The 144179-nt window shown below is 41.7% G+C and overlaps 5 protein-coding genes across 14 annotated transcripts; 4 read left to right on the top strand and 1 right to left on the bottom strand.

The window, feature by feature from the left end:
• The first annotated feature begins 52943 nt into the window (after positions 1 to 52943).
• LOC310812954 (guanylate-binding protein 1-like) lies at positions 52944 to 66801 on the top strand. Of its 6 annotated transcripts, none has more exons than XM_083681726.1 (16): positions 52944 to 53031; positions 55700 to 55899; positions 56021 to 56148; positions 58156 to 58265; positions 58576 to 58769; positions 59072 to 59332; positions 60084 to 60364; positions 60490 to 60702; positions 61773 to 61875; positions 62393 to 62459; positions 62557 to 62696; positions 64439 to 64541; positions 64639 to 64778; positions 65295 to 65394; positions 65492 to 65631; positions 66447 to 66801. In XM_083681726.1, exons 2-16 carry the CDS (start codon positions 55704 to 55706, stop codon positions 66521 to 66523), a joined length of 2253 nt encoding a protein of 750 aa, XP_083537852.1. In that variant the 5' UTR covers positions 52944 to 53031; positions 55700 to 55703; the 3' UTR covers positions 66524 to 66801. The 6 variants fall into 6 exon arrangements, with proteins under 6 accessions (XP_083537852.1, XP_083537853.1, XP_083537854.1 ...); XM_083681727.1 differs by lacking the exon at positions 52944 to 53031 and adding an exon at positions 53046 to 55218; XM_083681728.1 differs by lacking the exon at positions 52944 to 53031 and having other exon boundaries at positions 53046 to 55899; positions 66268 to 66801.
• Positions 66802 to 68349: 1548 nt separating this feature from the next.
• LOC310812957 (guanylate-binding protein 1-like) lies at positions 68350 to 76925 on the top strand. Its single transcript, XM_083681736.1, has 11 exons — positions 68350 to 68429; positions 70750 to 70949; positions 71041 to 71168; positions 72126 to 72235; positions 72362 to 72555; positions 73476 to 73718; positions 74213 to 74493; positions 74654 to 74866; positions 75111 to 75213; positions 75371 to 75564; positions 76267 to 76925. Exons 2-11 carry the CDS (start codon positions 70754 to 70756, stop codon positions 76396 to 76398), a joined length of 1794 nt encoding a protein of 597 aa, XP_083537862.1. The 5' UTR covers positions 68350 to 68429; positions 70750 to 70753; the 3' UTR covers positions 76399 to 76925.
• Positions 76926 to 89314: 12389 nt separating this feature from the next.
• Positions 89315 to 97641, top strand: LOC310812755 (guanylate-binding protein 1-like). 2 transcript variants are annotated; one of them, XM_083681451.1, is made up of 11 exons: positions 89315 to 89380; positions 90554 to 90753; positions 90868 to 90995; positions 91827 to 91936; positions 92107 to 92300; positions 92562 to 92822; positions 94634 to 94914; positions 95041 to 95253; positions 95498 to 95600; positions 96000 to 96193; positions 96342 to 97641. In XM_083681451.1, the coding sequence occupies exons 2-11, from the start codon at positions 90558 to 90560 to the stop codon at positions 96591 to 96593; spliced, it is 1932 nt and encodes a 643-aa protein (XP_083537577.1). In that variant the 5' UTR covers positions 89315 to 89380; positions 90554 to 90557; the 3' UTR covers positions 96594 to 97641. The 2 variants fall into 2 exon arrangements, with proteins under 2 accessions (XP_083537577.1, XP_083537578.1); XM_083681452.1 differs by having other exon boundaries at positions 89352 to 89380; positions 90565 to 90753.
• A 20-nt stretch (positions 97642 to 97661) lies between these two features.
• LOC310812757 (guanylate-binding protein 6-like) lies at positions 97662 to 105961 on the bottom strand. The gene is made up of 11 exons (XM_083681454.1): positions 105831 to 105961; positions 104668 to 104867; positions 104434 to 104561; positions 103379 to 103488; positions 102304 to 102497; positions 101147 to 101389; positions 100390 to 100670; positions 100017 to 100229; positions 99594 to 99696; positions 99042 to 99235; positions 97662 to 98363 (listed from the first exon to the last, which is right to left on the bottom strand). Exons 2-11 carry the CDS (start codon positions 104840 to 104842, stop codon positions 98238 to 98240), a joined length of 1767 nt encoding a protein of 588 aa, XP_083537580.1. The 5' UTR covers positions 104843 to 104867; positions 105831 to 105961; the 3' UTR covers positions 97662 to 98237.
• A 5498-nt stretch (positions 105962 to 111459) lies between these two features.
• Positions 111460 to 122019, top strand: LOC310812956 (guanylate-binding protein 1-like). Of its 4 annotated transcripts, XR_014554533.1 has the most exons (13): positions 111460 to 111544; positions 111796 to 111837; positions 112066 to 112265; positions 112364 to 112491; positions 112968 to 113077; positions 116689 to 116882; positions 117096 to 117356; positions 118482 to 118762; positions 118924 to 119136; positions 119369 to 119471; positions 119920 to 120113; positions 120235 to 120296; positions 120459 to 120599. XR_014554533.1 is itself a non-coding variant. In XM_083681733.1 (12 exons), the coding sequence occupies exons 3-12, from the start codon at positions 112070 to 112072 to the stop codon at positions 120708 to 120710; spliced, it is 1932 nt and encodes a 643-aa protein (XP_083537859.1). In that variant the 5' UTR covers positions 111460 to 111544; positions 111796 to 111837; positions 112066 to 112069; the 3' UTR covers positions 120711 to 122019. The 4 variants fall into 4 exon arrangements, 3 of the variants coding, with proteins under 3 accessions (XP_083537859.1, XP_083537860.1, XP_083537861.1); XM_083681733.1 differs by lacking the exon at positions 120235 to 120296 and having other exon boundaries at positions 120459 to 122019; XM_083681734.1 differs by lacking the exon at positions 120235 to 120296 and having other exon boundaries at positions 111461 to 111544; positions 111793 to 111837; positions 120459 to 122019.
• The last annotated feature ends 22160 nt before the right edge of the window (positions 122020 to 144179 follow it).

The following is a 144179-nucleotide window of genomic DNA, read 5'->3' as shown; positions in this document are numbered from 1 at the left end:
GATGGGACAATGGGGAGCCTATTTCGCCAGAATAGGAGCCATCATGCTAGGCTGTGTGATTGTCTTAGCCCTCATAATCTGCTGTTGCATTCCAATCATAAGAGGACTAATAACACGAGGAATTGACAAGGCAATGAATACTCAGGCACTTCAAATGGCAGTTATGAAGGGAAGAAGAGAAGACCGTAAAGATTCAGGAATGCCTGATGACTATTATAGTCCTGAATTATATCCAAAACCTGGGTATCTGGATGACGATGACAGCGATGAGGAAGATGGAAGGGATTCTGAAGATTAAGTTGAACGATCCGAAGGCAAATCCTCATTTTGGATGAGGTGAAGTTCGAAGTTAGAGGCTTCGTGTTCAGCAAATCTCTGTCTTTCTCTATCTTTCTATTCTCTGTCTGTTACACAAACGAGGCAGTGGTAAAGACTGTCCTCATATGGGGGGTTATGTGCTAGTAACCTCTGACCCCCAGGTAAAGGTAAATCAAGCAACGAAGACCTGAAGAGAAGTATTTTCGTCATTCATTTATTACTCTGAAGTATTTTTATCATTCTTTGTTATTCTTTGAAGTATTGTTATTACTCTTTATTATTCTTTGTTGAACGTATATGGGACCATGTATGTATCATAGAATAGTCTATACTTATGCATGTTTATGTCCGTAGCAATTTATTTTAATCGTATAAGCAAGGCTTGACTTAATGTACGTGTAGGCTTTTAGTAGGACATTGAATAGACTGTCTATTGTTTAGAAACTGTTAGTTGATAATTTCCACGGCTTAAGTTCACAATAATTTTTGTGGTTTACTTGTTATTTTTATATCCCTTTGAACCATGTTACACACAACTGCATGCAATATGGTTAGAGTACGTGTTGTACAATTTCTCTGTGTTGGGACTTTAATAAGTCCCAAAGGGGGGAATATGTAGTATATTTTGCTCTGACCAGAAGAAGGGCCTAGTGGGTTAGGCCCTTGGAATGTTGCAGCATGCAGTTGACCTCTGTAGGTTGGGGGGATGGCAAAGAAGAGATAGTGGTGGGGGTAGCCTTAATTAGTTAAAGCTGTGAACCACACCAAAAGGCACACCCTTATTTGGTGAAAACCGTAAACATCACCATCGTATAGGTTGAAAATGTTTAGGGTAACATGGACCTGGGAATTCCATGCCCAAATCTGGAAGACAAAGCAGGCTGTTTTGTATAAAAGACTGAACGGCTGGACCAGATGAGGGGGGGCATTATTGACTGGACAGGAGCCCCCACATCTGGCCGTGGTATGTAATGATGAAGTTACGATTAATTAAAGACGATTAAACTGACTCATCCGGACCTCTGCAGCTTCCTTTCTTCATCTAAGTTTATTTACTACACACACGTTGGGACTCATTTTATTTTTCTACAAAAATCATTTGCCATGACGGGAATCGAACCCGGGCCGCCCTGCGTTACAAGGCAGATGCCTATCCGCTAGACCATTTGGGAAGACTTGATATGTACACCCTAAGATATCTAAGTGTCATTTCGATGAGGTCTGTAGCAGAGGCCATAGAGCACAGCAAACAAATAATCATGTGTTTAAATATCCTTGTCGTTTTGAAAAATTACCATTGTCACCTGCACAGGAATGCCATGCGGCCAACATTGAAGAAATGTGCTTCTCAAATCTGTCATTAACACTGTTTTCCACACGCTTTTTTCACTGCATTGCCATATAATCAATTGGTCATTGATGCGTCACGAATAACGACAATGCGTCGAAAGTTAAAGAAATGTAAACATGAATTATGTTATTACTGTCTAAGCATCGCAAAGCTGTTTGCGTAAAGGCGTCTGACGTCACAGTGGCTTGCCTGAAACAAAGGAATTAGAGAAACATGTGCTTACAGGGGCGTCGAAGCGGCTTCTCCCGCTGATGGAGCAAAGTTGCGACAGTGACAAAGACAAGCTCCGCGCTCATGGGCAATTTATATGGGGCAACTGTGCTGCGAGTATCTATGCAGTCGTCGTGCATGGATAAAATGCACTGTTTCAAACAGATCTGATGAATTCACCTACTTTGAAAAAGTGTGCGTTAGGGAGTTCTTTTGACACAAAGCGAAAATCTACAGTCAAGCGTCAATCAGCAGACAGCCGTGTGTTCTTTAGTCATGAGCCTGTTGTCAAAACGGCAGAAAAAAATGGTCACAAACGAAATATTGTTTCTACACTTAAAATGAACAAAGAAAAAATGAGCTAGCCTGATATAAGTCATGTTCATTACGATGCAAATGTAACGAAATTACGAACTGTTCTGTTGCACACGTTGGGACTCATTTTATTTTTCTACAAAAATCATTTGCCATGACGGGAATCGAACCCGGGCCGCCCTGCGTTACAAGGCAGATTCCTATCCGCTAGACCATTTGGGAAGACTTGATATGTACACCCTAAGATATCTAAGTGTCATTTCGATGAGGTCTGTAGCAGAGGCCATAGAGCACAGCAAACAAATAATCATGTGTTTAAATATCCTTGTCGTTTTGAAAAATTACCATTGTCACCTGCACAGGAATGCCATGCGGCCAACATTGAAGAAATGTGCTTCTCAAATCTGTCATTAACACTGTTTTCCACACGCTTTTTTCATTGCATTGCCATATAATCAATTGGTCATTGATGCGTCACGAATAACGACAATGCGTCGAAAATTAAAGAAATGTAAACATGAATTATGTTATTACTGTCTAAGCATCGCAAAGCTGTATGCGTAAAGGCGTCTGACGTCACAGTGGCTTGCCTGAAACAAAGGAATTAGAGAAACATGTGCTTACAGGGGCGTCGAAGCGGCTTCTCCCGCTGATGGAGCAAAGTTGCGACAGTGACAAAGACAAGCTCCGCGCTCATGGGCAATTTATATGGGGCAACTGTGCTGCGAGTATCTATGCAGTCGTCGTGCATGGATAAAATGCACTGTTTCAAACAGATCTGATGAATTCACCTACTTTGAAAAAGTGTGCGTTAGGGAGTTCTTTTGACACAAAGCGAAAATCTACAGTCAAGCGTCAATCAGCAGACAGCGGTGTGTTCTTTAGTCATGAGCCTGTTGTCAAAACGGCAGAAAAAAATGGTCACAAACGAAATATTGTTTCTACACTTAAAATGAACAAAGAAAAAATGAGCTAGCCTGATATAAGTCATGTTCATGACGATGCAAATGTAACAAGATTTCGAACTGTTCTGTTGCACACGTTGGGACTCATTTTATTTTTCTACAAAAATCACTTGCCATGACGGGAATCGAACCCGGGCCGCCCTGCGTTACAAGGCAGATGCCTATCCGCTAGACCATTTGGGAAGACTTGATATGTACACCCTAAGATATCTAAGTGTCATTTCGATGAGGTCTGTAGCAGACGCCAGAGAGCACAGCAAACAAATCATCATGTGTTTAAATATCCTTGTCGTTTTGAAAAATTACCATTGTCACCTGCACAGGAATGCCATGCGGCCAACATTGAAGAAATGTGCTTCTCAAATCTGTCATTAACACTGTTTTCCACACGCTTTTTTCATTGCATTGCCATATAATCAATTGGTCATTGATGCGTCACGAATAACGACAATGCGTCGAAAATTAAAGAAATGTAAACATGAATTATGTTATTACTGTCTAAGCATCGCAAAGCTGTATGCGTAAAGGCGTCTGACGTCACAGTGGCTTGCCTGAAACAAAGGAATTAGAGAAACATGTGCTTACAGGGGCGTCGAAGCGGCTTCTCCCGCTGATGGAGCAAAGTTGCTACAGTGACAAAGATAAGCTCCGCGCTCATGGGCAATTTATATGGGGCAACTGTGCTGCGAGTATCTAAGCAGTCGTCGTGCATGGATAAAATGCACTGTTTCAAACAGATCTGATGAATTCACCTACTTTGAAAAAGTGTGCGTTAGGGAGTTCTTTTGACACAAAGCGAAAATCTACAGTCAAGCGTCAATCAGCAGACAGCCGTGAGTTCTTTAGTCATGAGCCTGTTGTCAAAACGGCAGAAAAAAATGGTCACAAACGAAATATTGTTTCTACACTTAAAATGAACAAAGAAAAAATGAGCTAGCCTGATATAAGTCATGTTCATGACGATGCAAATGTAACGAGATTTCGAACTGTTCTGTTGCACACGTTGGGACTCATTTTATTTTTCTACAAAAATCATTTGCCATGACGGGAATCGAACCCGGGCCGCCCTGCGTTACAAGGCAGATGCCTATCCGCTAGACCATTTGGGAAGACTTGATATGTACACCCTAAGATATCTAAGTGTCATTTCGATGAGGTCTGTAGCAGAGGCCATAGAGCACAGCAAACAAATAATCATGTGTTTAAATATCCTTGTCGTTTTGAAAAATTACCATTGTCACCTGCACAGGAATGCCATGCGGCCAACATTGAAGAAATGTGCTTCTCAAATCTGTCATTAACACTGTTTTCCACACGCTTTTTTCATTGCATTGCCATATAATCAATTGGTCATTGATGCGTCACGAATAACGACAATGCGTCGAAAATTAAAGAAATGTAAACATGAATTATGTTATTACTGTCTAAGCATCGCAAAGCTGTATGCGTAAAGGCGTCTGACGTCACAGTGGCTTGCCTGAAACAAAGGAATTAGAGAAACATGTGCTTACAGGGGCGTCGAAGCGGCTTCTCCCGCTGATGGAGCAAAGTTGCTACAGTGACAAAGACAAGCTCCGCGCTCATGGGCAATTTATATGGGGCAACTGTGCTGCGAGTATCGAAGCAGTCGTCGTGCATGGATAAAATGCACTGTTTCAAACAGATCTGATGAATTCACCTACTTTGAAAAAGTGTGCGTTAGGGAGTTCTTTTGACACAAAGCGAAAATCTACAGTCAAGCGTCAATCAGCAGACAGCGGTGTGTTCTTTAGTCATGAGCCTGTTGTCAAAACGGCAGAAAAAAATGGTCACAAACGAAATATTGTTTCTACACTTAAAATGAACAAAGAAAAAATGAGCTAGCCTGATATAAGTCATGTTCATGACGATGCAAATGTAACAAGATTTCGAACTGTTCTGTTGCACACGTTGGGACTCATTTTATTTTTCTACAAAAATCATTTGCCATGACGGGAATCGAACCCGGGCCGGCCTGCGTTACAAGGCAGATGCCTATCCGCTAGACCATTTGGGAAGACTTGATATGTACACCCTAAGATATCTAAGTGTCATTTCGATGAGGTCTGTAGCAGACGCCAGAGAGCACAGCAAACAAATCATCATGTGTTTAAATATCCTTGTCGTTTTGAAAAATTACCATTGTCACCTGCACAGGAATGCCATGCGGCCAACATTGAAGAAATGTGCTTCTCAAATCTGTCATTAACACTGTTTTCCACACGCTTTTTTCATTGCATTGCCATATAATCAATTGGTCATTGATGCGTCACGAATAACGACAATGCGTCGAAAATTAAAGAAATGTAAACATGAATTATGTTATTACTGTCTAAGCATCGCAAAGCTGTATGCGTAAAGGCGTCTGACGTCACAGTGGCTTGCCTGAAACAAAGGAATTAGAGAAACATGTGCTTACAGGGGCGTCGAAGCGGCTTCTCCCGCTGATGGAGCAAAGTTGCTACAGTGACAAAGATAAGCTCCGCGCTCATGGGCAATTTATATGGGGCAACTGTGCTGCGAGTATCTAAGCAGTCGTCGTGCATGGATAAAATGCACTGTTTCAAACAGATCTGATGAATTCACCTACTTTGAAAAAGTGTGCGTTAGGGAGTTCTTTTGACACAAAGCGAAAATCTACAGTCAAGCGTCAATCAGCAGACAGCCGTGAGTTCTTTAGTCATGAGCCTGTTGTCAAAACGGCAGAAAAAAATGGTCACAAACGAAATATTGTTTCTACACTTAAAATGAACAAAGAAAAAATGAGCTAGCCTGATATAAGTCATGTTCATGACGATGCAAATGTAACGAGATTTCGAACTGTTCTGTTGCACACGTTGGGACTCATTTTATTTTTCTACAAAAATCATTTGCCATGACGGGAATCGAACCCGGGCCGCCCTGCGTTACAAGGCAGATGCCTATCCGCTAGACCATTTGGGAAGACTTGATATGTACACCCTAAGATATCTAAGTGTCATTTCGATGAGGTCTGTAGCAGAGGCCATAGAGCACAGCAAACAAATAATCATGTGTTTAAATATCCTTGTCGTTTTGAAAAATTACCATTGTCACCTGCACAGGAATGCCATGCGGCCAACATTGAAGAAATGTGCTTCTCAAATCTGTCATTAACACTGTTTTCCACACGCTTTTTTCATTGCATTGCCATATAATCAATTGGTCATTGATGCGTCACGAATAACGACAATGCGTCGAAAGTTAAAGAAATGTAAACATGAATTATGTTATTACTGTCTAAGCATCGCAAAGCTGTATGCGTAAAGGCGTCTGACGTCACGTGGCTTGCCTGAAACAAAGGAATTAGAGAAACATGTGCTTACAGGGGCATCGAAGCGGCTTCTCCCGCTGATGGAGCAAAGTTGCGACAGTGACAAAGACAAGCTCCGCGCTCATGGGCAATTTATATGGGGCAACTGTGCTGCGAGTATCTATGCAGTCGTCGTGCATGGATAAAATGCACTGTTTCAAACAGATCTGATGAATTCACCTACTTTGAAAAAGTGTGCGTTAGGGAGTTCTTTTGACACAAAGCGAAAATCTACAGTCAAGCGTCAATCAGCAGACAGCCGTGTGTTCTTTAGTCATGAGCCTGTTGTCAAAACGGCAGAAAAAAATGGTCACAAACGAAATATTGTTTCTACACTTAAAATGAACAAAGAAAAAATGAGCTAGCCTGATATAAGTCATGTTCATGACGATGCAAATGTAACGAGATTTCGAACTGTTCTGTTGCACACGTTGGGACTCATTTTATTTTTCTACAAAAATCATTTGCCATGACGGGAATCGAACCCGGGCCGCCCTGCGTTACAAGGCAGATGCCTATCCGCTAGACCATTTGGGAAGACTTGATATGTACACCCTAAGATATCTAAGTGTCATTTCGATGAGGTCTGTAGCAGAGGCCATAGAGCACAGCAAACAAATAATCATGTGTTTAAATATCCTTGTCGTTTTGAAAAATTACCATTGTCACCTGCACAGGAATGCCATGCGGCCAACATTGAAGAAATGTGCTTCTCAAATCTGTCATTAACACTGTTTTCCACACGCTTTTTTCATTGCATTGCCATATAATCAATTGGTCATTGATGCGTCACGAATAACGACAATGCGTCGAAAGTTAAAGAAATGTAAACATGAATTATGTTATTACTGTCTAAGCATCGCAAAGCTGTATGCGTAAAGGCGTCTGACGTCACGTGGCTTGCCTGAAACAAAGGAATTAGAGAAACATGTGCTTACAGGGGCATCGAAGCGGCTTCTCCCGCTGATGGAGCAAAGTTGCGACAGTGACAAAGACAAGCTCCGCGCTCATGGGCAATTTATATGGGGCAACTGTGCTGCGAGTATCTATGCAGTCGTCGTGCATGGATAAAATGCACTGTTTCAAACAGATCTGATGAATTCACCTACTTTGAAAAAGTGTGCGTTAGGGAGTTCTTTTGACACAAAGCGAAAATCTACAGTCAAGCGTCAATCAGCAGACAGCCGTGTGTTCTTTAGTCATGAGCCTGTTGTCAAAACGGCAGAAAAAAATGGTCACAAACGAAATATTGTTTCTACACTTAAAATGAACAAAGAAAAAATGAGCTAGCCTGATATAAGTCATGTTCATGACGATGCAAATGTAACGAGATTTCGAACTGTTCTGTTGCACACGTTGGGACTCATTTTATTTTTCTACAAAAATCATTTGCCATGACGGGAATCGAACCCGGGCCGCCCTGCGTTACAAGGCAGATGCCTATCCGCTAGACCATTTGGGAAGACTTGATATGTACACCCTAAGATATCTAAGTGTCATTTCGATGAGGTCTGTAGCAGAGGCCATAGAGCACAGCAAACAAATAATCATGTGTTTAAATATCCTTGTCGTTTTGAAAAATTACCATTGTCACCTGCACAGGAATGCCATGCGGCCAACATTGAAGAAATGTGCTTCTCAAATCTGTCATTAACACTGTTTTCCACACGCTTTTTTCATTGCATTGCCATATAATCAATTGGTCATTGATGCGTCACGAATAACGACAATGCGTCGAAAGTTAAAGAAATGTAAACATGAATTATGTTATTACTGTCTAAGCATCGCAAAGCTGTATGCGTAAAGGCGTCTGACGTCACGTGGCTTGCCTGAAACAAAGGAATTAGAGAAACATGTGCTTACAGGGGCATCGAAGCGGCTTCTCCCGCTGATGGAGCAAAGTTGCGACAGTGACAAAGATAAGCTCCGCGCTCATGGGCAATTTATATGGGGCAACTGTGCTGCGAGTATCTAAGCAGTCGTCGTGCATGGATAAAATGCACTGTTTCAAACAGATCTGATGAATTCACCTACTTTGAAAAAGTGTGCGTTAGGGAGTTCTTTTGACACAAAGCGAAAATCTACAGTCAAGCGTCAATCAGCAGACAGCCGTGTGTTCTTTAGTCATGAGCCTGTTGTCAAAACGGCAGAAAAAAATGGTCACAAACGAAATATTGTTTCTACACTTAAAATGAACAAAGAAAAAATGAGCTAGCCTGATATAAGTCATGTTCATGACGATGCAAATGTAACGAGATTTCGAACTGTTCTGTTGCACACGTTGGGACTCATTTTATTTTTCTACAAAAATCATTTGCCATGACGGGAATCGAACCCGGGCCGCCCTGCGTTACAAGGCAGATGCCTATCCGCTAGACCATTTGGGAAGACTTGATATGTACACCCTAGGTTAAACATTAAAAACAACAGGGTAGAACATTAAAATACTTAAAAGCTACACATTACAATTCTTGTGATATCGGCTCTTCCTTCACTGCACTGGGCAGTGAAGGGTTTGGAGCCATATCTTTCCTAGGAGCTTTCTCTCTAGGAGTTGATGTTAGCCTTAAGTTTAAAAAGGAAGTCTGATTTGGTGAACCCGAGGGGAAGACTCTGTCCGGCTCATCTAAGGATGTCTCAAATGGCCGGTCAGCTCTTCCCCTTTTCTCCAGGGGACATCAAGAGAACATCAACCTCCGGAGAGAATTTTGCAATTCTCTTTCTTTGTGGCTGGGCGCAAGGGAGGGAGGGGCTCTCGGAGCTACTCTCGCTTACAGACCCTAAAATATCACTAACTTTTCTTTCTCAAAGTCAAAGTCAAAGTCAAAGTGGCTTTATTGTCAATTCTTCACATGTCAAGACATACAAAGGAATCGAGAGGACGTTTCTCACTCTCCCACGGTGAGACAGATAAAGTGCCCAGGCACAACAGATAACACATACTAAAAGTAAAACATTCAATAAAAATAATTTAAACAGTGCAAAAAGAGCAGTCAGTAAAGACAGTAAGTAGCAGCCAAATACTGTGTATTCTGTATAAAAAAATAAATAATGCAATAGTGCATTGTAGCAATAGAATAGTGGATTGTCCAGAGTCCGTAGTGTTTTTTTTTGGGGGGGGGGGGGGGGGGGGGCTGGAGGGTTGGGAGGGGGGGGGTGGTTGGGAGGGGGGGTGGTGGTTTCAGCTTCTTGACAGCTTGGAGGATGTGGCTGGGGGAAGTGAGGGGAGAGAATTTAGCTTCCTGACAGCTTGGGGTATGAAGCTTCTGCCTTCTCACTTACCTCCTCACTCTCTATTTCCTTTTCACTTTCTTCCTTTTCCTCTTCCTTTTCATTTTCTCCCTCGACTCCACCCTCTAAAACATTAAAATACTTAAAAGCTACACATTACAATTCTTGTGATATCGGCTCTTCCTTCACTGCACTGGGCAGTGAAGGGTTTGGAGCCATATCTTTCCTAGGAGCTTTCTCTCTAGGAGTTGATGTTAGCCTTAAGTTTAAAAAGGAAGTCTGATTTGGTGAACCCGAGGGGAAGACTCTGTCCAGCTCATCTAAGGATGTCTCAAATGGCCGGTCAGCTCTTCCCCTTTTCTCCAAGTTCTCATCAACCTCCGGAGAGAATTTTGCAATTCTCTTTCTTTGTGGCTGGGCGCAAGGGAGGGAGGGGCTCTCGGAGCTACTCTCGCTTACAGACCCTAAAATATCACTAACTTTTCTTTCTGCCTTCTCACTTACCTCCTCACTCTCTATTTCCTTTTCACTTTCTTCCTTTTCCTCTTCCTTTTCCTTCTCTCCCTCGACTCCACCCTCTACCTGATCTGGCCCCTCCCCTCCCGTCACGCCTCCCGCCTCTCCCCCAATGGCCTCTTTTGGCGGGAGATTCAAATTTTTCGGCTCCGCCTCCTCAATTAACTCTCCAACTGCCGCCTCCTGTGCCTTCTTTTGTTTTTCGGCCATTTTGTTGTTTTTCAGTTTGTTGGCAAATGATTGCGGGCAATCTCTGAAGAGGTGGTCTGAGCCTCCACAGAGATTGCACTTTCTGCCATTGGTGCACTCGGCAAAAGCATGCCCAATTTCTCTACACTTCCCACAAACAATTTCTTGGCAGGCCTCTGCCAGGTGCCCATGCTTACCACACTTGCGGCATAGCTTGGGCTGACCCTGGTAGTGGATGTAGCCCCTGTTTTCACCAAGAACTATCATGGATGGCAGTTGTCTCAGGCCCTGGAAGCCCTGGGGATCCTCCACTTGCTGGATGGGGACCCGCCAGGAGCAATTCCAGATACCGTCCTCGTCTGTCACCTTCATAGCCTGGCCTTTCACAGTGCAATATCTTCCCAGCCAGACATAAATGTCACCTACATTCACCATTTCATTGAACATTCTGACAATTACCATTTTTGTGGCATTGTCAGTCAGTTTCTCAACAGTGAACATAGAGAACTGGGTTCTATACAGGTCGAATGTCTGCCAAAACTTTCTCAGTAGGGAAGCATTTCCAAAACTTACATCGAAACCTTTGTTGAAAGGGAGAGCCAAAATGCAATTCAATTCTGTTGGTGTAAACCCAAGGGTTTTCTGAATTAATTTTCTGGAGAAATCCAATCTTGAAATCTCCAGGGTTTTCCCTGCATTTTCTTTGAGGAGGAAGCGTACGCTGTGGTGCCTCCTAGTGCCGGCACGAGCAGCCGACATTTTGGAGGCACCACAGATAAAAACAGTAAAAAGCTAAAAAATAACTAAAAACAAGAGCTAAAATAAATAAAGACAGATAAAACAGCACAATGAGTAAAAACAAAAGGAATTACTTACTTGCAGAAGCCGCCCGCTGGCCAATGGATTCCTTTTGTTTAGGATTCAGCAACTATGGAAAAAGCTGTAAATTCCAAAAGCTGGGGAAATAAAGAAATATGCTCCAAACAGCAGGGGAAAAAACGAAAAGTACTGGTTTTAGCACATGAGGTAGGAGTGCACCGTTCCCCGGATGTACTGCAATACCAGGCCGATGCGTGGAGTGGATGGAGCAAGCCCCTATTCCATCTCCCTGTTGCAAAAATCAATTTAATATATAGCCCCCGGGTAGGGGACATATCAGATATTAAACTGATAAGAACAGATTTTTTGTTTTGTTTTGTAAAAGTTTTATTGATACAAATACACAAGCCATCATTCATATAAAAACACACAGTTATACTTTTTTACACATTTTCCATCATAAAACCATAAAACCACAAAAACCCAGTATATGTGTATTAAAACATAAAGTTTTAAAAGGGTACAGATAAAATGGTTACAGAGTTAAAATAGATGGGTTCAGTAAAAGGGTGTAAAAAATATTTTTTGGGTATTAAAAGTGCATTGTGTGGCTTGTAAAATGAGAGTCTTTAGTAGGTGTCATAAAAAACGTGGCTGTTGTACAGGAACGGGGTGAGTCCTTATCAAGGTTGCCTCTCCCGGTCTCCTGAACAGCTCATCGAGCCTGCCGTGTCAGGCTCCCAGAGGAGAACCTCGACCTTGGCAGCAGTGGCACTTGCGCAGTCAGGGCCAGACCTCTAGCGTGGGCCGCCGCCCCCTCCTCCGAATGAGCGACGTGTGACGTAATCCCCCAGGGACTCGACGGCCGCAGCTACCACAGCCTGGGGGTTGGTCTCCACGCGCTTCCCTACCAGCAGGCTGCGGGAGGTCCATAGTGCTTCCTTTAAGCATGTGAGGGTGAGCCAGAGTCTGGCAAAGTCGGCCGGTGGGATGCTCCTCCGGCTCACCCCGTAGAGCACCAGTTGGGCGTTCAGGACCTCTCCTGCTGGCAGGCACGGGCATAGTAGGGGGCCGGCAAGTGCCCACAGGTCTTCAGCGGCTCTGCACTCCCAGAGCAGGTGCCGCACCGACTCAGGGGCGCCACACCCCGGTCGGGGGCAGGTGGAGGATGCCACCATGCCCCGGGAGTGCATCACGGCCCTGACCGGGAGGATCTCGTGGGCTACCATCCACGACAAGTCCCGATGTCTGTTCAGCAGAGCAGGGTGGGCCACATTGCGCCAAACAGTAGAGGGCTCGCCGAATGCCAGCCCGCGCACTGGGCTCACTGATTCCCGTTCCTGCACAAGAGAGAGGAGAGAGCGGTGGTTAGTTAAAATCTCAGCTTCCTCTTTCTCCACGTTATGTTTTTTTAAAAATTCTTTGATAAAATTATACGTCGTGGGAAGATTAAAAGACACAGGTGCTCTCAAGTCGGTGGGTAAAATCTGCAGCCGTCTCAGGTAGGACCCCATCCAGAAGCGTGCCATCGCTGTTGTTTTATGTTCTCTGGATGGGGCCAAGGCGTATTTTATATGGAGTGCTGAGTAACGGCTGCCTAAAAACAGGTGGAGGTCCGGGAGTCCTTTCCCTCCATTCTCTGGGGCTCTTTTCACAATTTCTCTCCTTAGTCTCTCCCATTTGGACCCCCACAGGAAATAAAAGATGGCTCGATCAAGGGCTAAAAGAGTGGATCGTGGTGGGATAAAAACAGAACAGATTAATAAAAGCAGAGGTAAAATCACAGATTTAATGATTAAAACCTTGCCTTCAAGGGTCAGTCGTCTCAGTCCCCAGTAACCCAGTCGCTGTCTAACTTTCCCTAAAACGTCCTGCCAGTTCCCTTTCCCTCCCCCCTCCCTGTCAAACTTAACCCCGAGTATTTTGATGTCAGTCTGCGTCACTGTCAGGGGGAGTCCGGTCGTGTCAGTCACTGTCCACGGTCCATAAAATTGGGCTTGGGTCTTGTCTCTGTTCAGTCTTGCTCCAGAGGCCCGTCCGTACCAGTCAGTCTTGTCCAGTGCTTTGGTCACGGATAAAATGTCAGTGGATAAAAGGTTGATATCGTCCATATATAAAACGCACTTGGCGGTCAGTCCCCCACTCCCCGGAATGTCCACCCCACAGATTCGTTGGTCCTTTCTCAAGATCTGCGCCAATGGCTCGATGCAGGCTGCGTAAAGGAGAGGGGATAACGGACACCCCTGACGGACACCGCAGTGTATTGCCACCGCTTTTGTTAGTTGCCCGTTAACAAGGATTCTGCTGTTAATGTCTGTGTACAGCAGTCCCACCCAGGCTAGAAACCTCCCTGGAAATCCCATTTTTTTCAATACATGGAAGAGGTACTGGTGCGAGACTCGATCGAAAGCTTTTTCAAAGTCTAAATTTAGGACTACCAGCCGAAGGTTTCTGTCTCTCGCATAACAGATGGTGTCTCGGATCAGTACGAGGCTGTCCGTGATCTTCCTCCCCGGAATGGCGCAGGCTTGATCCGGGTGAATCACCTCCCCTAAAACCAAAGACATGCGATTTGTTAAAAGTTTGCTAAAAAGTTTACAATCAAAATTTAAAAGGGTAATCGGTCTGTAGTTTTTCAAGTCAGTCTTGTCATTTTTTTTATGCAAAAGTGAAACTATCCCTATTCTAAAACTGTCCGGTAGTCTGTCGAGTCGTTCAAAGTCCGTAAAAACAGTCAGTAGGTCGTGTGCTAAAATGTCCCAGAAAGTCAGATAAAACTCCAGGGGAAGTCCGTCTTGGCCGGGGGACTTCCCCTTCTTAAAATTCTTAACACATTTATCTAACTCTAAAAGGGTAAAATCCTGGGCTAAAAACACACTGTCCTCTACTGTCCTATCTATGTACTCTAAAACTTCTCTTAAGGTGTCATTGCATATGTTCTTTTCTGCATATAAATCCCCATAAAAACCCTCCACTACTTCCTTCATTCCCTCTGTTTCTCCAACCATATTACCATCTACCTTCTTCAAACCCCCTATCGCCCCCCCCTTACTAACTATTTTCTTAAAAAAGTACCTAGTACATTTCTCCCCTTCTTCTTAAAATGACACCTTTGCTCTTTATTTCCGCTAAAACTGACATATCTTTCTTTACTCCCTTTATTTCATCGTTAAAATCAAGACCCTGTTGAGTTAAATTAAAATACCTTTGAAGTCTTTTTTGCAGTCCCAACATGCGTCTGTTCTCCCTATCTTTCCTATGCTTACCTATCTTCCTAAAAAAGTTCCTAGTCCGGTCCTTCACCATCTCCCACCAGTGTGCTCGTGTCTCAAAACAGTCTTGAAGGGTCTGCCATTCGCTGAACTGCTCCCTGTACTCCCTCACAACCTCTTTGTCTTCAAGGAGGGAGCAGTTCAGTTTCCACAGACCTCTTCCTACAGTCACACCCGAAGATAGTGGCAGGGTGCATGTAAGCATAGCGTGGTCGGAAAAGAAAACAGGGGCTAATGTGGCATCGGTTGGCGGGCAGTCCCGGGTAAAAACGTAGTCGATGCGAGAGGCTTTGGTGCCGTCACCACTGAACCAGGTGAAGCCCTCCTCTCTTGGATGCACGTTTTTGAAACAGTCGGTTAGCTTAAAATCCCTACATAAACTCTGCAATAAAACCGACGTCTTGTCTACCTTAAAACCTTCGCCTGCCCCTTTCCTGTCTTTCCTAGATAAAACACAGTTAAAATCTCCTCCTACTACTAGGGGAGCCCTACCTAGCATGTGGGACTGCAAGTCCTGTAAAAGGTCAAACCTGTCGTTTTTGTCATTAAAACCATACACGTTAAGTACATTAAAATCTTTTCCTAAAAATGTCAAATGTGCTAAAAGTGCCCGACCGTCAGTCACCACCGTGCTGCCCTTCACCAGCACCTGAGGGTTTTTGATAAGAATGGCCACTCCATCGGAGCGGTTGTTGTTGGAACCGCTCCAGATGGAGGGTCCGTGGGTCCACTTCCTCTCCCAGTCCTGGTATGACTTTAAAAACGGTAAGGCGCATTCCTGCAATAAAAACACATCTGACGTGCATGTACTTAAAAATGTTAAAACGGTTTGGGCCCTCACAGCCGTCCTTACACTTCGAACATTTAGGGTGGAGACTGTGAAGGCCATTAAAAGAATGATAAAAACAACAGGTTAAACATTAAAAACAACAGGGTAAAACATTAAAATACTTAAAAGCTACACATTACAATTCTTGTGATATCGGCTCTTCCTTCACTGCACTGGGCAGTGAAGGGTTTGGAGCCATATCTTTCCTAGGAGCTTTCTCTCTAGGAGTTGATGTTAGCCTTAAGTTTAAAAAGGAAGTCTGATTTGGTGAACCCGAGGGGAAGACTCTGTCCGGCTCATCTAAGGATGTCTCAAATGGCCGGTCAGCTCTTCCCCTTTTCTCCAAGTTCTCATCAACCTCCGGAGAGAATTTTGCAATTCTCTTTCTTTGTGGCTGGGCGCAAGGGAGGGAGGGGCTCTCGGAGCTACTCTCGCTTACAGACCCTAAAATATCACTAACTTTTCTTTCTGCCTTCTCACTTACCTCCTCACTCTCTATTTCCTTTTCACTTTCTTCCTTTTCCTCTTCCTTTTCCTTCTCTCCCTCGACTCCACCCTCTACCTGATCTGGCCCCTCCCCTCCCGTCACGCCTCCCGCCTCTCCCCCAATGGCCTCTTTTGGCGGGAGATTCAAATTTTTCGGCTCCGCCTCCTCAATTAACTCTCCAACTGCCGCCTCCTGTGCCTTCTTTTGTTTTTCGGCCATTTTGTTGTTTTTCAGTTTGTTGGCAAATGATTGCGGGCAATCTCTGAAGAGGTGGTCTGAGCCTCCACAGAGATTGCACTTTCTGCCATTGGTGCACTCGGCAAAAGCATGCCCAATTTCTCTACACTTCCCACAAACAATTTCTTGGCAGGCCTCTGCCAGGTGCCCATGCTTACCACACTTGCGGCATAGCTTGGGCTGACCCTGGTAGTGGATGTAGCCCCTGTTTTCACCAAGAACTATCATGGATGGCAGTTGTCTCAGGCCCTGGAAGCCCTGGGGATCCTCCACTTGCTGGATGGGGACCCGCCAGGAGCAATTCCAGATACCGTCCTCGTCTGTCACCTTCATAGCCTGGCCTTTCACAGTGCAATATCTTCCCAGCCAGACATAAATGTCACCTACATTCACCATTTCATTGAACATTCTGACAATTACCATTTTTGTGGCATTGTCAGTCAGTTTCTCAACAGTGAACATAGAGAACTGGGTTCTATACAGGTCGAATGTCTGCCAAAACTTTCTCAGTAGGGAAGCATTTCCAAAACTTACATCGAAACCTTTGTTGAAAGGGAGAGCCAAAATGCAATTCAATTCTGTTGGTGTAAACCCAAGGGTTTTCTGAATTAATTTTCTGGAGAAATCCAATCTTGAAATCTCCAGGGTTTTCCCTGCATTTTCTTTGAGGAGGAAGCGTACGCTGTGGTGCCTCCTAGTGCCGGCACGAGCAGCCGACATTTTGGAGGCACCACAGATAAAAACAGTAAAAAGCTAAAAAATAACTAAAAACAAGAGCTAAAATAAATAAAGACAGATAAAACAGCACAATGAGTAAAAACAAAAGGAATTACTTACTTGCAGAAGCCGCCCGCTGGCCAATGGATTCCTTTTGTTTAGGATTCAGCAACTATGGAAAAAGCTGTAAATTCCAAAAGCTGGGGAAATAAAGAAATATGCTCCAAACAGCAGGGGAAAAAACGAAAAGTACTGGTTTTAGCACATGAGGTAGGAGTGCACCGTTCCCCGGATGTACTGCAATACCAGGCCGATGCGTGGAGTGGATGGAGCAAGCCCCTATTCCATCTCCCTGTTGCAAAAATCAATTTAATATATAGCCCCCGGGTAGGGGACATATCAGATATTAAACTGATAAGAACAGATTTTTTGTTTTGTTTTGTAAAAGTTTTATTGATACAAATACACAAGCCATCATTCATATAAAAACACACAGTTATACTTTTTTACACATTTTCCATCATAAAACCATAAAACCACAAAAACCCAGTATATGTGTATTAAAACATAAAGTTTTAAAAGGGTACAGATAAAATGGTTACAGAGTTAAAATAGATGGGTTCAGTAAAAGGGTGTAAAAAATATTTTTTGGGTATTAAAAGTGCATTGTGTGGCTTGTAAAATGAGAGTCTTTAGTAGGTGTCATAAAAAACGTGGCTGTTGTACAGGAACGGGGTGAGTCCTTATCAAGGTTGCCTCTCCCGGTCTCCTGAACAGCTCATCGAGCCTGCCGTGTCAGGCTCCCAGAGGAGAACCTCGACCTTGGCAGCAGTGGCACTTGCGCAGTCAGGGCCAGACCTCTAGCGTGGGCCGCCGCCCCCTCCTCCGAATGAGCGACGTGTGACGTAATCCCCCAGGGACTCGACGGCCGCAGCTACCACAGCCTGGGGGTTGGTCTCCACGCGCTTCCCTACCAGCAGGCTGCGGGAGGTCCATAGTGCTTCCTTTAAGCATGTGAGGGTGAGCCAGAGTCTGGCAAAGTCGGCCGGTGGGATGCTCCTCCGGCTCACCCCGTAGAGCACCAGTTGGGCGTTCAGGACCTCTCCTGCTGGCAGGCACGGGCATAGTAGGGGGCCGGCAAGTGCCCACAGGTCTTCAGCGGCTCTGCACTCCCAGAGCAGGTGCCGCACCGACTCAGGGGCGCCACACCCCGGTCGGGGGCAGGTGGAGGATGCCACCATGCCCCGGGAGTGCATCACGGCCCTGACCGGGAGGATCTCGTGGGCTACCATCCACGACAAGTCCCGATGTCTGTTCAGCAGAGCAGGGTGGGCCACATTGCGCCAAACAGTAGAGGGCTCGCCGAATGCCAGCCCGCGCACTGGGCTCACTGATTCCCGTTCCTGCACAAGAGAGAGGAGAGAGCGGTGGTTAGTTAAAATCTCAGCTTCCTCTTTCTCCACGTTATGTTTTTTTAAAAATTCTTTGATAAAATTATACGTCGTGGGAAGATTAAAAGACACAGGTGCTCTCAAGTCGGTGGGTAAAATCTGCAGCCGTCTCAGGTAGGACCCCATCCAGAAGCGTGCCATCGCTGTTGTTTTATGTTCTCTGGATGGGGCCAAGGCGTATTTTATATGGAGTGCTGAGTAACGGCTGCCTAAAAACAGGTGGAGGTCCGGGAGTCCTTTCCCTCCATTCTCTGGGGCTCTTTTCACAATTTCTCTCCTTAGTCTCTCCCATTTGGACCCCCACAGGAAATAAAAGATGGCTCGATCAAGGGCTAAAAGAGTGGATCGTGGTGGGATAAAAACAGAACAGATTAATAAAAGCAGAGGTAAAATCACAGATTTAATGATTAAAACCTTGCCTTCAAGGGTCAGTCGTCTCAGTCCCCAGTAACCCAGTCGCTGTCTAACTTTCCCTAAAACGTCCTGCCAGTTCCCTTTCCCTCCCCCCTCCCTGTCAAACTTAACCCCGAGTATTTTGATGTCAGTCTGCGTCACTGTCAGGGGGAGTCCGGTCGTGTCAGTCACTGTCCACGGTCCATAAAATTGGGCTTGGGTCTTGTCTCTGTTCAGTCTTGCTCCAGAGGCCCGTCCGTACCAGTCAGTCTTGTCCAGTGCTTTGGTCACGGATAAAATGTCAGTGGATAAAAGGTTGATATCGTCCATATATAAAACGCACTTGGCGGTCAGTCCCCCACTCCCCGGAATGTCCACCCCACAGATTCGTTGGTCCTTTCTCAAGATCTGCGCCAATGGCTCGATGCAGGCTGCGTAAAGGAGAGGGGATAACGGACACCCCTGACGGACACCGCAGTGTATTGCCACCGCTTTTGTTAGTTGCCCGTTAACAAGGATTCTGCTGTTAATGTCTGTGTACAGCAGTCCCACCCAGGCTAGAAACCTCCCTGGAAATCCCATTTTTTTCAATACATGGAAGAGGTACTGGTGCGAGACTCGATCGAAAGCTTTTTCAAAGTCTAAATTTAGGACTACCAGCCGAAGGTTTCTGTCTCTCGCATAACAGATGGTGTCTCGGATCAGTACGAGGCTGTCCGTGATCTTCCTCCCCGGAATGGCGCAGGCTTGATCCGGGTGAATCACCTCCCCTAAAACCAAAGACATGCGATTTGTTAAAAGTTTGCTAAAAAGTTTACAATCAAAATTTAAAAGGGTAATCGGTCTGTAGTTTTTCAAGTCAGTCTTGTCATTTTTTTTATGCAAAAGTGAAACTATCCCTATTCTAAAACTGTCCGGTAGTCTGTCGAGTCGTTCAAAGTCCGTAAAAACAGTCAGTAGGTCGTGTGCTAAAATGTCCCAGAAAGTCAGATAAAACTCCAGGGGAAGTCCGTCTTGGCCGGGGGACTTCCCCTTCTTAAAATTCTTAACACATTTATCTAACTCTAAAAGGGTAAAATCCTGGGCTAAAAACACACTGTCCTCTACTGTCCTATCTATGTACTCTAAAACTTCTCTTAAGGTGTCATTGCATATGTTCTTTTCTGCATATAAATCCCCATAAAAACCCTCCACTACTTCCTTCATTCCCTCTGTTTCTCCAACCATATTACCATCTACCTTCTTCAAACCCCCTATCGCCCCCCCCTTACTAACTATTTTCTTAAAAAAGTACCTAGTACATTTCTCCCCTTCTTCTTAAAATGACACCTTTGCTCTTTATTTCCGCTAAAACTGACATATCTTTCTTTACTCCCTTTAATTTCATCGTTAAAATCAAGACCCTGTTGAGTTAAATTAAAATACCTTTGAAGTCTTTTTTGCAGTCCCAACATGCGTCTGTTCTCCCTATCTTTCCTATGCTTACCTATCTTCCTAAAAAAGTTCCTAGTCCGGTCCTTCACCATCTCCCACCAGTGTGCTCGTGTCTCAAAACAGTCTTGAAGGGTCTGCCATTCGCTGAACTGCTCCCTGTACTCCCTCACAACCTCTTTGTCTTCAAGGAGGGAGCAGTTCAGTTTCCACAGACCTCTTCCTACAGTCACACCCGAAGATAGTGGCAGGGTGCATGTAAGCATAGCGTGGTCGGAAAAGAAAACAGGGGCTAATGTGGCATCGGTTGGCGGGCAGTCCCGGGTAAAAACGTAGTCGATGCGAGAGGCTTTGGTGCCGTCACCACTGAACCAGGTGAAGCCCTCCTCTCTTGGATGCACGTTTTTGAAACAGTCGGTTAGCTTAAAATCCCTACATAAACTCTGCAATAAAACCGACGTCTTGTCTACCTTAAAACCTTCGCCTGCCCCTTTCCTGTCTTTCCTAGATAAAACACAGTTAAAATCTCCTCCTACTACTAGGGGAGCCCTACCTAGCATGTGGGACTGCAAGTCCTGTAAAAGGTCAAACCTGTCGTTTTTGTCATTAAAACCATACACGTTAAGTACATTAAAATCTTTTCCTAAAAATGTCAAATGTGCTAAAAGTGCCCGACCGTCAGTCACCACCGTGCTGCCCTTCACCAGCACCTGAGGGTTTTTGATAAGAATGGCCACTCCATCGGAGCGGTTGTTGTTGGAACCGCTCCAGATGGAGGGTCCGTGGGTCCACTTCCTCTCCCAGTCCTGGTATGACTTTAAAAACGGTAAGGCGCATTCCTGCAATAAAAACACATCTGACGTGCATGTACTTAAAAATGTTAAAACGGTTTGGGCCCTCACAGCCGTCCTTACACTTCGAACATTTAGGGTGGAGACTGTGAAGGCCATTAAAAGAATGATAAAAACAACAGGTTAAACATTAAAAACAACAGGGTAAAACATTAAAATACTTAAAAGCTACACATTACAATTCTTGTGATATCGGCTCTTCCTTCACTGCACTGGGCAGTGAAGGGTTTGGAGCCATATCTTTCCTAGGAGCTTTCTCTCTAGGAGTTGATGTTAGCCTTAAGTTTAAAAAGGAAGTCTGATTTGGTGAACCCGAGGGGAAGACTCTGTCCGGCTCATCTAAGGATGTCTCAAATGGCCGGTCAGCTCTTCCCCTTTTCTCCAAGTTCTCATCAACCTCCGGAGAGAATTTTGCAATTCTCTTTCTTTGTGGCTGGGCGCAAGGGAGGGAGGGGCTCTCGGAGCTACTCTCGCTTACAGACCCTAAAATATCACTAACTTTTCTTTCTGCCTTCTCACTTACCTCCTCACTCTCTATTTCCTTTTCACTTTCTTCCTTTTCCTCTTCCTTTTCCTTCTCTCCCTCGACTCCACCCTCTACCTGATCTGGCCCCTCCCCTCCCGTCACGCCTCCCGCCTCTCCCCCAATGGCCTCTTTTGGCGGGAGATTCAAATTTTTCGGCTCCGCCTCCTCAATTAACTCTCCAACTGCCGCCTCCTGTGCCTTCTTTTGTTTTTCGGCCATTTTGTTGTTTTTCAGTTTGTTGGCAAATGATTGCGGGCAATCTCTGAAGAGGTGGTCTGAGCCTCCACAGAGATTGCACTTTCTGCCATTGGTGCACTCGGCAAAAGCATGCCCAATTTCTCTACACTTCCCACAAACAATTTCTTGGCAGGCCTCTGCCAGGTGCCCATGCTTACCACACTTGCGGCATAGCTTGGGCTGACCCTGGTAGTGGATGTAGCCCCTGTTTTCACCAAGAACTATCATGGATGGCAGTTGTCTCAGGCCCTGGAAGCCCTGGGGATCCTCCACTTGCTGGATGGGGACCCGCCAGGAGCAATTCCAGATACCGTCCTCGTCTGTCACCTTCATAGCCTGGCCTTTCACAGTGCAATATCTTCCCAGCCAGACATAAATGTCACCTACATTCACCATTTCATTGAACATTCTGACAATTACCATTTTTGTGGCATTGTCAGTCAGTTTCTCAACAGTGAACATAGAGAACTGGGTTCTATACAGGTCGAATGTCTGCCAAAACTTTCTCAGTAGGGAAGCATTTCCAAAACTTACATCGAAACCTTTGTTGAAAGGGAGAGCCAAAATGCAATTCAATTCTGTTGGTGTAAACCCAAGGGTTTTCTGAATTAATTTTCTGGAGAAATCCAATCTTGAAATCTCCAGGGTTTTCCCTGCATTTTCTTTGAGGAGGAAGCGTACGCTGTGGTGCCTCCTAGTGCCGGCACGAGCAGCCGACATTTTGGAGGCACTACAGATAAAAACAGTAAAAAGCTAAAAAATAACTAAAAACAAGAGCTAAAATAAATAAAGACAGATAAAACAGCACAATGAGTAAAAACAAAAGGAATTACTTACTTGCAGAAGCCGCCCGCTGGCCAATGGATTCCTTTTGTTTAGGATTCAGCAACTATGGAAAAAGCTGTAAATTCCAAAAGCTGGGGAAATAAAGAAATATGCTCCAAACAGCAGGGGAAAAAACGCCACGGAAAGGCAGAATTTCTCCTACAAACGGAGTCGATCACTGTCTTAGCCAAAAGGCCGAGAAGCGATAAGGCATGAATTGAACCCTGACGACCTCCGCTCCCAGCCAGGTAAATGTCTGAGCCCTGGGTTAACCTGTGACCACGTCCCCGCGAATCCCTTCTCTCCCCATCGCCTTCTCTTACTTTGAAACACAGATATGGGCTCAGCTGGACGCAGAGCCCCCCAAAAATAGCTTCAACTCGTAGGTGTTCCTCTCCACGGAAGTCTTTAGTAAAAGGCGAAAGGCTTTTGCGTGATGAAGAGAAACCAGAGTATATTGACTCCTCAGCCGCCGGCGTGGCACGGCACCGTCTGCCACGCCAGGCCGGAGGCCCGCGGGTTGCCAGGAACCAGAACAGGCGTATCCCACCATAAGACAGGCTGACACGCACGCACGCGAAACATGCCATAGGTCTGTCTGTCTGTCTGTCTGTCTTTTTTTTTTTTTTACGAAAACGGAGGGAAAATTTAAACTGGCCTTAAAAAGGGCCTCGTGCCTCGCTCTCTTTTTTGGTCCGAAATGTGGTGGAATTTCCTCAAGAGACAGGACGCAGCGGCAGGAAAAGTACTGGTTTTAGCACATGAGGTAGGAGTGCACCGTTCCCCGGATGTACTGCAATACCAGGCCGATGCGTGGAGTGGATGGAGCAAGCCCCTATTCCATCTCCCTGTTGCAAAAATCAATTTAATATATAGCCCCCGGGTAGGGGACATATCAGATATTAAACTGATAAGAACAGATTTTTTTTTGTTTTGTAAAAGTTTTATTGATACAAATACACAAGCCATCATTCATATAAAAACACAGTTATACTTTTCTACACATTTTCCATCATAAAACCATAAAACCACAAAAACCCAGTATATGTGTATTAAAACATAAAGTTTTAAAAGGGTACAGAGTTAAAATAGATGGGTTCAGTAAAAGGGTGTAAAAAATAGTTTTTGGACGACAAGACATAGTAGTGGGCGGACAGAGAGTCGAAATCCACATCAACCTGCTCAGACAATAAAACTATAGGACACTGGTTAGAAGACCCTAGCCTACCTAACTTGCGGTTACTTTCCTGATTCAACTTTGTGTCTACCTTCTTGATTCAACTTACTTTACCTTCCCTGGCTCCCCCTTCCCCCTTCCTCTTTCATCGTTAGCTGCTCCGCCTTTTTCTTGTTGTGACCGTCTAATTGTCACCTCCAATTTCAATCCCCAAACCTTCCTATCTACCTTCCGCGACCCGTTCCGTAACTTCTTTATCTTACCAGCAGCATGGTACAAACAGTCGACCTTTTAAAACATTTTCGAAAACATTTTATTGTATTAGTATATGCTGAGTAAAAGTGATTCTTAATTGAAGAGTTTCATGTTTAGGCTCAGACTGATTCATTTCACATTCTAGGGTTCCATATACACATCACACACTCACACAGACACATACACACACATCTTATACACTCATATAACACAGCACACACTCACACATATACATCTTACACACTCACACATAATCATACAAATATAGACACCCACTCATTCTTACATTCTCACACATACAAATACACTCTCAAGCACACATACATACATGCAAATACACACAGTTGTTGGTTATACCTACGTTTGATTCCCAGGGTATAAGACACCAATTGTGATTAGGATATCTCAAGCTGATTCCAAAGCTGCTTCCTAACATATTTCTTTAATCTCACAGTGATATCCTAGATAACTAATAATACAATATTGTTCTCTTTTGACAAATTGCAGAAAAGAGTGAAAATGAAGACATTTTACAATAACCCTAAAAACAATTACTGCAAAAGGAAAGACAAAAGGGAAAATGGAGAAAGGGATTACCATAGTAACTCCAGTAGAAATATTAGAGAATAAAAACCCTCTTTTGAATAACCAAATAAAAGAGATGTCAGAAAAATGGGAAAAACGAACCAGTAAGAATTATACTAAGTGGCCTAAGGAAGGGACATTTGATGTTGCAGTGTGTAAGGAAATGGGAACACTGGTAAAAAAAACCCACAAACCTTGAGTTAATTAAAAAAAGAGACAGGAGAAAAGAAAGAGAGAAATAGACTTTTAGATTTTAAAATTGTTAAAACAGTAGGATTCTCGGGACAAGCGCAGTTAATTCCAGTTAAGTCCAATGGCAACTCCAGTAAGTCTGAAGATAGGAGACAGAGCCCACAACCCTGCCCATACTGATCTCTGACCAGACACCGGTGAATCTCTTGGGGAGGGATGCATTATGCATGCTGGGGATGAAAATATGGTGTTCCCCAGAAGGTGTATATGTAGATAATACGGCAATAAAGACACAAGAAATACCAATAAATGCAAGCGCAAATGTTTACTGGTTAGGGGAAATAAACCATGAAATAGAGCAAACTTGGTTCAAATGGAGAAAATTTATTGAAGCCCAATTGCCAGATGCACGAAAACCACGATTTGACTACCACTGCACTATGCAGTTTGACTCAAATTGCGACTCCTACCAAGAACAAACTAAAAATGTGGTTGTCCCATTAATGTCACAATACATCATAGTGGGAAAACAGGGAGCAGCTATGCAAATAGATGAATCAGAATTTGTACAAAAATGGTATAATATACCTAATGCTGCTCCTCATGTGTCATTAATGGTAAATAAAGGGTATAGAGCAAGAGACTTGGGACCAATGATGAGAACCGCATTAAAAAGTGATTGGAAAAAAACAAGTAACCCACTGGTAAAACATTCTGCAGACAAGGAATTCATAAAAATAATATGTGCCACGCCTATGAATGGTATACCACAGGAAGTAGCCATATTGGTTAAACAAACAACAAGTTCAGATGAAAGAAAAATCAGATAATCAATTGAGAGATGACATGGAAAAACAGATTCCAGAAAGTCTCTGGTCAAAACATGACACTGACGTGGGCTTAGTAAAATCAGCAAGCCCTATAATTATAAGAACAAAAATTCTAAAAGCAGATAAGTCAAAATGGAGATTGGTTCATGACTTAAGAGCAGTAAATGAGGTGGTACGGGATTGGCCAGCAGAAGTACCAAATCCTCATACACTGTTAACAAATGTTCCTCCGACAGCCAAATACAATACAGTGATAGATTTATGCTCAGCTTTTTTCAGTGTACCGTTAGCAGAAGAAAGTTGGTACTTGTTTGCATTTACCTACAGAGGACAACAATAGACATACACTAGAATACCTCAAGGGTTCAAACATTCGCCTCATGTGTTCAACCAGGTGCTAAAAGCAGATCTAGAAGACCTGGAGATAAACAGCACAGATGATTTGCTCATTTGTTCAACCACATTGGAACAATGTCATGAGGACTCCATAAGAGTTCTCCAAAAATTGGCAAAGGGGGGACACAAAGTGTCAAAAACTAAATTGCAGTATTGCTTACCTCAGGTTGACTATCTGGGAAGAACTATAGCGCATGGGTCAAAAGCAATATCACCAGGACAATTAGAAGGCATAAGTAAAACACCAAAACCAGTAAATGTGGGCCAAATGATGACATTCTTGGGAATGACAGGATTCAGCGGAGATTGGATAGAGGACTATGCGATAAAAACAGCAGCTCTGAGGGTGCTGATGAAAACAGCGGGTCAGCAGAACTTAAGAGCCCCTTTAATATGGACAACAGAAGCTACAATGGCATTTGAAATGTTGAAAAAAGAAATGCAACGGGCACCAGCATTGGCTGTGCCCGATTATAACAAACCATTCCTATTGTATGTGGCAAACAGAAGGAGTGGGTATGCTTCAGCAGTGTTAGTACAGGAAACGTGTAGTGGTAGGAAAAAGCAAGCGTTAGCCTACTATAGCACCAAACTAGACAGTGTTGCCCAGGGGTACCTGCCCTGTTTTCAGCAGCTATGCACTATGCCTATGAGAAGGCCTCGTCAATCACAATGGGCTACCCAATAACAATATACACACACATCACAAGACAGTGGAACTGTTAGAACAGGGAAGGTTTGTTCTAACACAAGCTAGGAACCTGTCATATTTGTCGTTATTAACATACCCAGACATCACTATCAAGAGATGTAGCACAGTAAATCCAGCTGAGTTAATACCACTGGCAGATGAAGGGGAAGAACATGATTGTATAGCACACTCGCTAACATTCACCAGGTTAAGACCAGATTTAGAATCAACACCCTTACTATATGCAGAAGAGACATATTTTGTAGATGGTTCATGTTATAGAGATCATTTAGGAAATCATGCAGGGTACGGCATAGTCAAACAATAGGGCAGACATTCAGCTGTCCACAACCGTGTTCTGCCCAGTTGGCAGAACTAAGGGCACTGACAGAAGCCTGTAAAATGGGGGAAGGCAAATCAGTGAACATTTTTAATGACTCAGCGTATGCGCATGGAGTCTGTCATCTGTTTGGGGCAGTATGGAAACAGAGAGGCTTTTTGAAAAGTGATGGGTCACCCATACAGCATTGTGAGCAAATTAAGGAATTGATGTCGACTATGATGAAACCAAAACGGTTAGCGATCATCAAATGTCAGGCGCACCAGAAAGGCAATGATTACATTATTCAGGGCAATAATGCTGCTGATGAAGCGGCAAAGCGAGCCTCGAAGTGTGAGGTGGCCGTGTTGGCCCCAATGGTATTAATAGAACCAATAACGCAGCTAGCGGATATAATACGCATGCAACAGATTGCAGGGCCGTATGAGCAATCCATGTGGCTCCAAAGGGGGGCAAAAGGAGACTCTACAGGATTGTGGAGATCGCATGAGGGTACTATAGTGGCACCTACGGTGCTACTGGGGATTTTGATCGCTGATGCGTATGGTTTTGACCATTGCGCAAGGGGGGAAGTTGTGAGAAAGATAAAACTCCAAGGGTATTGGTCACCCTATTTACAGGCAATGGTAGAAAATGCATTGGCAGAATGCACAGTATGCGCACAAAACAATGTGAGAAAGGAATCAAAACACCCTTAGGACACATACCGGTTCCAGACGGACCATTTAAACATTTGGTAATGGACTATGTAGACAGGATAAAAAAGGTCAATGGAAAAGATACATGCTTGTTGTCATAGATAGATTTAGCAGATGGGTAGAAGCAACACCATCGGCAGAATTAGGGGCAGGAACAGTGGTTAAATGTCTAACAAGAGAAGTAATACCCAGATTTGGAATACCTAATGAGATTAGCTCAGATAATGGTGCAGCATTTATTCAGAAAACTGTGAAACAAGTCATACAGCAGTTAAGGATAAAGCAAAGATTGAGTTGTGTCTACCATCCACAATCACAAGGAATGGTAGAAAGAATAAATGGTACCCTCAAAACAAAGCTGAATAAGATATGTGCCTTATAATATATACCTTATAAAGGACCACCACTGGAACAACTCCAGATGGAACTAAAGCAGTACATGAAACAACTAACTGAGATACATAAAGTTATATATTCACAGGAAAAAGACTAGCAGCCGGAGCCGGAGCCACCCCTGCCCAATCCGATAACTCCAGGAGACCAGGTGTACATCAAAGTCTTCCGGAGGAAGTGGAACGAGCCAAGGAGAGAGGGACCGTACGAGGTAGTGCGAGCCACCCCCACTGCAATACAAGTCCGAGGGAGTCTAACCTGGTACCACTTGAACCACTGCACCAGGGTCCCGAGGCAAGAAGAAAAAGCAAACCAAAGAAGAAGACGAAGGAACGGGTAAGATCGTACAGGAGCACAGAGGAAATGAAGGAACAGATACAGAGGCTGAACAGGGGCCGGAAATCCAGCTCCCAGCCGAACGGGAAGGACAGTAGAGCCTGGGGGATCCTAGGGAAGTGACTAGTGATATATAAAGTAATAATACTAATCTATATGCTGTCCCAAATAGAACAGGCCCTGCCTAGAGAATTGAGTCAGGAAGTGAAGCAAACACAGGTTGAAACCAAAAGAGATAGGGACAGAGAATATAAGGTAAATACATTATGGGAACAGGCAAAGCAAAATTATTGGTATAAATGGGGAGAGTTTACAGCCCAGTCAGTAACAGAAGGAGATTGCCTCATGTGTAGTCCATCACCACTTAAAAAACTACGAGTTGTACCTAACCCACACACATACCAGGCATGTGCACAGTTATATAAAAAGTCCTGTCCCATAGAAGAATCAAAACGACCATATTGTCCAGCCGAATGTTTGGGTATCTTAAGCAACACCAGATACCATCCGTTTTATGATCAAACTTTTAGAGACCAATGCAGAAAAATAGATGTGAGAATAGATGAGAAAAAGAGGGAGATCCCCGCATTCAATTGATTGGAAGCAAAAGTTTGAATGCTTCGACAAACCACTTAACATAACATATGGCACCGCAAACCTGGGGAAATTTAAAGGGGACTGTCACGTCACGTGGCGTATTGTACCTTGGAATATGGAACAACCTAGGCCAAAAGTAGCTTATAACCAAGCAATATACGAATGCGACCCGTAAGGTAGTACTAAAGTAGCCCTAACATGTTTGAGACAGAAGAAGAAGTATCCAATGAGAGGCGCAGGATAAAACAAGATAGGCAAAGAAACTGTTCTGGACCACTGGTACTGAGATTAGGGGCTCCTGGGGCACCAGGAGGCATACCTCTAATCGATATATATCTTAGCCAGAATGAGCCAGTGGCAGATTACTATTGGGTATGTGGAGAAGGAAGGCTAATGGCGGCATTGCCCGCTGATTGGTCAGGAATATGTGCTAGGGTTCGGAATCGGAATAAATATCATGACTTTAAAACGTGCGGAGAGGTATTTTAAAGTTTGATTAGTCTAAATAGCTTGAACGCTGTAGGAGGAGTAGCATACCAAAACATCGGAAGAATTGGAATAATAATGATAAGAAAAAGAAGAATAAGTATGAGCAATAACAATAGTTAGACTCTCTCTGAACTAGTGATGGCAGTTTGACACTGAAGCTTCGATACGTGCTTCAAACACTGAACAACAATTCCATCGAAGCACTGCTTCAAAGCTTGCTTTGGTGCGAAAAAAATCACGTGACATATGACGTCGAAGCAGCAACTGCTTCTTTGCCTGAATGAATCACCTGACTGGTTCGCGGTCCAATCAGGTGATTCACTGGCACTGCCTCGTCTCGATTCTGACAGGTGATAGGTTGCGACAGTTTTGAATTTGAGTGCCTCAACACTTTATAACCGCTCTAAACAATGCACAATTTGTGGATTGTCGTAGTAGGTGCGTTGTTGCTGTTGAGTTGTTGGTATTGCGTTTGTATTCTCTGAGTGTTCTTCTTGTAATCTTTGAGTGTTCCCCATCTCACATAATCACCCCCTGCCATAGTTACACAAACACACCCAACCTATGCCATATTTTCCCCAGCACTCTCTCCTCAATAACACAATACACACATTCATCAATCTTTATTTGTAAATAGAACATGATATTCAGTCTTAGTGTGTGTGTGCATCAAAGAATTTCATCAAAGCAAAGATACTGTAGCGAACGGCGGGGTAGAGCAGCTTGTCTTAAGCGGGTATCGAACTCGCAATCTTTCGCTTACAAACCGGCCGCGCTAGCCACAACACCAAGAGCGGTAACTCCCTTGGCGGAATTGCTAACGGGCCTTTCACAGGGTCGTTACAATACTTTAAATCCAAGGGTGATCAAAGCAAAGATGCTTCAGAACAAAAGATCTTTTCTACAAAAGTAAAGTAGTTTCTCCAACACTGCTCATTGAGGTGTGTGTGTGTGTGTGTGTGTGTGTGTGTGTGTGTGTGCGTGCAATTAAAAGCCTCCTGTCCACCAACTAGCCTGCCTAATTTGACTGCAGCCTTGCACTTTGCCAGGAGAGGTCGCTGTAACTGAAGCTTCGAGTAATGAACCCATTTCCGAAACAATTGGCTCAAGTGGTTCAGTGCTTCACAAAAGCTTCATTTGCCCATCACTACTCTGAACCACTCAATATTTGTTGTGAAACAACACAGCACAAGTCCAAAATGCATGTAGGTGACTAGCAAGCTAGCTAGTTCAAGCTAAAGCTAACAATGCTTCCATTGCTACTAACTGACAAATAGTCATGCCATTACCCAGATACATTTGTTGACTGTGTCTACTACTGTAAAATGTAATTAAACGTCACATACCCGCTTCGAAGTCGCTCTCGCTGTCCTCCCAACGGGAGCCCTGCAAAAAAGAAAACAACAACAACCTGTCGTAGAAACGGCTGCCCCAGTCCACGCACAGCCAATCCTGAAAAACACGAAGGCATTTTTCAGGCCTTCCTTGCTAATGCTAGTGTCGTAGAATTTAAGTTATAATACTTAAAAATAAAATACCGTTAACCAGAGCTGTTGATTCATTCAAAGACTTTATTCCCGCAGAACATGAGAGCCGACCCCGTTATCTCCTCAGTCACCTGTCTTTATAGATTTCACACAGGTTAATTCCTGTCTGCATACACCAATAACATTCAAGAACTACATTTCGTCATCAAGTTTTGTCTAATCAGGCCTTTTGTTCTGACTGTTTGACTTTGTTTATTACTTAATAGTCTTAGTCTTGAATGTTAGTCTTGGTTGCGATAAAAGTTTCCTCTGCACAGCCTCAGCTTTTAACCCACTAACAAAACGGTCACGGAGTGCATCATTAAGATGTGCACCAAACTCACAATGAGTTGAAAGTTGCTTCAAAGCTACTATGTAATCAGACATAGACTCACCGTCTTGTTGATTTTTTTTTTTGAAAACGGAAACGTTCCGCGATGACAAGCGGTTTCGACTTGTAATTCTCACTGAGCGCCTCGCTTAGCTCCTCGTAGGTTTGTGTGCTAGGTTTTTCAGGACTGACTAAATTCTTTAAAAGTCTGTAGGCATCCGCTCCGATTACCGACAGAAACACGCTGACCTTTTTGTCAGTGTCCACCTCGTTTGCGATCATCCACTGTTCCAGTCTTTCCAAGTAAGATTCGAAATCTTCCTGTCCTTCTTTGTATTCAGCTAACGCACCGATTTGGAAACTAGCTATCTTGCTAGCTTGTAGTCGCCTTAGCTTCCGTTTGCTAGCCTCTTTCTTTCGAGCTACAAAGTTCGTTTATTGCGTTCTACTTGCTGCAAAGTTGTCTCTCGTCACTGGGATCATCTTTCATTAGATATCCAATCCTCGTCGCCAAATTGTAATATATTTAGAGTTATATATATTCACGGAGACAGAACATTACGTGGATGCTCGTTTACTGATCAATTTTAAGACAGAGTACAGCGCATGTGCACAACAGCTAAGGACTCTTACACAGCCAATAGGGAAAGCCCTTATTAATACATTGGAAACACAAAGTTGTAATAATGCCAATACATTACAGTGACGTATTTTTGTGTACATTACAGTGACGTATTTTTGAAAAGTGTTGAAAATACATGTCATGCATCATTATTACAGAATAATTAGTGCTACTGACAATTGTCGTTGCTAGGATTGCGTCTTTCTTGTGCCATTTCCCCAGCAACATGTGTGTAAGAGTAGAGTGGTAGGTTAGAACAGAGCCAAATAAGGTGTAATTAAGCCATTACAACAATAACAATCAAATGACCACACAAACCTGACATCACTGTCCTGCCCTCCCATCAGGCAGAATATCTAGCATGTGTGTGTGAGTGTTGTACATAGTCAGAAGGTAGTCCTAGATGATGTACCAGGAAGAACGAAACCCAGATAACAATTCCCAAACCTAACACTAGGTAACATAGAGTAGGCCATTAGAACACAAATCCAATAAGTGTTGTTCAATATGCTTAAGCTGGGTAGTTGAGACCTAGTGACTTTGGAGTCTGCTATTGATGTCTGTCAACGTGAAATCTGTCAAGAAATCTGCCTTATTTCACTCTATGGGAAATCCCATAGGAATGATTTTCACCCAGTGGAGAGATAGAAATAGAAATGTAGTAAAGTGTCTTATTGGTCAATAATGGTCTGTAATGAGAGTTGGTGTCATTACAGGTTCACACAAAACAAACTCAAGTAGTAGTCACCATTTCAAGTTATATTTAATAGTCTAGGACAGTTCAGATTAAAATACATGTTCATCTGGGTTTAAAGGTGAGAGCATAAAACCTCTTCTGATAGAGAGGGACTTCAGAAATGTAATTGGATATAGGGCCATCGCAGATTTTGTCCACAGCCACTCCCATGGCAGTCGTAAAAAACAATTCAAAAAAACATTGCTAATGCTTATATGTGAAACATCAAATTTCCTGATTCATGGCTCATTCTGAGAATTGGAATCATATACTAACTATGTATAACTTTGGTTTGTGGTCTCACTGAGGTCCAGCTCTCCACCCAGGGCACTGCAGAGGGAGACAGCACGCCTCACCGCCCACCTCTCACAGGGACCAGGTACAGGAGCTGCAGGAGGAGGGCTTTGCTGGAGCTGAGGGGAGACAGAGGAGGGAGCGTACAATGAGAAATCCTCCTCATCAGAGATCAGTGTGTCTGTCCTTACGCCAGACAGACTGTGTCTAAGTGGAATAGCTGGTCTAGTCTGGCCTCCTCCACCTCACAGTCTTAGTTAAAGCTAAAGCTAACAATGCTACCACCGTTGCTACTGATGGACTAACAGTCATGCCATTACACAGATGCATTTGTTTACTATGTGTCTACTGTAAAATGTAATTAAACGTGACATACCTACTACCGAGGCTTTTATCAGTACCTTTCGTTGCTAATGCAAATGGCGTAGTAATGCTAGCGCTCAGAAGACCATATCTGAACGATAGTTAGACAACCACTCGATACGTGTTGCTAAAACAACACAGCACAAGTCGAACATGCATGTTGGTGACGAGCAAGCGAGCTAGTTCAAGCTAAAGCTAACAATGCTACCACCGTGACAATTAAACGTGACATACCTGCTTCGAAGTCGCTGTACTCTCAAAAAGAAAACAGGAACAACAACCTGTCGTAGAAATGGCAGTCCGCTATCCATGCACTCCCGCAGCCAAACCTGAAAAACACCGAGGCATTTCTCAGTACCTTTCGTTGCTAATGCTAATGGCGTAGTAATGCTAGCGCTCAGAAGACCAGCTGGGCCTAGTCAATGTCAACATCGCAGTCGCTGCCGCATGCACTCCCGCAGCCAATCGTGAAAAACACCGAGGCATTTTTCAGTACCTTTCGTTGCTAATGCTCATGGCTTAGTTATGCTAGCTCTCAGAAAACCAGCGGGTTCTCCTCAATGTAAACATCAACAGAAGTGTGTTCCTGCGTAGCGCTGGATCAACCATTCCATAGAATGCTGCTCATGTTCTATTTCGAGAGGTCACATGGTAACGCATTTTTGAAAAGTCTTTATGATGCATGTCATCTATGATTATTATGAATTATTTTCAAAATGGTATGTTGCTATGCAACCTTTCAATATAGAACATTAGCAACATTCTATGGAATGTTCAATCCACTCCAGATAACAACAAAGTTGAGTTGATGTTTACATCGACACAAACCAGCTGATTTTCGGAGCAAAACGGGCCGAAAAATGCCTCAGTGTTTTTCAGGTTTTGACTGCGGCCTGCCGTTTTTACTTCCGTGTTTTCTTTTTTTGCTGGGTCCGCGATCGTGAAGAGGGAAGCGACGGCAGCGACTTCGGAGAGGGTATGTGACGATAGTTGGACCATATCTGAACGATAGTTAGACAACCACTCGATGCGTCTTGCTAAAACAACACGGCACAAGTCGAACATGCATGTTGGTGACGAGCAAGCGAGCTAGTTCAAGCTAAAGCTAACAATGCTACCACCGTTGCTACTGACGGACTAACAGTCATGCCATTACACAGATGCAATTGTTTACCACGTGTCTACTGTAAAATGTAATTAAACGTGACATACCTGCTTCGAAGTCGCTGTACTCTCAAAAAGAAAACAGGAACAACAACCTGTTGTAGAAATGGCAGTCCGCTATCCATGCACTCCCGCAGCCAAACCTGCGTTTCTCAGTACCGTTCGTTGCTAATGCTAGTGGCGTAGTAATGCTAGCGCTCAGAAGACTAGCTGGGTCTCGTGAATGTCAACATCATCAGAGGTGTGTTGCTGCGTAGCGCTGGATCAAACCTAGAAGGCTGCTCATGTTCTATTTCTTGAGGTCACATGGTAACGCATTTTGAAATTCAGAAAAGTGTTCATGATACATGTCATGCATCATTATTACTCATTATTTTCAAAACGGTGTGTTGCTATGCAACCTTTCAATATAGAACATTAGCAACATTCTATGGAATGTTCAGTCCGCTCCAGATAACAACAGACTTCAGTTGATGTTTACATCGACACAAACCTGCTGATTTTCTGAGCAAAACGGACTGAAAAATGCCTCGGTGTTTTTCAGGATTGGCTGCGCGAGTGCGTGGACTGCGGTCTGCAGTCTCTACGACGGGTTGTTCGTGTTTTCTTTTTTGCAAGATTCGCGATCGTGAAGAGGAAAGCGACAGCGACTTTGCAGAGGGTATGTGACATTTAATTACATTTTACACTAGACACATATCTCACAAATTGTGTGTGCAATGATTATTTTGCCAGTTAGAAGCAATGATAGCATTGTTAGCTACTAGGTGGCTAAGTAACCCGTTGACAGTGTCTAAGGGCGTTGCTAAGAGTTACCTTTAGCTTGAACTAGCTAGCTTGCTAGCCACCTCCATGCATTTTAGCTAAAGAGATGTGTGTATGTGTGTATGTGTGTGTGTGGTGAATACCGTCCTGCGTATGGGACCGGATGGGCAGCTGTCCTCCACTGCGTGGTCGGGGGCTGCCTCTTTCTCCACACCCGCTCAGCAGCAGTACACTGAGCCTGAGCCACAGGGCCAGAACTGCTATGAGGTCAAACTTAACACTTAAGCCTTTACCATATTATCAAGCCTTTACCATATTATCACTTAGTAACTCCACCGGTTTACATACGCCATTCTCTCCCACAGCCTCTACCTGACCACCAAGAGGACTGAGGACATTTCCCTGAGGGTCACCACCCTACGCCAGGCCTTCACAGTGAGTCAACCACCCTTTCTCTGTGCTTTCTCTCTTCTGTCTTCTGTCAGATGGTGTCTCACTATTTTTTCCCCCTTTACCAGACCCTGCTCAATTCCACCCAGAGCAAGAACCAGCTGTACGTGGCTGGGAAGGTCCTGCTGGGAGCACTGGTTCAGGCCAATCACAAGGTAAGACATTGGCTTCCTCCAACAGAGTGAATTATCAAGAGAAAATGTAACAACCGTTTACTGACATTGTCTCTCTTGTTCTGTATAGGACGAGGCACAGTTCATCCGTGCCTATGATGACCTTGTTGGGTACCTGAGTGATCCCTCCAAACAGGGTGACATTGAGATGGAGCTGGCAGAACATCAGGTTAGTTCATTCACTTCAATAGTCTCACATTGATTACCTGTGCCTGTATTGGGTCCTTCTTTTTAACATCATTGCTATTTTGTTGTAAATGTTTTTGTCTTTTGATAGATTAGCCATGTCAACCTCATAGACATCCTCTATGAGCTGGTTCTGTTTGGGGTGATGGTGGGGAGGCCCCTGGTGGTGGTGAATACTGTTCTTATACTGAAGACTGTTACAGGGTGACTTTGTTGACAAGTTCATATGACTCTCTGCTCTCTCCTCCTATGTTTGCTGGGCCAGAGCAACAACCTGGTGGTTTTGTGGAGCGTCTGTACTCTCTCCTACACTCCTGCCTGCCTGCCAGCAACATGAAACCAGAGGCTGAGAGATGCCTGCTGCACCTGAAGGTACAGACAAGTTCTGATGTTGTTACTGTTCCTTCTCTCTAGTATTTAGCATCCAATCTATTGTTCAGTTTAAATGAGTACTGTGAACTAGCAGTAACTCAGAGCCTTACCTCAGGGCGGGCTGATGATGCTTCTGGACGACATGTTTGGTCAGGAGGTTCCCTGGTACTTCAACACGGAGTCTCTGGTCGTTGGAGTCTCGAGCCTCCTGGAGCACCACCTTCAGCTTCTCATGGCGTCCTTCTGAGGGGGCACACACACACACTTGCTATTAAGTAATCGGAATAAGTCATTTTAAATGATTGGAAGTAATTTTATTCTTACCACTAATGTTGCACTCCCCCTCCCCCTCTCTTTCTCTTTTTTTCTCTCTCTTTTTTAGGAATTCCACAGGGTCAGACTCCATCGGTAACCGCAAAGGATACTTCAGTGAAATCCAATAAGTATTCTAGTTAAAGTTTAAATAATAACCTCACATGCCTTCTTGTTATGTCCCCCCCTCTCTCCCTTTCCCCTCTCTCTCTCTGATATGCAGGGCCACCGGAGTCTCATTATCTTTACTTACAGACACTTATTACATATATTTGCAAATAAATGAGTGATAGAGTATCTCAAATTGATTTAATGTCTCTGTGTTTTCTTTTCTTTTGGTGACACTTAACACTAAGGTTTCCTTTTATAATGGGTTTATAATTCAGTTTGCACATTATAAGCATGTGTTGCATTTATAGCATTAGTAACAGTGCAGCCACATATTTTCAAATTATTTGAATTGTCACTATCTATGAATGAATCATTAAAGAGAAGCTACGGGATATGGCAATAACTATTTCTGTATTATTTAACCTCTTATTTTGTGTCTAAATTATCAATGCATAGTTTGTACAAATATAATCAATTGAATCACTGTTTTATCTCATTCAGCCACAGACTCCCTAGTTTATCATCGCCAACTTTAGAAGCAGCATTACTGTTAAGTGTGTCGATGTCATTGGTCTACGTGGAATCCACACACATACGCACCACACTGAGGGCATGTAACAGGGACCCGTTTCCAACTCATTAGCGCTACGTTGAGAACTGTAGGCTGAGATTATAGAAATTATCTCGTAGAATCACTTCAATAGTCAAGAAACTACTCAGAAATCATACCACAATTAAACTTGAAAAAGTTCCAGAAGAAACATTGTTTCTCTTTAACAGAGCAATATCCAAGACTGCGTAAAGAGGGAGAAAAATATCTTTCTTAAAGATCAGATTTTAGTAAATAGATATTATTGCACAAAATTGGGCTATAAGAATCTCAAAGACAGAATCAAACATTTCACTCTCTATAGTAGTGATTTTGGTGTCTAGTGTCAGAGGAACATATTTCATCCCCACATTAAGTAAACACAACTAAACTAATTCATATGTAATGTCCTCCAACTTTACATCAAGAATAAAGACACACTGTGTACTGTGTACCAGTATAGTAACACTACTACTAGAATATATAGACTTGCAATGGAATTTGGCCTTGGAGGGCTACAGGTCCTAGGCCCCCCATTCCCTAGCATCTGATTTCATGTCTCTGCATTGTGTACTGGTTATGGCATGGTACCACTAGGTGAAAGGTCGAGAGGCACATAGAATATTGCACAATTCCAACAGTCCCCTCTTTGATTATTTTAAACAAAGTATAATAATCAAGAATTACCTAAATGAATAATAAAAACATGAAAAAATATAAAAGTAACAACAGGAAATATAAAAGAACCACTTTCCTCATCTTACTAGTGAGTGAGATCTGCTTGTCCTATTTCACACATACAATACGTTGAGTTGACACCATGAGCATGCATGATGTACAGGACTGAGTGAGCGCTGCAAAACATGTTTGTCTACTGATGCTGTATCTTGAACCGTCATCTGCGTTTAACTCACTCACTGCCAAAGAATTCCGGTACACTCACCACCTGGAGTGCCAAGTGTTTTATGTGGTATTCACCTAGCAATAATACTTGGATTGGCTACAAAATGAAGTCGCCCTTGGTGCTCTAGAATGTTGACAATTTGGGTCTCTGGGACTTTATTCCTGGTCCTCTGTGGCTCAGTTGGTAGAGCATGGCGCAAACAACGCTTAGGTTGTGGGTTAGATTTCTGCTGGGACCATACATACTGAAAAAAGTATGCACTCACTGCAATGTAAGTCGCTTTGGATAAAAGCGGTAGCTAAATTGCATATATTGTTATATATTAGTCTCATTTCCCAACATTTCTCGTGATTACGTGGTACCATTAGCCAATTTATCCATCTCCTCTGCCAAAGTCCTGATATCAGTCAGGGCATAGTAAACACCTCCTGTAGTGTGAGACGGTTTGAATATTACATCAGTCTTAAGTAAACGTCTAGTGTACTGTCCTCCTTCAAGTGTATCTAACCAAAATTAGATAGCCACAAACAGAAAATAAATTAGACAGCCAAAAAATTAGACAGACACGCAAACACAAAATAAATAAAACATTGAGTGCTAAAAACAACGCATTAAATGCAGAGCAGAATAATTAGTGCTCCTGACAATTGTCATTGCTAGGATTGCGTTTTTCTTGTGCCATTTCCCTAGCAACGTGTGTGTAAGACTAGAGTGGTAGGTTAGAACAGAGCCAAATAAGTATGGTAAATTTAAAGACAATATAAGGGTTGTAATCCCAAACCTAGGGGAAAAGGTCACAAGGACACCAGATGGTCCTGGAACATCTCAGAAGGGGTGAGATCAGATAAGTGGGGGTTGACTAGAGGGTATGAACACAATGGAGTACAATAGATCAAACCTGCAAAAACAGGATAGATGAGTAATGAACACAGTTGTAAACAGCCAGGACAGATGGCTTTTGTAAACAGCCTAGGTCAATTGATCTCCCCCGTCAGGTGGAGACGATGACGAAATGTAGTTCTTAAATATCATTGGTGTAAGTAGACAGGAATTTGAATGAACGGCGTTAACCTGTGTGATGTTTATAAAAGGACAGGTAACGGAAGTGAAAGGGGTTCAACTTTGCAAACCTGACCCGGCTTCGTTCTCTGTGAATAAAGTCTCTGAATGAATCAACAGCTCTGGTTAACGGTATGTTATTTCAAAATACCATGATTTAAATTCTACTACATAAGGTGTAATTAAGGCATTACAACAACAACAATCAAATGTCCACACAAACCTGACATCACTGTCCTGCCCTCCCATCGGGCAGAATATCTAGCATGTGTGTGTGAGTGTTGCACATAGTCAGAAGGTACTCCTAGATGATGTACCAGGAAGAACGAAACCCAGATAACAATTCCTAAACCTATTGTTACATCTGGCACTGCTGCGTCAGTGCAATGTGTTTTACGGCAGCGTGTGATTCACGTGACCGTACCTGTTTTTTAATTAGTGGCATTTTGGTTAATAAAATGGAGAGCACGCTCCGAAGTTAGCTCTGGCTTCAGTCTCCGTTATTAAAACCCAACACCTATCACATAGAGTTAGAGTAGTAACATAGAGTAGGCCATTAGAACACAAATCCAATAAGTGTTGTTCAATATGCTTAAGCTGGGTAGTTGAGACTTTGGAGTCTGCTATTCTGTCAACATGAAATCTGTCAAGAAATCTGCCCTATTTCACTCTATGGGAAATCCCATAGGAATGATTTTCGTCCAGTGGAGAGATAGAAATAGAAATTTAGCAAAGTGTCTTATTGGTCAATAATGGTCTGTAATGAGAGTTGGTGTCATTACAGATTCACACAAAACAAACTCAAGCAGTATTCAGTCACCATTTCAAGTTATATTTAAGATATAACATATAATATATTATAATATAATATATTTTAGACTAAGACAGTTCAGATTAAAATACATGTTCATCTGGGTTTAAAGATGAGAGCATAAGACCTCTTCTGATAGAGAGGGACTTCAAAAATGTAATTGGATATAGGGCCATCGCAGATTTTGTCCACAGCCACTCCCATGGCAGTCATAAAAAACAATTTAAAAAAACATTGCTATTTATGTGAAACACCAAATTTCCTGATTCATGGCTCATTCTGAGAATTGGAATCATATACCAGCTATATACTACCTATGTATAACTTTGGTTTGTGGTCTCACTGAGGTCCAGCTCTCCACCCAGGGCACTGCAGAGGAACACAGCACGCCTCACCACCCCCCTCTCACCTCCCACAGGGACCAGGTACAGGAGCTGCAAGAGGAGGGCTTTGCTGGAGCTGAGGGGAGACAGAGGAGGGAGCGTACATTGTACAATGAGAAATCTTCCTCCCTCCTCCTCATCAGAGATCAGTGTGTCTGTCCTTACCCCAGACGGACTGTGTCTAAGTGGAATAGCTGGTCTAGTTTGGCCTCCTCCACCTCACAGTCTTGTAGGATGAGCTCTGTGCTGTGTCCCTCTGCTCCTATGCTTACAGGTCCAAAAAGGAGGAGCAGGAGAAATCCTGCCTGTGCTGCAGAGCCCTGAGCTGCTCTGCTGCTGCCCCCTGCTGGATGTGTGAGGCAGTGCAGCAGTGGAGGAACCTCAGCAGCAGCCTCCTGTCAACACTGCAGCAAAGGATACAGGGTCAGCTGTACCTGGTGGAAGACCTCGTTGACGAAGATGATGTTGTCCCGCCAGCCGGACAGCGTGCTGCTGTTGGAGTGGCTCTTTTCTGGCTCGGCAGGCCCGTTGGGCTCCCCCTCCTCTCCAGTCCTTCTCCTTCCCCTGGAGAATTGCACAACTTTTTTTTATAGATTGGAGTGTTACAAATTCTTTAGCTGAGTAGTTTTACTGAGTTAATACCTATGTCTGATCTAAATTTCATGTAAATGGCTGCAATGGAAATATGTTGAATTAAACATTTGTTGATGTGTTGAATACTTATTTCCCCCACTGTATATACACACTCACTGAGCATGTTATGAGGAACACTATACTATACTGGGTAGGGCCTCCCTTTGCTCTGAAAACAGCCTCAATTTATTGTGGCATTGATTCCACAAGATGTTTATAACATTTCTTTGACATTCTGGTCCATGATGACATGATTGCATCACGCGATTGCTGTAGATTTTTCAGGTGCACTTCCAAGCTGTGAATGTCCCGTTCTACCACATCCCAAAGGTGTTCTATTTGATTCAGATCTGGTGGCTGGGAAGGCCACTGAAGAACACAGAACTCATTGTTATGTTTCTGAAACCAGTTTGAGACGACTTTTGCTTTGCGACATGGTGCATTATCATGCTGTAAGTAGCCATTAGAAGATGGGTAAATTGTGGCCATGAAGGCATGCACATGGTCAGCAACAATACTCAAATAGGCTGTGGCATTCAAGCAATATGATTGATTAGTATTAACAGGCCCAAAGTGTGCCAAAAAAACATTCTCCACACCATTACACCACCTCCACCATGAGAATGTGTACAGGTGTTCCTAATAAAGTGTTTGTTGAGTGTATATATAATATATATATATATATATATATATATATATATATTTGTATTTATTATACTAAAGCATGTATTATACTTTATCACTTTCATGTACATGTATTTGTGTCTCTGTGTGTGGTTTACATATGTATGTATATATAGTGTGTGATTTTCTCGAATTGTAGGACATCAGCACTTATTACCGTCTACCATTTTTCGAAAATGTTTGTTAATATATCACGACACTTACGCATGGCCACTTTATTATGGGGTTTTACGTCCTGTTATCTCTAATTGTCTTATCACTATGCTTATTACTAATTTATTACATGTCCCCAGTATTTTCTTTTTATCTTATAATTGTTATTATCTATTTATATAGGCAGGCCTATATTTGCACTTTCGCCCACGTAGCACTTCTTCTCCTAAAGACCATTTGGGAAGACGTGATATCTGCACCCTAAGATCTAAGTGTCATTTCGATGAGGTCTGTAGCCGAGGCCATAGAGCACACCAAACAAATAATCAGGTGTTTAAATATCTTTGTCGTTTTGAAAAATGACCATTGTCACCTGCACAGGAATGCCATGCGGCCACCATTGAAGAAATGTGCTTCTCGAATCTATCATTAACGACTGTTTCCACACGCTTTTTTCATTGCACTGCCATATAATCAATTGGTCATTGATGCGTCACGAATAACGACAATGCGTCGAAAATTAAAGAAATGTAAACATGAATTATGTCATTACTGTCTAAGCATCGCAAAGCTGTATGCGGAAAGGCGGCTGACGTCACAGTGGCTTGCCTGAAACAAAGGAATTAGAGAAACATGTGCTTACAGGGGCGTCGAACCGGCATCTCCCCCTGATGGAGCAAAGTTGTTACATTGACAAAGACAAGCTCCGCGCTCATGGGCAATTTATATGGGGCAACTGTGCTGCGAGTATCTAAGCAGTCGTCGTGCATGGATAAAATGCAATGTTTCAAACAGATCTGATGAATTCACCTATTTAAAAAAGTGTGTTAGGGAGTCCTTACGCACATTTAACAGCCAATCAGAGGGCTGTATTTAACAGCCAATCAGAAGGCTCGATATTAACAGCCAATCAGATGGCTCTAATTAACAGCCAATCAGAGGGCTGTATTTAACAGCCAATCAGAAAGCTCGATATTGGGGCGCTTAGTGGCGTAGCACACTAATGCGCTTACCATGTAATCGCAAGGTTCCTGGTTCGATTCCGACCCTCGACCTATCTTGCATGTCATCCCTCCTCTCTCTCTCCCATCCTTCCTGTCAATCTCTACTGTCTCTATCCCAATAAAGCAGAAATGCCGTAAAAACATATATAAAAAATAAAAAAAAGAAAGCTCGATATTAACAGCCAATCAAAAGGCTCTATTTAACAGCCAATCAGAGGGCTGTATTTAACAGCCAATCAGAAGGCTCGATATTACAGCCAATCAGAGTGCTGTATTTAACAGCCAATCAGAGGGCTGTATTTAACAGCCAATCAGAAGGCTCGATATTAACAGCCAATCAGAGGGCTGTATTTAACAGCCAATCAGAGGGCTGTATTTAACAGCCAATCAGAAGGTTCGATATTAACAGCCAATCAGATGGCTCTATTTAACAGCCAATCAGAGGGCTATATTTAACAGCCAATCAGAAAGCTCGATATTAACAGCCAATCAGGGGGCTCTATTTAACAGCCAATCAGAAGGCTCGATATTACAGCCAATCAGAGGGCTCGATATTACAGCCAATCAGAGGGCTGTATTTAACAGCCAATCAGAGTGCTCGATGCAGGACTGGAGTCTGGACCCCAGACATCAAGGGGGAAGTCATACAACCAACAGATATAACAGATATACCATCTATTCATATGCTCCATGTCCCACTAAGTGGTACTATCTTCACATATATTTGGTCTTATGAGCTAAGGCTTCTGTGATTTTTGTACATAACACATTCTTTAGAAGGGTTAGGATTGTATTGTGATCTTATATTCTCCTTAAAAAGGACTTCCAAGAGATCCTTTGATCTGTATTCTGAACACTGGCTTTTAGGTGATCATGACTGTAGTCAGTCATGTGACTCTCATACCTGTCTCTATCCAGGAAAACAGCAGCTACCCAGAAGAAGAGCCCTACAAGGAGGGATGGAGATGGTGATGGAGGACAATTTTAGGTTCTGTCTCTGACCTCTGTCTCCTGAACATTGTATTACAAAGCTATTATACTGTGGGCCAGGGAACTGAAGTTCCTCCCAATGACAAACTATCATGAATAACACTTTCTAATTTGACCAATGAGACACATTGCCTGAACTGAGCACTAGACAGTAACTTTTTCATTGTCTTATGTATAACTGGCAATAAATGATTCCTCTACAACATCAGAAAGACACGTCCATTCCTCACAAGAGAAGCAGCACAACTTTTGGTCCAAACATGTGTGATCTCTCGCCTTGACTACTGCAACGCACTCTTGGCCGGACTCCCCACCTCCACCATCAGGCCTCTGCAGCTCATCCAGAACGCTGCCACCCGTCTGGTGTTCAATCTCCCTAAATTCTCCCATGTCACTCCCCTCCTCCGCACCCTCCACTGGCTCCCGGTAGCAGCTCGCATCAGATTCAAGAGCCTGGTGCTTGCCAACGGGGCTGCAAAGGGAACAGCCCCTCCCTACTTGCAAGCAATGGTTAGCCCCCAAACCCCTGCACAATCACTCCACTCTTCCACCTCGGCTGGATGCAGCAGCCGCACTACTCGGTCACAGCTTTTCACTGTCCTGACGCCCCGCTGGTGGAATGAGCTTCCCGCTGCTGTCAGGACTGCAGAGTCACTACCAATCTTCAGCCGTAGATTGAAACCATCTCTTCAGGATACATCTTAACCTTCTAAAGACCTCTTCACCCCGACTACCCCCCTGTACTAACCATAACCCCAACCCTAGAGATCTCTTCACCCCCACCATCCCCCTGTTTTTCTCTTGTTAAAAAAAAAAAAATCTTCTTCTAGCATTGTGACTGCCAATGGCCTGCAGTCTGAGCATTGATTACTTTATCTTATGAAGACTGACAGATAGATGATTCACTTACTTAAACAAATGTATGTGTTGTAAATCACTTTGGATAAAGGCGTCTGCTAAATGCCATGAATGTAAATGTAATGTAATATTATAAAAAGATCTGACGAATACTATTAATTTGAAAAAGTGTGCGTCAGGGAGTCCTATTGACACAAAGCGAAAATCTACAGTAAAGCGTCTTTCAGCAGACAGCCTTGTGTTCTTCATCGTCATGAGAATGAAAAATGACCATTGCGACCTGCACAGAAATGCCATGCGTCTGCTATTGAAGAAATGTGTTTCTGAAATCTTTCATCAACGGCTATTTGGAAACGCTTTGTTCATTGCATTGCCATGTAATCATGCGTCAAAATGTAAAATGCGTAAAAATGCGTCACGAATAACGATAATGCATCAAAAATGAAAGAAATGTCAACATGAATCATGTCATTACTGTCTAAGCTTTGAAAAGCTGTATGCGTAAAGGCATCATACGTCAATGTTCATGGCGATGCAAATCTAAAGAGATTTCGAACTGTTCTGTTGCACGCGTTGGGACTCATTTTATTTTTCTACAAGAATCATTTGCCATGACGGGATTCGAACCGTGGTAGCCGGGGTAAAAAAAAAGCAGATTCCTATCCGCTACACCATTTGGGAAGACGTGATATCTGCACCCTAAGATCTTAGTGTCATTTCGATGAGGTCTGTAGCCGAGGCCATAGAGCACACCAAACAAATAATCAGGTGTTTAAATATCTTTGTCGTTTTGAAAAATGACCATTGTAACCTGCACAGGAATGCCATGCGGCCACCATTGAAAAAATGTGTTTCTCAAATCTATTATTAACGGCTGTTTCCACACGCTTTTTTCATTGCATTGCCATATAATCAATTGGTCATTGATGCGTCACGAATAACGACAATGCATAGAAAATTAAAGAAATGTAAACATGAATTATGTCATTACTGTCTAAGCATCGAAAAGATGTATGCGTAAAGGCGTCTTACATCACAGTGGCTTGTGTGAGAAAACGTGTTCTTTATTTGAAGGAGAAGACAAACTACTTCTTACTTTTAGCTATTTATTTATATGTCAAAATTCTAGGCTTGTACAAGGACCACTTTTGGCGAAGAAAATCACAGTCAGCAAGCTGTTAATCTGTAACCAACCTTCCAAAAATGGATGCATTCAAACAGTCAAACAAAGTATTTACAGAATACAAAATGATTATGATTGGCTATTTGGTTGGGGAGGAACCATGGTTTAGACTTGGCATCCCTTGTTGTTCACGGGCTGGTCACACCATTCATCCCAGCTGCGGAGTCAGCACCCTGTAAGAGATAAGATACCTACTCTGGTATGTCCTCCCTAGCCTGGTACTTTCCACTATAGCTCTTTGTGTAAGCGTGTGTTGCAACATCTTTCCTGATGACCTGGCTTAACCTCTCCATGTATTAATCCAATGTACCATGGGACTAATGCTTGATTCATCTCTCATTTATCAACAGGCCATCACATTAGTAAATTTAGCACACTGCAGTAATGTATTTTTATTATAGCAATAATAAACAGTTTTTATAAAAATAATTTCTAACACTTGCCTGAAACACAAAGGAATTGGAGAAACATGTGCCTACAGGGGCGTCGAACCGGCGTGATGGAGCAAAGTTGTTACATTGACAAATACAAGCTCTGCGCTCATGGGCAATGTATATGGAGCAAGTGTGCTGCAGTATCTAAGCAGTCGTCGTGAATGGATAAAATGCAATGTTTCAAACAGATCTGATGAATTCACCTACTTTGAAAAAGTGTGCGTCAGGGAGTCCTTTTGACACGAAGCGAAAATCTACAGTCAAGCGTCCTTCAGCAGACAGCCTTGTGTTCTTTCTAGTCATGAGAATGTTGTCAAAACGGCAGAAAAAAATGGTCACAAACGAAATATTTTTTCTACACTTAAAATGAACAAAGAAAATGTAAAGAGATTTCAAACTGTTCTGTTGCACACGTTGGGACTCATTTTATTTTTCTACAAGAATCATTTGCCATGACGGGAATCGAACCTGCCCCCCTGCTTAAGAAGCGGCAGATTCCTATCCGCTAGACCATTTGGGAAGACGTGATATCTGCACCCTAAGATCGAAGTGTCATTTCGATGAGGTCTGTAGCCAAGGCTACAGTGTCCTATCTTCCTGGATGAATTCTCTGAATTGTTGTCCATTGTCAGTACAAATTATGACAACATTATGCTTTTGGGTGATTTTAATCTACATGTAGATAACGTGGCCGACTCTAGAGCTGCTGGGTTCCTGAAAATGTTGAGTTCCATGGACTTCATTTAACATGTTAATGAGCCGACACACAACCAAGGTCACATGCTAGATCTAATTATTACTCATGGCCTAAGGGTTGATGTGTACCCCCTAATCCTTATTGACTTGGCACTCTCAGACCATTACTGTATCTTTTTCACTGCATTATTATTATCTTCTAGCTTTACTACTGAGTAGGTTGTTACAAAACGCTATCTTACCCCGGAAGTTGCTGAAACTTTTGTTAATCATTTTAATAACATACCCACACAGATCCTTCCGTCCTCTTGTGATGACCTAGTCAACAATTTTAATAATAAGTTAAAGACTACCATTGACACTGTAGCACCAACCAAATTTAAGAAGACTAAATCTAAACAGAAACCACCATGGAGAACAGGGGATATAATTAACTTAAAGAAAAACTGAGCTGAACGTCAATGGGGAAAAACTAAGCTGCAAGTCCATTTTGACATTTTTTTTTTTGACAACTTCAACAGAGCAATTAGAAATGCAAGCAAGCTAATTTCTCAAAGCTGATTTCTAATAATCTTAATAATCCTAGAATACTTTTCTCAATTATTGACAGCCTCATAGATCCAGCCCCAAAAAAACATGCTTTATTCTCCTCAGTATCAACAAGCGAAGAATTTGCACATTTTTCAGGGACAAGATATCAAAAATCAGGCTGGACCTCAAACATGTTTTTCAGAATGTGCGTGAGCCCCTGTCTTCGAACACTACTAAGTGGCTAACATCACTATGAATGGTTTTGCTGCTATTGATAAAGAAATGCTGAGGAAAGAAGTTATGGAACTAAAACCCTCTACCTGCTCACTTGACCCCATCCCCACCACCTTTTTTAAGACTGTGTTTAATTGCCTGGAGGATGAAGTTCTTTCAAACCTTTCCTTTTTAAATAAAATTCTTGAGAAACTAGTATTCAGACAGCTAAATGATTACCTTCATGAGTACACTTGAGAAATTTCAATCTGGTTTTCGTCCCCACCAGAGTACGGAGACAGCACTAGTTAAGGTCGTAAATGACTTAAGAATGAATATGGATGACAATAAACTCACAATATTAGTACTCTTAGATTTAAGCGCTGCATTTGATACAGTTGATCATGACATCCTTACTAACAGATTACAAAATTGTGTTGGAATAATTGGAAATAGCACTGTTCTACCTGTAGCACTACCTGTTTTAAAAATACAACTAGTCTATATTTTACAAAATTATTCAAAATATACAGCACATTTTTATTTATAGGAAATATTTGTCATTGAGCGCCAAAAAGGGAAAATTAAATGAGATCAAAGCTTTGTCAGTCTGAGTAGAGAGGTACGAGTATTGATGTGAGTAAACCTAAGATGATCTGAAGGTTAGAAGCACTCGTGGTTTGTCTTCTTGTCTCATTCAATATCTTGGAATTATTATTTGTCACAAAGACTAAACCAGTACCTCAGACATGTTTAAAACTACTCATTATATAATTATATAAGTTTAACATGAGTTAATGAGTTACACGTAGCTACCTAACCAACATTACTCTGGTTTATGATGGCTGGATGATCTAGCCAACTAACAAGTTAAGTTAACTTACAGCGCAGTGTCAGTGTCATTTCACTTAAATATTTGGTAGGTTACCTTTATCGCCACCGAAAATGAGATGAGTGCAATTTTGGTCCTAATAATTAATAGAGCTCAGTGAATCTGTAGCCAGCTAGTGCACACTCTTGCTATAGCTAGCTAACTAGCATACATGCTAACTAGCTTGTTCACTAATCAGATCTCCCCTCATCGTGCACAGATGCAGCTTCAGGGTTAGAAACCCTTCCTTCAACACACCTCCCAGTTGTAGTAGAAGGAGGTGAGTAGTATTTTGTTGATAATATGTTTACAGCAGTGCAATCCATGAAGCTGAAGTTTTTTGGGGTTAAGGCTCATACCGACAGATTTTGAATATTTTAATGTATGCCCTATTACCATGTGAGCAGCTAGCTGGCTAGCAAGCATGGAATATAACTTTAGCTAATAGTAACATTTAGCTTATTAAATTCTTCCAGTAATGTACATTGACAACTGGCCCATTAAAATAACATTGTTAGCTTTCTGGACAACATTTAAGCTAGCTCATGTGGTGTAAAGGGGGTATTGCCACTTTTGTTACCATTTTAATGATTTATAATTTTTTTCAATCAACCACTGCTACTAATCAAGTATGCAGCCCAGCTCATTCCAGATCAATCGGCAGAATGTTAATGTATTATGATAACTCTATTTCCATGTATTATTACTATGTTAATACTGTTATAGGACAGATTGTGAATTATGTACCTTATGGTTACTACAGAGCCAGGGCCCTCTTCAAGCCATGCAGCCAGAGAGGAGACAAGCAGAACCACCGGGTTTGAAACAGAAGAGGCAATGGAGAGTGCCAACAGTTACAGCAGCACAGATGAGGAGGAGGAAGCAGCAGAGAAGAACATCCAGTGCAAGGGACAAAGTGAGGCTCAGATAATAAGGATGCATTAGATACTGAGCCACATGTACTGGTGTCAGAAGAAGATGATCTGCAGTGTTCTGTTATGGCTGCAACTGGCATCGACCATCAGTTGCAAAGAGAACTACAATCTGAAATGGAGAGAAATAAGGCTCTCTTGAAGAGACTCCTTCATGTCACTCTGCACTTGGCATCAAGGAATTTACCTTTTATAGGTAAAACTAAAGATTTAGGCGATGTCCACAATGGAAATTTCCTAGGCACGCTAGATCTTTTGGCACATTATGATCCTCTGCTGAAAGACCACTTACAGAAAATCAGGACATAAAAAAAAAGAAACCCGGCTAACTCATTATTTGATCTCAGACATACAGAATGAGTTTATTGAATTGTGTGGCAATGGTTTTTGAAAACCATTCTGAAGGAAAGGGAGGATGCAATCTACTATGGAATTATCTGTGACGCTACGCCAGACATTTCCCACACTGAGCAAAATGTTGTGCTCATACGATATGTTCATTATAATAACGACACAGAGGAATGGGAGATTACTGAAAGGTTCGTTGAATTCAAAAATGTCAACAGAAAAACTGGAAGCGAAATAACAGGGATAATAGAGGGTGTGCTTTCAGATCTAGGAATAGACATAGGTGATTGCAGGCTCTGAGAAATGGATGGGATGCTCTCTTCTCTGAGGCATCATTGATTGCTAATCAAATGGGGGTTCCACTTCAATTTAAAAAAGAACTTAGCCGCGAGAGGAGGAGGAAGAGGTTCCATGACGAGACACCTGAATAAACAGGTCAGGAGGACAGGACAGAAACAACATTTCGTAACACTGTTTTTCAATGCCATGGACCAGATAATAAGTGACTTGGACACTCGGTTCCAAACCACAGCAAATATTGTCGAGGAATTTGCGGCCATACTTAAAGTTGGGCAGTTGAGTGACAGTACTATTGCTTCTGTGTGTCAGCCATTGATAACACCTCAGTTTGAGAGTGAAGTCAGGCATCTCAATTTGATATTTTCTGCCACTTTCCCCTCTGACTGTACCTCTCTTGCTCTCCTAAATGCAATTTATAAAATGCAACTCCAGAGCATTTTTGGAGAGGTTTGCATTGCCCTTGCATTGCCCTGATTTTGGCATTTAAGTCATTGAAACTGTATATTTATATCTACCTCATTTGGGGCTGTTGAACAGTGTTTATGTAGCTCATTTAGAGCTGTTCGAGTGCACTTTTTTGAGGTTAAGGGGTTGTGTTCTCTCCCATTTGACATTTTTGTGTTGTTTGTGTTGCATTGTTGTTGCTTGTGTTGTTCAAATCTTCATTCTACTACTTTGAAGAATCTAAAATATAAAACATATTCTGGTTTGTTTGTTATAACACTTTTTTGTTTACTACATAATTCCATGTGTTCCTTCATAGTTTTGATGTCTTCAATATTAATCTACAATGTAGAAAATAATGAAAATAATGAAAAATCATTGAATGAGAAGGTGTGTCCAAACGTTTGACTGGTACTGTATATGAATCAATAAATGAAGGAGACAAGTGGATGAACTGGGAAGTTTGTTTACTGAGGAAGTTTGCAGTAGCAAGGCCTACACTCAATTTCTTATAGTTATCTACTAGCTATAGGGTAGGTCTCTAACTAAATACTGACACCTAGTGGTGAAAAGTAATAGCAGGGTATGAAGTACATCTGTGTCTGTTCTGTGACATTTTACAGAGGTGTTTAGAGCCAGTGGGGCATTACTGGCGTTTGGAAACATATTGGAAACACAAAATGTCAAATACCATTGAATTTCAATGAACTCCTCAAAACTGATTTTGAATTCACATGTCTTTTTGCCAGAAAACAACAGTAATGAGAGATGCCACTCATGTACCTCTGACATTCATACATGACAGGAGGCTAAGTATTGGGTAATTAACACTAGACTACACTAGAGCTACCAGTCTATTAAACTACGGGTCGTCAAATGGGTGGTGGTGGTGGTGGTGGTGGGGGGGGGGGGGGGGGGGGGGGGCAAAATAGGGCCCAAAATCTCTAGCGCCGCCCCTACTTCTAGGAGTCTTAGTTTTATCAAATTAAATCTGAGAATCTCTACTGTAACCTCATAGTAATTGTTTGATTTCAAATCTAAACTATAGAGCTAAAAGAAGACAAAATGCTTCCTCTTTCCAATGTGTATGGAGGGCACTGTAGTACCAGGGGCAAGCCACCGAGTGCATGCTTATGTGCATGTACGAAGTTGGAATGTACAGTATTTACAACCCGCCCAACAACCGGAATGATTTGAGTTTTTAAGATACCTGTGTAGTGATGACATGGCACCATGTCAGAGGAATTCTTGCTTTGGCGTAGTTGCTTCAGCGAATACTAGAAGTGTTAGTAAAATCATGTTTAGCCTTGGAAAATATTTAGTGTACAGTCCATTATGTGTGTCTTACGCAGTGCAGATAGGACACTTTGAAGTGTATATAACTCATCTGATCTATAGTTTTTGGAGTTAAAGTCACAGGTCCTGAAAACTAGATCTACCGGTCCACGGGGAATTCTCCCTTTATTTATTTATTTTGGTCTCTATAAAAGTTGTGCGGCTCAATCTATTATTCACTGTGCCAGAAGCAGAACCTGAAACGACTTGCATCATGCATCTCTCCAGTGGAGGCTACGGATAGCCATGAGGGGTGTCATACAAACAATTATTAGCACATAATTGTTCGTATGACATATAATAGTTCGTGTACAGTCCATTATGTGTTCCCTATGCAATGTAGAGGTAGCACCTTTAACTGTTGGGACACAGTGTCAATAATTGTTCGTACAACACCCCTCATGGTTGAAACTTGATATCTATACAAGAAGTGTTGTCGAGTAGTAGTAAAAATCATGTTTAGCCTTGGAAAATATTTCGTGTACAGTCCATTATGTGTGTCCTACGCAGTGCAGATAGGGCACTTTGAAGTGTATGGCCGGAGTAAATAGCCAACAACATTTGTTAAGACATCGCTTTAGACTCAAACTCATCTGATCCATAGTTTTTTGAGTAAGTCACAGGTTCTGAATTCCCCCTTTTTTGTTTCCTTCACTTTCGTTTTGCTCTCTATAAAAGTTGTGCGGCTCAATCTGTTCTTCACTGTGCCAATAGCAGATCCTGAAACGGCTCCAACAATTCAACCTGCTCGACTGACAGTCTGCGATTTCAAGGTAGGTCTCTGCATGTGTACTAGGGTACATCAGTAGGGTACGAAGTGTTAGCGTTTTTTATTTACTGTGGCCCAACAGTTCAAAGTGCCCCATCTGGACTGCATAGGGCACACATAATGGATTTGATAAAACTTAGATTCTTAGAAGATAAAATGTGCCTTTTACCAAATAAAGAGTCCAAAACCCTGAGTGAAGTTCCAATTGTTTAATCCCAAGATGCATCAGCTGTATACATAAAGAATGAGAGTCGCAGGATCTGCTGGCCAAATAGTAGCATGCAGTGGCAACACAGATGGGGCTGAGATACATTGCTGAAATTGCAAAAATGTATTTGTTTACAGTCCATTATGTGTCTTCTATGCAGTCTAGATGGGGCACTTTGAACTGGTGGGGCACAGTAAAAAGCTGTCAACACTTTGTATGACACCGCTCAAGATTCAAGATTCTTTATTTGTCACGTGCATACAAGTATACAGTGAAATGCAAAAGTGACAGTGCCACAGAGTAGTGCAGCAATACATTTTCAAATAGAACAAAATAAAATAAAATAGAAATAATAAAAAAAGATAAACAGTATAAGCAGTATAAACAGCGGTGAAGCAATGTACACAATGGCACAATGGATATATACAATGGCAATGACAGGTTGACAGGAAAGATAATTACAGTGGAAGATGAGTGCAATGGATAATTATGTGAGTGAATATGTGTTATGGTGTCAGTGAGTGTGTGAGTGACTTGAGGGGGGCACTGTTGGGGTCATCGTTGATGATCCTGATGGCATGGTTGAAACTCACTTGATTCATATTCAAGAAGTGTTGCTGTGTAGAGTGGTAGTAAAAATCAAATTTAGCCTTCAACGTTTTTTTTGTATATTCCATTACATGTGTCCTATGCAGTCCAGCGGTTTTTTAGATTAGATTAGATTAGATTAGATTCAATTTTATTGTCATTGTGCAAAGTACAAGTACAGAGACAACGAAATACAGTTAGCGTCTAACCAGAAGTGCAAAAAAAGCAGAAAAGTGCAATGTGAACAATATATACAGGTAGTGCAGTATATGAGCAGTATAAGTAGTGCAGTATAAGCAGTATATGTATTAACAGTAACATTATAAGTAGAGTAAATAAGCAGAATAAATATGGAATGCAGTACGAACAGTATAAACAGATATGTACAGTATATACAGATATGTGCAGTGTATTAACAGTAGCATTATAAGATTAGTAAAAAAATAAGGGTATGTGCATTATGAATTGGGGTGAGAACTGTCCTTGACGATGCTGCATGCCTTTATTTATTTATTTTTATTAGCAGGAGAGAACTTGTACAGGGGGGATGGCGGGGATGAAGAGGTCTCTAGGGTTGGGGTTAGGGTTAGTATAGGGGGGGTAGTGAGGGTGAAGCGGTCTTTAGGAGGGACTGTTAAGATGTAGCCTGAAGAGATTTCAATCTACGGCAAAAGATCGGAAGTGACTCTGCAGTCCTGACAGTAGTGGGAAGCTCATTCCACCAGCGGGGCGCCAGGACAGTGAAAAGCTGTGACCGAGTAGCGCGGCCACTGCATCCACGTAGAGGCGGCGGTGCCAGGCGGGCAGCCGAGGTGGACGAGCGGAGTGATCTTGCAGGGGTTTGGGGGCTAACCATTGCTTGCAAGTAGGGAGGGGCTGTTCCCTTTGCTGCCCAGTAGGCAAGCACCAGGGTCTTGAATTTGATGCGAGCTGCTACCGGGAGCCAGTGGAGGGTGCGGAGGAGGGGCGTGACATGGAAGAATTTGGGGAGATTGAACACCAGACGAGCGGCAGCGTTCTGGATGAGCTGCAGAGGCCTGATGGAGGAGGCGGCGAGTCCGGCCAAGAGTGCATTGCAGTAGTCAAGGCGGGAGATCACAAGTGTTTGGACCAAAAGTTGTGCTGCTTCTCTGGTGATGAATGGACTTATCCAGATGTTGTAGAGGAAGAATCTACAGGAGCGTGCTGTCGCTGTGCTGTTCGCCACACAGGATAAGTAGTTGTCAAGGATTACCCCAAGGTTCTTGGCTGTATGGGAGGAGGTCACAGTAGAAACCATGTGAAGAAATTATAGAGCCGAGAGATTTGGTATAGAGAGAGAACAGTAAAGGCCCAAGGACAGAGCCCTGGGGGACACCAGTGGTGAGGGGTCACCTGGTAGGAGCGACCGGCCAGGTAGGCTGCAAACCAAGAGAGTGCAGAGCCAGAGATGCCCAATTCTGAGAGGGTGGAGAGAAGGATTGGGTGGTTTACTGTGTCATCTGTATTGTGTGACTATTTCAGATAACTGAAGACCACCAACTATTGGGACACACATCCTACTTGGGTGTAGCAGTCCTTTCCCTTTTTTGTAAAGTCAAATTACATGCAATGCACATTTATAACACATGCTATGTTACTCAAAGGACATGGTTACTGTAAATGAAAATGAAAGAGTTTGATAGTCAGTTCTGGGAAAGACTCCAAAATAGATTTCCTAGAATAGACAGTTAAACTCTTTCACTTTCATTAAAGTGATAAACTCACTAAAGTGAGCCACTGAGGTCCTCCTCCTTGTAGGGGATAGCTCATCCACAGATCACGTTGCTCACCGGCCCGCAGTCCACAGATCAGATCTGTCCTGTAGTCATGTGTTTGTGGTGATTTTGCTGGCCAGGGTAATGGCAGGTTCTACAGTGAGGATGGAGGAACCAGTGTGTCTGATTGAGAACGACCCAGAGGGAAACCTCCGAGTCGTGTCTGACTCTGTGACGATTCTGAAGCGGATCCAGCAGCCTGTTGTGGTTGTGGCAGTGGTCGGGTTGTATCGCACCGGCAAATCCTACCTCATGAACAAACTCGCTTTAAAGCAAAAAGGTGAGATTGTTCAACTTGACATAGCCTGTTTTGGATTGGACTAGTTTTACACAGTTCGTTATACTTTATTTACTTGGATTCATTTATGAATTGTTTTCCCTAATATTTAAATTGTGTTTAGGTTTTGCCCTGGGAGCCACTATTGAGTCAGAGACTAAAGGTATCTGGATGTGGTGTGTGCCTCACCCCTCTAAACCTGGACACACTCTGGTGCTGCTGGACACTGAGGGACTGGGGGATGTTATGAAGGTAGGGACACTGGCATTAGGGATGAGAAGTATTTGTATTGCTTTACTTACTAGTACTGTTCTGTTAATGTATTTAGATTAGATTAGATTAGATTCAACTTTATTGTCATTGTGCAGAGTACAAGTACAGAGACAACGAAATGCACTAACCAGAAGTGCAAAATAGCAGAAAGTGCAATGAACAGTATTTACAGGTAGTGCAATATATGAGCAGTAAGTAGTGCAGTATAATATTAGCAGTGCAGTATAAGCAGTATATGAGTAGCAGTAGCATTATAGCAGAATAAATAAGTTACAGTATGAACAGTGTAGCAGCATATGAGCTGTATAGGTAATGCAGTCTAGCAGTATATATGTATTAACAGTAACATGAGGTAGATAGCAGAATAAATATAAATATGGAATGCCGTATAAACAGGTATGTACAGTATGTGCAGTAGTATTAAAGAAAATATAAGGATATGTGCATTATGTGCATTATGAACAGTATGAACAGTATGGACAGGTATGTACAGAAGAGCAGTGGTATTGAGTAAGAGCAGGGGAGGGGAGTAATAGTGCAATTGTCCGGGTGGGGGGGGGGGGGTTGCAGGGGTTGCAGGGGTTGGTAGGTTGTCAGGTAGGTGCAGTGTTCAAGTTCAGTAGGGTGACAGCCGCAGGGAAGAAGCTGCCTCTGAACCTGCTGGTTCGGGTGCGGAGAGACCTGTAGCGCCTCCCGGAGGGGAGTGGGGTGAAAAGTCTATGGTTGGGGTGAGAAATGTCCTTGACGATGCTGCGTGCCTTACGCAAGCATCGTTTGCCCTGGACAGCCTCGATGGAGGGGAGTGAGGAACCGGTGATGCGTTGGGCAGTTTTCACCACCCTCTGCAGTGCTTTCCGGTCCGATGCCGAGCAGTTGCCATACCATACTGTGACACAGTTGGTAAGGATACTCTCGATGGTGCAGCGGTAGAAGTTCACCAGGATCTGAGGAGACAGATGGACCTTCTTTAGTCTCCTCAGGAAGAAGAGACGCTGGTGAGCCTTCTTTATCAGGGTGGAGGTGTTGAGGGTCCAGGAGAGGTCCTCAGAGATGTGGACACCCAGAAACTTGAAGCTGGTGACTCGCTCCACCTCAGTCCCGTTGTTTTACCAGTTGTTTATTTCAGAAGAGATAGATACAATTACAACATTGACACATTAAAAAATCAAGAGCAGAGCAATGCTTTAGCTTGTGCTAATTTTCAGCATCAGTCCCAAGTTGTACATTCACATAAGAAATTAACATATTAATAATGAACACATTCATAATATTTGAAATACATATTTTATTTGCTTCAGTATTTTTTATTTGTGTTGGACAAGCCTGATACAATGGGGCAACACAATGTTTTGATGACATGTGTCCCCTTTACACCACAACACCGCCCATAGCTCTTTAAGCTAAAGCCTGCTTTTAGCTCATGGAGCTACTGTACGGTAAGTGTCCAGGACTGCAGGCAAGGTTACTCATCATGTGATTGCAGTCTCCAAACCACCTCTATTACACATCCTTCTTAGTACCTCATAGAACACATTGGTATGAGCCAGTTGTTCCAGTTGTTGTTTTGCCCTCTGAGCTAATGCCTAGGCTTTAGCTTAGTGGGCTATGACTGTGATATGGCTTGCAGGAGACCTGGATTCAACCCCCCTCTGTCACATTGGTGCCCTGACCTGGATGGGTCTCTGTATGGAGGAGGTTAAAGGGGCTTGAAATGTTACAGAGGTGGTTCAAATGCTCAGCAGGCTAACACAGTTGTGACTACATGATTAGGCTATTATGACTTGTCTCAGTGATGTTCACCCTCCAAAATCTAATCACTCCTGTTGAATTTGTTGCACTCACTCAATTGGTGTAAATGGGACACGCTCAGAAAAGCAATGGCATTACTTATTATGGCTGCTGATATCATACTACAGCCTAGGCCTAGTGGCCCACTTGTTAAATGGGATCTCCAGTGATACAGTTTATTGTTTTTGTGTGTTTCAGGGAGATGAAAAGAACGACACATGGATCTTCTGCCTGGCTGTGTTACTGAGTAGCGTCCTGGTGTACAACAGTATGGGGACTATTGATAACAAGGCCTTAGAAAACATAAAGTATCCTTTGGTGTGTGTGTGTGTGTGTGTGTGTGTGTCTAGTTGTGTGTGTGTTTGTGTGTGTGTTAAGGCAAACATGATTAAGCAATTTTATTAGTCAACCATCATTACTTTTCAGAAAATCTATGGATCTAACTGATGGATTAAATAATGTGTCTAACAAAATATATAGATGCTACATACAGCCCAAGGCGGTATTTGTTGTATCAACTGATCGATTAACATTTGATATGCCAAGTGTTTGCGTATGTGTACGAGGGTATGTTATTCATCTGGAAATAGTTTTCCTCCTGAACAGCGCCCCCTGCAGCTACATGACAGAACTGACAGAGCACATCAAGGTGAAGACAAAAGCAAAGGGAGAGGAGGCCAAGTCCAATGAGTTCATGAAGGTCTTCCCTTCCTTCATCTGGACCATCAGAGATTTCTACCTGGATCTAGAGATTGACGGACAGCCCATCACCGCAGATGAGTACCTGGAGAATTCGCTCCTACTGGTGAAAGGTGAGGTGTGATCATGACTTGCAGATGATGATAAATATCTTACATATTGTCCGAAAGAATAAACTTCAGGATTGTGGGACACAGCAACTAGATATCAGTCACATCAGTCTCCAACATAGTTTATTAATGAAATAGCACTTAGCTTAGCTTAGCTTAACCTTCTTGTGAACATTTCACATCTACTATAGCTGGTTAGTACATTAGGTACATTAAGTGCAAACATCAAGCTTCAGATGTACGTTCACATGCTTCATTTACGTTCATATGCTTCATTTACTTCATTTCATTTACTGATTAAAAAGGAGACCCCCAGAAGATTAAGCAATACAAGAAGATTGAGGAATACAACCGCCCTCGGCTATGTCTGAGGACATTCTTCCCGAGACGAAAGTGCTTTGTGTTCGAGCGTCCAGCCAACACAAAGGACCTGAGAAGGATGGAGGAGCTGACGGATGCAGACCTGGATCCCAGTTTTGTCAAGCAGGCCACGGAGTTCTGTGATTACATCTACACCAGCACTGAGACCAAGACTATGATAGGAGGCCTGAAGGTCACTGGCATCAGTGAGTAACCTGCATCTACAGCCTTTTTTTTACTTTTAAATGATTGATATATATATATCAATTGATTCTTAAAAAATAACACGTTTATTTTTGCCTCAGTTTGGTTCAATTTAGGGTTAGGGTTAGGGTTAGGGTCTTACCCCATCAGAACCCAAAATATAAGCTTGTTGTACTCCATTGTTTGTAAACAATGTAACTGTAAACAAACCCTGTATAGCTTCAAAACATGGTTAAAAGGTATCATTTTGACCTCATGGGTGGTCCATAGCTCTGTCTCTGAATTTGAGAGAGGTTATATTTCTCTAGGCCCAGTGTGGCGGGGTGACTGAAGTGGCGGGGTGACTGATTTGTTGTTGTTTGAATCCCAGATTACCCCTTTAACTAAATCACTACACCACTGTAGTCTATTACAACTCCCTACTGCTTTAACAAAGCACTCCCACTGCTACTTGCAGCCTTTTTAAATAATGTGGTGACCGGATCAAACCATTGTATAATGTTACAACTACCAACTTCTGTACTATGAATACCAATATGATAAAGATAATACCATCTTTAGTGCATTTATTATGCAGGTAATTTTTAGGATCAATAGTATGTTGTCCTATCACTTATTATACAGTTTACACTGCACCCATATCCATTCCTCTCTTCTGTTGTTGGCATTGGAGCATATGTACGTCTAGACTAGAGATGTTGGTGTATGTACAAGCTGCTCTGTAAGATCCACCATGTCTTCTGTCTCTGTCAGTGTTGGCGAATCTGGCTGTCATGTACACCGAGGCGATCAGCAGTGGTCAGATTCCCTGTCTGGACAGTGCAGTGGAGGCTCTAGCCAAGACCCAGAATTGTACTGCTGTAACCAAAGCAGTGGAGCACTACCAGACAGAGATGGCCAGACAAGTTACCTTCCCTACACAGAACCAGAAGGTGCTTTCTGGTATTCATGCAGCCGTGAATAAAGAAGCTCTCAACATCTTCATGAGTCTCAGCTTCAAAGACGAGAATCAGAGTCACCATAAACAGCTCATGGTATTGTTTTTTCTTATTTAGCTTATGTTTTAAGGTGACAGGTAAATGCTGTCTGTAGCTACCTCTCATTTCTTCTGTATTCATATATATCCTTCTCTCTTTCTACCCATCTTTATCATCTACAGAGGCAGCTCCAGTCTGACTATGACCAGATATGTAAGAAGAACATTGAGGAGTCTCGGAGGGTGTGCAGAGCTGTCATCACACGTGTGTTTCGACCCCTGGAGAGGGCTTTGAGACGTGGCTCCTACAGACCACCAGGGGGCTACACAGACTACTGTGAAAACATCATGGAGCTGATCCAACAATACAAATCTGAGAGGGGCAAAGGATTTATGGTATGCATGAGGAGACATTCAAGTCTTTCATTCAGTATTGAATTTGTTTCTGGTGAAAGTACCCACCCTAATTTTGGTTGCCTCACATTTTGATACACTTTCTTTCAGTGATTAACCTAGTCTAACAATTTTGGCAATGATGAAGAAATCAGCTATTTTCTTGAAACGAAATAAAGAATGATAACTAAAATTAGGTAGGTTAGGACTGCATTAACAATGGTTGGTTAAGGTATACAAGCTGCCACTATGGGGTATTAATCAGGAGGAGAAAATCCATGAAGTAAGTCATAATTGGTGGTAATTAGTTGTAAGGTTGTGTTTGTCTGGTGAGACACAGGGAAGAAACAGTGAAGGGTAACAAAACAGGCATGACCCACACTGCTGACTACAAACTAAACTAAAGAGAATCATTTTACACACAAGCAACAAAGGGTAATTGCACGGGGTAATTAGGTTTAAAGAGAAACAAGGAAACAGTTTAGTGCAAACTAAAAAGGCCTTGGATGTAACACAATTGCTGATAAGCAATATCATTATACAATACAAAGCACTTATTTGTTGGTCACACACAACAAGGTTTAGGTCAGTAGGTTGCATTAGCTGGATGCCCATAATCAGCACCAAAGACTATTTAGGGAGAGTCAGGCTAATACATCGTGTGGTGAGCAGAAGAATGTCAGTCAGTGAAAGTGGGATCAGGTGTGGCTAGTTACAGGGAAGGAGGGGAGTGGCCAGGTCATTGGGGAATGTGAGTGAGAGCCATGACCCTTCACAACAGTGACATTAGGCTAATAACATGTTTTTCATGATTATAATTTTCAATCTGTAGATGAGAACCTTCTGGTGACAATTACCTTTTGTGAACGTACATCTGAAGCTTGATGTTTGCATTTAATGTACTTAATGTACTATCCTCCGGGGGAACTGCAAGCGACTTGCTATCATGCAACTGTGAAATGGGTCAAAATGATCATAACTACAATACCGCATACACTGACATACTATAACTATTTTGAAGGTATACAGGTATGAGGAAACAGAAGTGTATGTGTGTGTGTGTGTGTTTTCAGAGTGAGGAGGTATTGAATGAGTATCTGGAAGGGAAGGCTAATGAAGGAGGTGCTATCCTGGCAGCAGATCAGTATCTCAGCAAAGAACAACATAAGATGGAAGGTAAGGCCCCCTCTGTCATTACTGTAAGCATTTTAGAGTGTGTGTGTGTGTGTGTGTGTGTGCGTGTGCGCGTGCCTGTGTGTGTGATGAGGGAGCCCTACCTTTGCTATACAGAGCAGAGCCATCCAATTACGTCAAACTTAATGTATTACCATTTTCGTTAAACAATGTTAAAACAACGTAAGTGTCCTGACTGAACTTGTTTCCATTGCTGGTCCTCTCCCACATGAGTTAGTTTTCTGTGAGATAGTAGGATGGACAGATGGTCAGAGGGTAAGATAGATAGGGACCAGATAGATGAGAAAAGGTTGATATATCTATAGATAGATAGATAGACACATTGCAACATTTTCTGTGGCTTCCATTATACTATACATTAAACTATAGTTTGAAACAATGCAGGCCATGGAGTTTAGGCTTAAGTTTGCAGCTATAAGTCCAAATACATATATATCTAAATAAATAATATGAATGAATGACCTTGTATTTGTTTTGTCTCTATCTGTGTTTTGTTCAGCCTTGAGTACCAGGGCTGGACTGCTGACTGAGATGGACCTGGTGCCCAGTGTTCACAAAACAGTTCGGTATGACCGCATGAATGACATCACGTTCACCATGTTAATCACGGTACCCAGTGACACTGGTCATCAACTATGAACACTGTGTTGTTGTTGCCCTAAGGTGTGATGGCTGCCAGATGTTCCCCATCCAAGGCCCCAGATTCAAATGCAGAAACTGTGATAACTTTGACTTCTGTGAGAAGTGCTTCAAAACCTGCAAACACAATACCAGGCACTCCTTTGGCATGATCAATGAACCAGGTCAGTCACAGACTATTCTCAGACTAAGTACTTATGTGTGTGTGTGCGTGTGTGTGTGTGTGTATTCATTTTCACCGTGTTTATTCAATATCCTATAGTGTACATACCATACAAAAGACAGGAAAAGTAGCATTTACACTGTAGTTTTTTTTTTTATATGAAATTGGAATGTTTGAGTAGCGTGCCATTCTGTAATTTTTGACTCATCACTGAGCCATGAGCATGTGTACCCATTAAACCAGTATCGGTATTACGGTTAATTAAAATACGTATTTTTAAGGTTTTTCACAAAATCAAAGAATCTTGAAAATCTTGAGGCAAATATGTTCCTTGTGAGGAGAGGGACCAGGATACCACCTTTCATAACTAACTCAAATGTGACAGTGGGGCTGAGCCTTAGAATTAAGGTGCTTATTACATCACCACCTATAGGCCAATGGGTGACATCCAATTGTTCGTCATTTGACATGTACTTTCATATTGCCAAAATGTAAAATTTGGTTCTTCAAATCAAATCAGAGAGAACAGGGCATGGCTGGGATCCCTGATCTTCCTGGCTTTTCTCTTGCACCTCTTTGAGTAAATGTCCTGAATGGTAAGTAGCTTGTGGCCCGTGATGAACTGGGCCGTTTTCACCACCCTCTGTAGAGCCTTATGGTCTAGGGCGGTGATCTGGGGGTCCATACCAAATTTCCTCAGCCGCCTTAGGAAAAACAGGCGCTGACGCGCTCTCTTGATCACAGAGTGGGTGTGGTTAAGTCCTCTGTGATGTGGACACCAAGGAAGTTGAAGCTGTCAATTCTGTCCACTTCAGCCCCTCCGATGCAGATAATAATCTAATAATTACGACCTATTTTACCTCCTGTCTTTTGGCCTGTAAAAATAACCTCAGGTAAAATGAATCCAATGCGAATAGACATCTCTGTGTTTTGTGGGAAATACTGTAACTGAGTTTACCAAGTGATGAGCAGGATGTGAGCAAAGAAAAAGTGAACAGATCTTCACAATTGACACTGAAAACAAAGCCCTGCACATATGTCATGTTGTGTCTGACATGATTTTATAGAGTGTCCATGAAGATATTATTTCTTCTAAATAATGTCCAAGGACATTGAATGTTAAATATGGGAGCACACCGGCATATACCTAAGTTAGTTGTTGATTCAATTCAATTGCTTTGAGCTAGCTAGCAACCTAGCTAGCTACCTGTTTTGTCGTGTTGAGCTAGCAGTTACTAAGTTATACTCATCTTATGTTAGCTGGCTTGTACACTTTTCGTAAATAGCCTGTACCTAACTGTTACTAATATTCATCGATTTCTTTGGAAGGAATGAGATCCTCTTGGGATTGTGAAGAATTTCTATCCTTGATTATTTGATGAGCATAATTTATTGCACAGCATCTACTGGTGATATTGGTAGAACAAAAGCCCATTGGCAACCGCAATTATATATGCCATTTAGCTAACGCTTTTATCCAAAGCGACTTACATTGCAGTGAGTGCATACATTTTACAGTATATATGGTCCCAGCGTGAATCGAACCCACAACCGACAGGTCACAGAGGACCCCTTCCGTACCCCAGTAGAGGGGTGTGGCCACTGTGGAATGTCACTCCGTGAGGGACTATGCAGGCAATGGAAAGTTTTCAGATGTAAATCCAAATTAGTGTATGTCCAAATAAATAATCTAACTAAATTATCTTGTATTTGTTTTGACTAATGGGCCTGTGTTTTCTTCAGCCTTCAGTGCTGCTTGGAAGGATGTGATCATGGATCCTAACCCTCAGCTGCATCATTCAACTGGCTTGCTGTCTAAGATGGAGCTGGTGCACAAAGGAGTTTGGTATGACCACATGAATGACATCACGTTCACCCTATTAATCACGGTACCAAGTGATGCTGGTTATCAACTCTGAACACTCTGTTGTTGTTGCCCTAAGGTGTAATGGCTGCTGGACGGTCCCCATCCAAGGCCACAGATTCAAATGTAGAAACTGTGATAACTTTGACTTCTGTGAGAAGTGCTTCAAAACCTGCAAACACATTACCAGGCACTCCTTTGGCATGATCAATGAACCAGGTCAGTCACAGACTATTCCCAGACAAGTATTGAAGAGTGGTGAATAATGACTTTTACCCAAGGATGTGCGCTGTCACAGTTCAAAAGGCTGATATCCCCCCCCCCCCCCCGCCAATGTAATGTAATGGCTATGTATGTTTAGCTACTGTATAACGTGTATATCAAAGATGTTGAAACTACTTCAAGGTGCAATATGTAATATTCAAGCTTTCTAAAAGCTTCCTAATGGCTGTAATGACTGTTTAATCAGTAGCGATCCGGGAATGAGATCCCTTGAAAGAAGGTGGCAGATTTACAACAGACTTACACCCTGCTCTTTTAACCTCTTTGAGTATCTAAATAGAGTCTTTGGTTTCGCAGTGCAAGCTAATAATTGAAAAGTACATTGCTACATTGGACACAGGCTTCACTTTGAAGCAATTTCAGCTGTAAGTCCAAATAAGAGTATGTCTAAATAAATAATATGAATAAATTACAATGTATTTGTTTTGACTAATGAACCTGTGATTTGTTCAGCCCTTAATGGGAAGATGATCGTGGACTTCTCTCCACTGTATCACTGGACTGGACTGCTGTCTGAGATGGACCTGGTGCCCAGTGTTCACAAAACAGTTCGGTATGACCGCATGAATGACATCACGTTCACCATGTTAATCACGGTACCCAGTGACACTGGTCATCAACTATGAACACTGTGTTGTTGTTGCCCTAAGGTGTGATGGCTGCCAGATGTTCCCCATCCAAGGCCCCAGATTCAAATGCAGAAACTGTGATGACTTTGACTTCTGTGAGAAGTGCTTCAAAACCCGCAAACACAATACCAGGCACTCCTTTGGCATGATCAATGTACCAGGTCAGTCACAGACTATTCTCAGACTAAGTACTCTTGTATTTGTGTGTGTGTGTGTGTGTGTGTGTGTGTGTGTGTGTGTGTGTGTGTAGTATAACCTTTGGAGTATAGAGTCAAAAGAAGAAAAAATGCTTCACATTGACTGGTATTTCCATCGATTTATCAAAGGCATGATTTTGCAATAGGATTTTTCTTCTCCTGGACAATATGACCAGCAACAATTGAATTTACCAGCTTTTCATTATTATTTTTGGGCCAAAAGCCAGCAATTGCAGAAACCCTGCTGTCAAGATCTGTTGTATCAGTTATAGCTGAACAGCTTATTTTCATTTACAGTTCCTGGGCAGGTAAACAGTTACAATAAAAACGTACATTACATAAGCATCAAACACCAAACATTTCCAAGGCATAGGACAGGACACAACAGATACATTTCTCAGAGTATAAAAGTGATTCAAATTTGCACGTTAGTTATTGCACATATTGTTAATTGCACATGTTAGTTATTGCGAGTAATGTAGTAGTTATTGCATGTAGTATTGGATGGTGTGTGAATGCATAAAACATTTTTTTATGTTTGCATTGTTTTGTAGTTCAATAAAAATTGCATGAGTTGTAAATAGTCTTTTTTCAGCATAGCCTCTTACAGTATCACTACAAGCCATGAGTCATCTGCCACTCAGACCAACGGCTGAGAAAGGAGCCCATATCTCCTGTTTCCCCAAACTACCTGTTAACAACAGACCTACCAACTACCTGTTAACAACAGACCTGCCAACTACCTGTTAACAACAGACCTGCCAACTACCTGTTAACAGACCTACCAACTACCTGTGAACAACAGACCTACCAACTACCTGTGAACAACAGACCTGCCATGCCAACTACCTGTTAACAACAGACCTGCCAACTACCTGTGAACAACAGACCTACCTGTGAACAACAGACCTACCTGTGTCATTGTGTCCACACAAGTGTAGTTGTTGCGGTTGTTGTTCACGCGTACATTTCATTGTTATTCATGTATCTAACTATTGTCATCTGCTATCCATTTTTAGTGCTCATTGTAAAAGGACCTGATTGTTGTTCCTTTGTTGCAACTTGTATTAAATAATAAATACTGTTGATTGATTATACCTGTAGTATCTTGGGTATTAAATGGACTGCCACAGACTTTACTTATACGACTTCTTTATTGAGAACCCAAAACGTGGCTTTCTGGCATAGCGACCAAACTTCAACTGCCTACGCTCAGGATGGAGAGTGTAGGTTAATGTACACAGCAACAGCACTACTGCCCCTAGTGGTAAGATGTAAGTATCCCACTCTACAATACCTGTTGCTTTTTCTTCGTAACTTCGAGTCTTTCTTGTAATAAGGGGGAGAGTATGGACAGAGTTCATATCACTGTTTACAAGATGTGATATTCCCAGAACACTTCTGCTCTCAGTATGAATCATCTGAGACCAGATATTAGGTAATGGCATCAACATAGCGCAACCAATTTCCTTTGTTTATAAAGGAGACATAAGTACAAAAACATACTTGACTTGGGTCTCTGGTGGTATCTTTTCTATGACCTAAGGCCCCAATTCCATCAATTTCAGATAGGGGGGGGGGTCAGGTTAACCGGAATCGAGAGAGACATTTTGAGTCTTGGTTGAAATGGTGTAAGACTTATCTCTGCAGTCTACATGAACCACCTTTGGCACGACAACCCCTCATGATTTCCTGTGTGGCGGGTGGGAGGTAGAAAAGGTGACACAGAGCCCAAGAACCAGCAGTCTCTTTCAGCACGTCCAAGTGAAACCATCATGTACCTGTATGTCATCTTCCTCTGCCAGCTCCTCTCCCTCACCGGTAAGATTTTGACTTTACGGCATTGACATACCTGGGAATAAGAGCATCAAGCTGCTTTAGCATTAATCATTCTGCTCACAACACATCTATCAACAGTTCTATAGCAATACATCTTTGCACTTTTAGTTGTGTGAATGGGCTGGTAATGGCATGTTCTTTTCCAATGCAAGGGGCATCTGAGAGTGGCATTATAGGAGGTGAGAAAGCAAAGCCACACTCCAGACCTTACACTGGAATGATTTCTTGAGTTAGCAATTGATTCAGGGATTACGGAGCTGTTACGTGAGAAAGTAATGTGTCCCACGGCCAAGGGAGATGAAAGGGAGGCCTAGGACAAGATTATTATGCTAACGTGAAACTAAAACTAAAACTGGCCATGAAAACACATTCATAAAGGAGCAGGGCATAAGTTTGTCGGATATCTGCCAACTCTGGCCACCGCAGTGAAATTCAGTTCCAAGTTCCCTATGCAATGTAGAGGTAGCACCTTTAACTGTTGGGACACAGTGTCAATATTGTTCGTATGACACCCCTCATGGTTGAAACTTAGTTAATATGTATACAAGAAGTGTTGTCAAGTACAGTGGTAGTAAAAATCATGTTTAGCCTTGGAAAATATTTCGTGTACAGTCCATTATGTGTGTCCTACGCAGTGCACATTGGGCACTTTGAAGTATATGGCCGGAGTAAATAGGCAACAACATTTGTTAAGACATCGCTTTAGACTCAAACTCATCTGATCCTTAGTTTTTTGTGTTAGTCACAGGTTCTGAAAACGGCATCTACCAGTCCACCGGGAATTCCCCCTTTCTATTTCTTTCACTTTCGTTTTGCTCTCTATAAAAGTTGTGCGGCTCAATCTGTTCTTCACTGTGCCAGTAGCAGATCCTGAAACGGCTCCAACAATTCAACCTGCTCGACTGACAGTCTGCGATTTCAAGGTAGGTCTCTGCATGTGTACGAAAGAACATCAGCACCTCTGTATTGGAACAGCTCTGTAAAGTCGCATTGTAAAACTATCCAACTTTCCGCTTCATTCATTCTCGGTTTTATGTGTTTATTTTATCAAAGCACAAAGGGAATCAGATTTTATAATAAACAACTCATCGTGTTTTGATATTGATGAATATCAAATCAGGACTGCAGAGTCACTACCTATCTTCCGCCGTAGACTGAAGATCTCTTCAGGCTCCATCTTGACTGTCCCTCCTAAAGACCAGTGTTGCCAACATGGCGACTTTCTCGCAAAATCTGGCGACTTTCCAAATCCTCTTAGCGACTTCTTTTTGTCAAAAGCGACTAGCGACAAATCTAGCGATTTTCTCTGGTGTTATTCGAGACTTTTCTGGTGTTTTGGAGACTCTGACGTGAAAGCACGTATCGCTCTGCAGTTACTGTCCTCAACGAGCAGCGGGTGTTGCCGTGAGCCCCTCCCCCGTCCCAAAGCACTCACAGGCGGTCAGTCTCACAGTAGCCTCGCGCAGCAGTCCCAGCTGCAGTCAGAGCAGAGAGGAGACCCACACCACTCCGCGTCCACACTGCAAATGAATCGCGCGTGCGCAAAGCCGCCGCTGATGTAAATGTAAATGTTTCTTCACTGTCACACTAAAATAAATTACTGCATTTGACTCACACAGCCTCAGTCACTTACTCACCTCGTCCACTGCGTGTGTGCCTCTCTGTGACATTAGCTTAAACATCTAGCTAGCTAGCTAGCTCATCATCTCTAAACTGTACGCTCAAAAATACAGAAATGAGTAGGGATCAAAACCCTGAATTCAAAGGCTGGTTGAAGCCGTTTATTGGAGATGATACACGGGCATACTGCATGTATTGTAAGGCTGATTTCTACGCCAAACTTTGTGATATAAAAAAACACATGACAACTCAAAAACATATTCAAAAGGCAAAGCCTTATAACAGTTCCACCCAAAGCAAGCTGCCATTAATGAGTAAAAAAAATTGACTCTGCAAAAAAGGCTGAAGCCACCATGGCATTAGCTATTGCTGAACACTGTTCCATGCTAGCATGTGATCACATTGGGGAAGCATGTAACGCTGCTTTCTCAGACTCCACTGCTGCTACTCACTTCAAAATGCACATGACAAAGTGCACGGAAATGATTAATGGTGTTCTAGCACCATACTTTCTAAAAAAGTTGGTCGCAGATGTGGGTGACCAGAGTTTCAGCCTCCTCCTCGATGAGTCCACAGATATAAGTGTTTCTAAGTACCTGGGGGTTGTGATAAGGTACTTTAGTGACACCAAACACACAATTGTCTCAACATTTCTGGGGCTTGTTGCGTTGGAGGGAGGAGATGCCAGATCTATAGCCCGAGCTGTTGTGGCTTTCCTGGAGAAGTGTTGTCTTAAAAAAGAGAAACTCCTGGGGATAGGGACTGACAATGCCTCCGTTATGACGGGGATTAACAATGGGGTCCATAAAGTGCTGAAGGAGGAGTATAGCCTCAAAGATCTGGTTCATATTCGCTGTGTGTGTCACTCTCTGCAGCTTTGTGTCTCTTTTGGGTCACTTTGCCGGTCCCAAGCCCGGATAAAGGAGGAGGGTTGGACGTAGAGCTAGCAATTCCACCCCACATAACAGTATTTTGATTAAATTTGATATTCTAACATTTAACAATGCAGGACAAAATTGTTTTATGTAATATGGGTCTAGACAAAGCATTAAAGTCATGAAGTTATTTTGAGAAGTGATTTCAATGGCAAAATTAAAACCAAGAATCAACAGAAGAAAGTTCATTTGTAGTTCTAAACATATTTAGGGTGTGTTTTACTCACTTTTTGTCTCTCCCACGACGTTATTCCTCTCTCCTACAGCGTCCATTACAATTACATGCAAATGAGATATTATGCAAATTAGGCGATGACGTCATTTAGCGACTTTTAGGACAGCCAATAGCTACTTTCCTTACTGAGGAGTTGGCAACACTGCTAAAGACCTCTTCATCCCCAGTACCACCCTGTACAGTTTCTGTACTGTAAGAAAAAAAATAATAGAAGTAATTTTCCTTCTTCATGCACTGTGACTGCCAATGGCCCCTGGTCCAAGCATAGATTTGTTTTCCTTATGATGACTGATGTATAGATAATTCACTTGCTTAGACGAATGCACTTGTTGTAAGTCGCTTTGGATAAAGGCGTCTGCTAAATGTCTGAAATGTAATGAAAATGATTGTAGTTATCAAGCAGTAATCCGATCTGTCCTGTAGTCATGTGTTAGTGGTGATTTTTCTGGACAGGGTAATGGCATATTCTACAGTGAGGATGGAGGAACCAGTGTGTCTGATTGAGAACGATAAAGATGGAAACCTCCGAGTCGTGTCTGACTCTTTGACGATTCTGAAGCGGATCCAGCAGCCTGTTGTGGTTGTGGTGGTGGTCGGGATGTATCGCACTGGAAAATCCTACCTCATGAACAAACTTGCTTTGAAGCAAAAATGTGAGATTGTCAAACTAGACATTATCGGTCAAATGTTTTTCCAAAAAAAAAAAATCTAGATTTTCTTTAAGACTTATTTGTCTCTGTTTAGGTTTTGCCCTGGGAAGCACCATACAGTCTAAAACTAAAGGTATCTGGATGTGGTGTGTGCCTCACCCCTCTAAACCTGGACACACTCTGGTGCTGCTGGACACTGAAGGACTGGGGGATGTTATGAAGGTAGTAGGGTCAGCACACTGCAATATACACCATATAAATCCTCCAGAAACACAACCAAGGCAATCTCAAAACCACCCAATAGCAACATGTGTGTTCACACAATAGGTTTATGTATCTACACTGAACAACTCAAGCAATGCAACCTACACAACTGCTGAACAGTGCAAATACACAACACACCATTACAGAAGTTGCAACAACACAGTGCCTACCCAATATACGGTAACACTTAACATTAGTGCCCTTTATTAAGGGTTGATAGATCATATATAATATTGTAGTATAGTATTTGTTCTTATATCATTTTAAACCGTTAACAAGCAGTTAAAAAACGTTCAAGCGATGCTCCACTATAAGTAGGCTACATGTTATGCTGTTAGTTGTCTACCATTTGCATTCAATGTGGTACACCACCCAAGACAGTTTTTATGTGAATTGATCGTATATTAGATTCTCAATACGATTTTCTCAATTAGTATATTTTATTATTACAATTACTATTCAGAATCGCCATAATCCGAAATCAACTCAGAAATACTTTTCCAACCTTAATGTAAAATGTGTCAGTTTTTGTTTCCAGATAAAATGCCACGTTCTGTTTTAACCGTAGTAAATACATTGGGCATCTAAATAACGGCAGAAGGCGAGACATGCACCTAAAAACTACCTGAGGTGATCACATCATATCTTAACGCAAAACAACTATAAGATGTAAATATAGAGGAACATGATTTGAATAAATATGTAAGATACAGGATTTGGCAAACACCAAGGTACTATTGAGCACATGCGTTATAACTGCTATGTTAATGTTGATGGATTACTAAGGCTTTATAAACAAATAATTAATAGTTTATAAAGTAGTTATAAACCATTTGATACATTTCATAAATTAGTTACCAGAAATACAGTACAGTATATATACTTACTTCCAAAACACATTGGTGTGTGTTTCAGGGAGATGAAAAGAACGACACCTGGATCTTCTGCCTGTCTGTGTTATTGAGTAGCGTCCTGGTGTACAACAGTATGGGGACTATTGATAACAAGGCCTTGGAAAACATAAAGTATCCTTTGGTGTGTGTGTAAAAATAATGTGTCTAACAAAATATATAGAGGCTACATCCAGCCCAAGGCGGTATTTGTTGTATCAACTGATTAACAGTTTTCCTCCTGAACAGCGCCCTCTACAGCTATGTGACTGAATTGACAGAGCACATCAAAGTGAAGACTAAGGAAAAGGGAGAGGATGCCAAGTCCAATGAGTTCATAAAGGTCTTCCCTTCCTTCATCTGGACCGTCAGAGATTTCTGCCTGGATCTAGAGATTGACGGAAAATCCATCACGGCAGATGAGTACCTGGAGAATTCCCTCAAACTGGTGAAAGGTGAGAGGTGTGAGAGGTTTGATCATGACTTGCAGACAGGGGTGAAAGTAGTTCTATATCTAATTTGACAACCCAGCCCACTCCTCTTCTAGATCAGCAAAGTTCTTAATTTAACAAATTTCATTTGCACAGAAGATTGACCTGCATTGATTTTACAATTGTAATTCTCTCAGCTTTGCGGCTAGGGGCCATACTTTAGGGAGACTGACCCCTGTTCAAAACTCCAAAGCTTCCTGTTAGTGTCTCAGCACTCTAATTTGTTCATGATCAGCAGCTAAAACACGATACACCAAAGAGGGTGCATAGTAATATGAAGTAAACCTGAAGTAATCATTAAACTGTGTTATTCTATCAATCTCAAACATCTTACATGAATAAAATAGCAGTTATTTCATTGTCAGCTTAACTTTCTTGTAGGACATTTTACATCTACTAAAAATCACTCTTTTCTCTATTGTTGAAAGGGAATTACAAAATCAAATATTTGGTTATTTACCCTAGAAGGAGTCTATGGACAGGGACAGATTTCAATCCGCACTTTGGTCTTGTTCATTTCGGGCGCTGTCTCTGACCACTTACAGTTTGCAAGTTTTTACCAAAAAACAATGGTACCTAAATGAGCATGTTTGAAGTTTCATGCCCGAATCATCTCAAATCATTTAAATCAAATCATTCAGTCTATTCATAGAATTTGGGATGATTGAGGTATGGAATTTTAAACATGCTAACATACCATTGACTTCCACTATTGTTTTGGTAAAAAAATATGCTCACTGTTAGCGGTTAGTGACAGTGATAAACAGAACCAAACATGTGGATTGAAGTCTGTCCTTGTCCATAGACTTCTTTCAGGGTAAGGAACAAAATATGTGATTTTGTAACTTGGGTGAACTATTTCTTTAATCTGCTGATTTCAAAAGGAACATCACCAAAGATTGAGCAACACAACCACCCTCGGCTGTGTCTGAAGACATTCTTCCCGGTAAGGAAGTGCTTTGTGTTCGAGCGTCCAGCCAACACAAAGAAGATGAAAAGGATGGAGGAGCTGACGGATGCAGACCTGGATCCCAGTTTTGTCGAGCAGGCCAAGGAGTTCTGTGATTACATCTTCACCAGTGCTCAGACCAAGACTATGATAGGAGGTCTGAAGGTCACTGGCAGCAGTGAGTAACCTGCATCTACAGCCTTTACCAAAGTACTGGTTTACTATTCAACTGTTGCTGTATAAAAAGCTCTGCTATAATACTTATGTCAGTTTTCATGATAGCCTACTTCTTGTTCGAGTTAGTGCCAAATAAAGTGTTTTTGGGTTCCATGTTAAACCCTTTTAGGTTGCCCCATCAACCTAAAACCACTTTTTTGTATGCCATGTTCAAGGTACAAGGTAATTTCTAAAGTATGTTTATAAAAATGAATCAACATTTTCATGCATTCAAAAACCAGGTTGCATGATTAGGGACATAAACTGCACCCATAGTAATTTTCATTTTATGGTGACCGTAGGATTGTATTGTGGTATTTTGCATGAAGTTGTTTAAATTGGATCACCTGTAGATCTAGACTAGAGATTTTGTTGGTATCTAGACCCTTGGATGGATGATGTTGGTGTATGTACAAGTTGCTCTGTAAGATCTACCATGTCTTCTGTCTCTGTCAGTGTTGGCGAACCTGGCTGCCATGTACACTGAGGCGATCAGCAGTGGTCAGATTCCCTGTCTGGACAGTGCGGTGGAGGCTCTAGCCAAGACCCAGAATCGTACTGCTGTAACCAAAGCAGTGGAGTACTACCAGACAGAGATGGCCAGACAAGTTACCTACCCTACGGCGACGCAGAATGTGCTGTCTGATATCCATGGAGCCATGGAGAAAGAAGCTATCAAGACCTTCATGAGTCTCACTTTCAAAGATGAGAATCAGAATCATCAGAAGGAGCTCAATGTATTGTACTATTTTATTTGTCAATTAACAAATTGCAGGAAAACCATTTTCTCTTGCTACCGCTCTCTATACATGTATAGCTGCCCATCTCTCTTTCTTGCACTCTTTCTCCCTGTCTCCCTATCTTTATCGCTCTCTCCACCCCCTCTTTCTTCTACAGAGTCAGCTGCAGACGATGTATGACCAGATACGTAAGAAGAACATTGAGGAGTCTCGGAGGGTGTGCAGAGCTGTCATCACACGTGTGTTTGGGCCCCTGGAGAAGGCTGTGGGTCAGGGCTCCTACATGCGTTCAGGAGGCCACACAGACTACTGTAAAAACCTCAAGACGCTGACCCAGCAGTACAAATCTGAGAAAGGCAAAGGATTTATGGTATGCATCAGAAGATGGGGAGAAACTTGTACATATTTTGGTGCCTTACATTTAAAGAAAACACACTGTTGTATTAACGGTTGAGAAGGAAATATTGGCTGTGGTTCTGTTTATTTGCACAGGATACAGCTATAGCTGTAGTGCTCACTATGATCACTAGTTCATTCGCGGCCTCAAATGCAATGTTTGGGTGTATTACGGTGTGCGTGTGTGTATTCCCAAATACATCCTTGTGTGTTTTCAGAGTGAGGAGGTATTGAGGGAGTATCTGGATGGGAAGGCTGACGTAGGAGATTCTATCCTGGCAGCAGACCAGTCTCTCAGCAAAGAAGAACAGAAGAGGGAAGGTAATGTCCCCTGTATCATTCCACTACTTCTAGGCAATGTCCTATTTCGTCAAAATAGAAGACGTATTTGTATAATTATATTTATTTTCCAAAATTGAATTTTTATCTCATCACCGAGATCACCTGAGTGCCCTTTTTTGACTCTCTCTCTCTCCAGTGGAGAGGGTGAAGAGGGAGGCAGCAGAACAGGCTCAGAGAGTGGCAGAAGAGCAGTATGCGAGGCAGCAACAGCAGAATGAGGACCTGAAGAAATCCTACGACGAGCATGTGAAACAGCTGGAGAAGAAGACGATAGAAGAACGACACATCGCCAAACAAGAGAATGAACGAGTGCTGGAAGCCATGACGAAGGTAAGGGGATAGAGAGTGAAAGAGAGTGAAAGCAACTTAAAGCTGTGTTCAAATTGGCTTTTCTACCACCTCTCTGTAAACACTGTGCTCTTTAGCTGTAGAAACCAAGACAGTTACGAAAGATGCAGACAGCATAGCTAACCTTCAGCTTTCTCCTCATAATTTCACATTTGAGGGCTGTTGTGTAGATACACTTTCTTACTTTTTCAAAGAGTAATGCAATGCTTTCTGCGTTGTTTACCCTGAATGATGGGCCAGTCAATTCGCCCTGCGGATCGCTGCCTTAAAGGGGATCACTGCTGCTTTATAGAGTGAGGTGCTTCCATCCAGACGAGATTTTCTCGTTCATTTGAGCATTGGCATTTTACAGTGCCAATTAATTCAATTTGAGAGCCGAAGCCAAACTAGGGTCTTCCTTGCCCCAAACCCAAGAGTCCACCATTCCACCAAGACGACATCCTCTCTGGTTGATGGTGAAGGTTGATTTTACAAGTCTCCAGGGAGTGACATCACATAATGATAGTATCAGCAACACTGCCTCACTGATGAAACGGTGTAAGAGAAAATCACTTTATTCACCCAAGTCCACACAGCCTCAAAATAATGATCCAAAAACATCAAAACAAATGTTACATTTGAACTTTCCTGAAAAAAAGCTTTAATAATAAACTCTAATGAACTATTTTTTTTCTTCTGTTTCAGAACCAGAAGGATTTAATGGAGTCCAATGAGAATAGAGCATCTAAAATGCAGGAAAACATAAACAATCTCCAAAAACAGATTTTGGAGCTGTCAAAGCCCCCACCCAAAAGAAAAAGGTGCACCATATCATAAATAAAGTCTACGAAAGTCCAGGCGGACACTTTAAGGAGAGTTTGCAGGGGATGGACAGCTGTTCCCATGTTATGTAAATCATATCACATGTTCTGAGGCTTTAAAAGACAAGTTTTGGAGCCTCTTTTATGGCTAAGCAGTTCTCGCCACTGGCTATGAGAGGTGTATTCTTTGGTCTGTGTGTGTGTTACTGTATGTCAGTGTTGTATATGGCACTGATGGCTCATTATAACATGAACCTGGCATTCCATTGAGGATTTTGTTGTCTGTCATGAATAATTGATTTATGTACTGTAACACAGTAGGTTCCAGTACAGGGGTCCTGAAAACAAATTGTAGTGCAACATGGAGTACTTCTACTGGAGGAGTCTGTCCTAGACAAGTGATACTCTTAAGTGTTACTCTGAAAAATTTAGATAATTCATGGTGTTTTGATGGAGTTATTTAGTTTATTAATACTCAATTAATACTCATTTTGTGAAATGTAATCATAGAAAGTAGCTAAATGACATTTTAATAAACACATTTTATTCTAAAGAAAAAAAGCCTTCTCTCTGTCAAGAGCTTGATGAAAACAAAGATCATTTTGAAACAAACAAGAAAGTGTAAGCATGGGCTCATCAATATTATGCCTTTAAATATGTGTAAGGGAGTGGACAAATGTACATTTCAGGGATGGAGAATTTGGGCACAGGGTTCAATAGTTTTAACAAATGCTTCAGTATAAGGAGTGCATACAGATTATGTGGTTTACATAGCCATGAGATTCCAAGACACACAAACAATGTCATGTATCCTGACACTACCAGCATTGCAATACATCTGCAAAAAAATCTTGCTCCATTGATTACTTTAAATGTTGAATGATGTATAGAAAGTGTGACTTTAAGGTAGTCATACTATTCAGAATCAGGGCGTATATTTCATTAGTTAGTGTAACTGAAAATGTCTTTACAAGCTGTAGTAATAAAGCTGCACAGTCTAGAAAAACAAACACTTCAACAAAGCCTTCATCTTTGTCTTTTCAAACAATGTCAACATACATGAAAGACACATTTTACCCAAACATCCAATTCCAAACCTTGGGTCCATACTCTATAACTTTGGACGTGGCTAATAGACCGCCCCCAACCATTGTGCCATAAACAGGGACAGCCAATGCCCCTGTGCCTGCGACATCCATCCATTTGCAGATGGTGGGCTGTTGGGACTCCTGTTGTTCCTTAATCTCATCTTTGAGGTTCTTTATGTTACCCTCCATACATTTTGCCTTCTTGCCAAAGCCCTGGTCAAAGAGGGCCTTCTGTTCCTGAAATCGATAAACATTTTTTAAAAAAAAGTATTAAAATGTAGATTAATTTCTCCTGAAACTGGCCAAAAGTCCTATCTCTCTTCCTCTCACCCCCTGTCTCTCTATCCTTATCTCTCCCCCCCCCCCCCCCCCTTTCTCTCCAGTACATACCTTAAGTCTGGCATCCATTCTCCTGTCTGCCGATCTCTCGTTCTTCCTGAATCTTCTCTGCCAGTTGTTTCAAATGCTCCTTATTTGATTTCTTTTGGTCCTTAATCAGCTGTTTCTGGATCAACATATTTTCCTCTGCCACCCTCTGAGAGCCTGTTCTGCTGCCTTCCTCTTCACCCTCTCCACTGCAGAGAGAGAGAGAGAGAGAGGACTGTTGACAGTTTCAAGAGAGATTAATCTACATTTAAGAGAGCATAACAGGCAGTTGGTCAATTAAGGGCTTTTGGATGATTTTAAATTCTAATACAATAATTGACTGACTAATATGACTCCAAAATACCTTTATGAGTAGAACAAGTGTTGTATCTCTTCATAACCAAGTAAATAATGACTTATTACTGAATGTATTGTATGAATGCTGCTCTCAGGGAATGTAATTCCTTGAGCACTACAGATAGTTATCTAGTGCTATTCGAAATCTAGTGCTATTTGCATGTTAAAATACACTTTCTCCATTATTTATATTGAGTGCTTTACTCAAAAAACATTTTCAGATGTATTTCCCATCAGTCCACCATAAGTATGGTCCCAATTATTTGTATTACAGCCTCATAGATATCTTAATGACAAAGTTATATTTACGTCCTGGAATAGTATTTGTATCATCAAATCATTATTTCAGGAAGTAAATATACGTTTGTCATTAGGATATCTATGAGGCACACAAAATCATGATATATACACATACTTATATATACAAGTACTTGTGTTTTATCAAGGTAGACTTATGAGAAATATATTTTTAAATGATTGTTGAGTGAAGTACTCCTTTAATGCTGCCTTAATTATGGTCAAGGGGCACTTTTTGAGGACGCTTGTTCAAAACTATTCCTATTCAGAAAGAGAAGTGGATATGGGAGGAGGGATCTTCCCTCTTCTGTTCTTCTTTGCTGAGAGACTCGTCTGCTGCCTGGATAGTTTCTCCTACGTTAGCCTTCCTATCCAGATACTCGCTCAATACCTCCTCACTCTGAAAACACACATTAAAGTGAATGAGCAAACATGAAACTTCAGATAGACGTTCACAAAAGTTTGTCTCTACTAAAATAAGTAATTCTAAAGATCATATTAGCCCAATTGTGGCTTAAAGGTTCTTTTTGGAATTTAAGGAAGAGATAATTTGCCTCTCTCAGATTTGAATTGTTGGATCAGCTTCTTGAGGTTTTCACGGTAGTATTGTAGCCTCCTGAGCACATGTAGGAGCCCTGACCCACAGCCTTCTCCAGGGGCCCAAACACACGTGTGATGACAGCTCTGCACACCCTCCGAGACTCCTCAATGTTCTTCTTACATATCTCATTATACTCAGTCCGCAGCTGACACTGTAGAAAAGAGAGGGATTGGAGAGAGAGAAAGACAGAGGGATCAACAGAATAAGAGAAAGGGATAGATTTAAATGGAGGATTTTTTTTCTGTCATCTGATAAAGGACGCCACATAAAGAATACAATACCATGAGCTTCTTCTTAAACTCATGAAGGTCTTGAGAGCTACTTTATTCACGGCCCTGTGAATACCAGACAGCACCTTCTAGGTCTTTGTCGGGAAGGTAACTTGTCTGGCCATCTCTGTCTGATAGTGCTCCAGTGCTTTGGTTACAGCAGTACGATTATAGTATAAGTATAACTATAAGTATTATAGCAGAGCTTTTTATACAGCAACAGTTGAATAGTAAACCAGTACTTTGGTAAAGGCTGTAGATGCAGGTTACTGTTATCTCTGTCTGATAGTGCTCCAGTGCTTTGGTTACAGCAGTACGATTCTGGATCTTGGCTAGAGCCTCCACCGCACTGTCCAGACAGGGAATCTGATTACACCTGATCGCCTTTGTGTACATGACAGCCAGGTTCGCCAACACTGACAGAGACAGAAGACATGATAGACCTTTCACAGCAGCTTGTACATACACCAACATCATCCATCTACTGAATTGTGTTATTACCAGTCTTGCAACAATGCTTCAAATTGCAATCACTTATGATTTGATATCATTCTCTCCTAAAATACAAAGGTGGTCACACCTTCCCCTTTGTTCCTGTCGTAAACCATACACACACATTCTGGCTCCATTGGGGCCAGACAGACTAAACGGCAGACTCCTCAACAGACCCTAAACCATGGAGCACTGGCTTTGCATCAGAAAAAATGGCCAACCCCGCCCCCACACCCTCAGGAAGGTGTCAGGGAAGGCACTCATACACATAAACAAAACAGACAAAAGGGTCTGTGCACATGACTGACTCTGATCATTTCATTACACCACACAGAAATGCCAATGTATTACCTGTGAATGTATTTCAATAGTAGTCCTTGCCATTTACTGATATTCATCCTGAATTGTGTTATTACCAGTCTTGCAACAATGCTTCAGGTTTATGGTTTGATATCATTCTCTCCGAAAATATTAAACAAAGACTTTGACAATAATTGCAGACGTGCATTTGCCCATGAGAACATTTTAGGAACAATATCTTTATTTCTGGACTATCTGCATTTGCAGGACTGCACCAGTTCTGAAGAAGAGGTGAGATTTCCCCTCATAAAGAGCTTTGGCTCAACTAACACAGTGTTTTTTGTGGTCTTTGTTTTTCTTGAAGAGGCTCTGTCTATACTCTGTTCGAATTGTCCCCTCAAAGAGGGTCCTGAGATTTCCCCTTCCAGGATGAGTGATCAGCTCAACTGGAGACGAACGCAGCTTGCTCTCTACCTAGGAGAGACCCGACCATGGTACCGTCAGCACAACGAGCTCTATGACTGAAAACATCCAACAGGGTGTGTTGGAATCAAGCCTTGGAATCTGATCAATTCCGTAAATATTGACAACAATCGCTTTCTTCTTCCTTGAACTATTATGGCATTGCAATGTTTCTCCAAACCATAACAATTAGGATTGTCATCTTTATTAATCTTTCTAAATTCACTGTGTGTTTCTTAGTGTAGTAATACAATTCCATTTTTATAAATAATTGTTGTTTCTCTTGCTTTGACAAATGCTGGCTCTATGAACAATTAAAGAACTTACTAAGATTGTTGATAGACATCAAATACCCTTCAGATTATTGATATGAGACTGACTGTTGAAGTAGTTATTCTGTAAAAGAACAAATCCAGTTTAAATTAAGAATGCTCAAAATTGTTAGTGGTGCCCTCAGGTAATTACAGTATTGATTTTAAATAGTAGCCAAATTAATAATTCCAAGTAATTAATTATCAACAATATTTAGAGCCCTATACCCGCTACAGGTCTAGAGACCGACACAATCCCTAGTTTAGATCTACAACAACGACTTCAACAACTTCATGCACAATACCACAACACAATTCTGTGCTCTACACACAAGGTGAATTGCTATGGGTGAAGTGTATGACCCTAATCATGCAAACTAATTTGTGAACACATAGGAAATTAGATGTGTCAGGAAAACATATCCTTGCACTGCATTAATCATGCATAAGAGGAATGACAAGAAGTAGGCTATCACTTATAGTATTTATACGAATACTGACATCAGTAGTAGAGCAGTGCTTTTGTAAAGACTGCAGCAACAGTTGAATAGTAAACCAGTGCTTAAGTAAAGGCTGTAGATGCAGGTTACTCACTGCTGCCAGTGACCTCCAGGCCTCCTATCATGGTCTTGGTCTCAGCGCTGGTGTAGATGTAATCACAGAATTCCTTGGCCTGCTGGACAAACTTGGGTTCTAGGTCTGCATCTGTCAGCTCCTCCATCCTTTGCAAGTCCTCAGTAGTGGCTCAAACACAAAGCACTTCCTTAGCTGAAAGAATTCCCGTAGGCACTCCCGAGGGCGGTTGTATTCCTCAATCTTCTTGTACTGCTTAATCTTCTTGGGGTCTCCTTTTTAATCAGTAAATGAATATAGACATTCGTTCAACTACAGTAGATGTGAAATGTTCACAAGAGGGTTAAGCTAAGTGAAATCACTGCTATTTCATTAATAAACTATGTTGGAGACTGATGTGACTGATATCGAGATGTTGTGTTCCACAATCCTGAAGTTTATTCTTTTGGACAATATGTTTCCATACTGAGAGAGAGTTGTGCTCTATAAACAGATGAGCTGCTCCCATTGAATTTATTCATCATTTATCATCAGCAAGTCATGATCACACCTCTCACCTTTCACCAGTTTGAGGGAATTCTCCAGGTACTCATCTGCAGTGATTGGCTGTCCGTCAACCTCTAGAAGTAGAGTGAAATCTCTGACGGTCCAGACGAAGGAAGGGAAGACCTTCATGAACTCATTGGACTTGGCCTGCTTTACCTTTGCCTTTGTCTTCACCTTGATGTCCTCTGTCAGTTCAGTCACATAGCTGCAGGGGGTGCTGCTCAGGAGGAAAACTATTTCCAAACACGCACGCACGCACGCACGCACACACAGACAGACAGACAGACACACACCAAAGGATTCTTTATGTTTTCTAAGGCCTTGTTATCAATAGTCCCCATACTGTTGTACACCAGGACGCTACTCAGTAACACAGCCAGGCAGAAGATCCAGGTGTCGTTCTTCTCATCTCCCTGAATAATACAAAAACAATAAACAGTCATTGAGATACTGTAGAGGCTGCTGTTATAGCCCACTAAGCTAAAGCCTCGGCATTACCTCAGGGAGAAAAAAAGTGCTCAAGGTAAATGTTTACTCATCAGACAAATGTGGTTTCCTCTTTTTCTGTAAAGACACTTACTGGGTAGGCCTGGGAATTGCCTGGGATCTCTCTGTACGATATTATCTTATATTACTTAGGCTGCGATTCAATATATATTGCGATTACCATTATCTTAAGTATTGCGATTCGATATTGCCAAAATAAAAGTTGTTTTCATCTGATGATGGGAAACAATTGAATCATAGGCCTACCTCTAAGAACAAAATTCTGTCCATTTTTTTACTTTTTGTAAGTTGTCCTTCAAAAGGGTGTGGAGGTGGGCTAAAAAAACTATATAATAAAAAATATATATTTTGCGACACTCAACTATATTTATATTTCCCCCTACTATTACAACTGTGTCATGGCACCAACGTGGTTCAAGGAATGTGTAACAGAGGTGGTTTGGAGACGATGCTCACATGATGAGAAGCCTTGCCTGAGACCTGGACACTTGCATGTGCTCCATGAGCTTATAGTAGGGTTTAGCTTTTGTGGTGTAAAGGGGACACAGATTCAACACCTGTCAGTCACATGTGCATCAGAAGATTGTGTTTGCCCCCTGTGTCATGCTTGTCAAATACAAATGCCTAAATCCTCAAAAGTAATTAAATATGTATTTAAAATACATGTACAGTAACAGAAATACTGTACTGCCCATCCCTAATGCCATTTTCCTACCTTCATAACATCCCCCAGTCCTTCAGTGTCCAGCAGCACCAGAGTGTGTCCAGGTTTAGAGGGGTGAGGCACACACCACAGCCAGATACCTTTAGTCTCCGACTCTATAGTGGCTCCCAGGGCAAAACCTAAACACAATGGAACATGAGAGAAAATGTGTCTAAAAGTAACATTTATTCAATGAAAACTATAGAAAAAAAACCAATAACAGTTGGCAAGACAATGTCTAGTTAGACAATCTCACCTTTTTGCTTTAAAGCGAGTTTGTTCATGAGGTAGGATTTGTTGGTGCAATACAGCCCGACCACCGCCACAACCACAACAGGCTGCTGGATCCGCTTCAGAATCGTCACAGTGTCAGACACGACTCTGAGGTTTCCGTCTGGGTCGTTCTCAATCAGACACACTGGTTCCTCCATCCTCACTGTTGAACCTGCCATTACCCTGGCCAGCAAAATCACCACAAACACATGACTACAGGACAGATCTGATTACTGCATGATAACTACAATCAAGTTATTTGGTTAGTTAGTATAATAACTTAATCTGTATCAAAACATTGATCAACGTTGTTCATTATTCAATCTGATTCCCTTTGTGTTTTGATAAAATAAACAGTGTTGGGGAAGCTACTCAGAAAATGTAGTTAACCAAATTACCAATTACTTTACAATTGAAGAAGTTAAACTACACCAAAGGTACCCTTGAGAGAAATATAGTTTGAAAAAGTAGTTCAATACATCAAAACTACTGGAAATGAATGAAATAATACAAAATTAACAAACAAGAACAGATCACTCTGGAGTCAAAGGTTAACAGGATGTGTAATTTATTACACAGAGGCAAATTGTTGAAACACTTTGAAGAACATGTTTCTAGGCCAATAACAAATGTTGTTAACAAATAGCTATGCTATCGAAAAGCTAGGAATTCGACAGCGCGGGTGGGGATATTTGAACTTGAGGAGTGCGTTTATCATCTCAACTCGGTTCCATTTGGATAATTATTTTATTACTGTTCTGACTGATCCTTCCCAATATTGAAGTGTTGCTCACATTAAGCAAGCAGGGACACTGTAAACAAGTTGGTATGTGTTAATAAGTTTGTGTTTTCACAGCTCACATGTAAACACATAAATATTTTCGGTGAAATTGGTTAGATTAGAAAATGTGCTGAAGTATTGCAAAGGTGTTTCTGTGTAGTTTTGGTCCTGGTCCATACTGTACCGCGACTCGTACAAAACCTTTGAAGTCCAAGGGCTGGAATATCTATTCATGTTATATTTCCTATTTATTTTCTGTGTTAATTTACTTTTTTTTTTAAATTCACACAGAAAATAAATAGGAAATTCACACAGAAAATATGTTATATATTTCCTATTTATTCCTATTTTCCTATTTATTTTCGGTGTGAATTTCTTTTTTCGGTGCGTAGTGACAGTAGTTTGCTACACCGCTACATGACAAAAAGAAGTTGAAAATAAACATATATTAGCGATAATTAATGCAGCAGAAAGTTAGATGGTTTTCAATACCTTAAATTCTATAATTTGAATTGTTTCAGGTTCTGCTTCTGAGATAGCAAAGACCTCTGAACGACAATAAGACTTTCGGTTTCGCAACAGGAAGTATGTGCAACTTAAAAAAAGTAATTTGGATCATAATAATGTCGGTTACGTAACAGGAAGTATGTACAATTTCAAAAAAGTTATTTTGATCATAATAATGTACATATTTTGGCATATATGGATAGGGCAAGAGATAAGACCCTTGAAGGAAAGGTACAATATAGTGAACAGAACACAGTCTCTTTGTCTGAGAGTGTAAGGTTATATGCCAGTCTAAACTAGTGACATTGAATGATATTCTGTTTGTATTCCATGGTTCAGGCTTATAGGCCTATACTAACTTGCCACTTTAGGGAATTTATAACAAATCATGTCACATATTATTATATATACTATTATACTTGATCATTGAGTACTTGTGTGGTCCTTCTTGAAAGGTGGAAACTATTCATGCATTCACCTTTGTATTGAAATACATTGCAGAAACATTCAAACTCAGGGTGTGGGACAAGGGGAAAAAAGAGTGAATTCAGACATAAAGCTTGTTTGAAAATATGCGTGTGAAACACAGCTGGTTACACCCTCACATAAACTGTTTATTCTTTCACTTTCACGCCCACCTACCTTGGGTGTATGTGAATACGGATTTCTTCAAAAGAAAAGACCCCACATTAAACTTGTTTAACCCTCCCGTTAGGGTAGGTATTCTGTAGACTTCCAGGTCGAAAGGTTGCGCACTCACCGACCCCATTGCCCTCACATTCTGTACACTTCCGGGTTGAAAGGTCGCGTGCTCACTAAACACTCAATCAATTAGCGCATCTCGGGCCGTGTGCAAGTGCACAGCCTTTTCAGATATATTTGTTACACTTACATTACCTTGTAAAAAAAAAGTCGCACGCTCACTAAACGCTCAATTGGCACATTTTGGACAGTATGCAAGCCTTTGCAGATATATCTGTTACATCTACAGCACATAGTCTGTATTTTTCAGTCCTTCTTCAATGGGCAGACCTGACACCTCTTCCTCTTAGTTGTTGAAGCAGCTGATGATGCGACCGATTCAGCTGCGGCAGTCACATCGCCAGATTGGTCACTTGATCTTGCCATCTGATCAGCTTTCACAACTGCTACCGAGGCATCTGTGCGGGGGAGATACTCCCGCCTTTCGATGAACGGGGTTACAAGGCTCTTGCCCAGCTGCTCTAGGAAAAACCTCCTCTTGTTGCGCTTACGCTGCATCCAGATGGGGTTGATCTCTCTCCATATCACAAATGCGTTGTATGCGGAAACATCAATGATGTTGTGGAAAATAACCAAAGGCCAGCGTGCAGTCATCCTTCTGCAGCTGTACGTTCCAATCACCTTATCTAGATTGCCTACACCTCCTTTGTTGCAGTTGTAGTCTAGTATGATGACCGGCTTCCTGTCATGTCTATCGCTGATTTCCGCCTCCTTGTGCAGTGTGCTCAGAAGTACAACATTCTTGTTCTTCTTTGGGAGGTAGGAAACTACAGCTGTGGTGGGGGTGAATGCGAACTTCAAAGAGAAGATCTCTCGTCCCTTTGACGCGAGAAGTGGAGGGGGGAGCTCGGGTTTGTTCTTTCGAACTGTGCCAACCATGGTGATGTTCCTCTTCAAGTTCATAGGATGTGAAGAAATTGTCACATGTCACATTGTGACCCATCAGCCCTTCTGTCACATCAAGGACAACCCGCATTCCCTGGTTCTTCTCCGGGCCTCCACTTGTCGACTTCCCAGTGTAGACTTGCATTTTCCAAGCGTAACTCGATCTCACGTCGCAGGCCACCCATGACTTGATGCCATATTTTGCTGGCTTGCTGGGCATATAAGGGACAGCGACCTGTTTGACAGAACAGATAAGGATTATATGTAATTGTTATTGTCGATGTCACAACATTGAGTAGTGGAGATTACTTTATTGTAGATGTGTGTATGTATTTTTATATACACTACCTCTAAATGGGACGAGTTGCTCATCCACTGTCACGTCAGGGCCTGGGTTGTAGAGGCGTGGCAGTGTCTCCACCCACTTGTCCCAGACGTCTCTTATGGCTGCCAGTTTGTCTGTCGCACGTCTCGCGGGTCTCGATTCACGGTCGTCGAATCTTAGCAAGGTGATATTGAGTACATGGGAAACAGCATATGCTGTAGGCCCTGGGGTGATCTCAATGACATTATCTTCTGCTATTCTACCACGTTTGTCATATGACACTGAGGACCATTTGACTTTGCGGTTTTTTGACATCAAAGTCTTTCTTTAGACTTGAGGCATCTCTTCTTCTTGCTCATCTTCCTCTTCTTCAGAGGATGTATCATGCTCTGGGTTGTATTCTTCTAGATCTTCTTCTTCTGACACATCCTCAGCTTCCTCTTCTGAATCAGAGTAGTCGTGCTGGGCATTTGAGAGGCTCTGTGCAGCAGTGAAATGCTGCACACTCATACTTATGGCTTCGCTTCCTCTGACAAGACCAACGCGAGGTGGCATGTCAAGAAGACACTATTACTGCCAACAGCTTAGATGGGTAATTGAATCAAGGCAACGTTTCAATTCTGTAATATTCGACTCCGAGGGAAATCTCATCACCTTCAAACATTCCGTAATACCATAGGGGTGTGAAATTACCCCACTTTCGGTTTGGCCCAGAATACTGTGAGTGCCTCTAAAAAGTAGAAACTCCATTTCAACACAGTGTGGGTAATTCTGACATGTTCACAGGCCGTGAGATCTACCAATAAAACCCAGCCAACACGGTGATGGACATCATGACCGGAAGACAGTGGAAGGGGTAAAAGCCCATCCAACACGGTGGGGGTCAGAATGACCCGAAGACAGTGGGAGGGTTAAGCATTTAGAAATAGATAATATGGATAAAGGAACCACAAATTATGTTTAACTTATCTACGGCAGGAGCCATATAGGTTGATGCTCCGTGTTGAGCTGGTGGCTTGGATGAAACTGCTGGTTTGGATGGAACTGCTTAATATGTATGGATAGTCTTGGCAATGACGCCAACTATTTACACTATCACGCAGGACTATTCTTATCTGGATTCGTCTTATTGAATGACTACACTCACCGGCCACTTTATTAGGTACACCTTGCTAGTACTGGGTTGGACCCCCTTTTGTAGCCCATCTGCTTCAAGGTTCGACGTGTTGTGCATTCAGAGATGGTCTTCTGCATATCTTGGTTGTATCAAGTGGTTATTTGAGTTACTGTTGCCTTTCTATCATCTCGAACCAGTCTGGCCATTCTCCTCTGACCTCTGGCATCAACAAGGCATTTTCGCCCAGAGAACTGCTGCTGACTGGATATTTTCTCTTTTTTGGACTGTATTATATATTTAATTTATAATTTAATTTATTTATATTATATTATATAATTATATATTTTCTTTTTTTTCTCTGTAAACCCTAGAGATGGTTGCGCATGAAAATTCCAGTAGATCAGCAGTTTCTGAAATACTCAGACCAGCCTGTCTGGCACCAACAACCATGCCACGTTCAAAGTCACTTAAATCACCTTTCTTCCCCATTCTGATGCTCGGTTTGAACTTCAGCAGGTCGTCTTGACCATGTCTACATGCCTAAATGCATTGAGTTGCTGCCATGTGATTGGCTGATTAGATATTTGCGTTACCGAGCAGTTGAACAGGTGTACCTAATAAAGTAGCCGGTGAATGTATAATGAGGTGCTAAATTTGACTCATTAGTACTGAGGGTAATTATGGTGTGCAAAGACGTTGGTTTGGAACTGAATTTGTAGCTTCTCTTTGTGTTCTACACATGCACTAATAAGGTCTTGTTTCCTCTCAATAAATTAAATTCCTTAATATGCTATTATCTATTTTGTTATCTTTGATCAGGACACAATCTAGATGATTTCAGGACATTGGACAGCACCTCAACAAGAAATAAACTTCGACAGCAGTAAAAAGCTGTCAACAATTTGTATGACAGCACGGTGGTTGAAACTCACTTGGTTTCATATTCTAGAAGTGTTGCTGAGTAGATTGGTAGTAAAAATCAAGTTTAGCCTTAGAAAAATATTTGTGTACAGTCTGATCGATTGCATAGAAACTGTGTGTGAACTGTGTTTCAAGTATGATGTGCTATTGCATCTCAAGTTTTCTCAAGGCTCTGCGGAACACTCTCCCGCGAGATAACATTGGGGAGTACAGCTTCCCTGGTGGACTGGCATCTAACCTTACACTCTCAGACAAAGAGACTGTGTTCTGTTCACTATATTGTACCTTTCCTTCAAGGGTCTTATCTCTTGCCCTATCCAGATTGCCATATGTAAAATGACTTGTAATTGCAAAATATGTACATTATTATGATCAAAATAACTTTTTTGAAATTGTACATACTTCCTGTTACGTAACCGACATTATTATGATCCAAATTACTTTTTTTAAGTTGCACATACTTCCCGTTGCGAAACCGAAAGTCTTATTGTCGTTCAGAGGTCTTTGCTATCTCAGAAGCAGAACCTGAAACGATTAAAAATTATAGAATTTAAGGTAGGTCTCCGTCTGTATAATGAGGTACATCTTTGATGTAATGAATGAAGTAGATCTTTATTAAAACTGCTATGTAAAGGTGCATTGAAAACCATCTAACTTTCTGCTGCATTAATTATCGCTAATATATGTTTATTTTCAACTTTTTTTTGTCATGTAGCGGTGTAGCAAACTACTGTCACTACGCACCGAAAAAAGAAATTCACACCGAAAATAAATAGGAAAATAGGAATAAATAGGAAATATATAATATATTTTCGGTGTGAATTTCCTATTTATTTTCTGTGTGAATTTTTGAAAAAAGGAAATTAACACAGAAAATAAATAGGAAATATAACATGAATAGATATTCCAGCCCTTGGACTTCAAAGGTTTTGTACGAGTCGCGGTACAGTATAGACCAGGACCAAAACTACACAGAAACACCTTTGTTGCAATACTTAAGCACATTTTCTAATCTAACCAATTCCACCGAAAATACTTATGTGTTTACATGTGAGCTGTGAAAACACAAACTTATTAACACATACCAACTTGTTTACAGTGTCTCTGCTTGCTTAATGTGAGCAACACTTCAATGTTGGGAAGGATCAGTCAGAACAGTAATAAAATAATTATCCAAATGGAACCGAGTTGAGATGATAAACGCACTCCTCATGTTCAAATATCCCCACCCGCGCTGTCGAATTCCTAGCTTTTCGATAGCATAGCTATTTGTTAACAACATTTGTTATTGGCCTAGAAACATGTTCTTCAAAGTGTTTCAACAATTTGCCTCTGTGTAATAAATTACACATCCTGTTAACCTTTGACTCCAGAGTGATCTGTTCTTGTTTGTTAATTTTGTATTATTTCATTCATTTCCAGTAGTTTTGATGTATTGAACTACTTTTTCAAACTATATTTCTCTCAAGGGTACCTTTGGTGTAGTTTAACTTCTTCAATTGTAAAGTAATTGGTAATTTGGTTAACTACATTTTCTGAGTAGCTTCCCCAACACTGTTTATTTTATCAAAACACAAAGGGAATCAGATTGAATAATGAACAACGTTGATCAATGTTTTGATACAGATTAAGTTATTATACTAACTAACCAAATAACTTGATTGTAGTTATCATGCAGTAATCAGATCTGTCCTGTAGTCATGTGTTTGTGGTGATTTTGCTGGCCAGGGTAATGGCAGGTTCAACAGTGAGGATGGAGGAACCAGTGTGTCTGATTGAGAACGACCCAGAGGGAAACCTCAGAGTCGTGTCTGACTCTGTGACGATTCTGAAGCGGATCCAGCAGCCTGTTGTGGTTGTGGCGGTGGTCGGGCTGTATCGCACCGGCAAATCCTACCTCATGAACAAACTCGCTTTAAAGCAAAAAGGTGAGATTGTCTAACTAGACATTGTCTTGCCAACTGTTATTGTTTTTTTCTGTAGTTTTCATTGAATAAATGTTACTTTTAGACAAATTTTCTCTCATGTTTCATTGTGTTTAGGTTTTGCCCTGGGAGCCACTATAGAGTCGGAGACTAAAGGTATCTGGATGTGGTGTGTGCCTCACCCCTCTAAACCTGGACACACTCTGGTGCTGCTGGACACTGAGGGACTGGGGGATGTTATGAAGGTAGGAAAATGGCATTAGGGATGGGCAGTACAGTATTTCTGTTACTGTACATGTATTTTAAATACATATTTAATTACTTTTGAGTATTTTGAGGCATTTGTATTTGACAAGCCTGACACAGGGGGCAAACACAATCTTCTGATGCACATGTGACTGACAGGTGTTGAATCTGTGTCCCCTTTACACCACAAAAGCTAAACCCTACTATAAGCTCATGGAGCACATGCAAACGTCCAGGTGTCAGGCAAGGCTTCTCATCATGTGAGCATCGTCTCCAAACCACCTCTGTTACACATTCCTCAAACCACGTAGAGCACATTGGTGCCATGACACAGTTGTAATAGTAGGGGAAAATATAAATATAGTTGATTGTCGCAATATATACATTTTTTATTATATTGTTTTTTTAGCCCACCTCCACACCCTTTTGAAGGACAACTTAAAAAAAGTTTAAAAATGGACAGAATGTTGTTCTTAGAGGTAGGCCTATGATTCAATTGTTTCCCATCATCAGATGAAAACAACTTTTATTTTGGCAATATTGAATCGCAATACTTAAGATAATGGTAATACATAGAGTATCGCAATATGTATTGAATCGCAGCCTAAGTAATATAAGATAATATCGTACAGTGAGAGCCCAGGCAATTCCCAGGCCTACCCAGTTAGTGTCTTTACAGAAAAAGAGGAAACCACACTTGCATGATGAGTAAACATTTACCTTCAACACTTTTTTGCTCCCTGAGGTAATGCCTAGGCTTTAGCTTAGTGGGCTATAGCAGCAGCCTCTACAGTATCACATTGACTGTTTATTGTTTTTGTATTATTCAGGGAGATGAGAAGAACGACACCTGGATCTTCTGCCTGGCTGTGTTACTGAGTAGCGTCCTGGTGTACAACAGTATGGGGACTATTGATAACAAGGCCTTAGAAAACATAAAGTATCCTTTGGTGTGTGTGTGTGTGCGTGCGTGCGTGCGTGCGTGCGTGCGTGCGTGCGTGCGTGCGTGCGTGCGTGCGTGCGTGCGTGCGTGCGTGCGTGCGTGCGTGCGTGCGTGCGTGCGTGCGTGCATTTGAAAATTGTTTTCCTCCTGAGCAGCACCCCCTGCAGCTATGTGACTGAACTGACAGAGCACATCAAGGTGAAGACAAAAGCAAAGGTAAAGCAGGCCAAGTCCAATGAGTTCATGAAGGTCTTCCCTTCCTTCGTCTGGACTGTCAGAGATTTCACTCTGCTTCTAGAGGTTGATGGACAGCCAATCACTGCAGATGAGTACCTGGAGAATTCCCTCAAACTGGTGAAAGGTGAGAGGTGTGATCATGACTTGCTGATGATAAAAGGTATTAAATGGGAGCAGCTCATATGTTTATAGACAGCTCTCTCTGAATACTGAAACTCTTACATATTGTCCAAAAGAATAAACTTCAGGATTGTGGAACACAACATCTCGATATCAGTCACATCAGTCTCCAACATAGTTTATTAATGAAATAACCTTCTTGTGAACATTTCACATCTACTGTAGTTGAACGAATGTCTATATGCTTCATTTACTGATTAAAAAGGAGACCCCAAGAAGATTAAGCAGTACAAGAAGATTGAGGAATTCAACCGCCCTCGGGAGTGCCTACGGGAATTCTTTCCGGTAAGGAAGTGCTTTGTGTTTGAGCGTCCGGCCACTACTGAGGACTTGCAAAGGATGGAGGAGCTGATAGATGCAGACCTGGAACCCAAGTTTGTCCAGCAGGCCAAGGAGTTCTGTGATTACATCTACACCAGCACTGAGACCAAGACCATGACAGGAGGCCTGGAGGTCACTGGCAGCAGTGAGTAACCTGCATCTATAGCCTTTACTTAAGCATTGGATTACTATTCAACTGTTGCTGCCGCCTTTACAAAAGCACTGCTCTACTCCGAATACTGTCAGTATTAGTATAAATACTATAAGTGATAGCCTACTTCTTGTCCTTACCTTTATGCATGATTAATGCAGTGCAAGGATATGTTTTCCTGACATACATATAATTTCCCATGTGTTCACAAATTACTTTGCATGATTAGGGTCATACACTTCACCCATAGCTATTCACCTTGTGTGTAGAGCACAGAATTGTGTTGTGGTATTGTGCATGAAGTTGTTGAAGTCGTTGTAGATCTAAACTAGAGATTGTGTGGGTCTCTAGACCTGTAGCGGGTATAGGGCTCTAAATATTGTTGATAATTAATTACTTGGAATTATTAATTTGGCTACTATTTAAAATCAATACTGTAATTACCTGAGGGCACCACTAACAATTTTGAGCATTCTTAATTTAAACTGGATTTGTTCTTTTACAGAATAACTACTTCAACAGTCAGTCTCATATCAATAATCTGAAGGGTATTTGATGTCTATCAACAATCTTAGTAAGTTCTTTAATTGTTCATAGAGCCAGCATTTGTCAAAGCAAGAGAAACAACACTTATTTATAAAAATGGAATTGTATTACTACACTAAGAAACACACAGTGAATTTAGAAAGATTAATAAAGATGACAATCCTAATTGTTATGGTTTGGAGAAACATTGCAATGCCATAATAGTTCAAGGAAGAAGAAAGCGATTGTTGTCAATATTTACGGAATTGATCAGATTCCAAGGCTTGATTCCAACACACCCTGTTGGATGTTTTCAGTCATAGAGCTCGTTGTGCTGACGGTACCATGGTCGGGTCTCTCCTAGGTAGAGAGCAAGCTGCGTTCGTCTCCAGTTGAGCTGATCACTCATCCTGAAAGGGATAATCTCAGGACCCTCTTTGAAGGGACAATTCGAACATAGAATTCGAGTATAGACAGAGCCACTTCAAGAAAAACAAAGACCACAAAAAACACTGTTTTAGTTGAGCCAAGCCTCTTTATGCCTTTCTCATGCCAGCAGGAGATTGGGCATGTTTGAAATGCACGCTGGTCCCAGCCACAATCACGATTGGGTGAGGGGAAATCTCACCTCTTCTTCAGAACTGGTGCAGTCCTGCAAATGCAGATAGTCCAGAAATAAAGATATCATTCCTAAAATGTTCTCATGGGCATATGTACGTCTGCAATTATTGTCAAAGTCTTTGTTTAATATTTTCGGAGAGAATGATATCAAACCATAAGTGATTGCAATCTGAAGCATTGTTGCAAGACTAGTAATAACACAATTCAGGATAAATATAAGTAAATGGCAAGGACTACTATTGAAATACATTCACAGGTAATACATTGTCAGTCATGTGCACAGACCCTTTTGTCTGTTTTGTTCATGTGTATGAGTGCCTTCCCTGACACCTTCCTGAGGGTGTGGGGGTGGGGTTGGCCATTTTTTCTAACCTTCTGATGCAAAGCCAGTGCTCCATGGTTTAGGGTCTGTTGAGGAGTCTGCCGTTTAGTCTGTTTTGGCCCCAATAGAGCCAGAATGTGTGTGTATGGTTTACGACAGGAACAAAGGGGAAGGTGTGACCACCTTTGTATTTTAGGAGAGAATGATATCAAACCATAAATGATTGCAATCTGAAGCATTGTTGCAAGACTGGTGATAACACAATTCAGTAGATGGATGATGTTGGTGTATGTACAAGCTGCTGTAAAAGGTCTATCATGTCTTCTGTCTCTGTCAGTGTTGGCGAACCTGGCTGTCATGTACACAAAGGCGATCAGGCGTAATCAGATTCCCTGTCTGGACAGTGCGGTGGAGGCTCTAGCCAAGATCCAGAATCGTACTGCTGTAACCAAAGCACTGGAGCACTACCAGACAGAGATGGCCAGACAAGTTACCTTCCCGACAAAGACCCAGAAGGTGCTGTCTGGTATTCACAGGGCCGTGAATAAAGAAGCTCTCAAGACCTTCATGAGTTTAAGCTTCAAAGACGAGGAAGAAAATCACCAGAAGAAGCTCATGGTATTGTATTCTTTATGTGGCCTCCTTTATCAGATGACAGAAAAATCTCAATTTAAATCTATCCCTTTCTCTTATTCTGTTGATCCCTCTGTCTTTCTCTCTCTCCAATCCCTCTCTTTTCTACAGTGTCAGCTGCGGACTGAGTATAATGAGATATGTAAGAAGAACATTGAGGAGTCTCGGAGGGTGTGCAGAGCTGTCATCACACGTGTGTTTGGGCCCCTGGAGAAGGCTGTGGGTCAGGGCTCCTACATGCGCTCAGGAGGCTACAAACACTACCGTGAGAACCTCAAGAAGCTGATCCAACAATTCAAATCTGAGAGAGGCAAAGGATTTATGGTATGCATGTGGAGACATTTAACATTTTCAGTGCATAGTGAAATTACTTACACACTGTTTATACAGTTTCTTCCATAAATTCCAAAATAAAAATGCATTTAATTGGAATCATTTTTCACTGAACCTTTAAGCCACAATTGGGCTAATATGATCTTTAGAATTACTGATTTTAGTAGAGACAAACTTTTGTGAACGTCTATCTGAAGTTTCATGTTTGCTCATTCACTTTAATGTGTGTTTTCAGAGTGAGGAGGTATTGAGCGAGTATCTGGATAGGAAGGCTAACGTAGGAGAAACTATCCAGGCAGCAGACGAGTCTCTCAGCAAAGAAGAACAGAAGAGGGAAGGTAAGAGATGGAGAGATGCTTCCTCCCATATCCACTTCTCTTTCTGAATAGGAATAGTTTTGAACAAGCGTCCTCAAAAAGTGCCCCTTGACCATAATTAAGGCAGCATTAAAGGAGTACTTCACTCAAAAATCATTTTAAAATATATTTCTCATCAGTCTACTTTGATAAAACACAAGTACTTGTATATATAAGTATGTGTATCTATCATGATTTTGTGTGCCTCATAGATATCCAAACGTATATTTACTTCCTGAAATAATGATTTGATGATACAAATACTATTCCAGGACGTAAATATAACTTTGTCATTAAGATACCTATGAGGCTGTTATGCCCTCTTAAATGTAGATTAATCTCTCTTGAAACTGGCCAACAGTCCTCTCTCTCTCTCTGCAGTGGAGAGGGTGAAGAGGAAGGCAGCAGAACAGGCGCAGAGAGTGGCAGAGGAAAAGATGTTGATCCAGAAACAGCTGATTAAGGACCAAAAGAAATCAAATAAGGAGCATTTGAAACAACTGGCAGAGAAGATTCAGGAAGAACGAGAAATCGCCAGACAGGAGAATGAAGAAGTGTTGGATGCCAGACTTAAGGTATGTACTGGAGAGAGAGAGAGGGAGGGGGGGGGAGAGATAGGGACAGAGGGACAGAGGGAGAGAGGAAGAGAGATAGGACTGTTGGCCAGTTTCAGGAGAGATTAATCTACATTTTAATAATAAAAAAAATTGTTATCGATTTCAGGAACAGAAGGCCCTCTTTGACCAGGACTTTGGCAAGAAGGCAAAGCGTATGGAGGGTAACATAAAGAACCTCAAAGATGAGATTAAGGAACAAAAGGAGTCCCAACAGTCCACCATCTGCAAATGGATGGATGTCGCAGGCACAGGGGCATTGGCTGTCCCTGTTTATGGCACAGTGGTTGGGGGCGGTCTATTAGCCACGTCCAAAGTTATAGAGTATGGACCCAAGGTTTGGAATTGGATGTTTGGGTAAAATGTGTCTTTTATGTACAATGACATTGTTTGAAAAGACAAAGATGAAAACTTTAGAGAGTTTTTTTTTTCCCCGAGACTGTGCAGCTTTATTACCAGTCTGTCAAGAGGTTTTCAGTCACACTAACTAATGAAATATACCCCCTGATTCTGAATAGTTTGACTAACTTAAAGCCACACTTTCTATACACCATTCAACAATAAAAGTAATCAACGGAGCAAGATTTTTTTGCAATGTATTGCAATGAAGAGGCAAATATCTATCTGCTGGTAGTGTCAAGATACATGACATTGTTTGTGTGTGTGTGGGAACCTCATGGCTCTGTAAACCACATATTCTATATGCACTTCTTATACTGAAGCGTTTGTTAAAACTATTGAACCCTGTGCCACAATTCTCCATCCCTGTGTACATGTGTACATGTGTCCACTCCCTTACACATATTTAAAAGCATAGTATTGAGGATGATGTCACGCCCTCCACTTCTCTCCCTCTTCCCAGCCTGGGTGTTTTGATGTGGGCGTGGCTGCCGATAGATCACGTCATCATCTACACACCTGCGGCTCGTCTCCTTATCACCCTTCTGTGTTTATACTCCGGTTTTCCATTCATTCCCCGCCAGTTCGTTATCGTGCTTATCCCTATACATCCCAGCAATTCCTCACCTGCTGTTTTTCCTGGTTTTTGACTCTGTGTGCCTTATCATGCTTCGACCTCCACCTGAAAACCCGGATTATCTGCCTGTCTCTGGACTTCCTTCTCGTGTACAGACCGCTGCCTGATCTACTCGCCTGCCTGCCCTGCCCTCCTGCCCTCCTGCCCTGTCTGCCCTGCCCACCTGCCTACCCAGTCACCCCGTTACCCTTTCCCTGTTTTGTTCCTTATTAAATATCTATATTATTTTATACCTGTGTCCCGACTCTGTGTGCTACACTTAGGTTCACTAGTTCTGATACTTGACAGATGAGCCCATGCTTACACTTTCTTGTTTGTTTCAAAATTATCTTTGTTTTCATCAAGCTCTTGACAGACAGAGATAGCTTTCTTTCTTTAGAATAAAATGTGTTTATTAAAATGTAATTTAGCTACTTTCTATGATCACATTTCACAAAATCCAACACCATGAATTATCTGCATTTTTCCAGAGTAAATCTCTCTTATCACTTGTTATACCAGGAACAAATGTCCTTTGACTGCAGGGCTATATGGGGGCCTGTCACAGCAGGAATTGAACCTCAAGTGTTCAGAACTTTTCCTCAGTGACTTCCTTTGATGATCTAGGACGGGCTCCTCCAGTAGAAGAACTCCATGTTGCACTACAATGTTTTCAGGACCCCTGTACTGGAACCTACTGTGTTACAGTACATAAATCAATCATTCTGTAACAAAAAAAAAGTATTCATGACAAAGACAACAAAATCCTCAATGGAATGCCAGGTTCATGTTATGAGCCATCAATACCATATACAACACCGATATACACACACACACACAGACCAAAGAATACACCTCTCATAGCCAGTGGCGAGAACTGCTTAGCCATAAAAGAGTCCCAAGAACATGTGATATGATTTACATAACGTGGGAACAGCTGTCTGTGCAGACTCTCCTTAAAGTGCCCGTCTGGACTTTCGTAGACTTCATTTATAATATGGCGCAGCTACTTGGTGGGGGCTGTGACAGCTCCACAATCTGTCTTTGGAGATTGTTCATGTTTGCCTGCATTTCAGATGCTCTCTTCTCGTTGGACTCCATTAAATCCTTCTGGTTCTGAGATGGAATAATAAAAACAAATGTGTGTATTAGTGTCAAAACCTTTTTGCATTTTTTCAGGAAAATTAAAGTGTAACATTTGTTTTTATGTTTTTGGATCATTATTTTGAGGTTGTGTGGACTTTGGTGAATAAAGTGATTTTCTCTTGCACTGTGACTGCTATGGTTCATCAGTGAGGCAGTGTTGCTGATACTATCGTTATGTGATGTCACTCCCTGGAGACATGTAAGACTCTTGGGTTTGGGACGAGGAAGACCCCAGTTTGGTTTCGGCTCTTGTTTCAAATTTAGTAAATTGCCATTATAAAATGCCAATGCTCAAATGAACAAGGAAATCTCGTCTGGACGGAAGCAACTCACTACTCTATAAAGCAGCAGCGATCCCCTTTAAGGCAGCGATCCGCAGGGCGAATTGACTGGCCCATCATTCAGGGTAAACAACGCAGAAAGCATTGCATTACTCTTTGAAAAAGTAAGAAAGTGTATCTACACAACAGCCCTCAAATGTGAAATTAGAAGGAGAAAGCTGAATATATGGTTAGCTCTGCTGTCTGCATCTTTAGTAACTGTCTTGGTTTCTCCAGCTAAAGAGCACAGTGTTTACAGAGAGGTGGTGGAAAAGCCAATTTGAATGCAGCTTTAAGTTGCTCTCACTCTCTTTCTCTATCCCCTTACCTTCATCACGGCTTCCAGCACTCGTTCATTCTCTTGTTTGGCGATCTGTCGTTCTTCTATCGTCTTCTTCTCCAGCTGTTTCACATGCTCGTCGTAGGATTTCTTCAGGTCCTCGTTCTGCTGTTGTTGCCTTGCATACTGCTCTTCTGCCACTCTCTGAGCCTGTTCTGCTGCCTCCCTCTTCACCCTCTCCACTGCAGAGAGAGAGAGAGAGAGCGAGAGAGAGAGCAAGAGAGTGTCAAAAAAGGTGTCTTGTTACAATCATTTTTTAAAATTCTAAAAGTTCTCAAACAATTTATTTTAATGTGGCCTTAAACATGGTTTTGGGGCACTTTTCAGGCACCTCACTCAAAGCTATCCCGATTCTCTCTCACTCGCACATGCACACGCACATGCACACACAGTTAATGCCCAACTGTAACCATAACCATACCCACTCTAAGTTAATGCCACCATGTTACTTCTATGCAGTATTTAATTTATATATACATCTTCTATTTTGAAGAAATAGGACATTGCCTACACGTAGTAGAATGATACAGGGGACATTACCTTCCCTCATCTGTTCTTCTTTGCTGAGAGACTGGTCTGCTGCCAGGATAGAATCTCCTACGTTAGCCTTCCCATCCAGATACTCGCTCAATACCTCCTCACTCTGAAAACACACAAGCACGTATTTGGAAATACACACACGCACACAGACACACACACAAACACACACACACACACACACACACACACAAACACACACACACACACAGACACACCTTAATACACCCAAACATCGCATTTGAGGCCACGAATGAACTAGTGATCATAGTGAGCACTACAGCTATAGCCTACATTCTGCATCCTGTGCAAGTAAACAGAACCACAGCCATTCCTTCCTTCTCAACTCTCAATACAACAGTGTGTTTTCTTTAAAAGTAAGGCATCAAAATATGTACAAGTTTCTCCCCATCTTCTGATGCATACCATAAATCCTTTGCCTTTCTCAGATTTGTACTGCTGGGTCAACGTCTTGAGGTTTTTACAGTAGTCTGTGTGGCCTCCTGAACGCATGTAGGAGCCCTGACCCACAGCCTTCTCCAGGGGCCCAAACACACGTGTGATGACAGCTCTGCACACCCTCCGAGACTCCTCAATGTTCTTCTTACGTATCTGGTCATACATCGTCTGCAGCTGACTCTGTAGAAGAAAGAGGGGGTGGAGAGAGCGATAAAGATAGGGAGACAGGGAGAAAGAGTGCAAGAAAGAGAGATGGGCAGCTATACATGTATAGAGAGCGGTAGCAAGAGAAAATGGTTTTCCTGCAATTTGTTAATTGACAAATAAAAAAGTAGAATACATTGAGCTCCTTCTGGTGATTCTGATTCTCGTCTCTAAAGCTGAGACTCATGAAGTTCTTGATAGCTTCTTTCTCCACGGCTCCATGGATATCAGACAGCACATTCTGCGTCGCCGTAGGGAAGGTAACTTGTCTGGCCATCTCTGTCTGGTAGTACTCCACTGCTTTGGTTACAGCAGTACGATTCTGGGTCTTGGCTAGAGCCTCCACCGCACTGTCCAGACAGGGAATCTGACCACTGCTGATCGCCTCGGTGTACATGACAGCCAGGTTCGCCAACACTGACAGAGACAGAAGACATGGTAGATCTTACAGAGCAGCTTGTACATACACCAACATCATCCATCCAAGAGTCTAGATACCAACAAAATCTCTAGTCTAGATGTCTACAGTCTACAGATGATCCAATTTAAACAACTTCATGCAAAATACCACAATACAATCCTACGCTCGCCATAAAATGAAAATGAATATGGGTGCAGTTTATGTCCCTAATCATGCAATCTAGTTTTTGAATGCATGAAAATTACCTTGTACCTTGAACATGGCATACATTCTTAGAAAAAAGGGTTGATGGGGCAACCTAAAAGGGTTTAACATGGAACCCAAAAACACTTTATTTGGTGCTAACTAGAACAAGAAGTAGGCTATCACTAAACCTGACATAAGTATTATAGCGGAGCTTTTTATACAGCAACAGTTGAATAGTAAACCAGTACTTTAGTAGTACTTTAGGCTGTAGATGCAGGTTACTCACTGTTGCCAGTGACCGTCAGGCCTCCTATCATAGTCTTGGTCTGAGCACTGGTGAAGATGTAATCACAGAACTCCTTGGCCTGCTCGACAAAACTGGGATCCAGGTCTGCATCCGTCAGCTCCTCCATCCTTTTCATCTTCTTTGCGTTGGCTGGACGCTCGAACACAAAGCACTTCCTTACCGGGAAGAATGTCTTCAGACACAGCCGAGGGTGGTTGTGTTGCTCAATCTTTGGTGATGTTCCTTTTGAAATCAGCAAATTAAAGAAATAGTTCACCTAAGTTACAAAGTCACATATTTGGTTCCTTACCATGAAAGAAGTCTATGGACAAGGACAGACTTCAATCCACACGTTTGGTTCTGTTTATCACTGTCACTAACCGCTAACAGTTAGCATATTTTTTTACCAAAACAACAGTGGAAGTCAATGGTATATTAGCATGTTTAAAATTCCATACCTCAATCATCCCAAATTCTATGAATAGACTGAATGATTTGATTTAAATGATTTGAGATGATTCGGGCATGAAACTTCAAACATGCTCATTTAGGTACCATTGTTTTTTGGTAAAAACTTGCAAACCATTAGTGGTCAGAGACAGCGCCCCAAATGAACAAGACCAAAGTGCGGATTGAAATCTGTCCCTGTCCATAGACTCCTTCTAGGGTAAATAACCAAATATTTGATTTTGTAATTCCATTTAAACAATAGAGAAAAGAGCGATTTTTAGTAAATGTAAAATGTCCTACAAGAAACTGACAATGAAATAACTGCTATTTTATTCATGTAAAATGTTTGAGATTGATAGAATAACACAGTTTAATGATTACTTCAGGTTTACTTCATATTACTATGCACCCTCTTTGGTGTATCGTGTTTTAGCTGCTGATCATGAACAAATTAGAGTGCTGAGACACTAACAGGAAGCTTTGGAGTTTTGAACAGGGGTCAGTCTCCTTAAAGTATGGCCTATAGCCGCAAAGCAGAGAGAATTACAATTGTAAAATCAATGCAGGTCAATCTTCTGTGCAAATGAAATTTGTTAAATTAAGAACTTTGCTGATCTAGAAGAGGAGTGGGCTGGGTTGTCAAATTAGATATAGAACTACTTTCACCCCTGTCTGCAAGTCATGATCAAACCTCTCACACCTCTCACCTTTCACCAGTTTGAGGGAATTCTCCAGGTACTCATCTGCCGTGATGGATTTTCCGTCAATCTCTAGATCCAGGCAGAAATCTCTGACGGTCCAGATGAAGGAAGGGAAGACCTTTATGAACTCATTGGACTTGGCATCCTCTCCCTTTTCCTTAGTCTTCACTTTGATGTGCTCTGTCAATTCAGTCACATAGCTGTAGAGGGCGCTGTTCAGGAGGAAAACTGTCCCCAAATTACATAAATCTAACACACACAGATACTGTATATGTACACACACACGAGAGGTAGCATTCACTAGGGTTGTCTCAAAACATTTGCGTCCTCTGGATATTTCATACAATTAATCCATCAATTGTTTTTTGAAATTGCTTAAATAAATGCTATTACTGTCGCAAATTCTCTATATATCAAATTCTGGCTTAAGTGTTGATTACATGGTTCATATAATGTTTTATCAATTTCTTATCTTGTTTCGCAGTCCTCAGTTTAAGGCCAACAAACCTTTGCAAAATAGGCTTTTGCTCAAGGTAGTGTGGAGGTGTGCCCCTCTCTGTCCAATCAGGTAATTTCTTGACACATTTTTTGTTTTTTTATCACAGGGACCAGTTTTTGCTTATGAGTGCTAATTTTAGAACGAGTGGCTGGAAATATACCAACATCCTGTCACATCACTGTAATTGTGCATGCCCGAGCACACACACACTCCAAAGGATACTTAAGGGGGTGCTGTTCAGGAGGAAAACTATTTCCAAATGAACGACATACACTAGTACACATACACAAACACGAGGGATATCAAATGTTAATCGATCAGTTGATACAGCAAGTACCGCCTTGGGTTGTATGTAGCCTCTGTATATTTTGTTAGACACATTATTTAATCCATCAGTTGATACATTTTCTGAAAAGTACTGATGGTTGACTAATGAAATTGTTTAATCATGCTTGCCTTAACACATACACACACATACATACACAACTAGACACACACACACACACACACACACACACACACACACACACACACACACACACACACACACACACACACACACACACACACACCAAAGGATACTTTATGTTTTCCAAGGCCTTGTTATCAATAGTCCCCATACTGTTGTACACCAGGATGCTACTCAATAACACAGACAGGCAGAAGATCCAGGTGTCGTTCTTTTCATCTCCCTGAAACACACACCAATGTGCTTTGGAAGTAAGTATATATACTGTACTGTATTTCTGGTAACTCATTTATGAAATGTATCAAATGGTTTATAACTACTTTATAAACTATTAATTATTTGTTTATAAAGCCTTAGTAATCCATCAACACAACATAGCAGTTATAACGCATGTGCTCAATAGCACCTTGGTGTTTGCCAAATCCTGTAGCTTACACATTTATTCAAATCATGTTCCACTATATTTACATCTTATAGTTGTTTTGCGTTAAGATATGATGTGATCACCTCAGGTAGTTTTTAGGTGCATGTCTCGCTTCTTCCGTTATTTAAATGCCCAATGTATTTACTACGGTTAAAACAGAACGTGGCATTTTATCTGGAAACTAAAAAGGAGACATTTTACATTAAGGTTGGAAAAGTATTTCTGAGTTGATTTCGGATCATGGCGATTCTGAATAGTAATTGTAATAATAAAATATACTAATTGAGGAAATCGTATTGAGAAAATCTAATACACGATCAATTCACATAAAAACTGTCTTGGGTGGTGTACCACATTGAATGCAAATGGTAGACAACTAACAGCATAACATGTAGCCTACTTATAGTGGAGCATCGCTGTAACGTTTTTTAACTGCTTGTTAACGGTTTAAAATGATATAAAAACAACTACTATACATGATCTATAAACCCTTTATAAAGGGCACCTAATGTTAAGTGTTACCGTATATTGGGTAGGCACTGTGTTGTTGCAACTACTGTAATGGTGTGTTGTGTATTTGCACTGTTCAGCAGTTGTGTAGGTTGCATTGCTTGAGTTGTTCAGTGTAGATACATAAACCTATTGTGTGAACACACATGTTGCTATTGGGTGGTTTTGAGATTGCCTTGGTTGTGTTTCTGGAGGATTTATATGGTGTATATTGCAGTGTGCTGACCCTACTACCTTCATAACATCCCCCAGTCCTTCAGTGTCCAGCAGCACCAGAGTGTGTCCAGGTTTAGAGGGGTGAGGCACACACCACATCCAGATACCTTTAGTTTTAGACTGTATGGTGCTTCCCAGGGCAAAACCTAAACAGAGACAAATAAGTCTTAAAGAAAATCTAGCAAACATTTATAAAAGAAAAAGAAAAAGAAAAAAAAAACAAGCCGACAATGTCTAGTTTGACAATCTCACATTTTTGCTTCAAAGCGAGTTTGTTCATGAGGTAGGATTTGCCGGTGCGATACATCCCGACCACCACCACAACCACAACAGGCTGCTGGATCCGCTTCAGAATCGTCAGAGAGTCAGACACGATTCGGAGGTTTCCATCTTTGTCATTCTCAATCAGACACACTGGTTCCTCCATCCTCACTGTAGAATCTGCCGTTACCCTGGCCAGAAAAATCACCACAAACACAGGACAGATCTGATTACTGCTTGATTACTACAATAATTTTCATTACATTTCAGACATTTAGCAGACGCCTTTATCCAAAGCGACTTACAAGTACATTTGTCTAAGCAAGTGAATCATCTATACATCAGTCATCATAAGAAAAACAAATCTATGCCCGGACCAGGGGCCATTGGCAGTCACAGTGCAAGAAGAAGGAAGAATTACTTCCTTTTTTATTTTTTTATTTTTGTTACAGTAGAGAAACTGTACAGGGGGGTAGTGGGGATGAAGAGGTCTTTAGGAGGGACAGTCAAGATAGAGGCTGAAGAGATGGGTCTTCAGTCTACGGCGGAAGATAGGTAGTGACTCTGCAGTGACTGAGTAGCGCGACTGCTGCATCCACGTAGAGGCGGTGGTTCCAGGCGGCCAGCGAGGTGTAAGAGCGGAGTGATCGGTTTGGGGGCAGACCATTGCTTGCGGTTTGGGGAAGTTTCTTCTGGAACTTCCAGCCCCTCCCTACTTACTTCCAACCCCTCCCTAGTTGCAAGCAATGGCAGGGTCTTGAATCTGATGCGAGCTGCTACCGGGAGCCAGTGAAGGGTGCGAAGGAGTGGGGTGACATGGGAGAATTTGGGGAGATTGAACACTAGACGGGCGATAGCATTCTGGCTGAGCTGCAGTGGTCTGATAGCGGAGGCGGGGAGCCCGGCCAAGAGTGCGTTGCAGTAGGCAGGGCGGGAGATCACAAGTGTCCAGACCAAGAGTTGTGCAATCAAGTTATTTGGTTAGTTAATATAATAACTTCATCAATATCAAAACAGAATGAGTTGGTTTAATAAAACAAACATATAAAACCGAGAATGAATGAAGCGGAAAGTTGGATAGTTTTACAATGCGACTTTACAGAGCTGTTCCAATACAGAGGTGCTGATGTTCCTTCGTACACATGCAGACCTACCTTGAAATCGCAGACTGTCAGTCGAGCAGGTTGAATTGTTGGAGCAGTTTCAGGATCTGCTATTGGCACAGTGAAGAACAGATTGAGCCGCACAACTTTTATAGAGAGCAAAACGAAAGTGAAGGAAACAAAAAAGGGGGAATTCAGAACCTGTGACTTACTCAAAAAACTATGGATCAGATGAGTTTGAGTCTAAAGCGATGTCTTAGCAAATTTTGTTGGCTATTTACTCCGGCCATACACTTCAAAGTGCCCTATCTGCACTGCGTAGGACACACATAATGGACTGTACACGAAATATTTTCCAAGGCTAAACATGATTTTTACTACTACTCGACAACACTTCTTGTATAGATATCAAGTTTCAACCATGAGGGGTGTCGTACGAACAATTATTGACACTGTGTCCCAACAGTTAAAGGTGCTACCTCTACATTGCATAGGGAACACATAATGGACTGTACACAAACTATTATATGTCATACGAACAATTATGTGCTAATAATTGTTTGTATGACACCCCTCATGGCTATCCGTAGCCTCTACTGGAGAGATGCATGAGGAATGAGCCTGTCTTCCGATTTCTGCCATAGTCATTCATAATTCATCTTTAATAATTGTTGATTCAGGCCCAAGCTAATAACAATTTATCTCCCCCTCTCCCTGCAAGCCCACTAATAACTAGACAAATAAGTTCCAGAAGAAACTTTGTGGGCTTGCAAAGTCTTATTTTGGTCGTGGAAAAGGTTTAAAGAACAGGTATCATAAAAACTCAGGTCATTCCTGTTGTTGTGCGGGTTTGGCAGGTCCAAATACTGTACATTCCAACTTTGTACATGCACTTGACTTGCCCCTGGCACTGGTCCCAGCATCAGTACTACAGTGCCCTGCATACACATGGGAAAGAGGAAGCATTTTGTCTTCTTTTAGCTCGATACTCCAACAGTTTAGATTTGAAATCAAACAATTACTATGAGGTTAAAGTAGAGATTCTCAGCTTTAATTTGATAAAACTAAGATTCCTAGAAGATAAAAGTTATATGTTATGTTTAATCGGTAGCAATCAGGGAATGAGATCCATGAAAGAAATATTTCATTTATGAACGCTGTTTTGGTCCCAAGATAGTGCTTTCTAAAATGGAGTGTCCTACCAGATAATCAATTTGTATATGTGGCACACAGGATATTTATATGGAATTGCCCACTTACGTAAATATGTTCCTTTAGCAAACATATATGTTCCTTTATATGTATGTACTTTATCTTGCATGTTTACAGACATCCCCCATTCAATTTCAAGCATTTCTACTTGGAGTATAAAAGGCACGAGATCTCGTGTGGGTATATAAGCTGTGGGCTTGCGCTGCGTTCTTCAGTTGGCGGTTAATACCTGAACCAGAGAAGCCGCTGTGGACCAGCCGACTCACTATTGTGTTTTCCGTTCATTCTTTCAGGTGTATGTGACATTTACCCAAATGTCACATAGGCATTGATACAGTGTTTCGGTAATGTTGCCTTTCTAATTAATGTACCGTTATGTATTGTAGCATATGTAGTTTGTAGTTTGTTAGCGGTATTTGCGCTAGCTTGGTATGCTAAACTGGGACGACTCCACTGATACATATATATGGGTAGGATTTAATGTTAGAGTGTTTTGTAGTTTACATTTTCTTTGTTTTTATTCGTTTTCTCCTAACGGTTAAGAGAAGGTAGACGGTTAGAGCCAGAGCCCGAACCGCTGATGAGCAGCGCTGTAAGTTTACCGTTGCCAAGGCAACCAGGCAGCTCACAGGTTGTATCATATTTTTTTAAATATTGAGATTTTGATATAACACTGTGATTTTGATATAATACTGTTATTGTTTTACATTGTCATTTGTATTGTTCCAACTAAGCTCAGTTGGCAGTTAATACCTGAACCAGTAAAGCCACTGAGGACCACTATTGTGTTTTCCGTTTATTTTTTCAGAATAAATAATTTCTAAAATATGTCACCCCTTGAGTCAGCTTGCACTCTAGGGTGTAACTGTTACACCCTAGTTACACTGTAACATATACAAACATGTTGATATGGCAAGGAGTGTTCTAGGGGAGTGGAAAACACAACAGCTAATGTCCCACACTGAATGTCCATTTCGGGGGTTTATATTATTATGAGGGAGGATATTGTTGTTTGGAACTTGGAACTGAATTTCACTGCGATGGCCAGAGTTGGCAGATATCCGACAAACTTATGCCCTGCTGCTTTATCCTTTATGAATATGTATTTTCATGGCCAGTTTTCGTTTTAGTTTCAGGTTTGGTTAAGAACCTAGTGAATATATGAAGTGAATATAGACGATACCATGAATGAATATGAATATTTTTAGAATGTGAACAGGTGGTCCTCAACATTGAAATTTGGTCCTCTGTGGCTCAGTTGGTAGAGCATGGTGCTAACAACGCTTAGGTTGTGGGTTTGACTCCCACTGGGACCATATATACTGAAATGTATGCACTCACTGCAATGTAAGTTGTTTTGGATTAAAGCGTCAGCTAAATGGCATATATTATATATTATAACCTTTACTGACAATAATTAATTTAGAAACACAGTAGATGGATTTCGCGTCATATCAATCCATTATAATAGTTTACATATACCATTTTATTCAATAATCATTTCTAAATGTTCACAAAACAAGAATTCAACATGAAAAAAATAAGAATTTCAGTTTCATGCCTACTTATGGAATAAACCAGGTCAAATAGGGTTGCATATGGAGTTTGAAGATAAGACATGGAATTAAATATAAACAGTTATCCAGGTCCAAAGGAATGGTCGGCATTGAGATTGAATAGTTTTGAAGAAAGTACTGTAGTCTCATGAGACATACCGTACTGTAACGTTGTAGTGCATCATTGCTCATTTTGACTCTTCAAGACAAAGACTCACTCTAAGCAGTGTGCTGAAGTCAGGACAAAGTCCTCCCTGATGAGCATCCCTCCACATACATGGTGTCCTCCTTTAGCCTGTATGCCAAAATATGTCAGCACATACATGAATTAATAGTAGCTATTCACACTATACTAAAACAATATTACAACAAAGAATGGAATACAGTTATTCAAAACACCTTATAGAGAATGGCCAGCATTTGAAATACACATGCAATACCAACTACCATTGTTTTGCAATGCATCCCCCCCCCTATTCATTGTATGTGAGAATGCAATCCATCCCAACATGCTTACATGCGCAGAGGAAGCTGCATAATGTGCTGTCTGCACTGGCAGAGATGGCATTTCTTCAGAAACTGCTGTGGAAGCAGCAACATAGGAAAAACATAGTGTTCTTGGTTAGCAGAATTAGCAACATAGGAAAAACATAGTGTTCTTGGTTAGCAGAATTCAAATTATTTTCACCATACCAAACTCTTTTGTGAACACTGGGCACCAGGGTCCATCTCAGACAGCAGTCCAGTCCTGGCATTGAAGGCTGAACAAAATACAGGTAGAGACCAAACAAATACAAGGTCATTCATTCATTCATTCATATTATTTATTAGAACATATATTTATTTCACTGGAGGGCTGAAGCGTAGTTGCGAAGATACACAAAAGTTACCGTATGGTCACAGTACGTTCTGGCACTGGACTGAAGCTCAAGCAGTGTTTAAGTAGGGCGTTGATTGGGGATGGGTTGTAGGTACGTTGATTGGGGATCGGGTCCATGTGCGCCGTCGACTCGAAGGAGGACGCTCCAGTGATGACCGCCGCGGCCTCGAGGTGGTGCCAGAGGGTTGGTTAGGAGGGCGAACCGTAGCAAATTCCCTAAAGTGGCAACTGAGTATTGGCCTATAAGCCTGAACCACGATGGAATACAAACAGCATATCATTCAATGTCACGAGTTTATCACTTTAATGAAAGAGTTTAACTGTCTATTCTAGGAAATCTATTTTGGAGTCTTTCCCAGAACGGACGATCAAACTCTTTCATTTTCATTTTCATTTACAGTAACCATGTCCTTTCAGTAACATAGCATGTGTTATAAGTGTGCAAAGACTGCTACACCCAAATAGGATGTGTGTCCCAATAGTTGGTAATCTTCAGTTTTCTGAAATAGTCACACAATACAGATGACTTGTGATTACTTCTCTTCAATAATGCATAAGCCACATTATGGTTCCTACAATAAAGTCACCACAATGAATGCTTTATATGAAAGTCCATCACTAAGCTATTATACTTGATCATTGGGTCCTTCTCGAAAGGTGGAAACTATCTATGCATTGACCTTTGTATTGAAATACATTGCAGAAAGATTCAAACTCAGGGTGTGGGACAAGGGAAAAAAACAGTGAATTCAGACATAAAGCTCGTTTGAAAATATGCGTGCGAAACACAGCTGGTTACACCCTCACATAAACTGTTTCACTTTCACTTTTACGCCCGCCTACCTCGGGTGTATGTGAATACGGATTTCTTCAAAATAAAAGCACCACGTTAAACTTTTTAAACATTTAGAAATAAACAATGTGGCTCAAGGAACCACAAATTATGTTTAACTTATCTCAGAAAATAAACATTTAATCCTCTCAATGTATTAGGTCTATTTGTATTTTAAAGGGTTTGTAATTCGTCTAATATCCGAATTCCCCCGATAAAAGATTGCATAGGACACATGTAATGGAATGTACAAAGAAGATGTCCAAGGCTAAACTTGATTCTTACTACCACTCTACACAGCAACACTTCTTGAATATGAATTAAGTGAGTTTCAACCATGAGCGGTGTCATACAAAGTGTTGACAGTTTTTTACTGTGACCCACCAGTTCAAAGTGCCCCATCTAGACTGCATAGAGAACACATAATGGGTTGCACACACATAATTACCCATTGCAGACTCATCTTTCACTGTAATTAACTGTACTGACAACCTGTCAATGCCATTGTATATAGTCATTCCATTGTGTACATTACTTACATTGCTGTTTATACTGCTGTTTATATTCTATTTATTTAAAATGTATTGTTGCACTCCTCTGTGGCACTGTCACTGTATGCATGTGACAAATGTATGTGACAAATAAAGAATCTTGAATCTTGAATCGTGTATACAGCTGATGCATTTTGGGATTAAACAATTGGAACTTCACTCACAGTTTTGGACTCTTTATTTGGTAAAATGATTTTATCTTCTAAGAATCTTAGTTTTATCAAATCCATTATGTGTGCCCTATGCAGTCCAGATGGGGCACTTTGAACTGCTGGCCATCGTAAAAAAAAAAAAAAAAAAAACTTTATGACACCGCTCATGGTTGAAACTCACTTGATTCATATTATAGAAGTGTTGCAGAGTAGACTGGTACTAAAAATCAAGTTTAGCTTTTAAATATTATGTGTGTACAGTCAATGAAAGTTGAATCTAATCTAATTGTATATGCCCTATGTAAAATGACATGCAATTGCACAAATATGTACATTATTATGATAAAAATAACTTTTTTTGAAATTGTACATACTTCCTGTTACGTAATATTTCCTTATTTGATGATAAATATAATATTGTTATCCCAACACTTTCCAGTGATCGCTTTCCTCGCGCTTTTATTTTGAAGTCGCGAAACCGAAGGTGTAATTGTCGGATCGTGAGCCATCTCAGAAGCAGCAACTGAAACGGCTCCAACCCAAACGAAAGAATCTGTGATATTAAGGTAGTTCTCCGTCTGTGTAAGTACATCTGTAGATCTTTATTGAAACAACTCTGTAAAGGTGCATTGAAAACCATCTAACTTTCTGCTTCATAAATCCTCGGTAATATATGTTTATTTTATCAAACCAGAAGGGGAATCAGATTGAATAATAAACAAGACAGTCGGTACAGATTAAGTTGTACAGTGACATAAACATACGTAAACTATGTCAAGATAGAGCACGTGTAAAAGTTGTGCGGCTCAACCTGTTCTTCATTGTGCCAGTAGCAGAACCGAAAACCCGCTCGTCTGACAGTCTGTGATTTCAAGGTAGGTCGCTGCATGTGTAGGAGGGTATTGGAGCACCTCTGTCATTCTTCGTTTTATATGTTTCTTTTATCAAACCACAATGGTAATACGATTGAATAATAAACAAGTAATTCTGTTTTGATACAGATTAAGTTATTATACTAACTAACCAAATAACTTGATTGTAGTTATCATGCAGTAATCAGATCTGTCCTGTCGTCATGTGTTTGTGGTGATTTTGCTGACCAGGGTAATGGCAGGTTCTACAGTGAGGATGGAGAAACCAGTGTGTCTGATTGAGAACGACCCAGAGGGAAACTTCCGAGTCGTGTCTGACGCTCTGACGATTCTGGAAGGGATCCAGCAGCCTGTTGTGGTTGTGGCGGTGGCCGGGCTGTATCGCACCGGCAAATCCTACCTCATGAACAAACTCGCTTTACAGCAAAAAGGTGAGATTGTCTAAGCAGACATTACTATGTTTTCTATCGTTTTCATTGAATAAATATTATTTTTAGTGAAATTTTCTGTCATGTTTCATTGTGTTCAGGTTTTGCCCTGGGAGCCACTATAGAGTCGGAGACTAAAGGTATCTGGATGTGGTGTGTGCCTCACCCCTCTAAACCTGGACACACTCTGGTGCTGCTGGACACTGAGGGACTGGGGGATGTTATGAAGGTAGGAAAACTGGCATTGGGCATGGGCATATTTGAACATATTTAATTACTTTTGAATATTTAGACATCTTTATTTGACAGGCCTGACACAGTGGGCAAACACAATCTTTTGATGCACATGTGACTGACAGGTGTTGAACCCTAACCCTAACCCTAACCCTGTGTCCTCTTTACACCACAAATGCTAAACCTTACTATAAGCCCATGGAGCACATGCAAGTGTACAGGTCTCAGGCAAGGCTTCTCATCATGTGAGCATCGTCTCCAAACCACCTCTGTTACACATTCCTCGAACCATGTAGAGCATATTGGTGGCATGACCCAGTTGTAATAGGGGAAAATATAAATGTAGTTGTATTATTTTTTATTTTATTATTATTTGGCTCCCTGAGGTAATGCCTAGGCTTTAGCTTAGTGGGCTATGGCAGCTGCCTCTATAGTATCACATTGATTGCTTATTGTTTTTGTATTATTCAGGGAGATGAGAAGAACGACACCTGGATCTTCTGCCTGGCTGTGTTACTGAGTAGCGTCCTGGTGTACAACAGTATGGGGACTATTGACAACAAGGCCTTAGAAAACATAAAGTATCCTTTGGTGTATGTGTGTCAAACTACTAAGTATTTATTTTTTCACTACTCTGAGTGATTAGGCCCGACCTACACCTTGTATTGCCCACAAACCCTCTATCTCTATACCGCAACCTATCAAATCTAATCTACCCATCATGCTCAATTGACCATGACCTCATTGTCACAGGAAGACTGCCAGTCAGCGTTGTGGAAAGCGGATGCTATCTCAGCTTACGCCTGCTTCCATCCATTTCCTTGCTCTCACAGAGACATGGATTTCACCGGAAAACACAACTACTCCAGCAAGCCTCTCTGATGCCTACTCCTTTTCTCATTCCCCTAGACTCTGGTTGAGAGGGAGGCACAGGACTCCTCATCTCATCTAAGTGGTCACATAATGTTCTTCCCCTGTCACACCTGTCCATATCCACCTTTGAATCCAATGCTGTTTCTGTTACCTCACCTGTCAAACTTCACATTGTTGTTATCAATCGTCCCTCAGGCCAGCTTGGCGACTTCTTGGAAGAGGTGGATGTCCTTCTCAGCTTCTACCCTGAAGACGGCACACTGCTCTGACTACTGGGTGACTTCAACATCCACTCAGAGAAGCTTCAATCGTCCGGAGTACTTGACCTTCTCTCCTCCTTCGACCTTACCCTGTCCCACTCTCTTCCGACTCATAAAGCGGGCAATCAGCTCGACCTTGTTTTCACCAGATCCTCCCATACCTCCAACCTTACTGTTAACCCTCTTCCAGTTTCTGATCATCATTTTGTATCCTTCTCCCTTCCCCTCAAATCCACCCCCTCCCAGTCAGACTCTACCCACACTGTTTCCTCTCGTCGCAACCTGCGTACCCTCTCCCTCACCGCTCTCTCTTCCTCTGTCTTATCCTCCCTACCCTCTAAATCCTTCTCACTTCTATCCACTGATGTAGCCTCTTCCACCCTCCTGTCCACTCTTTCCTCATCCTTCGACTCTCTTTGTCCACTGACCTCAAGGCCAGCATGATCCTCTCCACGCGCTCATTGGCTGTCTGAAACCCTGCAAGCTTGTAGAATAGGGCTCCGGGCAGCTGAGAGGAAATGGAGAAAAACCAGCCTCCCTGATGACCTAAATCCTTATCTCTCTCTCCTCAACTACACCACCTCTGCATCAGCTGCTAAAGCTTCTTACTACCATTCCAAAATTCAATCCTCTGCCTCTGACCAAAGGAAACTGTTCTCCACATTTTCCTCACTCCTCAACCCACCTCCTCCCCTTCCTCCCTCCTCACTGTCTGCAGATGACTTTGTCACCTTTGAAAAGAAGGTTGATGACATTAGCAGCTCTTTCTCTTTACCTCTCGCCAACACTGCTACCACTTCTCCCAAACCCACTGCGCTACACTCGGTCTCTGGTTTATCAGCTATTTCCCCCCGCTCCCCTGATGATATTCTAAAACTGGTCACATCCAAGCGGGCAACCACCTGCCTCTCGATCCTATCCCCTCCCCTTTTCTCCAATCCATTTCCAAAACCTCCTTCCATTCCTTACCACCATAATCAATTCCTCTCTATCCACAGGATCTGTCCCAGCTGCCTTTAAGACAGCCAAAGTCAAGCCTCTTCTCAAGAAACCAACTCCATAACTACAGACCCGTATCCCTTCTCTCATTCTTATCTAAAACCCTTAAACGTGCTGTCTCTAACCAATTGTCTCACGATCCTTGACAACCACATATCCTGTGCGGCGACCCATCACAGCGACAGCACACTTCTGAAGATTCTTCCTCTACAACATCAGAAGGATATGTCCCTTCCTCACAAGAGAAGCAGCACAACTCTTGGTCCAGTCATTTGTGATCTCTCGCCATGACTACTGCAACGCACTCTTGGCCAGGCTCCTCACTCGTCTGGTGTTCAGTCTCCCCAAATTCTCCTATGTCACCCCCCTCCTTCGCACCCTTCACTGGCTCCCGGTAGCAGCTCGCATCAGATTCAAAACCCTGGTGCTCGCTTAAAGGGTGGCAAAGGGAACAGCCACTCCCTACTTCCAAACCTCTGCCCAATCACTCCACTCTTCCACCTCGGCTGGCCGCCTGGCACCTCCGCCTCTACGTGGATGCAGCAGTTGTGCTTTTTAGTCATGACTTTTCACTGTCCTGGCACCCTGCTGGTGGAACAAGCTTCCCACTGCTGTCAGGACTGAGTCACTACCTATCTTCCACTGTAGACTGAAGACCCATCTCTTCAGGATATATCTTGACTGTCCCTCCAAAAGACCTCTTCATCCCCTGTAATGATGATTATCCCCTGTTTCCGATATTGAAGATGAAAAGTCAGTGATGTGTAGAAGAAAGTGGATACTCAAATTTAAAGTTGAATACAGACAATTTATTAGTTAAGTCAAATTGGGACAATAAATGACTGTCCAGGAGAACTGGCAGCAGGGAAGTGGCACCCACAAAGAGTTTGCAAACCAGGATACATGGTTCACATCAGTCTATGCAAGTGAGTCTGGCCTGTGTCACCCGGGACTGTGGGGCTGGGGTACCTTGAGTGGTAAAACAACATTCCAAGGGTCTCTCAGGAAAATAAACATTATATCATCCCCACTACCCCCCTGTACAGTTTCTCTACTGTAAATAAAAAAAAATTAAATAAAAAAAAAAGTTAATTCTTCTTCATCTTCTAGCATTGTGACTGCCAATAGCCCCTGGTCCTATCATAGATTAGTTTTTCTTGTGATGACTGATGAATAGATGATTCACTTACTTAGACAAATCTATCTGTTGTAAGTTGCTGTAGATAAAGGCGTCTGCTAAATGTGTAAAATGTAAATGTTTGTGTGTGTGTGAGTCTTAAAGAATAAGTATTAGCTTAATCAATTGATCGATTAACCTTTGTTAGAGTTTTTGCATATGTGTACTAGTGCAGCGTTTCCCAACCGCTGTGCCGCGGCACACTAGTGTGCCGTGAAAGATCGTTGGGTGTGCCGTGAGAAATTATCCAATTTCACTTTTTTTTTAATTAACATTTATTAATTATTATCTGCAAATAAAATGCCATTGTCGAGTGTCTGTGCTGTAATATAGTGACTGGCAGAGTAATGTAATATTCGTCCGGGTGGCAGCAGGCTAATTGCCTCGTTCCTTCTTAGAGACAAGAGAATTAGTGACGCATGCGACAGGTCGTGGTGACAGTGATGGAGAAGTTTTTAAAAAGGAAAAAATGTAAACTCCGAACTGGGCCCTGGACAAGATTCTGACCCAGGTGAAGTAGCAGGCCCTAGTATGAGTGGTGGTAACAAGAAAGCAAAGACGGTGAGCTCGAGGCAATACAGCGAAAGCTATCTTCCAACAGCGCCATGGTGCCAAGCAGCTTAAACGCCATTAGAGAAAACTTCCTATTTTGCAAGGCACTGCCAGAAAAAACAACAGGAGAGGAAATGTATATAATATTGTAATTATATATACTGTATCAGGCTACAGAGTGTCATTTTGTAACATTTTTGGTTGGTGGTGTGCCGCAAGATTCTTCCAATGTAAAAAATGTGCCGTGGCTCAAAAAAGGTTGAAAAACACTGTACTAGTGTATGTTATTCATTTGGAAAGAGGTTTTCCTCCTGAACACCGCCCCCTGCAGCTACGTGACTGAACTGACAGAGCACATCAAGGTGAAGACAAAGGCAAAGGGAGAGGACGCCATGTCCAATGAGTTCATGAAGGTCTTCCCTTCCTTCATTTGGACTGTCAGAGATTTCACTCTGCTTCTACAGCTTGACGGACAGGCCATCACTGCAGATGAGTACCTGGAGAATTCCCTCAAACTGTTGAAAGGTGAGAGGTGGAATCATGACTTGCAGATGATGATAAGCATTTTACATATTGTCCTAAAGAATAAACTTCAGGATTGTGGGACACAACGTCACATCAGTCTCCAACATCGTTTATTAATGAAATAGCAGTGATTTCACTTAGCTTAACTTTCTTGTGAACATTTCACATGTACTATAGTTGAATGTCTATATACTTCATTTACTGATTAAACAGGAGACCCCCAGAAGATTAAGCAATACAAGAAGATTGAGGAATACAACCGCCCTCGGGAGTGCCTACGGAAATTCTTTCAGCTAAGGAAGTGCTTTGTGTTTGAGCGTCCGGCCACTACTGAGGACTTGCAAAGAATGGAGGAGCTGACAGATGCAGACCTGGAACCCAAGTTTGTCCAGCAGTCTAAGGAGTTCTGTGATTACATCTACACCAGAGCTGAGACCAAGACCATGATAGGAGGCCTGAAGGTCACTGGCAGCAGTAAGTAACCTCACCTACTAAGCATCTACAGCCTTTATTTAAGCACTGGTTTACTATTCAACTGTTGATGCAGCCTTTACTAGCCTACTTTTTGTCCTTTCTCTTATGCATAATTATGCAGTGCAAGGATATGTTTTCCTGACACATCTAATTTCCCATGCGTTCACAAATTAGTTTGTATGATTAGGGGCATACACATCACCCATGGCTATTCACCTTGTGTGTAGAGCACAGAATTGTGTTGTGGTATTGTGCATGAAGTTGTTGTTGTAGATCTAAACTAGAGATTGTGTTGGTCTCTAGACCTGTAGCAGGTACAGGGATCTAAATACTGTTGATTAATTACTTGGAATTATTAATTTGGCTATTATTTCAAATTAATACTTAATTACCTGAGTGCACTACAAACAATTTTAAGCAGAGATTCTTAAGTAAAACTCTGGATTTGTTCTTTTACAGAATAATTACTTCAACAGTCAGTCTCATATCAATAATCTGAAGGGTATTTGATGTCTATCTTCGTAAGTTTGTTAATTGTTCATAGAGCCAGCATTTGTCAAAACAAGAGAAACAACACTTATTTATAAAGATGGAATTTTATTACTATTCTAAGAAACACACAGGAATTTGATTGGAAAAATTAATAAAGATGACTTCAATCCTAATTGTTATGGTTTGGAGAAACATTGCAATGCCATAATAGTTCAAGGAGGAAGAAAACGATTGTTGTCAATATTTACGGAATTGATCAGTTTCCAAGGTTTGTTTTAGTTGCTCTTTATGCCTTTAAGTCAGCTCTTTATGCCTTTCTCATGCCAGCAGGAGATTGGGCGTGTTTGAAATGCGCGCTGGTCCCAGCCGCAATCATGATTGGGTGAGGGGAAATCTCACCTCTCATTTAGGACTGGCTGCAGTGAAATGCAGATAGTCCAGAAATAAAGATATAATTCTAAAAATGTTCTCATGGGCATATGTACATCTGCAATTATTGTCAAAGTCTTTGTTTCATATTTTAGGAGAGAATGGTGGTTTGATATTATGAGTGATTTATGACCCGTAGATGGATGATGTTGGTGTATGTACAAGCTGCTGTGTAAGGTCTATCATGTCTTCTGTCTCTGTCAGTGTTGGCGAACCTGGCTGTCATGTACACAAAGGCGATCAGCAGTGACCAGATTCCCTGTCTGGACAGTGCGGTAGAGGCTCTAGCCAAGATCCAGAATTGTACAGCTGTAACCAAAGCACTGGAGCAGTACCAGACAGAGATGGCCAGAAAAGTTACCTTCCCTACGGAGACCCAGAAGGTGCTGTCTGATATGCATGGGGACGTGGAGAAAGAAGCTCTCAAAACCTTCATGAGTCTCAGCTTCAAAGATGAGGAAGAAAGTCACCAGAAGAAGCTCATGGTATTGTATTCTTTATGTGGCCTGCTTTATCAGATAACAGAAAAAAATCCTTTTCTCTCCTTCTCCATTTAAATATATCCCTTTCTCTTATTCTGTTGATCCCTCTGTCTCTCTCTCTCTCAATCTTTTATCTCTCTCTCCAATCCCTCTCTTTTATACAGAGTGATCTGCGGACTGAGTATAATGAGATATGTAAGAAGAACATTGAGGAGTCTCGGAGGGTGTGCAGAGCTGTCATCACACGTGTGTTTGGGCCCCTGGAGAAGGCTGTGGGTCAGGGCTCCTACATGCGCTCAGGAGGCTACAAACACTACCGTGAAAACCTCAAGAAGCTGATCCAACAATTCAAATCTGAGAAAGGCAAAGGATTTATGGTATGCATGTGGAGACATTTAACATTTTCAGTGCATAGTAAAATCACTGTTTTTACAGTTTATTTTTTAAATTCAAAAATAAAAATGCATTTAAATGGAATCATTTTTCACTGAACCACAATCGGGCTAATAGCATGATTTAGAATTACCCATTTTAATGGAGACAAACTCATATTTGTGAACGTCTATCTAAGTTTCATGTTTGCTCATTCACTTTAATGTGTGTTTTCAGAGTGAGGAGGTATTGAGCGAGTATCTGGATAGGAAGGCTAACGTAGGAGAAACTATCCAGGCAGCAGACGAGTCTCTCAGCAAAGAAGAACAGAAGAGGGAAGGTAAGAGATGGAGAGATGCCTCCTCCCAACGAGGCACCTCAAAAAGTGCCCCTTGACCACAATTAAGACAGCATTAAAGGAGTACTTCACTCAAAGTATGTGGACTGTATATATCATTGTTTTGTGTGCCTCATAGATGACAAACTTATATTTACTTCTTGGAACAATGATTTTATGATGCAAATACTTTTCCAGGAAGTAAATATAGATTTGTCATTTGGATATCTGTGAGGCTGTAATGCAGCATTCATACAGTACATGCAGTAATAAGTCATTATTTATTTGGTTATGAAGAGGTACAACACTTGTTCTACTTATGAAGGTATTTTGGTAATTTTTGTAAATTATTATAAATAAACCCAATTTAAAATCAACCAAAAGCCCTTAATTGACCAACTGCCTCTGTTATGCTTTCTCTCTCTCTCTCTCTATCTATCTCTCTCTGCAGTGGAGAAGGTGAAGAGGGAGGCAGCAGAACAGGCTCAGAGAGTGGCAGAGGAACAGATGTTGATCCAGAAACAGCTGATTGAGGACCAGGAGAAATCAAATAAAGAGCATTTGAAACAACTGGCAGAGAAGATACAGGAAGAACGAGAGATCGCCAGGCTGGAGAATCAACGATTGCTGGAGGCCAAACTTGCGGTATGTAGTATCGAGAGAGAGAGAGAGAGAGAGAGAATTCTAGTTACAGTATTTTCTGAGAACCAAATTGGCTAGGGTTAATCCATTCAGATTCTTTGGAATCTCCATTTAACTCATCTAGTGCCGAGGGTAAAGAAAGTCGTCCAGTGGTCAACATGCTAGAGTGCCAAGGGAGTGCCAAGGGTGAATAAAAAATAAATTATTACGATGCTTCGTTTTGTAGCCAATCAAAGTATTGTTATTAGGAAAATACCACATAGAACACTCGACACTCTGGGTGGTGAGTGTTCCGGAATTCTTTGGCAGTTGGTGAGTTAATGTGTATTTGTTTTTTATTGATTTCAGGAGCAGAGGGCCCTCATGGACGAGGGCTTTGACAAGAAGGCAAAGGGTATGGAGGATAACATAAATACCATCAAAGATGAGATTAAGGAACAACAGGAGTCCCAACAGCCGACCATCTGCAAATGGATGGATGTCGCAGGCACAGGGGCATTGGCTGTCCCTGTTTATGGCACAATGGTTGGGGGCGGTCTATTAGCCACGTCCAAAGTTATAGAGTATGGACCCAAGGCTTGGAAGTGGATGTTTGGGTAAAATGTGTCTTTCATGTACATTGACATTGTTTGAAAAGACAAAGATGAAAACTTTGTTGAGTGTTTTTCTAGACTGTGCAGCTTTATTACCACAGCTTGTAAATACATTTTCAGTCATACTAACTAATGAAATATACTACCTTAAAGTCACACTTTCTATACCTCATTCAACATTTAAAGTAATCAATGGAGCAAGATTTTTTTGCAGCTGTATTGCAATGAAGAGGCAAATATCTGTCTGTTGATAGTGCCAGGATACATGACATTGTTTGTGTTGGAACCTCATGACTATGTAAACCACATATTCTATATGCACTCCTTATACTGAAGTGTTTGTTAAAACTATTGAACTTTGTGCCATAATTCTCCATCACTGAAGTGTCCACTCCCCTACACATATTTAAAAGCATAATATTGATGATGAGCCCATGCTTACACTTTCTTGTTTGTTTTAAAAATGATCATGTTTTCATCAAGCTCTTGACAGACAGAGAAGGCTTTCTTTCTTTAGAATAAAATGTGTTTGATTAAAATGTCATTTAGCTACTTTCTATGATCACATTTCACAAAATGCATATTTCCCTAAGCACATCTATTTTTTGAGTATTAATAAAGTAAACAATCCCATCAAAACACCATGAATTATCTACATTTTTCAGAGTAACACTAACAGTATCACTTGTTATACCAGCAACAACTGTCCTTTGACTGCAGGGCTATATGGGGGCCTGTCACAGCAGGAATTGAACCACAAGTGTTCAGAACCTTTCCTCAGTGACTTCCTTTGATGATCTAGGACGGGCTCCTCCAGTAGAAGAATTCCATGTTGCACTACAATTTGTTTTCAGGACCCCTGTACTGGAACCTACTGTGTTACAGTACATAAATCATTCATTCTGTAACAAAAATAGTATTCATGACAAAGACAACAAAATCCTAAATGGGAGTGCCAGGTTCATGTTATGAGCCATCAGTACCATATACAACATCGATATACACACACACACAGACCAAAGAATACACCTCTCATAGCCGGTGGCGAGAACTGCTTAGCCATGAAAGAGTGCTACAAAATTTGCCTTATAAAGCCTCGTCCCAAGAACATGTGATATGATGGGAACAGCTGTCTGTCCCCTGCAGACTCTCCTTAAAGTGCTCGTCTGGACTTTCGTAGACTTCATTTATGATATGGTGCAGTTGCTGCCGCGGCTTAGTGGGGGCTGTGACAGCTCCACAATCTGTCTTTGGAGATTGTTTATGTTTGCCTGCATTTCATATGCTCTCTTCTCATTGCACTCCATTAAATCCTTCTGGTTCTGAAACGGAATAATAAAAAACAAATATGTTTGTTATTAAAGCTTTTTTTTCAGGAAAGTTAAAATGTAACTTTTGTTTTTATGTTTTTGGATCATTATTTTGAGGTTGTGTGGTGAATAAAGTGATTTTCTCTTGCATTGTGACTGCTATGGTTGCAGATGTTCATCAGTGAGGCAGTGTTGCTGATACTATCTTCACTCCCTGGAGACTTGTAAGCTCAACCTTTACCCTCAACTATGGTAAATTTGTATAGAAAATAAAGATTCCTAATTCCACAAAGGAAAGGTAGAGAGAGGATTAAGACCAGGATGGCCAGTGGTTGATTTGTGAGAGGAGAGTAGTGAAGATGTTTTAAAGGTTACGAGGAGGGAGCAAAGTTTGGAGAAAACAGGTGACCAGGGCATGGGAAAGCAGGAAATGGTAAACAGAAAAGAGAAGCAGATATAAATTTAACCAGTTGTGAACATTCTAAGTGGACAGGACAAAGAAGCTGAGAGCAGATTATGGAAACCAGATATGCATGGATAGAATAAACAGTGTGATTGGTAGGTGAAGATAAAGCCAACCGTGCCAGGCACCAGAATCACAGTAATAAACACAATGTGCTCATCACCAATATGAAGTAACGCAAGAACTGTCTTTAGAAATGGGAGGGGAAACCAGGACGTGACGAGATGTAGGAGACAAATTATATTGGTGGATATAAGTGATTTGCATATGAGGGAGGTCACTTATATTTGAAAGTATAAAATGGCGGACTGAAATGATAACAGTAACTTCTTTGCAAACTTGTTCACTTTTATTACTTGTGAATAAAGGTCTCTGGATAAACCATCAGCTCTGGTTTTGTTTTATCATTGTTGTATTTTTAACATGGTATTCCACCACACAACCACAGAGTATGTCCTCTTGGTGGAATGGTGGACTCTTGGGTTTGGGATGAGGAAGCCAATTTGAACGCAGCTTTAAGTTGCTTTCACTCTCTTTCTCTATCTCCTTACCATCATCATGGCTTCCAGCACTCGTTCATTCTCTTGTTTGGCGATCTGTCGTTCTTCCACCGAACATTGAAGAAATGTGCTTCTCAAATCTGTCATTAACACTGTTTTCCACACGCTTTTTTCATTGCATTGCCATATAATCAATTGGTCATTGATGCGTCACGAATAACGACAATGCGTCGAAAATTAAAGAAATGTAAACATGAATTATGTTATTACTGTCTAAGCATCGCAAAGCTGTATGCGTAAAGGCGTCTGACGTCACAGTGGCTTGCCTGAAACAAAGGAATTAGAGAAACATGTGCTTACAGGGGCGTCGAAGCGGCTTCTCCCGCTGATGGAGCAAAGTTGCTACAGTGACAAAGACAAGCTCCGCGCTCATGGGCAATTTATATGGGGCAACTGTGCTGCGAGTATCTAAGCAGTCGTCGTGCATGGATAAAATGCAATGTTTCAAACAGATCTGATGAATTCACCTACTTTGAAAAAGTGTGCGTTAGGGAGTTCTTTTGACACAAAGCGAAAATCTTCAGTCAAGCGTCAATCAGCAGACAGCCGTGTGTTCTTTAGTCATGAGCCTGTTGTCAAAACGGCAGAAAAAAATGGTCACAAACGAAATATTGTTTCTACACTTAAAATGAACAAAGAAAAAATGAGCTAGCCTGATATAAGTCATGTTCATGACGATGCAAATGTAACAAGATTTCGAACTGTTCTGTTGCACACGTTGGGACTCATTTTATTTTTCTACAAAAATCATTTGCCATGACGGGAATCGACCCCGGGCCGCCCTGCGCTACAAGGCAGATTCCTATCCGCTAGACCATTTGGGAAGACTTGATATGTACACCCTAAGATATCTAAGTGTCATTTCGATGAGGTCTGCAGCAGAGGTCATTGAGCACAGCAAACAAATAATCATGTGTTTAAATATCCTTGTCGTTTTGAAAAATTACCATTGTCACCTGCACAGGAATGCCATGCGGCCAACATTGAAGAAATGTGCTTCTCAAATCTGTCATTAACACTGTTTTCCACACGCTTTTTTCATTGCATTGCCATATAATCAATTGGTCATTGATGCGTCACGAATAACGACAATGCGTCGAAAATTAAAGAAATGTAAACATGAATTATGTTATTACTGTCTAAGCATCGCAAAGCTGTATGCGTAAAGGCGTCTGACGTCACAGTGGCTTGCCTGAAACAAAGGAATTAGAGAAACATGTGCTTACAGGGGCGTCGAAGCGGCTTCTCCCGCTGATGGAGCAAAGTTGCTACAGTGACAAAGACAAGCTCCGCGCTCATGGGCAATTTATATGGGGCAACTGTGCTGCGAGTATCTAAGCAGTCGTCGTGCATGGATAAAATGCACTGTTTCAAACAGATCTGATGAATTCACCTACTTTGAAAAAGTGTGCGTTAGGGAGTTCTTTTGACACAAAGCGAAAATCTACAGTCAAGCGTCAATCAGCAGACAGCCGTGTGTTCTTTAGTCATGAGCCTGTTGTCAAAACGGCAGAAAAAAATGGTCACAAACGAAATATTGTTTCTACACTTAAAATGAACAAAGAAAAAATGAGCTAGCCTGATATAAGTCATGTTCATGACGATGCAAATGTAACGAGATTTCGAACTGTTCTGTTGCACACGTTGGGACTCATTTTATTTTTCTACAAAAATCATTTGCCATGACGGGAATCGAACCCGGGCCGCCCTGCGTTACAAGGCAGATGCCTATCCGCTAGACCATTTGGGAAGACTTGATATGTACACCCTAAGATATCTAAGTGTCATTTCGATGAGGTCTGTAGCAGAGGCCATAGAGCACAGCAAACAAATAATCATGTGTTTAAATATCCTTGTCGTTTTGAAAAATTACCATTGTCACCTGCACAGGAATGCCATGCGGCCAACATTGAAGAAATGTGCTTCTCAAATCTGTCATTAACACTGTTTTCCACACGCTTTTTTCATTGCATTGCCATATAATCAATTGGTCATTGATGCGTCACGAATAACGACAATGCGTCGAAAATTAAAGAAATGTAAACATGAATTATGTTATTACTGTCTAAGCATCGCAAAGCTGTATGCGTAAAGGCGTCTGACGTCACAGTGGCTTGCCTGAAACAAAGGAATTAGAGAAACATGTGCTTACAGGGGCGTCGAAGCGGCTTCTCCCGCTGATGGAGCAAAGTTACTACAGTGACAAAGACAAGCTCCGCGCTCATGGGCAATTTATATGGGGCAACTGTGCTGCGAGTATCTAAGCAGTCGTCGTGCATGGATAAAATGCAATGTTTCAAACAGATCTGATGAATTCACCTACTTTGAAAAAGTGTGCGTTAGAGAGTTCTTTTGACACAAAGCGAAAAACTACAGTCAAGCGTCAATCAGCAGACAGCCGTGTGTTCTTTAGTCATGAGCCTGTTGTCAAAACGGCAGAAAAAAATGGTCACAAACGAAATATTGTTTCTACACTTAAAATGAACAAAGAAAAAATGAGCTAGCCTGATATAAGTCATGTTCATGACGATGCAAATGTAACGAGATTTCGAACTGTTCTGTTGCACACGTTGGGACTCATTTTATTTTTCTACAAAAATCATTTGCCATGACGGGAATCGAACCCGGGCCGCCCTGCGTTACAAGGCAGATGCCTATCCGCTAGACCATTTGGGAAGACTTGATATGTACACCCTAAGATATCTAAGTGTCATTTCGATGAGGTCTGTAGCAGAGGCCATAGAGCACAGCAAACAAATAATCATGTGTTTAAATATCCTTGTCGTTTTGAAAAATTACCATTGTCACCTGCACAGGAATGCCATGTGGCCAACATTGAAGAAATGTGCTTCTCAAATCTGTCATTAACACAGTTTTCCACACGCTTTTTTCATTGCATTGCCATATAATCAATTGGTCATTGATGCGTCACGAATAACGACAATGCGTCGAAAATTAAAGAAATGTAAACATGAATTATGTTATTACTGTCTAAGCATCGCAAAGCTGTATGCGTAAAGGCGTCTGACGTCACAGTGGCTTGCCTGAAACAAAGGAATTAGAGAAACATGTGCTTACAGGGGCGTCGAAGCGGCTTCTCCTGCTGATGGAGCAAAGTTGCGACAGTGACAAAGACAAGCTCCGCGCTCATGGGCAATTTATATGGGGCAACTGTGCTGCGAGTATCTAAGCAGTCGTCGTGCATGGATAAAATGCACTGTTTCAAACAGATCTGATGAATTCACCTACTTTGAAAAAGTGTGCGTTAGGGAGTTCTTTTGACACAAAGCGAAAATCTACAGTCAAGCGTCAATCAGCAGACAGCCGTGTGTTCTTTAGTCATGAGCCTGTTGTCAAAACGGCAGAAAAAAATGGTCACAAACGAAATATTGTTTCTACACTTAAAATGAACAAAGAAAAAATGAGCTAGCCTGATATAAGTCATGTTCATGACGATGCAAATGTAACGAGATTTCGAACTGTTCTGTTGCACACGTTGGGACTCATTTTATTTTTCTACAAAAATCATTTGCCATGACGGGAATCGAACCCGGGCCGCCCTGCGTTACAAGGCAGATGCCTATCCGCTAGACCATTTGGGAAGACTTGATATGTACACCCTAAGATATCTAAGTGTCATTTCGATGAGGTCTGTAGCAGAGGCCATAGAGCACAGCAAACAAATAATCATGTGTTTAAATATCCTTGTCGTTTTGAAAAATTACCATTGTCACCTGCACAGGAATGCCATGTGGCCAACATTGAAGAAATGTGCTTCTCAAATCTGTCATTAACACTGTTTTCCACACGCTTTTTTCATTGCATTGCCATATAATCAATTGGTCATTGATGCGTCACGAATAACGACAATGCGTCGAAAATTAAAGAAATGTAAACATGAATTATGTTATTACTGTCTAAGCATCGCAAAGCTGTATGCGTAAAGGCGTCTGACGTCACAGTGGCTTGCCTGAAACAAAGGAATTAGAGAAACATGTGCTAACAGGGGCGTCGAAGCGGCTTCTCCCGCTGATGGAGCAAAGTTGCGACAGTGACAAAGACAAGCTCCGCGCTCATGGGCAATTTATATGGGGCAACTGTGCTGCGAGTATCTAAGCAGTCGTCGTGCATGGATAAAATGCACTGTTTCAAACAGATCTGATGAATTCACCTACTTTGAAAAAGTGTGCGTTAGAGAGTTCTTTTGACACAAAGCGAAAAACTACAGTCAAGCGTCAATCAGCAGACAGCCGTGTGTTCTTTAGTCATGAGCCTGTTGTCAAAACGGCAGAAACAAATGGTCACAAACGAAATATTGTTTCTACACTTAAAATGAACAAAGAAAAAATGAGCTAGCCTGATATAAGTCATGTTCATGACGATGCAAATGTAACGAGATTTCGAACTGTTCTGTTGCACACGTTGGGACTCATTTTATTTTTCTACAAAAATAAAATGAGCCATGACGGGAATCGAACCCGGGCCGCCCTGCGTTACAAGGCAGATGCCTATCCGCTAGACCATTTGGGAAGACTTGATATGTACACCCTAAGATATCTAAGTGTCATTTCGATGAGGTCTGTAGCAGAGGCCATAGAGCACAGCAAACAAATAATCATGTGTTTAAATATCCTTGTCGTTTTGAAAAATTACCATTGTCACCTGCACAGGATTGCCATGCGGCCAACATTGAAGAAATGTGCTTCTCAAATCTGTCATTAACACTGTTTTCCACACGCTTTTTTCATTGCATTGCCATATAATCAATTGGTCATTGATGCGTCACGAATAACGACAATGCGTCGAAAATTAAAGAAATGTAAACATGAATTATGTTATTACTGTCTAAGCATCGCAAAGCTGTATGCGTAAAGGCGTCTGACGTCACAGTGGCTTGCCTGAAACAAAGGAATTAGAGAAACATGTGCTAACAGGGGCGTCGAAGCGGCTTCTCCCGCTGATGGAGCAAAGTTGCGACAGTGACAAAGACAAGCTCCGCGCTCATGGGCAATTTATATGGGGCAACTGTGCTGCGAGTATCTAAGCAGTCGTCGTGCATGGATAAAATGCACTGTTTCAAACAGATCTGATGAATTCACCTACTTTGAAAAAGTGTGCGTTAGGGAGTTCTTTTGACACAAAGCGAAAATCTACAGTCAAGCGTCAATCAGCAGACAGCCGTGTGTTCTTTAGTCATGAGCCTGTTGTCAAAACGGCAGAAAAAAATGGTCACAAACGAAATATTGTTTCTACACTTAAAATGAACAAAGAAAAAATGAGCTAGCCTGATATAAGTCATGTTCATGACGATGCAAATGTAACGAGATTTCGAACTGTTCTGTTGCACACGTTGGGACTCATTTTATTTTTCTACAAAAATCATTTGCCATGACGGGAATCGAACCCGGGCCGCCCTGCGTTACAAGGCAGATGCCTATCCGCTAGACCATTTGGGAAGACTTGATATGTACACCCTAAGATATCTAAGTGTCATTTCGATGAGGTCTGTAGCAGAGGCCATAGAGCACAGCAAACAAATAATCATGTGTTTAAATATCCTTGTCGTTTTGAAAAATTACCATTGTCACCTGCACAGGATTGCCATGCGGCCAACATTGAAGAAATGTGCTTCTCAAATCTGTCATTAACACTGTTTTCCACACGCTTTTTTCATTGCATTGCCATATAATCAATTGGTCATTGATGCGTCACGAATAACGACAATGCGTCGAAAATTAAAGAAATGTAAACATGAATTATGTTATTACTGTCTAAGCATCGCAAAGCTGTATGCGTAAAGGCGTCTGACGTCACAGTGGCTTGCCTGAAACAAAGGAATTAGAGAAACATGTGCTAACAGGGGCGTCGAAGCGGCTTCTCCCGCTGATGGAGCAAAGTTGCGACAGTGACAAAGACAAGCTCCGCGCTCATGGGCAATTTATATGGGGCAACTGTGCTGCGAGTATCTAAGCAGTCGTCGTGCATGGATAAAATGCACTGTTTCAAACAGATCTGATGAATTCACCTACTTTGAAAAAGTGTGCGTTAGGGAGTTCTTTTGACACAAAGCGAAAATCTACAGTCAAGCGTCAATCAGCAGACAGCCGTGTGTTCTTTAGTCATGAGCCTGTTGTCAAAACGGCAGAAAAAAATGGTCACAAACGAAATATTGTTTCTACACTTAAAATGAACAAAGAAAAAATGAGCTAGCCTGATATAAGTCATGTTCATGACGATGCAAATGTAACGAGATTTCGAACTGTTCTGTTGCACACGTTGGGACTCATTTTATTTTTCTACAAAAATCATTTGCCATGACGGGAATCGAACCCGGGCCGCCCTGCGTTACAAGGCAGATGCCTATCCGCTAGACCATTTGGGAAGACTTGATATGTACACCCTAAGATATCTAAGTGTCATTTCGATGAGGTCTGTAGCAGAGGCCATAGAGCACAGCAAACAAATAATCATGTGTTTAAATATCCTTGTCGTTTTGAAAAATTACCATTGTCACCTGCACAGGATTGCCATGCGGCCAACATTGAAGAAATGTGCTTCTCAAATCTGTCATTAACACTGTTTTCCACACGCTTTTTTCATTGCATTGCCATATAATCAATTGGTCATTGATGCGTCACGAATAACGACAATGCGTCGAAAATTAAAGAAATGTAAACATGAATTATGTTATTACTGTCTAAGCATCGCAAAGCTGTATGCGTAAAGGCGTCTGACGTCACAGTGGCTTGCCTGAAACAAAGGAATTAGAGAAACATGTGCTAACAGGGGCGTCGAAGCGGCTTCTCCCGCTGATGGAGCAAAGTTGCGACAGTGACAAAGACAAGCTCCGCGCTCATGGGCAATTTATATGGGGCAACTGTGCTGCGAGTATCTAAGCAGTCGTCGTGCATGGATAAAATGCACTGTTTCAAACAGATCTGATGAATTCACCTACTTTGAAAAAGTGTGCGTTAGGGAGTTCTTTTGACACAAAGCGAAAATCTACAGTCAAGCGTCAATCAGCAGACAGCCGTGTGTTCTTTAGTCATGAGCCTGTTGTCAAAACGGCAGAAAAAAATGGTCACAAACGAAATATTGTTTCTACACTTAAAATGAACAAAGAAAAAATGAGCTAGCCTGATATAAGTCATGTTCATGACGATGCAAATGTAACGAGATTTCGAACTGTTCTGTTGCACACGTTGGGACTCATTTTATTTTTCTACAAAAATCATTTGCCATGACGGGAATCGAACCCAGGCCGCCCTGCGTTACAAGGCAGATGCCTATCCGCTAGACCATTTGGGAAGACTTGATATGTACACCCTAAGATATCTAAGTGTCATTTCGATGAGGTCTGTAGCAGAGGCCATAGAGCACAGCAAACAAATAATCATGTGTTTAAATATCCTTGTCGTTTTGAAAAATTACCATTGTCACCTGCACAGGAATGCCATGTGGCCAACATTGAAGAAATGTGCTTCTCAAATCTGTCATTAACACTGTTTTCCACACGCTTTTTTCATTGCATTGCCATATAATCAATTGGTCATTGATGCGTCACGAATAACGACAATGCGTCGAAAATTAAAGAAATGTAAACATGAATTATGTTATTACTGTCTAAGCATCGCAAAGCTGTATGCGTAAAGGCGTCTGACGTCACAGTGGCTTGCCTGAAACAAAGGAATTAGAGAAACATGTGCTAACAGGGGCGTCGAAGCGGCTTCTCCCGATGATGGAGCAAAGTTGCGACAGTGACAAAGACAAGCTCCGCGCTCATGGGCAATTTATATGGGACAACTGTGCTGCGAGTATCTAAGCAGTCGTCGTGCATGGATAAAATGCACTGTTTCAAACAGATCTGATGAATTCACCTACTTTGAAAAAGTGTGCGTTAGGGAGTTCTTTTGACACAAAGCGAAAATCTACAGTCAAGCGTCAATCAGCAGACAGCCGTGTGTTCTTTAGTCATGAGCCTGTTGTCAAAACGGCAGAAAAAAATGGTCACAAACGAAATATTGTTTCTACACTTAAAATGAACAAAGAAAAAATGAGCTAGCCTGATATAAGTCATGTTCATGACGATGCAAATGTAACGAGATTTCGAACTGTTCTGTTGCACACGTTGGGACTCATTTTATTTTTCTACAAAAATCATTTGCCATGACGGGAATCGAACCCGGGCCGCCCTGCGTTACAAGGCAGATGCCTATCCGCTAGACCATTTGGGAAGACTTGATATGTACACCCTAAGATATCTAAGTGTCATTTCGATGAGGTCTGTAGCAGAGGCCATAGAGCACAGCAAACAAATAATCATGTGTTTAAATATCCTTGTCGTTTTGAAAAATTACCATTGTCACCTGCACAGGAATGCCATGTGGCCAACATTGAAGAAATGTGCTTCTCAAATCTGTCATTAACACTGTTTTCCACAAGCTTTTTTCATTGCATTGCCATATAATCAATTGGTCATTGATGCGTCACGAATAACGACAATGCGTCGAAAATTAAAGAAATGTAAACATGAATTATGTTATTACTGTCTAAGCATCGCAAAGCTGTATGCGTAAAGGCGTCTGACGTCACAGTGGCTTGCCTGAAACAAAGGAATTAGAGAAACATGTGCTAACAGGGGCGTCGAAGCGGCTTCTCCCGCTGATGGAGCAAAGTTGCGACAGTGACAAAGACAAGCTCCGCGCTCATGGGCAATTTATATGGGGCAACTGTGCTGCGAGTATCTAAGCAGTCGTCGTGCATGGATAAAATGCACTGTTTCAAACAGATCTGATGAATTCACCTACTTTGAAAAAGTGTGCGTTAGGGAGTTCTTTTGACACAAAGCGAAAATCTACAGTCAAGCGTCAATCAGCAGACAGCCGTGTGTTCTTTAGTCATGAGCCTGTTGTCAAAACGGCAGAAAAAAATGGTCACAAACGAAATATTGTTTCTACACTTAAAATGAACAAAGAAAAAATGAGCTAGCCTGATATAAGTCATGTTCATGACAATGCAAATGTAACGAGATTTCGAACTGTTCTGTTGCACACGTTGGGACTCATTTTATTTTTCTACAAAAATCATTTGCCATGACGGGAATCGAACCCAGGCCGCCCTGCGTTACAAGGCAGATGCCTATCCGCTAGACCATTTGGGAAGACTTGATATGTACACCCTAAGATATCTAAGTGTCATTTCGATGAGGTCTGTAGCAGAGGCCATAGAGCACAGCAAACAAATAATCATGTGTTTAAATATCCTTGTCGTTTTGAAAAATTACCATTGTCACCTGCACAGGAATGCCATGTGGCCAACATTGAAGAAATGTGCTTCTCAAATCTGTCATTAACACTGTTTTCCACACGCTTTTTTCATTGCATTGCCATATAATCAATTGGTCATTGATGCGTCACGAATAACGACAATGCGTCGAAAATTAAAGAAATGTAAACATGAATTATGTTATTACTGTCTAAGCATCGCAAAGCTGTATGCGTAAAGGCGTCTGACGTCACAGTGGCTTGCCTGAAACAAAGGAATTAGAGAAACATGTGCTAACAGGGGCGTCGAAGCGGCTTCTCCCGCTGATGGAGCAAAGTTGCGACAGTGACAAAGACAAGCTCCGCGCTCATGGGCAATTTATATGGGGCAACTGTGCTGCGAGTATCTAAGCAGTCGTCGTGCATGGATAAAATGCACTGTTTCAAACAGATCTGATGAATTCACCTACTTTGAAAAAGTGTGCGTTAGAGAGTTCTTTTGACACAAAGCGAAAATCTACAGTCAAGCGTCAATCAGCAGACAGCCGTGTGTTCTTTAGTCATGAGCCTGTTGTCAAAACGGCAGAAAAAAATGGTCACAAACGAAATATTGTTTCTACACTTAAAATGAACAAAGAAAAAATGAGCTAGCCTGATATAAGTCATGTTCATGACGATGCAAATGTAACGAGATTTCGAACTGTTCTGTTGCACACGTTGGGACTCATTTTATTTTTCTACAAAAATCATTTGCCATGACGGGAATCGAACCCGGGCCGCCCTGCGTTACAAGGCAGATGCCTATCCGCTAGACCATTTGGGAAGACTTGATATGTACACCCTAAGATATCTAAGTGTCATTTCGATGAGGTCTGTAGCAGAGGCCATAGAGCACAGCAAACAAATAATCATGTGTTTAAATATCCTTGTCGTTTTGAAAAATTACCATTGTCACCTGCACAGGAATGCCATGTGGCCAACATTGAAGAAATGTGCTTCTCAAATCTGTCATTAACACTGTTTTCCACAAGCTTTTTTCATTGCATTGCCATATAATCAATTGGTCATTGATGCGTCACGAATAACGACAATGCGTCGAAAATTAAAGAAATGTAAACATGAATTATGTTATTACTGTCTAAGCATCGCAAAGCTGTATGCGTAAAGGCGTCTGACGTCACAGTGGCTTGCCTGAAACAAAGGAATTAGAGAAACATGTGCTAACAGGGGCGTCGAAGCGGCTTCTCCCGCTGATGGAGCAAAGTTGCGACAGTGACAAAGACAAGCTCCGCGCTCATGGGCAATTTATATGGGGCAACTGTGCTGCGAGTATCTAAGCAGTCGTCGTGCATGGATAAAATGCACTGTTTCAAACAGATCTGATGAATTCACCTACTTTGAAAAAGTGTGCGTTAGGGAGTTCTTTTGACACAAAGCGAAAATCTACAGTCAAGCGTCAATCAGCAGACAGCCGTGTGTTCTTTAGTCATGAGCCTGTTGTCAAAACGGCAGAAAAAAATGGTCACAAACGAAATATTGTTTCTACACTTAAAATGAACAAAGAAAAAATGAGCTAGCCTGATATAAGTCATGTTCATGACGATGCAAATGTAACGAGATTTCGAACTGTTCTGTTGCACACGTTGGGACTCATTTTATTTTTCTACAAAAATCATTTGCCATGACGGGAATCGAACCCAGGCCGCCCTGCGTTACAAGGCAGATGCCTATCCGCTAGACCATTTGGGAAGACTTGATATGTACACCCTAAGATATCTAAGTGTCATTTCGATGAGGTCTGTAGCAGAGGCCATAGAGCACAGCAAACAAATAATCATGTGTTTAAATATCCTTGTCGTTTTGAAAAATTACCATTGTCACCTGCACAGGAATGCCATGTGGCCAACATTGAAGAAATGTGCTTCTCAAATCTGTCATTAACACTGTTTTCCACACGCTTTTTTCATTGCATTGCCATATAATCAATTGGTCATTGATGCGTCACGAATAACGACAATGCGTCGAAAATTAAAGAAATGTAAACATGAATTATGTTATTACTGTCTAAGCATCGCAAAGCTGTATGCGTAAAGGCGTCTGACGTCACAGTGGCTTGCCTGAAACAAAGGAATTAGAGAAACATGTGCTAACAGGGGCGTCGAAGCGGCTTCTCCCGATGATGGAGCAAAGTTGCGACAGTGACAAAGACAAGCTCCGCGCTCATGGGCAATTTATATGGGACAACTGTGCTGCGAGTATCTAAGCAGTCGTCGTGCATGGATAAAATGCACTGTTTCAAACAGATCTGATGAATTCACCTACTTTGAAAAAGTGTGCGTTAGGGAGTTCTTTTGACACAAAGCGAAAATCTACAGTCAAGCGTCAATCAGCAGACAGCCGTGTGTTCTTTAGTCATGAGCCTGTTGTCAAAACGGCAGAAAAAAATGGTCACAAACGAAATATTGTTTCTACACTTAAAATGAACAAAGAAAAAATGAGCTAGCCTGATATAAGTCATGTTCATGACGATGCAAATGTAACGAGATTTCGAACTGTTCTGTTGCACACGTTGGGACTCATTTTATTTTTCTACAAAAATCATTTGCCATGACGGGAATCGAACCCGGGCCGCCCTGCGTTACAAGGCAGATGCCTATCCGCTAGACCATTTGGGAAGACTTGATATGTACACCCTAAGATATCTAAGTGTCATTTCGATGAGGTCTGTAGCAGAGGCCATAGAGCACAGCAAACAAATAATCATGTGTTTAAATATCCTTGTCGTTTTGAAAAATTACCATTGTCACCTGCACAGGAATGCCATGTGGCCAACATTGAAGAAATGTGCTTCTCAAATCTGTCATTAACACTGTTTTCCACAAGCTTTTTTCATTGCATTGCCATATAATCAATTGGTCATTGATGCGTCACGAATAACGACAATGCGTCGAAAATTAAAGAAATGTAAACATGAATTATGTTATTACTGTCTAAGCATCGCAAAGCTGTATGCGTAAAGGCGTCTGACGTCACAGTGGCTTGCCTGAAACAAAGGAATTAGAGAAACATGTGCTAACAGGGGCGTCGAAGCGGCTTCTCCCGATGATGGAGCAAAGTTGCGACAGTGACAAAGACAAGCTCCGCGCTCATGGGCAATTTATATGGGGCAACTGTGCTGCGAGTATCTAAGCAGTCGTCGTGCATGGATAAAATGCACTGTTTCAAACAGATCTGATGAATTCACCTACTTTGAAAAAGTGTGCGTTAGGGAGTTCTTTTGACACAAAGCGAAAATCTACAGTCAAGCGTCAATCAGCAGACAGCCGTGTGTTCTTTAGTCATGAGCCTGTTGTCAAAACGGCAGAAAAAAATGGTCACAAACGAAATATTGTTTCTACACTTAAAATGAACAAAGAAAAAATGAGCTAGCCTGATATAAGTCATGTTCATGACAATGCAAATGTAACGAGATTTCGAACTGTTCTGTTGCACACGTTGGGACTCATTTTATTTTTCTACAAAAATCATTTGCCATGACGGGAATCGAACCCAGGCCGCCCTGCGTTACAAGGCAGATGCCTATCCGCTAGACCATTTGGGAAGACTTGATATGTACACCCTAAGATATCTAAGTGTCATTTCGATGAGGTCTGTAGCAGAGGCCATAGAGCACAGCAAACAAATAATCATGTGTTTAAATATCCTTGTCGTTTTGAAAAATTACCATTGTCACCTGCACAGGAATGCCATGTGGCCAACATTGAAGAAATGTGCTTCTCAAATCTGTCATTAACACTGTTTTCCACACGCTTTTTTCATTGCATTGCCATATAATCAATTGGTCATTGATGCGTCACGAATAACGACAATGCGTCGAAAATTAAAGAAATGTAAACATGAATTATGTTATTACTGTCTAAGCATCGCAAAGCTGTATGCGTAAAGGCGTCTGACGTCACAGTGGCTTGCCTGAAACAAAGGAATTAGAGAAACATGTGCTAACAGGGGCGTCGAAGCGGCTTCTCCCGATGATGGAGCAAAGTTGCGACAGTGACAAAGACAAGCTCCGCGCTCATGGGCAATTTATATGGGGCAACTGTGCTGCGAGTATCTAAGCAGTCGTCGTGCATGGATAAAATGCACTGTTTCAAACAGATCTGATGAATTCACCTACTTTGAAAAAGTGTGCGTTAGGGAGTTCTTTTGACACAAAGCGAAAATCTACAGTCAAGCGTCAATCAGCAGACAGCCGTGTGTTCTTTAGTCATGAGCCTGTTGTCAAAACGGCAGAAAAAAATGGTCACAAACGAAATATTGTTTCTACACTTAAAATGAACAAAGAAAAAATGAGCTAGCCTGATATAAGTCATGTTCATGACGATGCAAATGTAACGAGATTTCGAACTGTTCTGTTGCACACGTTGGGACTCATTTTATTTTTCTACAAAAATCATTTGCCATGACGGGAATCGAACCCGGGCCGCCCTGCGTTACAAGGCAGATGCCTATCCGCTAGACCATTTGGGAAGACTTGATATGTACACCCTAAGATATCTAAGTGTCATTTCGATGAGGTCTGTAGCAGAGGCCATAGAGCACAGCAAACAAATAATCATGTGTTTAAATATCCTTGTCGTTTTGAAAAATTACCATTGTCACCTGCACAGGAATGCCATGTGGCCAACATTGAAGAAATGTGCTTCTCAAATCTGTCATTAACACTGTTTTCCACAAGCTTTTTTCATTGCATTGCCATATAATCAATTGGTCATTGATGCGTCACGAATAACGACAATGCGTCGAAAATTAAAGAAATGTAAACATGAATTATGTTATTACTGTCTAAGCATCGCAAAGCTGTATGCGTAAAGGCGTCTGACGTCACAGTGGCTTGCCTGAAACAAAGGAATTAGAGAAACATGTGCTAACAGGGGCGTCGAAGCGGCTTCTCCCGCTGATGGAGCAAAGTTGCGACAGTGACAAAGACAAGCTCCGCGCTCATGGGCAATTTATATGGGGCAACTGTGCTGCGAGTATCTAAGCAGTCGTCGTGCATGGATAAAATGCACTGTTTCAAACAGATCTGATGAATTCACCTACTTTGAAAAAGTGTGCGTTAGGGAGTTCTTTTGACACAAAGCGAAAATCTACAGTCAAGCGTCAATCAGCAGACAGCCGTGTGTTCTTTAGTCATGAGCCTGTTGTCAAAACGGCAGAAAAAAATGGTCACAAACGAAATATTGTTTCTACACTTAAAATGAACAAAGAAAAAATGAGCTAGCCTGATATAAGTCATGTTCATGACAATGCAAATGTAACGAGATTTCGAACTGTTCTGTTGCACACGTTGGGACTCATTTTATTTTTCTACAAAAATCATTTGCCATGACGGGAATCGAACCCAGGCCGCCCTGCGTTACAAGGCAGATGCCTATCCGCTAGACCATTTGGGAAGACTTGATATGTACACCCTAAGATATCTAAGTGTCATTTCGATGAGGTCTGTAGCAGAGGCCATAGAGCACAGCAAACAAATAATCATGTGTTTAAATATCCTTGTCGTTTTGAAAAATTACCATTGTCACCTGCACAGGAATGCCATGTGGCCAACATTGAAGAAATGTGCTTCTCAAATCTGTCATTAACACTGTTTTCCACACGCTTTTTTCATTGCATTGCCATATAATCAATTGGTCATTGATGCGTCACGAATAACGACAATGCGTCGAAAATTAAAGAAATGTAAACATGAATTATGTTATTACTGTCTAAGCATCGCAAAGCTGTTTGCGTAAAGGCGTCTGACGTCACAGTGGCTTGCCTGAAACAAAGGAATTAGAGAAACATGTGCTAACAGGGGCGTCGAAGCGGCTTCTCCCGATGATGGAGCAAAGTTGCGACAGTGACAAAGACAAGCTCCGCGCTCATGGGCAATTTATATGGGGCAACTGTGCTGCGAGTATCTAAGCAGTCGTCGTGCATGGATAAAATGCACTGTTTCAAACAGATCTGATGAATTCACCTACTTTGAAAAAGTGTGCGTTAGGGAGTTCTTTTGACACAAAGCGAAAATCTACAGTCAAGCGTCAATCAGCAGACAGCCGTGTGTTCTTTAGTCATGAGCCTGTTGTCAAAACGGCAGAAAAAAATGGTCACAAACGAAATATTGTTTCTACACTTAAAATGAACAAAGAAAAAATGAGCTAGCCTGATATAAGTCATGTTCATGACGATGCAAATGTAACGAGATTTCGAACTGTTCTGTTGCACACGTTGGGACTCATTTTATTTTTCTACAAAAATCATTTGCCATGACGGGAATCGAACCCGGGCCGCCCTGCGTTACAAGGCAGATGCCTATCCGCTAGACCATTTGGGAAGACTTGATATGTACACCCTAAGATATCTAAGTGTCATTTCGATGAGGTCTGTAGCAGAGGCCATAGAGCACAGCAAACAAATAATCATGTGTTTAAATATCCTTGTCGTTTTGAAAAATTACCATTGTCACCTGCACAGGAATGCCATGTGGCCAACATTGAAGAAATGTGCTTCTCAAATCTGTCATTAACACTGTTTTCCACACGCTTTTTTCATTGCATTGCCATATAATCAATTGGTCATTGATGCGTCACGAATAACGACAATGCGTCGAAAATTAAAGAAATGTAAACATGAATTATGTTATTACTGTCTAAGCATCGCAAAGCTGTATGCGTAAAGGCGTCTGACGTCACAGTGGCTTGCCTGAAACAAAGGAATTAGAGAAACATGTGCTAACAGGGGCGTCGAAGCGGCTTCTCCCGATGATGGAGCAAAGTTGCGACAGTGACAAAGACAAGCTCCGCGCTCATGGGCAATTTATATGGGGCAACTGTGCTGCGAGTATCTAAGCAGTCGTCGTGCATGGATAAAATGCACTGTTTCAAACAGATCTGATGAATTCACCTACTTTGAAAAAGTGTGCGTTAGGGAGTTCTTTTGACACAAAGCGAAAATCTACAGTCAAGCGTCAATCAGCAGACAGCCGTGTGTTCTTTAGTCATGAGCCTGTTGTCAAAACGGCAGAAAAAAATGGTCACAAACGAAATATTGTTTCTACACTTAAAATGAACAAAGAAAAAATGAGCTAGCCTGATATAAGTCATGTTCATGACGATGCAAATGTAACGAGATTTCGAACTGTTCTGTTGCACACGTTGGGACTCATTTTATTTTTCTACAAAAATCATTTGCCATGACGGGAATCGAACCCGGGCCGCCCTGCGTTACAAGGCAGATGCCTATCCGCTAGACCATTTGGGAAGACTTGATATGTACACCCTAAGATATCTAAGTGTCATTTCGATGAGGTCTGTAGCAGAGGCCATAGAGCACAGCAAACAAATAATCATGTGTTTAAATATCCTTGTCGTTTTGAAAAATTACCATTGTCACCTGCACAGGAATGCCATGTGGCCAACATTGAAGAAATGTGCTTCTCAAATCTGTCATTAACACTGTTTTCCACACGCTTTTTTCATTGCATTGCCATATAATCAATTGGTCATTGATGCGTCACGAATAACGACAATGCGTCGAAAATTAAAGAAATGTAAACATGAATTATGTTATTACTGTCTAAGCATCGCAAAGCTGTATGCGTAAAGGCGTCTGACGTCACAGTGGCTTGCCTGAAACAAAGGAATTAGAGAAACATGTGCTAACAGGGGCGTCGAAGCGGCTTCTCCCGCTGATGGAGCAAAGTTGCGACAGTGACAAAGACAAGCTCCGCGCTCATGGGCAATTTATATGGGGCAACTGTGCTGCGAGTATCTAAGCAGTCGTCGTGCATGGATAAAATGCACTTTTTCAAACAGATCTGATGAATTCACCTACTTTGAAAAAGTGTGCGTTAGGGAGTTCTTTTGACACAAAGCGAAAAACTACAGTCAAGCGTCAATCAGCAGACAGCCGTGTGTTCTTTAGTCATGAGCCTGTTGTCAAAACGGCAGAAATAAATGGTCACAAACGAAATATTGTTTCTACACTTAAAATGAACAAAGAAAAAATGAGCTAGCCTGATATAAGTCATGTTCATGACGATGCAAATGTAACGAGATTTCGAACTGTTCTGTTGCACACGTTGGGACTCATTTTATTTTTCTACAAAAATCATTTGCCATGACGGGAATCGAACCCGGGCCGCCCTGCGTTACAAGGCAGATGCCTATCCGCTAGACCATTTGGGAAGACTTGATATGTACACCCTAAGATATCTAAGTGTCATTTCGATGAGGTCTGTAGCAGAGGCCATAGAGCACAGCAAACAAATAATCATGTGTTTAAATATCCTTGTCGTTTTGAAAAATTACCATTGTCACCTGCACAGGAATGCCATGTGGCCAACATTGAAGAAATGTGCTTCTCAAATCTGTCATTAACACTGTTTTCCACACGCTTTTTTCATTGCATTGCCATATAATCAATTAGTCATTGATGCGTCACGAATAACGACAATGCGTCGAAAATTAAAGAAATGTAAACATGAATTATGTTATTACTGTCTAAGCATCGCAAAGCTGTATGCGTAAAGGCGTCTGACGTCACAGTGGCTTGCCTGAAACAAAGGAATTAGAGAAACATGTGCTAACAGGGGCGTCGAAGCGGCTTCTCCCGATGATGGAGCAAAGTTGCGACAGTGACAAAGACAAGCTCCGCGCTCATGGGCAATTTATATGGGGCAACTGTGCTGCGAGTATCTAAGCAGTCGTCGTGCATGGATAAAATGCACTGTTTCAAACAGATCTGATGAATTCACCTACTTTGAAAAAGTGTGCGTTAGGGAGTTCTTTTGACACAAAGCGAAAATCTACAGTCAAGCGTCAATCAGCAGACAGCCGTGTGTTCTTTAGTCATGAGCCTGTTGTCAAAACGGCAGAAAAAAATGGTCACAAACGAAATATTGTTTCTACACTTAAAATGAACAAAGAAAAAATGAGCTAGCCTGATATAAGTCATGTTCATGACGATGCAAATGTAACGAGATTTCGAACTGTTCTGTTGCACACGTTGGGACTCATTTTATTTTTCTACAAAAATCATTTGCCATGACGGGAATCGAACCCGGGCCGCCCTGCGTTACAAGGCAGATGCCTATCCGCTAGACCATTTGGGAAGACTTGATATGTACACCCTAAGATATCTAAGTGTCATTTCGATGAGGTCTGTAGCAGAGGCCATAGAGCACAGCAAACAAATAATCATGTGTTTAAATATCCTTGTCGTTTTGAAAAATTACCATTGTCACCTGCACAGGAATGCCATGTGGCCAACATTGAAGAAATGTGCTTCTCAAATCTGTCATTAACACTGTTTTCCACACGCTTTTTTCATTGCATTGCCATATAATCAATTGGTCATTGATGCGTCACGAATAACGACAATGCGTCGAAAATTAAAGAAATGTAAACATGAATTATGTTATTACTGTCTAAGCATCGCAAAGCTGTATGCGTAAAGGCGTCTGACGTCACAGTGGCTTGCCTGAAACAAAGGAATTAGAGAAACATGTGCTAACAGGGGCGTCGAAGCGGCTTCTCCCGATGATGGAGCAAAGTTGCGACAGTGACAAAGACAAGCTCCGCGCTCATGGGCAATTTATATGGGGCAACTGTGCTGCGAGTATCTAAGCAGTCGTCGTGCATGGATAAAATGCACTGTTTCAAACAGATCTGATGAATTCACCTACTTTGAAAAAGTGTGCGTTAGGGAGTTCTTTTGACACAAAGCGAAAATCTACAGTCAAGCGTCAATCAGCAGACAGCCGTGTGTTCTTTAGTCATGAGCCTGTTGTCAAAACGGCAGAAAAAAATGGTCACAAACGAAATATTGTTTCTACACTTAAAATGAACAAAGAAAAAATGAGCTAGCCTGATATAAGTCATGTTCATGACGATGCAAATGTAACGAGATTTCGAACTGTTCTGTTGCACACGTTGGGACTCATTTTATTTTTCTACAAAAATCATTTGCCATGACGGGAATCGAACCCGGGCCGCCCTGCGTTACAAGGCAGATGCCTATCCGCTAGACCATTTGGGAAGACTTGATATGTACACCCTAAGATATCTAAGTGTCATTTCGATGAGGTCTGTAGCAGAGGCCATAGAGCACAGCAAACAAATAATCATGTGTTTAAATATCCTTGTCGTTTTGAAAAATTACCATTGTCACCTGCACAGGAATGCCATGTGGCCAACATTGAAGAAATGTGCTTCTCAAATCTGTCATTAACACTGTTTTCCACACGCTTTTTTCATTGCATTGCCATATAATCAATTGGTCATTGATGCGTCACGAATAACGACAATGCGTCGAAAATTAAAGAAATGTAAACATGAATTATGTTATTACTGTCTAAGCATCGCAAAGCTGTATGCGTAAAGGCGTCTGACGTCACAGTGGCTTGCCTGAAACAAAGGAATTAGAGAAACATGTGCTAACAGGGGCGTCGAAGCGGCTTCTCCCGCTGATGGAGCAAAGTTGCGACAGTGACAAAGACAAGCTCCGCGCTCATGGGCAATTTATATGGGGCAACTGTGCTGCGAGTATCTAAGCAGTCGTCGTGCATGGATAAAATGCACTGTTTCAAACAGATCTGATGAATTCACCTACTTTGAAAAAGTGTGCGTTAGGGAGTTCTTTTGACACAAAGCGAAAATCTACAGTCAAGCGTCAATCAGCAGACAGCCGTGTGTTCTTTAGTCATGAGCCTGTTGTCAAAACGGCAGAAAAAAATGGTCACAAACGAAATATTGTTTCTACACTTAAAATGAACAAAGAAAAAATGAGCTAGCCTGATATAAGTCATGTTCATGACGATGCAAATGTAACGAGATTTCGAACTGTTCTGTTGCACACGTTGGGACTCATTTTATTTTTCTACAAAAATCATTTGCCATGACGGGAATCGAACCCGGGCCGCCCTGCGTTACAAGGCAGATGCCTATCCGCTAGACCATTTGGGAAGACTTGATATGTACACCCTAAGATATCTAAGTGTCATTTCGATGAGGTCTGTAGCAGAGGCCATTGAGCACAGCAAACAAATAATCATGTGTTTAAATATCCTTGTCGTTTTGAAAAATTACCATTGTCACCTGCACAGGAATGCCATGTGGCCAACATTGAAGAAATGTGCTTCTCAAATCTGTCATTAACACTGTTTTCCACACGCTTTTTTCATTGCATTGCCATATAATCAATTGGTCATTGATGCGTCACGAATAACGACAATGCGTCGAAAATTAAAGAAATGTAAACATGAATTATGTTATTACTGTCTAAGCATCGCAAAGCTGTATGCGTAAAGGCGTCTGACGTCACAGTGGCTTGCCTGAAACAAAGGAATTAGAGAAACATGTGCTAACAGGGGCGTCGAAGCGGCTTCTCCCGATGATGGAGCAAAGTTGCGACAGTGACAAAGACAAGCTCCGCGCTCATGGGCAATTTATATGGGGCAACTGTGCTGCGAGTATCTAAGCAGTCGTCGTGCATGGATAAAATGCACTGTTTCAAACAGATCTGATGAATTCACCTACTTTGAAAAAGTGTGCGTTAGGGAGTTCTTTTGACACAAAGCGAAAATCTACAGTCAAGCGTCAATCAGCAGACAGCCGTGTGTTCTTTAGTCATGAGCCTGTTGTCAAAACGGCAGAAAAAAATGGTCACAAACGAAATATTGTTTCTACACTTAAAATGAACAAAGAAAAAATGAGCTAGCCTGATATAAGTCATGTTCATGACGATGCAAATGTAACGAGATTTCGAACTGTTCTGTTGCACACGTTGGGACTCATTTTATTTTTCTACAAAAATCATTTGCCATGACGGGAATCG

The sequence above is a fragment of the Argentina silus genome, assembly GCF_951799395.1.
Source record: "Argentina silus genome assembly, chromosome: 12".
NCBI classification, from domain to species: domain Eukaryota; kingdom Metazoa; phylum Chordata; class Actinopteri; order Argentiniformes; family Argentinidae; genus Argentina; species Argentina silus.
The sequence above is the reverse complement of the archived record's forward strand: the minus strand, read 5'-3'. Positions and strand labels throughout refer to the sequence as shown.

Coding starts and splice junctions, on each gene's coding strand:
- LOC310812957 (XM_083681736.1), top strand. CDS start 70,754: ATGGCATATTCTACAGTGAGGATGGAGGAACCAGTGTGTCTGATTGAG. Junction 72,236..72,361: donor AAGGCCTTGGAAAACATAAA/GTATCCTTTGGT, acceptor CGCCCTCTACAG/CTATGTGACTGAATTGACAG. Junction 74,494..74,653: donor ATCATCAGAAGGAGCTCAAT/GTATTGTACTAT, acceptor TTTCTTCTACAG/AGTCAGCTGCAGACGATGTA.
- LOC310812956 (XM_083681733.1), top strand. CDS start 112,070: ATGGCAGGTTCTACAGTGAGGATGGAGAAACCAGTGTGTCTGATTGAG. Junction 112,492..112,967: donor GACTGGGGGATGTTATGAAG/GTAGGAAAACTG, acceptor TGTATTATTCAG/GGAGATGAGAAGAACGACAC. Junction 119,137..119,368: donor AGAAAGGCAAAGGATTTATG/GTATGCATGTGG, acceptor GTGTGTTTTCAG/AGTGAGGAGGTATTGAGCGA.
- LOC310812755 (XM_083681451.1), top strand. CDS start 90,558: ATGGCAGGTTCAACAGTGAGGATGGAGGAACCAGTGTGTCTGATTGAG. Junction 90,754..90,867: donor ACTCGCTTTAAAGCAAAAAG/GTGAGATTGTCT, acceptor CATTGTGTTTAG/GTTTTGCCCTGGGAGCCACT. Junction 90,996..91,826: donor GACTGGGGGATGTTATGAAG/GTAGGAAAATGG, acceptor TGTATTATTCAG/GGAGATGAGAAGAACGACAC.
- LOC310812757 (XM_083681454.1), bottom strand. CDS start 104,842: ATGGAGGAACCAGTGTGTCTGATTGAGAATGACAAAGATGGAAACCTC. Junction 104,562..104,667: donor ACTCGCTTTGAAGCAAAAAT/GTGAGATTGTCA, acceptor GTCTCTGTTTAG/GTTTTGCCCTGGGAAGCACC. Junction 98,364..99,041: donor TGCTGGAAGCCGTGATGAAG/GTAAGGGGATAG, acceptor ATTCCATCTCAG/AACCAGAAGGATTTAATGGA.
- LOC310812954 (XM_083681726.1), top strand. CDS start 55,704: ATGGCAGGTTCTACAGTGAGGATGGAGGAACCAGTGTGTCTGATTGAG. Junction 55,900..56,020: donor ACTCGCTTTAAAGCAAAAAG/GTGAGATTGTTC, acceptor AATTGTGTTTAG/GTTTTGCCCTGGGAGCCACT. Junction 65,632..66,446: donor TGGCATGATCAATGTACCAG/GTCAGTCACAGA, acceptor ACCTGTTAACAG/ACCTACCAACTACCTGTGAA.